Below are 144,179 nucleotides of genomic sequence, written 5' to 3'. Positions count from 1 at the left end.
GCAGAAAGTTCATAGCACCCATGCCAAATGGAGCTCATAATATGAATACTGTCATGATTGAGGTGGCTCAGGTATTTGTTGTCCAGTCTTAAGAGTTTGGGTCTTTTCATAATCAATTCCTGTCAGTAATGGAACAACCTTTTCCACGGGAGAGCAATGCTATTCCTGAATCAGGATGGAGTTGACTCAACCATGTTGTGCCGGTTTGTGTTTGCAGTCGGAGACATGTAGCATCCTCATACCTGAGCTGGAGTTTGAGTTGGGGATGGCAGCTGTCGGTGGCAAATTCACCACCTTGGAGGGACTCCTCAAAGACATCAAAGATCTGGTGAGCAGACTGTTGAGAAGTAGGGGAGATCCAGCAGGAAGGATGTACAGAGGGATTGAACTCCAGTGGAGAGTTGTATATGTTTTAATGCTGGTTGTGTTACTTCTAGTCAATGGACTCGGCACCTGGGAATCACTGTTGGCTTAGATACCTTTGCCATGGCTGTACTGTAATTCAAAGGCAGCGGTGCACAACTCCAGTCCTAATTTAGACATGTGAAGCCAGGTGTGGCCAATCATGGACATTAATTGATTAGTTAAATACTAGGGAGAAACTAAAACCAGCAGGACTGCCATCCTCAAGGATTTAAGTTGTGCACCCCTGTTCTATGGTCTCTTTCACTGTGGACTCGAGCTATATTATATTCATGTTTTCATCCACCGCCACTGTTTTCCTCCAGATTGTTTCCAAAAATCCATTCACTTGTGGAGACAGCTCCACTTCAGATCGAACAGAGAAACTGAAACTTTTTGGCGAGAAGATTGACAAGGTTAGAGGCATGTAATCATTGAATATCACTGTTTTGTTTGGAGCTAGTTTTGGTCTCACTTTACATATAATACCTTAGTGTAATTATACGTCCCAAAGTATTTACCCATGGAACATTTTTACGTATTTATTTGCATTCAATTTGTGAACTAACTCTGGCTAATAGTCTCACTCTAGAATATTTTTTAAAGATCCAATGTCTCCATTGTGAGTTTATTGCAATTCTTTTAAATTGTGAATGTTACCATCTGGTATAAGTCATAAATACTAACAATATGTATCTGCACTGTAAATACACTATAACTACCATGTAAATATGTTTTGTACATGTAATGTATATTGGGACCGTAGTTGTATATTTTAACTAGGTGCATTTATTCACTTATTGTGAATCCTCAAACTTAGTATGACATGAGATTTAGACTAAACAAAAGCTCATACAACAATTTCACATATGCTGTATCTGAGAAGAATACTTTCACATGTTTGGCTGAGCAACAAAGTAGAGTTTTTGAATGCAGAACAGTCTAGCACCCATGCTGAAACTGTTGCATCTCAAAGTGTAATGGAGGCTGAGAGGCACTTAAAACACCTCTTCCAAAAAAATACTGTAGATCATGGCGGGAGAAATGGACGTGCACGTTGTTCTCGACGACCCTGCAGGGAACAGCTATCTCCAGGTAAAAGACACTCTTCTTTCACAGATGTCTGAGGTTCAAATGCATCGTCTCCTCTGTTGTTTAATTTGTAATGAATTGATTTGTCGTGTTTGTCTGCAGAACGTCTATGCCCCTGACCCAGACCCAGAGATGACAACTGAGAAGTACACCAGGACATTTGAGCAGAATGAAGACCTTGGTCTCAATGACATGAAGACAGAGGGCTATCAGGAGTAAGGACATCTGCAGCAGCAGGAAGGTTTATCTTACAAAAACAACGCATCCCATAAATGTAATTTCAGATATTTGCCCTCACTGTAGTTGCTGACTCACAAGGACATATGCTCCTGATGTCTTACAGTTATGATATTTGATATATGGTTGAAACGTTTGAAATATACCTTATTTAAAAGGAAACAATCAATATGGTGTTAATCATTTGATTAGAAAAGTATGTGCATTTATAAATAAGAAATGAACGAACATCCAGTTTATGAATTATCCAAATTTAAATCACTTGTATGTGTATTCACATATGTGGGTCTGATTCAGTGGAATTTCTTATGTTCTTTTCCATGGGAATAAATTAACTAAGAATACAGACCCATGGCTGATGTAGATATTTTTGGGGGAGGCTTCTTTCCTATGTTCAATGTATAGTATGCATTATATAAACCTGTAGAATTCAGTAGCACAATCTTCAATTATAATAACACTGCATAAATGCCCACAGATCTTAAAATAACAAATTCGAGATTCGTTTCAATGCGGTGTCCTTTGTTCATGTGCGCCCTGAATTAAAATTCACAGATTGTGAAAACAGACTAGACTGACGTTTGTGCACGTGCCCAATACCACTACAGAACATTTACTGAAATAATCAAATATACATTTGACTGACCTCAAGATGTTACATTGTTTAGCACAAAATGTGTTGAAGTACTACTAAAAAACAAACTCAATATTGGTCCATATATGCCTACAATAAAATATCTGTGGCATTATTCACCCCACCATCAAATGCGCCTGCATAGTCCAGATCCAAGAGGCCACAGTGGCGAATGTTATTATATACGAAAACTGTAGTTTCAATTGCGACGACACATATTTTTATGAATGGGCCAAATAAACGACGTCGGGTAGGCTATGCATTGCAGACGGACAAAGCTTATTTTTTCTCAATCATTCCTGTTTCAGGTTGTGCTGGCATTTAAAAATGAGTTTCTATACAGAGAATGTGGCTCTTAAAGGAGCTCCGCTTTTGTGATCTTTACTGTCAAAGTTGGTTATTTGCTCTTTGCTGGTTTTTCAGTCTTCTTGGGTAGGACAGCAATATTTGGCAATACTCCTCCTTGAGCGATGGTGACGCCACCTAAAAGCTTTTTGATTTCCTCGTCGTTGCGGCTAGCCAGCTGAAGGTGGCGGGGGATGATTCTGGTCTTCTTATCATCCCTTGCAGCGTTGCCAGCCAACTCGAGCATCTGTTCTGCTCTAGTTTCTCAACGGCCACTTATACACCAAGCATATACAAGAAAATGCCTGAATCGGCCTCTGCCCCGAAGAAGGGCAAAAAAAAAATAAAGAGGACCAAAACACAGAAGAAATGAATCAAGAAGCGACGCAAGACCAGGAAAGACAACTATGCTATTTATTTGTATAAATTGCTGAAACTGATCCATCCTGACACTGGCATCTCCTCTAAAGAAACGGGCATCACAAATTAGTTTATGAATTACATTTTCGAGCCCACCGCAGGCGACACTTCCCGTGAGCTGGAGTAAGAGACTACCGTTAACCAGAGGCTGTGTGGCGACTGAGGAGTTGTTACATGATCACAGCACTACACCACAGAGGAAACCCTTTATTGGGGCGGCAGGGTAGCCTAGTGGTTAGAGCATTGGACTAGTAACCCGGAAGGTTGCAAGTTCAAACCCCCGAGCTGACAAGGTACAAATCTGTCGTTCTGCCCCTGAACAGGCAGTTAACCCACTGTTAACTGCCCGTCATTGAAAATAAGAATTTGTTCTTAACTGACTTGCCTGGTTAAATAAAGGTTGCGCACGGCTCGCAAAATGCTATATGATCAACCTCTACGAATTATTTTTTGTAGCCTATGCTACAGCAGGCAAGCGCCTGTTAACTTCAACTTTGTCCTAATATATATTTCATTGATTTAAAATCCACATTTTAACATATGTGATACCATTTTAATGTTCTTTAAATGTGCAGATGGCTCTTCACCTTTCAGTGATCGTTAATTTAAGCTCCAGATTTGGAATAAGAACTGTAAAGGGGCCTTATAGAGTTATAAGACAATCCAAAGGTAAAATCTGCTGTTTCTGATCTGTTGGCTGTGGAATAAATGTGTTTTAACAGAGCCATGGAAAAAAACTACACCAGCCACAATTGGTGAGGATTGGCTCATGGTAATTGCTGGAGTGGAATCGATAGCTACAGTAACTCTAGTTCTATGAGTGGGAGTGGAGTGGAGCGGAGCCCAATAGGGGAGCTCTGCTCCTAGTGGTTGTCATGATGTGGTCCTCTTTGGGAATAGCGAGTGCCTTCTCCCTCTTACACCCAGGATATTTTATCTCGGGTTGTAAATTCTTAGAGGAGACTCTCTCCTCAAGGCCAGGCAGTAGAGTCAGAGAGAGTTTCACAGTAGAACAAAGGAACTTCTTCTTCTACATTACAGAACTTGAGAACTGAACAATACCCATTTTCTGGAGAATGTGGACAGGGCCGGTGGAGAATCCAGCTACGACCAGTCCATTTTGTGACCTCAGGAAAGACAATACAGCCACATTACCATAACTCTGTTTTATACAGGAGCCTCAGTTCTGAGGCTCGCATCTAATTATTATATCAAATGAATGAGTAAAGATGAAACTATTTGTAATGTGATTTTAAACCGTTAATGTGAAAATTGTATTTGTTTAAAGTTTCACTAAGTCATTGGCCCGCCCCCATAAGCACAGACATCGATCGGGCGTCATGGGATAGCTTTTCAGAATAAACCCCCCCCACCTGGAGAAGCCCACTGTAGACCATGCGTACCTCAATTACCAAGAGGGCTAAGGTTTGAGTAGAGACCATGCGTACCTTCAGTATAAGCTAAGGTTGTAATGGTGGTTAAACTCAGACTTATCGATACCAACAGAATAAGAGCAAATCTTCAATACTAATTATTAGTCTGAAGTATCCATTCTGACAACGAAGGACTTCATGGGAGAGAGAGCAGTTAAGATGAACTTTCCAACAGAGATCATGACGACACACTGAGCGTAAATATATTGATTGCAATTAGTCCCGAATGAGTGAGCGTTCATGTGCAGAGGATTAGCATTTCAATTATTATAATGATCAACTATGTAGTGTCTTTTGTCTTTCGCGCCCTTCTCAGTCCCTTTGTCTACCAAGCCGCCATACCGGTTTAGCCCACTAGGTCACATCCCCTATCATTTCCTTGTAACCATACCTACTGTTTGTTTATGCATTTCTGTGATTTATTTAGTTAGTAAATAAATGATTAAGACAATTGATGTATGGATGATTCAAGGCAAAGACTGGGTTCCTGCAGATAACTAACAATTTAGGTTGGAATGAGACTAACGTGAGGTAAAGAATAATTCATTAATTAGACTAATTGATCAGATATTAAAATATCTGAAGAGTTATAATAGGAAAATTACAACTTGGTAATCTGAAGATTTTTCTTGGTGCCCCGACTTCCTAGTTAATTATTTACATGGTTAGTTTAATCACGTAATAATAATTAGAGAATTGATTTGATAAAATAAGTCTTCGATTTAATGATGCCAAAGACACGACATGGTTTACCCCGCTGCCTAGGCAGCAGATAGCCTGAGAGAATTATGCACACACCTGCAGCCAATAGGAGTGCAGGTATCCCTATATAAGGAGATGCTTCCCCTCAATCAGCCTCCCTAGAAATGATCTTCAGCGAGACTGGGGGTTGGCATGTCCTTAAGTCCTAATGGGGCTCCGCTCCACTCATAGAACTGGAGTTACAACTCCGGTAACTATCATTCTATATCGTGGAGCTCTGCTCCTAGTGGTTTAAGGCGGAGCACAACGCTCCAAAGTGTGCTCCCTGCCGAGCCTAACACTTCCCACTTAATGAACAGGTCGGGCCCAGCAATGGCTACGACCAAAACCCTCAGTACTGTAACACACTGTGAAAACAGACTGTGTCACAATGTACTGCGTCCTTGGTCTAATCCACCCTACTCAGTCTAAAGGCATAGTCAATGACTAGTGGGCAGATAAACATAATGAGTCATACTAATCTGTACCAGTGGATAGATGAGCTCATAACTGTCAATACTAAAGATTAGTCTTATAGTACATTAACACTAGTTATAGAAACTATATCCTTCCACCCAAACACAGTCATAGATCTGTGAGCAGGATACAACACATGACTACTGTGCCACACCCCCAGCCAGCAGTCATGTCATGTAGTTATTCTAATAGGAGAAAGTGACCCTAATGGAAACCCTGTCCATTTGGTCCAGTGTTTTCCGCCTTAATTCTAGCCTTCACATCAGCAAAGCTGAGTACAGGCTGAACCAACTTAGAACACTCGGTTCTCAGTGCAACCCCCCACATTTAATCGATAGGCAAAGCCAATGATTTGTGGGAAGATAACAGAATATGGGCTAGATATTCCCTACTGTACTGACAAAGTCAGAGGTGATATTGTACGTGTCGCTCTCTTTGCCAAAATGAGCGGACCTGATGGGAACCCAGCCCAATAGTCCCACATCTTATCTTAAGTTCTCCCTTCAGCCACGCTGCGTACAGAACAAGCTAGAGAGTTTGACGACGTCCAACAGGTAGAATTGGAATAAAGGAGACGGTGACGACCACGATGCTGCTGCACGAATATCCTCTACCCCAGTTCCTCTGAAAAGGGCCGTAGACGCCGCTACTCCACGAGTGGAGAGGGCTTTTACGCCTTGAGGTATTGGTTGCCCTGCTACCTCATAAGCTGTCTCAATGCCTTCGCAAAGCCAATGAGACAGCCACTGTTTCAAAGGTGATCTACCCAGTGTACTAGCACCGTGACACAAACAGCTGAGGTGATGACCTAATCATCGCTGCACGTAACACGCCAAGGCACACCACGGGCACAAGCGATGAAGTCTCTCCTCTCTCTGCTCCGCATGGGGAGGGGGGAAGAAAGCCCATAACGCAGCGGTCTGAGACCTGTATGAGTTCTTAATAACCGTTGGTATAAATGCCGAGTTAGGAAGTACTACCGCTCTGCTCACTGATGGCAAGGCAGTCGGGTCTCGCCGAAAGGGCACACAAATCACTGACGCGCTTGGCTGTAGTCAAGGCAAGCAACAGTGCCGTCTTCAGAGACAACACCTTGAGGGGGATTTGATTCAATGGCTCGAACGGCGTCTTCCAGAGCGCCTCGAGTACCAAAGTTAAAACCCACTGACTCCCCCGTGGCAATTTATGTAGGCTACTGAAGTTCGATTGTCCAACCAGACCAGCACGTTGTGGCCCCGTAGGGTAGACGTGAAGTGGGTCAGAAACAGTAGAACTGTCTCCAGTTCCAGAAGGTTGATGTGGTGTCCCGAGGGAGGCCACACACTGACTGCCCGAGCCTGACATGTCCTTCCCCTTCCAGTCAGACAAGCGTCTGTATACACTGGAATGTAGGATAACACTCTGCCTAATGGGACCTCTTGCATCAAAACGCACGGGTCTCTCCAATAGTTCAGGTCCGCTCTGTGCGAGAGGGGAACTACCGACAACCGACGAAGGTGCCTCACTGGGTACAGTCTTAGTTGGGCAAACCATCGCTGTGTTCTGCGCATGTGCAGACAGTCATGACGGAATGCGCTGTTACCATGTGATTTGGATAAAACCTTTTTGTAGGGCTAGCAACAGGTCAGCCCGTCGAGGATCTGTAATTCAAGCCTTCATAGTTAGTGTCTAGCTGTAACCCCAGGTAGACAATCCGATGACTGGGCCAGGGATCACTGTTTTCCCAATTCACAGTGAACCCCAGACGTGTGAGATTAATCATTGTGGCCAGAACCAATAGGTCGTCTAGGTCGGCTTGTAGCCTTATACCTTGACGCAACGGTTCCAATGCCGCCTCGACGCATTTGGAAAAGGTGTGAGATGTCAGGGCGTACCTGAATGGCATACTCGTAAACCACCGCTTGAAAGGCGAAATGCAGAAACTTCCTGTGACGCGGATGTATCGGAACATGAAATTATGTGTCCTTTAGGTCTATGCTTATACAAAAGTCCTTGCTGTGGATACATTCCCGCAGACATTTTGTTGTGAGCGTTTGGAAGGGCCGTTAGGCTACTCTTTCGATGAGAGTGCATAAATCCAATATTGGCCTCGTTCCCCCCGTCTTTTTTGGCACTAGGAAGTAGGGTGAATATAGCACGCTGTTCCTTACTTCTGGGGAATTACTATGACCGCCCCCTCCGCTAAAAGTTCCGTAATCTCTTTCACGAGTGGCGACTTTCTCTGGCATCTTCATCACCGTCTCCACATCCCTCCCCCGTTTTCGGGTTCGGTGGAATTGGATGGCATAACCCTTCTCTTGTGCCCGACTTAGCCAGGAGGAGAGGGTGCAGCTTTGCTGCCTCTCTAAATAATGCTCTGAGAGCGGGAGAACACAAAGCTGTGGTACAGACAGTAGGAAGGACCTCTATTCCTCTATGGTGGTGGGACAGCCCAGGGTGGGCCCAATTCGAAAGGGGGAGGGAATATTGATGCTTTCTGTGAGAAGCAGGGGCGCTGACACTTCAGTTATATGTGTAACCTTGTGGTTCCAGCTCTCTGTGAACGCACCACGGGTCTGAGCTACACAGAGGCGTCTGCCAAAGACAGTGTGCCATCTCCCAACAGCGATTGCATCATCGGCCCAACATGGTGCTGTGTATGCAGGCTGCTCTTTAAACCCTGAGATACTTCACTCCTAAGAGTGTGTAGTGTAGGGTTTTTATGAGGTATAGAATGACTGCTCATTAAGAGCATCCATCTTGCTTTCCTCATGTCATTCCCACTCACAACGTCCTTCTGTGTGTGCTCAGCTACGCACTCATAGTGGGCTGTGCTACATGCAGAGTGGTGAGAGGAAGAGAGAGGTAGAAAAGGAACCTGATCGGACTCAGTTTTGTTATGTAAAATAGGTTCTCTTGTGACAGTCAGATGGAACACACTCTTTATTAACAAAGGACACATTTGCTCCTCCATCCCTTTGCAAGGGCGGGGGATGAACATTGGGTGCTGTCACAAGAAGTGCTGCGCTCTCTTCCGTTCTCTCCCGCTGGTCCCGTCATGGTCGTCATCTCTTCTGACTGACTGCCTCTCGGCATCCAGGGCAATGAAATGAAAACCTCTCTCGTCAGTTGAGCCACTTCTCTGGTGTTGCAGGAGGGGCGGGGCCCGCTCTTGGTACACCAGGTGCTGCTGCTCGACGGGCTCTCCGTCTGGCTGTAGACCTGGGTCTACTGGAGACGGTGAAGCGAGGGGGTTCCTTTTGAAGCTGCTCTAGACTCTCTTGCCAATGGCAGGTGTTTAGACAGCTGCTTCTTCTCCTCAAGCTTCCCGAAACTCACCGTTGCGTTCAATAGGGTGGCTTTGTCGGTTTCCTTCATAGCTGTCAGACAGCCAGAGGTGTTGCTCCACGACCACCGAAGTGGCTGTGGACCTCCCCGCACATATAGCCGACGCCTGTATGAGATGGAGGATGGCGCCGGAAATCTTTAAACCCTTCCTCTATCTCCTCTCCCGACAGCTCAGTTCTACCCTTGGTGAGACGGGATAGAGAGGCTGCCAGTAGGGCAATATTGTTAGCTGCCGTTACAGCTTGTACACCTAGTGGGAAGGACTTCTCCAACAGCTGTGCTGTGAGCCAGTCCTTGGTCATAGGTAGTGTGGGTTTCTTGGACAATGGCCAGGAGCTCAAACCTGGGGTGAGGTACTCAGCTAGTGTGTCCTCTAGCCTAGAGATATCCTGAGGCTGTTTCCGTCCACTCTGGTGAATGGGGTGTACGCCTTCGCCTGCGTTCTGATGCACCCTCCACATATTTAGCGAGCGAGGGCATAGTCGGTGCCAAAGGCAAAGCCACCCATCTTGCTCTGGATTAGGGGCCGCCCACCATCATTTCCACTTCTGGTTCAGAGGGAATGGGAGACAGTGTAATCTCCAGGGACCTGTAAAGTCAGAGTGCAGAGAGGCCGTTGCATAGGAGGGGGCTGCTGAGAATTCAGAGCCTGTCTCTTCCTTGCACAAGGATGTGAAATTCCCCTCACTCTCACTAGGGAGGGGGGTCATTTCAGCCTTGGTTTTTCCAGAGAAAAACCCTGACACTTCCCAAAATCCTCGTCATTTCCAGAGGTGCAGTCGTCGTCTGACGCCTCAGAACCTGAGGCTAACATAGACAATGACATCCTCTGGATGGGTGTCCTCCCTGAAAATGCCCACCGATGCTTCCTCTCCTTTAAAGAAAGGTGGGTGCAGCTAGGGCATTCCTGATGACCCAAGCTCACGGAACATAAGTTGTGTGGGTCTGAAGCCGCTATAGAGGAGCAGCGACACTGAGCTTTAAAAAGAGCCTTTGGGGGTGGGAAAGGCGTGCTCGTGAAGGACGACGTCGAGAACAGGATATCGATGGCGGGTTCGTCCTGAGATTTCTTCTCGGCTTCTTCATTCCAGTCCTGTCGCTGAAGGTAATGGGAGGCTGATTGAGGGAAAACGTCCCTTTGTATATGGACACCTGTACTCCTATTGGCTGTAGGTGTGTGCATAATTTTCTCTCAGGCTATTCACTGCCTAGGCAGCAGGGTAAACCACTAGGAGCAGTTCTCCCCTATGGGGTGGAGTTCCACGATATAGAACAGTGGAATGGTATCAAATAAATCCTACACATGGTTTGATGCCATTCCATTTGCTCCATTCCAGCCATTATTAATATCTGTCCTCCCCTGAACAGCCTCCACTGATACCAACATATGGCAATAGATGCCAAGACTCAAATGTCTATTTTATGTACAGGTGATCTGTTCAAAGTAAAGATGACACTATTTGAATCTTGTTGCAACACTGTCTCCTATATGTGGTGTCTCTTCGTCGAATGCTTTTTTGACTGTGGTCCATGACTGGGCCCCAATTCTCCACCCATCTCCCAAAGTGTGCACTTGCACACTCCCATTAACAATGGTGCAAACTCCTTCCAGACAATGATTTCACCTATCCAATGCTTTTAAATCCATAAGAGGGAGTGTGCACAATGCACATGCACACTTTGGGAGAAGTGTGGAGAATTGGGATGCAGGCTAATAGTCCCAAAAATCTTCCTCTCATCTCTTTTCCTTCAGTTCATGAACACTAATCTGGAGGAAGTAGAACACTGAAAGCAGTTTGGTGAAAATCTATTCTGCACTTTCATTTATCAGTGGTAATGAGGAAAAAGAGTAGAGGAAAGGAATATTAGGATACAACCATATTATACGCCACCCAAAGAAGGCAGTTACTCATGTCCATACGAATACAAGCAGATCATCTGAATGTACGACATTTTATGAGCTCAAATACCCATGAAATCTAAAACGATACAGGATACTACAGTAAACAATGCAAGACCAGATTTAATCATGTATTATGTGCTTATTGAGGGTGTTGCCCGCCGCTGGTTAAAATGAAACCAAAGGTAAATTCATAGAGGTTGTGGACATGGAATATTATACAATGTTATTTTGTGGACTGTTTTTACAGTATATTTGACCCCAAAGTGTATTCTGTTTTTGCTAAATAAGTTAACAAAACTCTTGGTTCCAACTGTAGAATACAAAAAACATCTTACCCCAGGACACTATCCTAGGATAAGAAAAAGGAGCACTGATGTCCGTCCGACATACGGAGGTTCATTAAGGACAAACACAGGTTTATATTTCGGAGTGTCATACACCTTTTTTTAAGTAGAATATCATATCTTGGCAAGTAGGCTACATATATATTTCGAGTCTAATAACCTGGAAGGTGATACTGTATGGTTACTCTGATGAACCTTGAGCGTTGAGCCAGTAACCGAAAGGTTGCTAGATTGAATCCCAGAGTTGACAAGGTAAAAGTTGGTCGTTCTGCCCCTGAACGAGGCATTTAACTCACTGTTCCTAGGCCGTCATTGTAAATAAGAATTTGTTCTTAACTGACTTGCCTAGTTAAAAAAGCTAAATGTAAATAAAATATAAAGCTCTATAATATCAATTATATAAAGTTTGAGGTGAGGGAGAAAGTGTGGTGGAACAAGTGTTGTTAGCATTGTTAAGTATCTTGCTAGCTGGACCGGATTTTCCATTATCTAGCCAGAGAAATGCTGAGCAACATTAGCCAACTTAACTGATCAAATAATTGAGTTTATGGTGTGAAAATTAGCTGGCTAATAAATGCAGACTGCTAATGTTAACTCCTCTGATGTTGTGATGTTAGCTAGCTAACGTTAGTAACCTAACCAATTCGCTATAGTATTAACTGGTAACGTTATACAACTCCTTGCCATTCCTCAAGATATAACGCGTTACTGTTAGTTGCTTACTGGACTCTGGCAATCTGTGTGAAATGTTAACTAGCTAACCAACTAACTACTATCTGTGAACTGTTTTCCCTCTATAGTATGTGGTTTATATTCAGAATGAGAGAATTAGGTGAAAATAAGGCGTTGCTTGTTAAACAAGTGGATTCAGGGATCAAGTGTAGCTGGAGCTGGGCCTGGCTTACACTGGATGCCATTATAGAGGTGAAATGAACAACACGCACTTTCCCTCTAATACAAAGTGGTATGCCAAGTGTACTCTCTGCCTGAAAGAGAGAAATTATGCCAACAAAGGGTATCTTGCTCTGCTGGCATATTGTAGAAGAGATGTCCACAGGCAGAAAGTGTACAATGTAGTAATGTGCAGTGTAGCCCAAATATATTGGTTTTGTTGTGTTGAATTTGACAGTAACACGTGTGTGAGTGAGGGGGAATTATTCAAGTTTTTACTCTGTGAACGTTATTTTTGCACACGTAGCCTTGTGCACTTGATCGGTGGCCACTATAATAGAGCAAAAATAGAATGCCTGTTTGTTTCATTCTATTTCTACTTAAGATGCTTTTTCCCCCATGTGCAATATTTAGATGTGTGTGTGTGTGTGTGTGTGGGGTCACAAGTGTTCTATTATAAAGGCTGTCATGGCTAACTGCAATATTAGTGTGGTGTTTTTCTCAAGATGAGTGTCATTTGCAGTAAAGTTAGACAACAAATAAAATTGTATTGCTTTCTTATTTTTTTTTTAGCTATGAGTTTAGCAGGGATTTTTTTGCATGTTTCAGTGTTACCTTTTTGGGCCCTTACCAGTTTCCATCCCTGAAACAATCAGATAACGGCACAGTATAACAGTGGTGTGCAGAACGGCATCTCGGAATGCACAGCTCGTCTGTCCTTGTCACGGAAGGGCTATTGAAGCAGACGAGTATATCAGGTTCCACTCTTATCTAAAAAAAGAAGAAGCGGCTCCACTGGGCAAGCGATCACCAACACTGGACAAGTGAGGAGTGGAAAACATTGCCTGGTCTAACGAATCCCGGTTCCTGTTGCGTCATGCTGATGACAGAGTCAGGGTTTGGCGTAAGCCCCATCCTGGCCCCATCCTGCCAGGTGTCAACGGTACAGGCTGGTTGTAATGGTGTGAAGAATGTTTTCCTGGCAAACGCTAGGTCTCCTAACAATTTGAGCAACGTTTCCATGCCCCGAATAATTCAAGGTGTTCTGGAGGCAAAGGTGAGTCTGGTCGAGTACTAGATGGGTGTACCTAATAAACTGGCCACATAGTATATCAATGAATTGCACACATAGATGTAGCCTAAAGACAAGATTCAATTGACAGTAGTCTGATTGGTGACCACATTGTCAATAGTAAATTAAGAAATATGATGAACAGCGCAGCGTGTGTAATAGACATACTTTTTCAAATCATCCTATAGAGGTTCATGCAGGTCATACGTCTAGATTTACATTTAAGAAAAATATCAACTCAACATGTGAAGTGTTGGTCCCATGTTTCATTTGCTAAAATAGAAGATCCCAGAAATGTTCCGGACACACCAAAAGCTTATTTCTCTCAAATTTTGTGCACAAATTTGTTTACATCCCTGCCAAGATAATCCATCCACCTGACAGGTGTGGCATATCAATATGCGGATTAAGCAGCATGAACATTACACAGGTGCACCTTGTGATGGGAACAATAAAAGGCCACTCTAAAATGTGCAGTTTTGTCACACAACACAATGCCATAGATGTCTCAAGTTTTGAGAGTGTGTGCAATTGGCATGCGGACTGCAGGAATGTCTACCATGGCAGCTTAGACTGTTAGAATGTTGAAGTCAAAATGACAAACGGGATGGCGAGAGACCAGGCTTTTCTAGTGGGATAGTCCACCACAATTTAAAAAATGACTGAAATGTTTCCTTACTTTGAGAGTAGTAATCCATAGTTTGTTAATTTAGCTACTGCCACCAATTTATAACATCATCCTTATTGACTAAAAGGGAGGAAAGAGGCATTCGTTGTTACATTGTATGGCCAAGTTCTGTTAAGAATGACCGTAACGTTTGATTTTTACAGCCCGTTGTTTACCAGGTAGTTCCTTAGAAATTACCTATAAATGGCACCATAAAAAGGTAATTACCTAATAACTGCATAGTAGTTACACTTTTCTGAGTATCCATTGAATATAGTTTCTTAGTTGTAAATAGCAGCAAAGTAGCTAAAAATGGACTACATAGAAATCATTTTATATGAATGGAGAACCTTGTCTATGTGGACTTTTTCACGTTAATTGACACCGGCACTTAATAGAGGGATCCAATAATAATGCGATAGCCTCAATTCCAGGCTTATACAGCTCTTATGTAGCTCTCAGAGACACATGTTTAGAAAAACTCTCTGTAAGATCATCTGCAGGACATTGTTAGCTCCATTCAGACTCCTGTATTTAACAAGGAACCGGTCCAGCTCAATTGTTCAGGCGACGCTGACATTACCACTTTTGTTTTGTCTCGTTGGGTGTGTCCCTCATTCTAAAAGGCAGTGATTGTGTCAGAGACCTCATTTCAAGCAAACAGTTACAGCCTAAAGCTAAAAGAGAAGAAGAAAGAGAGGTGATTTGGTCTATATATCAAACAACAGACACATAGGTTTTCACATACATTGCCTTCAGAAAGTATACACACCCTCTAACTTTTTCCACATTTTATTGTGTTACAAGGTGGGATGGGATAGGATTAAAACCTTTTTTGTTATTTTTATCAACGATCTACACAAAATACATTTGTAAAAAATTACAATTATTCGACCCCCTGAATCAATACATATTAGAATCACCTTTGGCAGCGATTATATCTTTTGGGGTAAGTCTCTAAGAGCTTTGCACACCTGGAATGTACAATATTTGTACATTCTTCTTTTTAAAATTCTTCACGGTCTGTCAAGGGGATTGTTGATCATTACTAGACAGCTATTTTCAAGCCCATTTAAGTCAAAACTGTAACTAGGCCACTCAGGAACATTTAAGTCATTTAGCAGACGCTCTTATCCAGGAACATTCAATGTCGTCTTGGTAAGCAACTCTAGTGTAGATTTGGCCTTGTGTTTTAGGTTGTTGTCTGCTGAAAAGTGAATTTGGCTCCCATTGTCTGTTGAAAAGCATACTGAACCAGGTTTTCCTCCTATATTTTGCCTGTGCTTAGCTCTCTTCCAGTTTCTTTATCAACAAAAAAACCTCCTTAGTTCTTGCCGATGAAAGGCATACCCATAACTTGATGCAGTCACCACCATGCTTGAAAATATGAAGAGTGGTACTCAGGGATGTTTTGGATTTGCCCCAAACATAATGCTTTGTATTCAGGACATAAAGTAAATTTCCAGGAACTCCTTTTTGGTTCCAGGTAGAACTATTTTGGAATACATGTAGAACCCTCTGTGGAAAGAGTTCTACATTGAACCAAAAGGAGTTCTTCAAAGGGTTCTCCTATGTGGACAGCCGAAGAACCCTTTTTGGTTCTAGATTGCACGTTTTTTTTTAGAGTGTACCAATAGGTGCTTTTCTTTGCGAAGCATTTGAAAATCAACCTGGTCTTTGTGGTTGAATCTGTGTTTGAAATTCACTGCTCAACTGAGGGACCTTAAAGGTAATTGTATGTGTGGGGTACAGAGATGAGGTGGTCATTCTAAAATCATGTCAAACATTATTATTGCACTCAGTGAGTCCATGCAACTTATTATGTCCCTTCTTAAGCATATTTTTACTCCTGAACTTATTTAGGCTTGTCATAACAAATTTTTATCAATTTTAAATTCAGACTGTAACACAACAAAACTGAGAAAAAGTCAGTGTGAATAGTTTCTGAAGGCACTGCAGGCTCCCATAAAAAGTGCCATCCATACTGTGAACCAAATCAAATTGTATTGGTTGCAAACACATATTTAGCAGATGGTATTGAGTAGTGAAATGCTTGTCTTCCTAGCTCCAACAGTGGAGTAATATTTAACAATACACACATCTAAAAGTAAAAATGTCATTTAGAAATATTAGTATGAGCAATGTTTGAGTCCAGAGCATAAATATATCTATATATGTGATGGGATGCATAGACAGTATGTATATAGAATATATATTTTATCTGAAGAATACGTAGGATTCCTTTTTCCACATTTTGTTACATAACAGCCTTATTCTAAAATGGATCAAATGATTTTATTTCCTCATCAATCTACACATACTACCCCATAATGACAAAATGAAAACAGGTTTTTAGACATTTTTGCAAATGTAAACTCAGCAACAACAAAAAACATCCCTTTTTCAGCACCCTGTCTTTCAAAGATAATTAGTAAAAATCAAAATAACTTCACAGATCTTCATTGTAAATGGTTTTAACACTGTTTCCCATGCTTGTTCAATGAACCATAAACAATTAATGAACATGCACCTGTGGAACGGTAGTTAAGACACTAACACCTTACAGACGGAAGGCAATTAAGTTCACAGTTATGAAAACTCAGGACACTAAAGAGGCCTTTCTACTGACTCTGAAAAATACCAAAAGAAAGGTGCACAGGGTCCCTGCTCCTCTGCGTGAACATGCCCTAGGGCATGCTGCAAGGAGGCATGAGCACTGCAGATGTGGCCAGGGCAATAAATTGCAATGTCCGTACTGTGGGATGCCTAAGACAGAGCTACAGAGAAACAGGATGGACAGCTGATCGTCCTCGCAGTGGCAGACCACGTAACAGCATTTGCACAGGATTGGTACATCCGAATATCACACCTGCGGGACAGGTACAGGATGGCAACAACAACTGCAGGAACGCACAATCCCTCCATCAGTGCTCAGATTGTCCGCAATAGGCAGAGAGAGGCTGGACTGAAGGCTTGTAGGCCTGTTGTGAGGCAGGTCCTCACCAGACATCACCGGCAGCACAAACCCACCGTCGCTGGAACAGACAGGACTGGCAAAAAGTGCTCTTCACCGACGAGTCGCGGTTTTGTCTCACCAGTGGTGATGGTCGGATTCTCTGGTCTGATGAAACCAAAATTGTACTTGTTGGCCTGAATGCCAAGCGTCATGTCTGGAGGAAACCTGGCACCATCCCTAAGGTGAAGCATGGTGGTGTCTGCATCATGCTGTGGGGATATTTTTCAGCGACAGGAAGACAAGCCAGGATTGGGGGAAAGATGAACGGATCAAAGTACAGCGAGATCCTTGACGAAAACCTGCTCCAGAGCGCTCAAGACCTCAGACTGGGGTGAAGGTTCACCTTCCAACAGTACTACGACCTTAAGCACACAGTCAAGACAACGCAGGAGTGGCTTCGGGAAAAGTCTCAATGTCTTTGAGTGGCCCAGCCAGAGTCCGGACTTACCCGATCTAACATCTCTAGAGAGACCTGAAAATGGCTGTGCAGCCACGCTCCCCATCCAATCTGACAGAGTTTGAGAGGATCTGCAGAGAATAATGGGAGAAACTCCCCAAATACGTATGTGCCAAGCTTGTTGCTGTAATCGCTGCCAAAGGTGCTTCAACAAATTACTAAGTAAAGGATCTGAATAGTTATGTAAATGTGTTATTTCATTTAAAACATTTTTTTTATACATTTGCAATAATTTCTTTAAACTTGTTTATGCTTTGTCATTATGGGGTATTATTTAATACATTTTAGAATAAGGCTGTAAAGTAACAATGTGGGAAAATTAAGGGGTCTGAATACTTTCCGAAGACACTATATATGTACAGCATAGGATGAGCCTAGACTAGAATACAGTATATACATATAAAATGGGTAAAACAGCATGTAAACATTATTAAAGTGACCAGAATTTTTTTTTAGTGACGAGTGTTCCATGTCTGTGTACATAGGGCAGCAGCCTCTAAGGTGCAAGGTTGAGTAACCGGGTGGTAGCCGGCTAGTGACTGACTAAGTTCAGAGCAGGGTGCTGGATCGAGGCTGGCTGGTGATGGCCATTTTAATAGTCTCGGTCCCAGCTTTGATGCACCTGTACTGAACTCGCCTTCTGGATGATAGCAGTGTGAACAACTAGAGGTCGGGTGGCTGAGGTCCTTGATGATCTTCTTGGCCTTCCTGTGACATCGGGTGCTGTAGATGTCCTGGAGGGCAGGCAGTTGGTCCCTGGTGATGCATTGGGCAGACCGCACCACCCTCTGGAGAGCCCTGCGGTTGCGGGCGATGCAGTTGCTGTACAAGGCAGTGATACAGCCCGACCAGATGCTCTCAATGGTGCACCTGTAAAAGTTTGTGAGGGTCTTAAAGGTCAAGCAGAATGTCTTCAGCCTCCTAAGGTTGAACCATTTCAGATTGTCAGTGATGTGTATACCAAGGAACTTTAAGCTTTTCAAATTCTCCACTGCGGCCCTGTCGATGTGAATGGGGGTGTGTTCCCTCTGTCGCCTGAAGTACATGATCAGGTCCATCGTTTTGTTGACGTTAAGGAAGAGGTTATTTTCCTGGCACCACTCCACCCCCATTCACCGCCTCCAACCAGGTGGCAGGTTTTCATCAACATATAGTGGAACTGTCAATAAGGTTAGGCAACTCATGTAGAGTAGGACTCCTGGACATTTCTACCACTGTGGATCTCCAGAGGGAGGAATTTGTTGTCTTATGGCCGCTGTCTTAATGATTTCATCACAAGTTGGCTCACAATAGGGACATTTAGCAAAACACAGGCCTCTTTAGATGAAGTGTTGCCACTTTCACTGCAGAATTGTTAACTTTTCTGTGGCGCTGGTCATATGCTTCGGGAGGGTGGTCACGTGTGCTAGCAGAGCAGAAGTGCTGGGTCCGAGCCTTGGCCAAATCAGTAACAAGCAGCGTGACGTCCGTTACACACAGACCAGAAGCATGCAACTCAAAGACTGAACAACTTGTGAATTCATGACAATTTTCACAAGGCAAAGATGATACTATGAATTCTTTATGATGCATTTTTATTTTTTATTTTACCAGGCAAGTCAGTTAAGAACAAATTCTTATTTTCAATGACGGCCTAGGAACAGTGGGTTAACTGGCTGTTCAGGGGCAGAACGACAGATTTGTACCTTGTCATGTCAGCTCGGGGGTTTGAACTTGCAACCTTCCGGTTACTAGTCCAACGCTCTAACCACTACCCTGCCGCCCCAATAATGCCTTATGGGCTTTACATAATCTACTATAATGCATTACATAGGTGTAACTATATACATAAAACAAGCCACAGCCTTGTTCATAATGCACTATAAATGTTTAGATGTTTATGAGAAGTTTATTTTTTATTTATTTTTTATTTCACCTTTATTTTTATTATTATTATTTTTTTTAAATTTCACCTTTATTTAACCAGGTAAGCTAGTTTTTTTTTTGTGTGTGTGAATTTTTACCCCTTTTTCTCCCCAATTTCGTGGTATCCAATTGCTGTAGTAGGTAATATCTTGTCTCATCGCTACAACTCCCGTACGGGCTCGGGAGAGACGAAGGTTGAAAGTCATGCGTCCTCCGATACACAACCCAACCAGCCGCACTGCTTCTTAACACAGCGCACATCCAACCCGGAAGCCAGCCGCACCAATGTGCCGGAGGAAACACTGTGTACCTGGCAACCTTGGTTAGCGTGCACTGCGCCCGTCCCGCCACAGGAGTTGTTGGTGTGCGATGAGACAAGGACATCCCTACTGACCAAGCCCTCCCTAACCCGGACGACGCTAGGCCAATTGTGCGTCGCCCCACGGACCTCCCGGTCGCGGCCGGTTACGACAGAGCCTGGGCGCGAACCCAGAGTCGCTGATGGCACAGCTGGCCAGGTAAGCTAGTTGAGAACAACTTCTCATTTACAACTGCGACTTGGCCAAGCTAAAGCAAAGCAGTGCGACACAAACAACAGCACAGAGTTACACATGGAATAAACAAGCGTACAGTCAATAACACAATAGAAAAAAAGAAAGTCTATATACAGTGTGTGCAAATGGCGTGAGGAGGTAAGGCAATAAATAGGCCATAGTAGCAAAGTAATTACAATTTAGCAGATTAACACTGGAGTGATGGATGAGCAGATGATGATGTGCAAGTAGTGAAACTGGTATGCAAAAGAGCAGAAAAGTAAATAAAAACAATATGGGGATGAGGTAGGTAGATTGGATGGGCTATTTACAGTTGGACTATGTACAGCTGCAGCGATTGGTTAGCTGCTCAGATAGCTGATGTTTAAAGTTAGTGAGGGAAATGTAAGTCTCGAGCTTCAGTGATTTTTGCAATTCGTTCCAGTCACTGGCAGCAGAGAACTGGAAGGAAAGGCGGCCAAATGAGGTGTTGGCTTTGGAGATGACCTGTGAGATATACCTGCTGGAGAGCGTGCTACGGGTGGGTGTTGTTATTGTGACCAGTGAGCTGAGATAAGGCGGAGCTTTACCTAGCATACACTTATAGATGACCTGGAGCCAGTGGGTCTGGCGACGAATATGTAGCGAGGACCAGCCGACTAGAGCATACAGGTCACAGTGGTGGGTGGTATAAGGGGCTTTGGTGACAAAACGGATGGCACTGTGATAGACTGCATCCAGTTTGCTGAGTAGAGTATTGGAAGCTATTTTGTAGATGACATCGACGAAGTCGAGAATCGGTAGGATACTCAGTTTTACTAGGGTACGTGTGGCGGCGTGAGTGAACGAGGCTTTGTTGCGAAATAGAAAGTCGATTCTAGATTTGATTTTGGATTGGAGATGTTTATGAGTCTGCAAGGAGAGTTTACAGTCTAGCCAGACACCTAGGTATTTGTAGTTGTCCTCGTATTCTAGGTCAGAACCGTCCAGAGTAGTGATGTTAGTCAGGCGGGCGGGTGCGGACAGCGAACGGTTGAAAAGCATGCATTTGGTTATACTAGCGTTTAAGAGCAGTTGGAGGCCACGGAAGGAGTGTTGTATGGTGTTGAAGCTCGTTTGGAGGTTAGTTAACAGTGTCCAAAGAAGGGCCAGATGTATACAGAATAGTGTCGTCTGCGTAGAGGTGGATGAGGGAATCACCCGCAGCAAGAGCAACATTGTTGATATATACAGAGAAAAGAGTCAGCCCGAGAATTGAACCCTGTGGTACCCCCATAGAGACTGCCAGAGGACCGGACAACAGGCCCTCCGATTTGACACACTGAACTCTGTCAGCGAAGTAGTTGGTGAACCAGGCGAGGCAGTCATTTGAGAAACCAAGGCTGTTGAGTCTGCCGATAAGAATGTGGTGATTGACAGAGTCGAAAGCCTTGGCCAGGTCGATGAATACGGCTGCACAGTATTGTCTCTTATCGATGGCGGTTATGATATTGTTTAGGACCTTGAGCGTGGCTAAGGTGCACCCATGACCAGCTCAGAAACCAGATTGAATAGTGGAGAAGGTACGGTTGGATTCGAAATTGTCGGTGAGCTGTTTGTTAACTTGGCTTTCGAAGATCTTAGAAAGGCAAGGCATATTGCGTTATAGCTCTGATGTTGTGAATAATGCATTATGCATAGCTCATATTGCGTTATAAATTCTTCTATAGGCTAAGTGTTTAGACTCATGCATAATACTGTACAGTATTTCACATTTGAATTTGGGGGATGACAAACCTTTTTAACCAGCCCATTTTTTCATCATCACAATAAATCACGTCTCAATGTACACTACCGGTCAAAAGTTTAAGAACACCTACTTATTCAATGGGTTTTTCTTTATTTTTTACTATTTTCTACATTGTAGAATAAAAGTAAAGACATCAAAACTATGAAATAACACATATGGAATCATGTAGTAATCAAAGAAAGTGTTAAACAAATCAAAATATATTGTCCTGTTAAAAAACAAATGATAGTCCCACTAATCCCAAACCAGATGGGATTGCGTATCACTGCAGAATGCTGTGGTAGCCATGCTGGTTAAGTGTGCCTTGATTTCTAAATAAATCACAGACAGTGTCACCAGCAAAGCCCCCCCCCACACCATCACACTTCCTCCTCCATGCTTTACGGTGGGAAATACACATGCAGAGATCATCCGTTCACCCACACAGTGTCTCACAAAGACATGGCAGTTGGAACCAAAAATCTCCAACTTGGACTCCAGACCAAAGGACAGATTTCCACCGGTCCTTTGCTCATGTTTCTTAGCCCAAGCAAGTCTCTTCTTCTTATTGGTGTCCTTTAGTAGTGGTTTCTTTGCAGTAATTCAACCATGAATGCCCGATTCACACAGTCTTCACTGAACAGTTGTGTCACGATCGTCGTAGTGAGAAGACCAAAGCGCAGCGTGATCAGAATACATACTTTTTAATGAATGACGAAGAACACTTAACAAACTATATAAAACAACAAACCGAACGTGAAGCTATATAATACTACTGCAGACACATGCAACAAGACATAGACAATAACCCACGAAATACCCAAAGATGGCTGCCTGAATATGGTTCCCAATCAGAGACAACGATATACACCTGCCTCTAATTGAGAACCAATCTAGGCAACCATAGACATATATAAACACCTAGATGATAAACAACCCCATAAACCTACAAAACCCATAAACAGTACAAAAACACATACATCACCCATGTCACACCCTGACCTAACCAAAACAATAAAGAAAACAAAGAATACTCAGGTCAGGGCATGACAAGTTGATGTTGAGATGTGTCTGTTACTTGAACTCTGTGATGTATTTATTTGGGCTGCAATTTTTGAGGCTGGTAACTCTAATGAACTTATTCTCTCCAGCAGAGGTAACTCTGGGTCTTCCATTCCTGTGGCGGTCCTCAGGAGAGCCAGTTTCATCATAGCGCTTGATGGTTTTTGCGACTGCACTTGAAGAAACTTTAAAAGTTCTTGAAATTTTCCATATTAACTGACCATGTCTTAACTTCTTAATGATGGACTGTTGGTTCTCATTGCTAATTTGAGCTGTTTTTGCCATAATATGGACTTAGCCCTATCTTCTGTATACCACCCCTACCTTGTCACAACACAACTGATTGGCTCGAATGCATTAAGAAGGAAATCAGTTCTTCAAATTAAGTTTTAAGAAGGCACACCTGTTAATTGAAATGCATTCCAGGTGACTACCTCATGAAGCTGGTTGAGAGAATGCCAAGTGTGTGCAAAGCTGTCATCAAGACAAACTGTGGCTATTTGAAGAATCTCAATGTAGAAAATAATACAAATAAAGAAAAACCCTTAGACCGGTGGTGTAGAGCTGGAGAACATAACTTCTACTAAATATAAAAGGTTATTGTGTTCCAGAGATGTGTCAGATGATCCTGAAGACAAAGCAGTCACCAGTGGTGTTTAAGCTTCTCGCATTGCTCTCTTGGCATTCCCTTTTCTTCTCCCAGCCACCTGTTTTTTGTCGGTTGCCCTCTTTCACACCCATTCACTGCAAAGGAGGCCAGTATAAATAGCTGTGATTCATGAAGGGAGAAAGAGAATAAGAAAGAGAGACTGAAAGAGAGGAGAAGGAAGATATATCACACAAGGTAATTTCACATCTTCTCAATTATGATTGTTAACAATGCAACAGGGAGGAATGGGAAGGAAAATTAGGACGCCATTGAAAAATACATTAATAGATTAATTGGACTCACCTGGTTAATTTAAGGATGAATAATAACAGAAAACAAGGTGCTTACATGTACGTAGTTATCACACGACTCCATTCACTATAAATGTACCTCTGCTCTTCTTCATTTTGTGAAGAAATCTTTTACATTTATATTTCCCACCAGGATTAATTACATTTGTCAAATTCTTTTCACAATGAAAAAAACATGTACAATTTGAATGCAAAGCTATATATATATGAACATTAAAGTATTTTGCATTTCACCTGTCAGATTGGCCTTGCAAAAGCAGTTCTGAGAGAGATCCTGATATCTGGGTTTCCCCCTCCTTTGGTTTGAAGACAATGTGGCGGGCCCTCATGTATCAGCTTGCTCTGATTCCTCTCGTCCAGGCTCAAAATGACTACTGCAGAACACACCGTACCTTCAGGGAGCCAGGTCAGTGGAGCTGCAGCCCAAATTCCACTTCCTCCCTACCTGTCTCACACCTTTCCTTTCCTGTCCCCCTTCCACTTTCTCACCTTACCTTCTTTACCACGTTTGTCAGGTGGGGCCACCCAACAGTTTGTGGAGTCTTTGTTTTTTTGAGTGAGGTCCATATGTGGGCAATGGGAAATAGATAAAGGCCAGATGTGATGTCATGCATCTTTGCAGTGTATGAACGGGTTAGATGTGTGTCATGGTCGCAGGTGTCAGGTAAACATGTTTGCGTGGTTTAAAGGCAATAAAAATGTGGTCATGCACACTCATGAGGTACTGGGCAGACAAATGTACTGTATAAATGTTAAATATTGCACTCAAATGCCCCTTTGGAAATGCTTGCCTTTCTTGTAGTAAACAGAGTGCCTATAGCTACTGTAGGAGTTAAGTGGACAGAACAGTAGTGGACAGTCTACTGTGGTAATGTGTGACCTGGTGTCCCCTCAGTCAACACTGACATTAATGTCTGCTGTGGTAATATGTGGCCTGGTGTCCCCACAGCCAACACTGACATTAACGTCTACTGTGGTAATGTGTGATCTGTTGTCCCCTCAGCCAACACTGACATTAACGTCTACTGTGGTAATGTGTGATCTGTTGTCCCCTCAGCCAACACTGACATTAACGTCTACTGTGGTAATGTGTGATCTGTTGTCCCCTCAGCCAACACTGACATTAACGTCTACTGTGGTAATGTGTGATCTGTTGTCCCCTCAGCCAACACTGACATTAACGTCTACTGTGGTAATGTGTGATCTGTTGTCCCCTCAGCCAACACTGACATTAACGTCTACTGTGGTAATGTGTGATCTGTTGTCCCCTCAGCCAACACTGACATTAACGTCTACTGTGGCACAAATAGCATGGAGCTCCATATCTTGCTATGTCCCGTTTACTTTGGTGGATACAATGAAACACTGATGTCCCTCAACGCTCAGTACTTCAAGGGAGAGTGCCGGGGGACACCCGATTGGACGGTCGACCCGCCTATTCTGAAATACAACTTCTCCATCACAGAGGAGGCGGTGTCCGCCTGCAACAACAAAATAAAGGTAATTCTAGTTTGTTTGAGTAGTTATATTTCTATGGTATCACACTGACCGTGGAGGAGACATTTGGTGGTTGACACTAGAAGATGTTGCTTCAACTCTGGGTAGATGGATTTGACCCTGAACCTAGTAACATGTGACTCTCTCTCTGACACAGATCACTCAGGAGGTGGGTTCTGGGCTCTTTGCAGATTTCTCCAGCGTTCAGTTTGTCAACATCTCGGGCATGATCAACTCTCTGGACCCCAGTGCGGGAACGATCACCTACCGCCAGGAAATGATTTACAAATTCTCCTGCCGCTATCCACTCCAGTACTTGGTCAACAACACTGAGATGACCGTGTGAGTAACCCAGGCCACCTTTTCTCTTAGGTTCACTTCATCTGAAGTCAATTCAGGGAAGGACTTCCTCAATCGTAAAACCCTCAATGGGAAGTTATCAAATGGAGGCAGATTCATGCCAAAACAAATAAAAATAACAAGATTGCAATAACATTGATATTGGAGTATTGTTTTATGTGAACTGGGACTGAACCGAGTTTAAGTAAAAACAACCTCAAACCTGACCATATCAGTGACGTGGTGTTTGCAAGTAGCTGGTTATGGCGGGTGGACTAATGCTTTTGAGTTTTGTATAATAGGTTAAATCATACGGTGTATCATATGGTGACCTGGATGGTGATACGCTGCAGTTTTTCTCACAGCAATTGATAGTAGCTAACAGGCTACTTTTTTATAAACAGGTCTGGGGTGAGCCTAGCAGTCAAAGACAGCAATGGGAGTTTCATCAGTACCCTGAGTATGATGCTCTACTCGGTAAGAATGTGTTTCTATGATCCATTTTCTATGACAGAGGAGAAGAATGTGAGGTGTAATCACTAATTGTAGATAATATTTCGTGTACACATGGAAAAAACTGTGTTAGCAGTTTCCAAATTGATCTGGGTGCAATAACACACAAAATGTTTGTATTATTTTTTACATTCTGATTTCCTCCAGTATTTCTGGTATAAATGTTCATAATTTAATTAAACTATATTGAGAGGACCAATGTGCTTGTGAATGCTTGAATGATCCCAAATGACAGTCTTCACCGACTTGTTCCGATTGGCTCCAAGGACAGGTTCTACACAACCCAGCTCAAGGTCCCTGAGGTAGGCTTGACGTTGAAGACACGCATCTTTGTGGAGGTCAAGGCCACCAATCTCACTGGAAGGTACGGGTATAGTAAATCTGGATTGAAGAAAACATGGAGTTTTAAGCAATAAGGCATAAGAGGCCATGCTATGTGGTGAATACAGTTAAAGGGTGTTGTTCGGGCGAATGCGGAGCGGCTAAGGCATCTCGTTCAATCAGTGGCCGGAACTATCTGTTTCATGAAAGTGAAAAAAAAATACTGGTAGTTATTTACTGACCGTAGTAGACTATATTGTGATGGAGTATGTCATTTCCCATCAAACCTCATTATCAACGTTTTAAAGAAACAACAAACGTCAATGGTCCCATTTAGAATATTGCCAAATATTTCACATGAAAGAAAATACATTTTCGCCAACAATTATTTTCTTCTCCATCATTTCTAGGTTCAACGTGTTGTTGGACCGATGCTATGCCACAACCAGTCCTTACCCCGTCAACAGCACTTATTATGACCTCTTTGTTGGGTAAGTGATACAACCCAGACGAAACTGTGCGAGCTTACTCCTTTGGGACACGTTGTCAGTCACACAAAGCTTTACTTTTAGGGAATAATTAGATTACTAAGATATTCAGACATCCTATAGGACAAAACATGTACATACAGTAGATGGGGAAAAGACTAGAAACTCAGTTGCAGCTACATTCTAGCTATTGATTAATTATCATGTTATCAAGATCACCTAGTTTTTTCCTTGACATAACTTAGTGCCTTGCCTCGCTCAGGTGTAACCGGGATGGCCAGACGGTGATGGGGGTGAATGGGCAACAGCAGGAAGCTCGTTTCTCGTTTGAGGCCTTCCGCTTCGTCCAGCACAAGAACAGGACGTTGTCCACTTTCTACCTGCACTGCTCTACCAGACTCTGTGAGAGGTCCGTCTGCACCTCCCTGCAACAGGTCAGTCACTTCTCCTGTGCGGATGTTGTAGCCACATTCCAGCCTATCTGCAAAGTAGTTGTGATGCACCAATTAACCAACAATTGAATGCCACGTCATTGCAGTCGGGCATTAGATTGCATGATCAAATGTGGTTACTGCCACTTTAAACACCTATCCTGGCATTGTGAGATTTGTGGCACTATGTACAGGGCCGTGCAGACCTTTTGGGGGGCAGGTGCTTAAACAAAACAAGAGCACACCAAACATTACATTTTTTTTCGCAACCACGGTCACAGACTCATTGAGCAATTATGACTTTGATTATTTAGTTACATAAAAATAAATGGCCACATCTTCATGGCTAATTAAATGACACATACAGTGGGATAAAAAAGTAAACATACAGTAAATGATGCTAGCAATGACCCATGACCTTGTGTAAGAAAGCTATTCCAACCACCCCTTTTCTCCTCAGAACTGCACGGACATCAGCTCAAGGAGGAAGCGGGAGATCCAGGACACGTCTGTGACCGACACAGCCACAGTCAGCTCCGGCCCCATCCGCACCCAAGTGGACAACGGTGAGCAACAACCACTGACCGTTCATGACCATCATTCACATCAGCATTCATCTGTGCTTCAGCATTCAATGATCCATCAGCAAGAATGACTCAAATATATTGAAGGCACAGTAACACTTTACTGATCACATGTACTTACTGCACGTTCATATACCAGTAATGCCATTTTGGTTGAGGGGGTTTTCATGTTATGAACGCATAATTTCCTTTTATTTCTTATGCAGGTGATACTGTCGGAATTGTATCTGAAGGTATGCATCTACTTTTCATCACAACTATTGATAAAGCTACAGTACCAGTCAAAAGTTTGGACGCACCTACCTATTCCAGGGTTTTTCTTTATTTGGACTATTTCCTACATTTTAGAATAATCGTGAAGACATCAAAATTATGCAATAACACATATGGAATCATGTAGCAACCAAAAAACACCCACGCATTCAAGGGTTTTTCTTTATTTGTACTATTTTCTACATTGAGATTCTTCAAAGTAGCCACCCTTTGCCTTGATGACAACTTTGCACTCTTGGCATTCTCTCAAACAGCTTCATGAAATAGTCACCTGGAATGCATTTCAATTAAGAGGTGTGCCTTGTTAATTTGTGGAATTTCTTTCCTTCTTAATGCGTTTGAGCCAATCAGTTGTGTTGTGACAAGGTAGGGGTGGTATACAGAAGATAGGGCTTTTCTCTGAACCCATGTCCTCTTTGCAGTTTCCGAGCAGTTGAGTGGAAAACACAGATCCTTGCAAGGCGTTGCCATAGCAGCAGGGATTGTTGGTGCGCTCTGTATCGCCATGGTAGCCTTCATTGCGTACTGGATCATTGTGCCAAGGACCATTGGGGCCACAGAGAAGAGAATGCTCTTCACTACAAAAGAGTGACAGTTTAGGGGAAGGCTTTGCCCTGTTACTCTTAAGGTGGTTTCCTCTGTCCTAGTTCTTATGATCACTGACTTAAGTAGGTGGGTCAGTGACAGTGCAATAACTTAATGAATATATCTGTAACCTGCACATATAGCACTGCATGTTTAAATTGTTTATTTCCATTTTAAAGACATGTAAAGTCTGGTATTAAGGGCTCTCTTCTTTGTCTGGGGGTAAGGTCAAGTATAAATGGATGCTATTCCATATCTATTATCATAATCCAAATTGTCAAATCAAACATGACTACCTATTTTGGTGTATTAGTTTCAAGGGCTTCTTCGATGCTGTCCATCAAATCATGTTTAAATGCAAATTTTCTATAACCTGTCTTTCAATTTCCCAGTCTTTACAAATACTGGTGTATAAAACCACTCGATAAAGTTTTTAAAAGTAAAATATAATAAAGGGCCTGTTTTTCCATGATGTTTCATAATCTGTCCTACTGCTCTTGAAGTTCTCTAGCCTCAGACTACCAGACAATTACACATTCAAACAGGCCGTTGTGGAATTTAAACTCAATGAATTGGAGCGAAACCATTACCTGATTACAGAATGGACCCTAGCCCAAAGTTACAATGGTACCGTTGAATGTGTATTTGTAGACACTTTATTTTTTTAAAGACATGGATGAGGGAATAAATACACATGCCACTGTTCATCCAGCCATCATTTCAGTAGAAGAAGAAGAAAAAAAAAAGTCTTAAAAAAACATTAATTAAAAGTTTAGAAACAAAAACGTTGGCATCTCCCTTCCCATTTATTCCCCCCCGCAAACCATCCGAAGTGACGCAAAGAGCAGAAATCATCCCACTGGGTACAAACGTCAATTCAACGTCTATTCCACATTGGTTCAACATCACTTAATTTATTTGAAATTAAGTGGAAACGTTGATTTACCCAGTGAAACTCCTCTGCTAGAGGTTCAAGCAGCTTGAAACATGGACAATATCTGCTTATTTTTCAGGCAGTGCAACAAGTCGAGCAATCCTCAAATTCATACTGGCATCCATACAAACACAAGGGTAGTGTTCAGTAGGGCACATCGTAACAAAACGTTATGCAACAGAATACGATCATGTGCCATTTCACTCCATTGCAACAATGTTTTCCCACTATTGCCCATGACAGCCCCTTGGTGATTGAAGTTTACTGAACTATCTGTATTGAGTACAATTTATAGACTGCACATAAGTATTGCATATCAAAAGATAACTGTCATTCAATGTAACATGTTTTTTCCCCCTCATCCTAAGTCAGTTATGAATTTTCAGAAAGAACAACGCTAATTAGAACATGGAGAGAGGGTTCTGAAAAACAAAATATGGATTTTACACATGAACACAGTGGATGGTTGTCAATGTCAATCATATTTTGATGATAATTTCCCTCATGGTGTATGGAATACACACCACGATTGTTTTGCATTTTCTCAGCGACAATACAAGGCATTAAGCGAGGAATTCAATATTCAAAAGACAACTGAAACACCATTCCATTTGCCAAGAGGTGTGTGTATACATTAGCTAGTTCAATCCCAATGAGATCTTTCTCAAACAGACAGAAAACACATTAAAAGTGAATGAAAGCAAGATTTTCCCGAAGAAAACACAGATCTGAGGATAACCGTGCTTGAGAGGAGAAGTCACAACCTTTTTTGATTACAGAATATGACAAAAGCTGCATTTTGCAGGGGAGGAAACATTGAGTCCTGTTATTAATGGTCCTTCCAAAACAAAACATTTTGTATCAGGTATTTGTTCTGTTCTATGCAGGGAAATTATAGTGGTCAAAATAAGGTTGTTTGCATGCAGGAAAGTATGCCTAAACCTTAAGGGTAGAATAGAAACTTGAGGTCTTGGGTTCAGTTCATTCACTGGTTATTCCAGACTTCGTAAGTGCTCCTTGCTCACCATGTCAGTGAGAGGAGAGATGTATAAAGATCAACAAGGGGCATAAAGATCAACAGAAATTGAGAAAGGAGGGGGATTAAGGTGTCTGAGCTGATCCAATGTCTTTCTGGTTTTCAACATATGGGTGGAAAAACAACCCCCCCCCCTAAAAAAAAGAAAAAAAAAATGGAGGAAACTGGAACAATTAAACATTGTCAATAAATACAATTAAATCTTCTCAGTTCCAGCTGTTATAACTCATCCCCTACATGCTTTTCTGACTTGTCTTTCTCTGTTGATTCTGAAAATGAAGAGGATTCAATATTATACTCTAGTATATAACAGTACAACATATTACTTTGAAAAGGTTTTATACTATCATAGTTGCGCCACCTTGAATGGAATGCCAAATTCTATTCCTTTCCATTAGATTCCCACTTGTGTAGCGACAAATTGTAAGACACCTGGGTGCCAATTTGCACATGCAAAAGGATAGTTGCTTCGGCAGACGTACCTGTACTTGCAGTTTCATCTTTAGGCTGCGATTGGCTGGACGAATCTGTGTTCTGTCCAGTGGGCTCTTTGGTGGGCGGTTCCTCTTCTGGCTGCACCACCGTAGTGGCTTCTGTCAAATGAAAACAAATCCCACCAATGAAAAGATGGGTCTGATCGGTGATTACATTTTTGTCGAAAAGGGATCTTTGACAAGTTATTGCACACGTGATTACATGATTTCCTGTTTCAAAGCATTTTGCTAAGGTGTGGCCTGTTGAACATGACCCTCCCTATATATAAAGCCATAACAGAAATGGGTTGGGTTTTCCCCACTCTCTCTGACCTTTGTCTTTAGTCTCCTCCTTGGGAGGTATGACTTTCTCCTCTGTTTTGCTGCTGTTGGCCTTGCTGCTGCTCTCTGAGGCGGTGCTGTTGGCCTTGGCCTTGGCCCTGGGCTTGGCAAACTTGGCCTTGTTCAGCAGGTAGTGGACCTCGCGGTCCAGCAGAGACAGCTTGGACTCTATGTCTTTGGACAGCAGCACGGGCCGCTCTGTGGGAGAACGCTTCTCCTGCTCGGCCACTGTGTCGTTCTTCCACGTCTGTAGAAGAGGGGGAGGTGTTGGGGGGTAAACATGAACAAATAACAATAATAAAAAGGTTTCTTTGTTCCACATTGATGACAAACGAGGGACAATAACCATGTGAACCACATCTCATATTTGAGTAATTTTGAATTCTTGAGGTAATGGTCCATCAAAACAAAATCTTGGCAAAGGTATCAATGAGTAAAACAAATAGAAGTTTATGAATCACACATACAATGGTCTCGTTGATGACTCTGTCTAACGTCTTCAGCTCCACTTCGGTGAAGATTTGGTCGTCCTCTGGTGTTAGTTTGACGCTCCTTGAGGAAAAAAACATGTCAAATGGATGCATTGTAAATGTCACCTCTGAAGCTAAGCAGAGTTGGTTCTGGTCGCTCCCTGGATGGGAAACTCGATGCTGCTGGAAGTGGCGTAAGATGGCCAGTGGGGGGGTTCTAAGGAGATCCCAATGCCCCAGGGCCGTGAAAGGGACGGGTGCCATCTTTAGGATGGGATGTTAAAACGGTGTCCCGATTCTTTGGGGTCACTAAAGATCCAATGGCACCTTATCGTAAGAGTAGGGGTGTTAACCCTAGTGTACTGGGTAAATTCCCAATCTGGCCCTCATACCATCATGGCCACATAATCTACAACTTCCAATTGGCTCATTCATCCCCTCCCCTTGTAACTCTTCCCGCCCAGGTCATTTCTGTAAAAGAGAATGTGTTCCCAGTCAACTTAACTGGTAAAATCCGTTTAGCATTTTCCCTACTAATGGTTAAGGTTAGGATTGGGGAAGCTGATCCTAGAGCTGTCGGGACCCACCTGAGGAAGAAGCTGGAGTGGTTGAGCATGCTCTCCAGGGCGGCCAGGTGGTCGGGCCACTTCCTGCGCTCCTCCACACGGAAGAACATGGCCTTGCACAGTTTCCTGAGCTCCTGCAGCTTTTCCCACAGCTCCTTGGTGACTGCAGAGTAGCCATCCTCATCCATCCAGGCCGACGCCTCACTCAGCTTGGTCATGATGGTCTCCTTCTCCTCCTCTGACACCACCGCCTGGTACTCTTCCTGGTACATCTTGTCCTTAGGAGGAAGGAGAGGAAAAGGGGGGAATTAGACAGCTGCAAGAAGTGGGTTATATACACACACCTATGGGGGGGGGCATACTGGTGTTGTGCTGTTCTAACCTGGGTCTCAAAAATGAATGCCTCAAGGCTGTTCAGGGTCTTCTCCCTCTCCTGCTTCTCCAGGTCTCTATCAGTCAGGTCTTGGAGCCTGTCAGGTCAAGAGGAAATCAAAAACATTATTGCAGTCAATTTGGAGGTTGGAGGTTGCTGGGGCTCGAACCTGGATCTATCAGTCTGTCAAACAACTTAACCATTACACCAAGAGATCCAAAACCTCTGGCGAAGTTGCTAGGTTTTGAACCAAGTCAGGATGCTACATGAATATCATTATAGATTTAAAAAATCTACGTTTAACTTCCCCACCCTGCACATTTGAAGCCTCCAAAAATGTCAGAAGGAAAGATAGCACAACATACTTCTTGTTTGAGGAGGCGATAGCTTCCAAGCTAGGGTTAAGAATGTCGTTCACTTGGAGCTCCACTGAGACATCTTCAGAGAACTTAGTTCTCTTCTGAGGCTTGGCTTTCTTCGCCGCCGCTGCGTCCTTCCCCGCCGCCTTCTCCTCCTCCTTCTCCTCTGCCTCCTTCGCCGCCTCCTTCTCCTCCTCTTTCTCCTCCGCCGCCTCCTTCTCCTCCGCCGCCTCCTTCGCCGCCGCCTCCTCCTCCTCCACTCCATTTTTTCCTCCCTCCTTTTCAGAGAAAGATGATTAATTTACATAATGGTAATGACACTTAGTTATTTAATGTCCAATTCAAACAGAACGAGGTAAAACTCATTCATGTGAGGTGTATGCTTTACTGACAACATCCTGTAACCAAATGCTTCATACAAAACGTTAAGTTTCAAAATGTTCATTAAACACGAAAGCACTGAATACACCCCAGGGCTGAGCGTCCCGGTGTTCATGTGGTCTCCAACTGAGCCGAGTGCTTACCTGAGGGTCAGCCTTGCTGTCCAATGCCTCTCCCTTAGTCTTCTCTTGGGTTGGGACCACCTCCTCCTGTTTCTCCCCAGGCTCCTGCTTCTCTTCCTGGGGAGCAGCCTCCTTCTTGCTCTGCTCCTTCCCAGACTCTGAAGGAACCTCCTCGTCATCCTGGGCACAGAAACAATAGGGGAGAGGCAGGGAGTGTTAGACAGCAATGAACTAGTGTGAAGGAGAGGGACTCTGGAGCATGTTACATTAGGATGGGGACTGAGGAAAGGATTACCTGAACTGGTTCCGTCACATTTGCATTGGGCTCTGAGGATCCCCCTCCAAACAGGCTGGAAATGGTATTTCCTAGTTCTGACAAATCAAAAGAGCCAGAATTCAGACATGGAAGAGACTATGACTGACTAATGGGGGGAAATCAGATGTCAATTGATTACATAAAACCCACTTGTCAGAGTTGATTCCTCATCCTTCTCCTCTACAATGGTCTCAAAGACAGACTCCACCTAAAAAATTAAAAAATAACTATTAAAGCAATAGATCACCAAAATAAAATTATTTACATGTATTTTGCAACCATCTTTAAAAAAGTTAAGTCTGATAAATTCTGTATCTGAGATTTTATTGTACTTCCAGAGAGGAGCTCCATAAGCATCAGAGGGGTGCACTGACCATATAGATCACATCATTCACATTCTATAAGTAATTCTATAGTACTGACCCGGTCCAGGAGGAGCATGCCACTCTCATCCATGTTGAAGTGGGCCTTAATGCCCTTGGACTCAGCATCCATGTGCTTCTGAAAGCTGCTGCTCACCCCAGACAGCTGCACTGTGGTCAGGTTGAGAGAGCCAAACACACTGGCGGAGGAAAGGAAGAGAAAAATAAGTAGTGAGGTGGACATTTAAAATCAGATGCAACATAAGGTTGTGTTATGGCTGTTTATTTGATTTGTTACAATTCAAAACTGTATTTGTCCTCTTAGCCCTAATAGAATTGGCTAATAGCCAACGGCAAACTAATGCTGTTACAGTATAGTATATCCTTAATTTCCCAGAATTTTCCTTGGGAGAGGTGCTGCAGTGTTGTGACTGACATCACCCTGATCCAATCATGCGCAACCAGAGAAAATCAACGACACCTGCGCTCTGTGCTTTCTGTCTGACCCTCCATCACAGAAGGCACTGAGGGAGGCTTAAACAATAGATTTTTGGACCGATTCATGCTACATTTGGATTGGTTTGTGCTCTGTGGACCAATGCACTCGTATCTTAACATTTAAACCCGATTCTGATAAGCGTCAGTGAATCGTTACATCTCTACTGTTTTGCCGTGTTGTTTCACACAGAGTGGGCTAAGTCTATGTGCCAGTTTCCTGGACACAGATTAAACCAACTCCTGGGGGGAAAAAAACATGCTCAATGGAGAACCTATTTAATTAATCTGTGTCCAGGAAAACAGCCCCAAGTTCCTACCAATTAAACCCATCTTTATTGGAGAGGTGCTCACCTGAGGTCATTTTGGCCCAAGAAGCTGAGGTCTCCATAGTTGATGTCAAAGGCAAAGTCATCAGTGTAGCGGTTGAAGGTGATGACCTTGCGCTGGGGGTAGGGGGCCATCCTCTGGAACAGGATACGTTTGTTGTGTTTCAGGCTCCTGGAGCCATCCTCATCCTCCGTCTCCCTGGTGAACTCCACCTGGAGAATGAGAGCGATGAATGAAAAGATGAGCACCGTATGATAGAGTTGTGGTGCTAAGCTTTTCCATTCATTTTGGGTGGAGGTGTATAGCTGAACTTACATAACTGATGGCGTGGGATGTGGACCCATCTTAACCATTTTTTAAATATATTTTTTTAACCCCTAATACACCCCCATTTCGCAATATCCAAGTGGTAGTTACTGTCTTGTCCCATCGTTGCAACTCCAGTATGCACTCGGATAGGCGAAGGTCGAGAACCGTGCGTCTTCCGAAACACGACCCCGCCAAGCCGCACTGCTTCTTGACACAATGCATGCTTAACCTGAAAGCCAGCAACACCAATGGGTTGGAGGAAACGGCGTACAGCTGGCGACCAAAGTCTGAATGCGCCCGGCCGCCACAAGGAGTCGCCGCTAGAGCGCGATGGGACAAGGACATCCCAACTGGCCAAACCCTCCCCTATCCCAGACGGGGCCAAATTGTGTGTTGCTTCATGGTTCTCCCGGTCACATACAACACAGCCTGGTATCAAACCAGGATCTGTAGTGACACAGCTAGCACAGTGATGCAGTGCCTTAGACCGCTGTGCCACTCGGGAGGCTTGACAATAGACAACTTTTGGGGTTTCGTCTCCTCTAAAAGGAATGGATGGATGGTAATGGAATTATTTTTAAAAAGGGACGGGGTTCAATGTTAAAGAATGAGCTGTGTTACCTGGATGGGGAAAACAGCTGCCTCCTTGACCAGGAAGGGTTTAACTTTAAAGGCCTTGCTGAGGGCAGCGGCCTGGTACACAGCACCCATAGCTGCAGCCTCGTCTGCATTGATGTTCTTTCCCAGCTCCTCTCTACACACACACACACACACACACACACACACACAGGTCAATGTCATGCAGATATCTTGTTTATTCAAAGTGATAGTTCACTCCAAAAACAAGGTTGGCCAGAGACATTGTCATACCTCAAAAGCAGTCAAATTCTGTGGATGTAAGGCATATCAAGCGTACGTGAACTAATCTTCAGTCTAATAAATCCATGTAATATACCGTTATTTCCGAACTATAAGCCGCTACTTTATTCCCACACTTTGAACCTCGCGGTTTATACAATGACGCGGCTAATTTATGGATTTTTCCCACTTTCACAAGATTCATGCCGGCAAAAAAAAAACAAAACTGAGCACCGTCACATAATGTGACGTAAATCGAGCGCGCTCAAACTTCCCATCATTCTGATTACGGTAGTAATTGTGTCACCCTCATCATGGCAAAGACATGGAGAAATGCATATGATGCAGCTTTCAAGTTGAAGGCGATAAATCTGGCTGTTGGAAAAGGAAATAGAGCTGCTGCACGGGAGCTTGGCCTTAATGAGTCAATGAGAAGACGTTGGAAAATAGTGTATTTCAGAAGAAAATAGAATACTCTGAGTTGTCCTTGAGCAATGCCAAATGGCTGTGTGCTACATTAGTTCATTTAGCAGACACGATTTGCTTATAATGCCGTGGCATTATTTTATAGTATGAAGAATACAATTGAACAAAGCTGAATAAAATTTGATTTGAGGGAGTGCTCATGTGGCTATTCTGTGTTGAGCGGTTATCAAAGAAATAGGTACTCCTACATGCTTAATTTAGAGTAACTTTAGTTGTTTTACAAACATTGGGCTGTATGTTTAGATTTTTTAAGACATTGTGAGGCTGCATGATGAGGTTCTAATGATGATTACGGCCGATCGGAAGCCCTCTCACTCACATGGCTCTGTCACGTGATCAGGTTTTTCCCCTCACAGGCTACAAATTAAAAGACACCTCTCGGGCACGCAACTGCGCGTGTCCTTATCCAATTCCGAGGTGCATATTGAAGATATTGGAAGAAATTGTCCACATTTATTTTGTCAGCTAACAAGAATAGGCCTAACGAACAGCAAAAGCACTAGCCTATGTCTATCTACAGTCGTGGCCAAAAGTTGAGTGACAAATATTAACTTTGAAAGTTTGCCGTTTCAGTGTCTTTAGATATTTTTGTCAGATGTTGTTACTATGGAATACTGAAGTATAATTACAAGCATCTCATAAGGGTCAAGGGCTTTTGACAATTACATGAAGTTGATGCAAAGAAGTCAATATTTGCAGTGTGGACCCTTCTTTTTCAGGACCTCTGCAATCCGCCATGGCATGCTGTCAATTAACTTCTGGGCCACATCCTGACTGATGCCAGCCCATTCTTGCATAATCAATGCTTGGAGTTTGTCAGAATTTGTGGGTTTTTGTTTTTACACCCACCTCTTGAGGATTGACCACAAGTTCTCAATGGGGTTAAGGTCTGGGGAGTTTCCTGGCCATGGACCCAAAATATTGATGTTTTGTTCCCCGAGGCACTTAGTTATCACTTTTGCCTTATGGCAAGGTGCACCATCATGCTGAAAAGGCATTGTTCATCATCAAACTGTTCCTGTATGGTTGGGAGAAGTTGCTCTCCGAGGATGTGTTGGTACCATGCTTTATTCATGGCTCTGTTCTTAGGCAAAATTGTGAGTGAGCCCACTCCCTTGGCTGAGAAGCAACCCCACACATGAATGGTCTCAGGATGCTTTACTGTTGGCATGACACAGGACTGATGGTAGAGCTCACCTCGTCTTCTCTGGACAAGCTTTTTTCCGGACAGGGGATTCATCGGAGGAAATGACTTTACCCCAGTCCTCAGCAGTCCAATCCCTGTACCGTTTGCAGAATATCAGTCTGTCCCTGATGTTTTTCCTGGAGAGAAGTAGCTTCTTTGCTGCCATTCTTGACAATAGGCCATCCTCAAAGTCTTTGCCTCACTGTGCGTGCCAATGCACTCACACCTGCCTGCTGCCATTCCTGAGCAAGCTCTGTACTGGTGGTGCCCCGATCCCGCAGCTGAATCAACTTTAGGAGACGGTCCTGGCACTTGCTGGACTTTTTTGGGCACCCTGAAGCCTTCTTCACAACAATTGAAACGCTCTCCTTGAAGTGCTTGATGATCTGATAAAATGTTTGGTTTAGGTGCAATCTTACTGGCAGCAATATCCTTGCCTGTGAAGCCCTTTTTGTGCAAAGCAATGATGACGGCACGTGTTTCCTTGCAGGTAACCATGGTTGGCAGAGGAAGAACAATGATTCCAAGCTCCACCCTCCTTTTGAGTTCAAATAACAGACTGGAAGCGTCAATCAGCATAACAGAGTGATCTCCAGCCTTGTCCTCGTCAACTCATACCTGTGTTAACGAGAGAATCACTGACATGTCAGCTGGTCCTTTTGTGGCAGGGCTGAAATGCAGTAGAAATGTTTTTTGGGGATTCAGTTCATTTGCATGGCAGAGGGACTTTGCAATTAATTGCAATTCATCTGATCACTCTTCATAACATTCTGGAGTATATGCAAATTGCCATCATACAAACTGAGGCAGCAGACTGTGAAAATTGATATGTGTCATTCAAAACCCTCAATCTCACGCAAATCATCATGACCCTAACTCTGTAAACAAGGGCACCTCATAGACATCCTGACCAACTGGCCCTCCAAATATACCTCCGCTGTCTTCAACCAGGATCTCAGCGATCACTGCCTCATCGCCTGTATCCGCCACGGAGCCGCAGTCAAACGACCACCCCTCATCACTGTCAAACGCTCCCTAAAACACTTCTGTGAGCAGGCCTTTCTAATCGACCTGGCCCGTGTATCCTGGAAGGACATTGACCTCATCCCGTCAGTTGAGGATGCCTGGTCATTCTTTAAAAGTAACTTCCTCACCATTTTGGATAAGCATGCTCCGTTCAAAAATGCAGAACCAAGAACAGATACAGCCCTTGGTTCACTTCCAGACCTGACTGCCCTCGACCAGCACAAAAACATCCTGTTGCAATAGCATCGAATAGCCCCGTGATATGCAACTGTTCAGGGAAGTCAGGAACCAATACACGCAGTCAGTCAGGAAAGCTAAGGCCAGCTTCTTCAGGCAAAAGTTTGCATCCTGTAGCTCCAACTCCAAAAGTTCTGGGACACTGTGAAGTCCATGGAGAACAAGAGCACCTCCTCCCAGCTGCCCACTGCACTGAGGCAGGAAACACGGTCTAAATCCATGATTATCGAAAACTTCAATAAGCACTTCTCAACGGCTGGCCATGCCTTCCGCCTGGCTACTCCAACCTCGCCAACAGCTCCGCCCCGTAGTTCCTCACCCAAGCCTTCTCCTTTACCCAAATCCAGATAGCAGAAAAGAGCTGCAAAACCTGGACCCGTACCCGCTATTTCTGAAACTATCTGCCGCCATTGTCGCAACCCCTATTACCAGCCTGTTCAACCTCTTTTCATATCGGAGATCCCCATTGAAAGCTGCCGCAGTCATCCCCCTTGGACCCAAACTGCTATAGACCATATCCATCCTGCCCTGCCTATCTAAGGTCTTCAAAGCCAAGTCAACAAACAGGTCACTGACCATTCGAATCCCACCGTGCGCTGTGCATCTGGTTTCCGAGGCACGGGTGCACCTCAGCCACACTCAAGGTACTAAATGATATCATAACCGCCATCGATAAAAGACAGTACTGTGCAGCCGTCTTCATCGACCTCACCAAGGCTTTCGACTCTGTCAATCACCAAATTCTTATCGGCAGACTCAACAGCCTCGGTTTTTCGGAAACCACTTTTTCAGTGTGTCAAATCAGAATGCTTTTATTCTAAAATTGGTCTTTCTCTGTATATATCAATGATGTTGCTCTTGCTGCGGGCGATTCATTTTACGCAGGTGAAATTCTATATACTTTCGGCCCGTCATTGGATGTGCTATCCAAACGAGCTTCAATGCCATACAGCACTCCTTCCGTGGCCTCCAACTGCTCTTAAACGCGAGTAAAACCAAATGCATGCTTTTCAACCGATGGCTTACCCGCATGCCCGACTAGCATCACCACCCTGGATGGTTCCAACCTTGAATATGTGGACATCTATAAGTACCTAGGTGTCTGGCTCTGCAAACTCTCCTTCCAGACTCACATCAAACATCTCCAATCAAAAATCAAATCCAGAGTCGGCTTTCATTCCGCAACAAAGCATCCTTCACTCACGCTGCCAAGCTTACCCTAGTAAAACTGACATCCTAATCCTACTTCGGCGATGTCATCTATGGCTTCCAACACTCTACTCAGCAAACTGGATGCAGTCTATCACAGTGCCATCCGTTTTGTCACTCACCTTATACCACCCACCACTGCGACTTGTATGCTCTAGCGGCTGGCCCTTACAATTCGCCAGACCCACTGGCTCCAGGTCATTTACAAGTCCATGCTAGGTAAAGCTCCGCCTTATCTCAGTTCACTGGTCACGATGGCAACACCCATCCGTAGCACGCGCTCCAGCAGGTGTATCTCACTGATCATCCCTAAAGCCAACACCTCATTTGGCCGCCTGCGTTCCAGTATTGCTGCCTGTGACTGAACGAATTGAAAATCGCTGAAGTTGGAGACTTTTATCTCCCTCACCAACTTCAAACATCAGCTATCCGAGCAGCTAACCGAAGCTGTACATAGTCTATAGGTAAATAGCTCTTTTTCATACCTCATTCCCATACTGTTTTTTATACTGTTTTTATTTATTTACTTTTCTGCTCTTTTTGCACACCAATATCTCTACCTGTACATGCCCATCTGATCATTTATCACTCCAGTGTTAATCTGCAAAATTACATATGGATGCCTTTTGCACACATTGTTATAGACTGCCCATTTTTTTCTACTGTGTTATTGACTTGCTAAATTGTTTACTCCATGTGTAACTCTGTGTTGTCTGTTCACACTGCTTGCTTTATCTTGGCCAGGTCGCAGTTGCAAATGAGAACTTGTTCTCAACTAGCCTACCTGGTTAAATAAAGGTGAAATAAAATAAAATAAATAAATAAAATGGGCTAGGCTCCATGAGGTGTATTGCCTTTGTAATTGTCTCCTCTATCCCTAACTCCATGCAAATGCCCATTTGTCTCTCCTGATCTATATTGATGCTTCCTTGACCCAGAGTAAATTACATATGGATGGTCAGTTATGGTTTTTGACACGCTCACTATAGTTGTCCTCCTTTCAGGCTTACAAGCTGCGAGTGACCCACCTGTACCCGCTCAAGCAGCACAGAATTTTGGTCTCGGTTGGGCAGGACGAGCAAGGAGTTAATCCCCTTGTAAGAACATTTGTAGGATGTATTTAATACAGACTTTCTTGGTTATTTGTGAACTGTTATTAAAACCAGTATTAAAAAGTCAGGTCACATTAAGGGAGGAACAGTTTATTTCCCGCACCACTTCATTTCCTGCCTAGCAACAGAGATGTAGTGTTGAGAGGAGATTCCACCCCAAATTGGGGTACATACAGTTGAAGTTTACATACACCTTAGCCAAATACAACTAAACTCAGTTTTCCACAATTCCTGAAATTTAATCCTAGTAAAAAGTCAGTTAGGATCACCACTTTATTTTAAGAATGTGAAATGTCAGAATAATAGTAGAGAGAAGCTTTTATTTCTTCCATCACATTCCCAGTCGGTCAGAAGTTTACATACACTCGAGCAGTATTTGGTAGCATTGCCTTTAAATTGTTTAACTTGGGCCAAACATTTTGGGTAGCCTTCCACAAGCTTCCCACAAAAAGCTGGGTGAATGTTGGCCCATTCCTCCTGACAGAGCTGGTGTAACTGAGTCAGGATTGTAAGGCCTCCTTACTCATACATGCCTTTTCAGTTCTGCCCACAAATGTTCTATGGGATTGAGGTCAGGGCTTTGTGATGGCCACTCCAATACCTTGACTTTGTTATCCTTAAGACATTTTGCCACAACTTTGGAAGTATGCTTGGGGTTATTGTCCAATTGGAAGACCCATTTGCGACCAAGCATTAACTTCCTGAGTGATGTCTTCTGTTGCTTCAATACATCCACATAATTTCCCCTTTCACATGATGCCATCTATTTTGTGAAGTCCACCAGTCGCTCCTGCAGCAAAGCACCCCCACAACGATGCCATGATTCACCGTGCTTCACGGTTGGAATGGTGTTCTTCGGCTTGCAAGCCTCCCCCTTTTTCCTTCAAACATAACGATGGTCATTATGGCCAAACAGTTCTATTTTTGTTTCATCAGACCAGAGGACATTTCTCCAAAAAAGTACAATCTTTGTCCCCATGTGCAGTTGCAAAACGTATTCTGGCTTTATGGCGTTTTGGAGCAGTGGTTTCTCGTTTTAGTGTGGATATAGATACTTTTGTACCGGTTTCCTCCAGCATCTTCACAAGGTCCTTTTGCTGTTGTTCTGGGATTGATTTGCACTTTTTGCACCAAAGTACGTTCATCTCGAGGAGACAGAACGAGTCTCCTTCCTGAGCGGGATGACGGCTGAGTGGTCCCATGGTGTTTATACTTGTGTACTATTGTTTGTATTTATGAACATGGTACCTTCAGGCATTTGGAAGTAGCTCCCAAGGATGAACCAGAATTGTGGAGGTCTACAATTTATTTTCTGAGGTCTTGGCTGATTTTTAAAAATATTTTCCCATGATGTCCTAAACGACTTGCCAAAATTATAGTTTGTTTACAAGAAATTTGTGGAGTGGTTGAAAAACTAGTTTTAAATACTAACCTAAGTGTATGTAAACTTCCGACTTCAACTGTATACCATCACTATTGTAACCCATCAGACTTAATTTACTAAATAATATATCACATTTGTTTTGATTTAGAATGGACCATTATGCACCTGCATCGAAATAGGGGCAGCGGGGGGAAAAACACGTCATATATGCACATACAGTTGAAGTAGGAAGTTTACATACACTTAGGTTAGTCATTAAAACTAGTTTTTCAATCACTCCACAAATTTCTTGTTAACAAACTATAGTTTTGGAAAGTCGGTTAGGACATCTACTTGGTGCATGAGTACCAGGTAGTTAGCAAGTTCGGTAGGCTACTAATAACCAGCAGCAGCATCAGAGCTTGGAGAAGCCTAATTACCATGACTAAACAGTCATGTGGAATGTAACTGCCCGTGTGGTGGTAATACGGTCACCGCAACAGCACGAGACATACTTACTTCCCAACGGATTTGAGCAGCACCTCCTGCACCTTAGGCACTCGGGTGGAGCCGCCCACCAGGATCACCTGCTCAATCTCATCCTGTTAGAAGACAATGTTGGAAGATATACAAACAGTATTTGCAAATAACAAACATTAACATAACACGTGTTTGTTCAATCTATAAATCCCTGAAGGCTTGTCATGCTGAAACATGTCAGAGTTTAACATATTGTTCCATTGAACATTCCACCACATTAAATAGGAATTTCATATCAAACCGATATCAAAGTGCAACTTTTTAGTCACACAGACATCAACTAACCTACTTCATTTTTTGATTCTAACGGCTCCAGACTAACATTTCTCCCTGGCGGCACTTTTTTAGTTCGTGGCACCAGCCCATAATTGAGGAACAAAACAAACAAAAAAATTCAGCAGTTTCACACAATAAAATACACTTGAGTCATCTTATAAAGTCAATATACAATTCATTCACAATGCCTTAAGTGTACTAGACTACTGAGATATACAAATAAGTTGTTATAGCTAACATGTCCAAGCAGGAAAGCATGATTCTAAATACTTTGATATGCAACCTAATCCAGCCCCCCACACCTCTGAATCAGAGGGGTTGGGTTAAATGCAGAAGATACATTTCAGTTGTACAACTGACTAGGTATCCCCCTTTCCTGTGATTGTCATGAATTTTAGGTAGACTTGACTATTTTACTCTCAAAATAGGGTGCCAGAATTTCTCAGTTCAATAGAGATGAATTGTCCTTCCTTTTTATGTGCATCAATATTATAATTAGGCCTCATTCAACAAAACTAAAAACACAGCTAGATCTCTAACTAAATATAACACCTACTGCTAGTAGCCACGTATTCATATAACAGTAAATGTAATGTCCTAAAAAGGACTAGTGCACTCGCGGTAGCTGATGCGCAATTTCGCAGGCTCCATATTTCAAAGCCATATGAGATATCGTGATTGTAAAACCGTGTGCTTTGAGCTCAATAGTGATTGTTAAGGAATAAATTATTCTACAGAAAGCAGAGACCCTCCTCTCTTTAATATTGACAACAAGTTGCTTCCAAAGTTGTGTTTCACGGAGGGGCACACGAGGGGGAAGAGAAAGTTTGAGATGCTTGCACCTCACAGCAGCCGGCCTCAGTGAAACAGGCAGGCACAGCGGCAGCACAGCCACTTCTATTACAGAAATCATGAGGATAAAGCCCTTTACTGTTGAACAAATTCATGGTTTTATCTGCCCCCAAAAATAAGATGTTTTGATTGAGGTGACCATGTGCAGATCACACCAGTGTAACCAATAATTATTTAACTGGCACAGCCAAGTCAAAGGGTTACAGTCTGGAGCCCTGGACCCTGGTATGCAATTGTGATTAGATAATGCATTCTCTTAAAATCCTAAGGAGCGTAGCCATTCCACAGACCCAGGGGATTGGGAAACGACAATGATCTTTTTGATACTGCCAATTTTCCTGTGTTTTTTTGTGGGTCAAATTATGCTTTTGTCTACGTCATTGTTTATGCATAAAAGACAGTTTCCCCCAAGAGGTAGATACAGTGATTGATCAATAAGATCAAATGTTCATTAGGGCACACGATGGGAATTTTAAAAAAAAATAATAATTTTGCAACAGGAGTCCCTTCCTGTTTCAGTCCATTTTTTCCCATTTAGTTAATAATGAATAAACAAACTATGGTGACTCACCAGGGACATCTCTGCAGAGCTAAGGGCCTCTTGTACGGGTCCAGGCACTCTCTCAAACAGGTCAGCACACAGGGCCTCAAACTCCACACGGGTCACCTTGGCCTTGAAGTCCATTTCATCTAGAAGCCCCTCCACCTGAACATCATACAGCAAGAGTGAGAACATTTAGTTTAGATTACAGTATAGCGCTATGGTGACAATGAAACTGACAGAGCAGCATGTCCCTTCACCTGTGCCATGAATTCGGCATTGGCGCTCAGCACAGTCTTGAGTCTCTGGGCCTCCTTGAGGAGCTTAGCCATGGCGCGGTGGTTCTCCCTCACGTCCTTCTTGGTCTTCTTCTGCTCGTTGAACAGCTTGGCTAGGTGGTCCCGCAGCCGCAAATCCATCTCAAAGCCCCCCAGAGAGCGGTCAAACCTGGCCAGAGATGGAGAACATCTGCTCGGTTAGGAACATTTGGGAAATGTGCTTGTCATAGCTCCACCATAATTTAAAACAACAACTATTACTTCATATTGATCAGAGTAGAGGTTAAGGTGTGTGCTTTCCCCAACATCCTGTGTGTGTGTGTGTGTGTGTGTGTGTATATACAGGGCCTTTCGTCTCACCCTACTCCTCGGATCTGGAGCTGTGGCTGGGTGCCAGAATCTTTGGTCTTGACCGTCTGGTATGTGACGATGGTTGCCGTCGTGCTGCCTGAACCCATGTCATAGAACATCATGTTCTGTAGAGGGAGACAACAGGCATGACTATAAGACTAGGGTTACACAAAGCAACTTTAATGCAATTACAGGTTACAGGTTGAAAGAGACATCTTAAGCAACTTTGCTTACACATGAAGCAACTTATGAAGCTCAAAAAGTTACCAGTTGGTTCTGAATATAACAACCTAGTTCAATATAATTTTAAAAAATCAAAATGTAAAAGCAGCCTAGATGGTGCACCTGAGCTGTGCTGTTGATGTCTTTCCTCCTGAAGACACCATAGTTGAGCGCCACCGCCGTGTTGTCGTTGATGAGCTGAAGAACCTTAACACCTGCCATCTGTGCGGCCTGCAGGACCGCCCTACGCTCTGCCTGATTGAAAAAGGCTGGGACGGTGATCACTGCATCTTTGATGGGCTGCTCTGTAAGCGAGAGTAAAATACATTGTCAGGCGGGGTTTCAAAATAATTATACAACACATAAAATGTTGAATGAGAAAACCTTTTCCCCATACTACTAGTGAACATACAAACCTGCAAAGTCCTGAGCCAGTCCACGTGAATAGTTCAAAACCATGCCCAGGAGCTCCTCTGGAGAGTACTGCATTACTCTGTAGGAAAACAGAGAGCAGGCATTAGAACTAAGCAATCTATTCCACAACTACAGCATAAGACATACTGGATCAATAACATTGTCACAGGCTGTGTAATGTGTTATTTAGGCAGTATGCAAAGGAACGTCATACACTAATAACTGATAAGTGTTCGGGTAAGCATTTTGCCCCTCATCACCAATGGCTCATAGACTTGAGTATTATTTGTACTCTTCAAAAGTACTTGAACAATGAATCACTTGGCTCAATCTGCTGCTAAAACGAAAAAGAAAAAGAGAACCAATGATAGGAAATCAGATAAGACTTACTCCGAGTTTCTAAAGACAACTGTGCCCCGACTCGCATCTTCCACCAGTTGGTGCTCGGAGAAACGTTTCTGGTAGAACGCCACCTGTGGGTTGTTGTGCTTCTTGCCTAAGAGGCTCTGAAGATACCTATAGACAAATTTGGGGTTCTTCACAGACTGCGGATGAAAGAGAATTCCAAATCAAAGTCAGTGTAGATATGAATTAATTAACTATTGATCCCCAGAGGGAAATACAGAGTACTAACTGTATGATATACATTTTAAAATGTGTGACCTGGTAGGTTCCTATGACAAAGGGCCAGTGGTGAAATGTACTTAATAAAACATACTTTCAAGTATTACTTAAGTTGTTTTTTTGGGTTATATGTACTTTATTAGATTTTTACTACTATATTTTGCCAACTTTTACTTTACTAGATTCTTTAAAAAATAAATGTACTTTTTATTCCAAACCCTTAACCCATAAGTACTTGTTACATTTTGAATGCTTAGCAGGACAAGAAAATGGTCCGATTCACACACTTATCAAGAGAAGATCTCTCGTCATCCCTACTGCCTCTGATCAGGTGGCCGCACTACACACACACACGCTACCTTTGTAAATTATGTCTGAGTGTTGGAGTAGCCCTGGCTATCCGGAAATAAAAACAAACAAAAAATACCCCAAAAATGGTGCAGTCTGGTTTGTTTAATATAAGGAATTTGAAATGATTTCTACTTTTACTTTGTACTTAAGTATATTTTTGCAATTACATTAACTTTGATACTTAAGTATATTTAAAACCAAATACTTTTACTCAAGAAGTATTTTACTGGGTGACTTTCTTTTATTGGAGTCATTTTCTATTAAGGCATCTTTACTTTTACTCAAGTATGACAATTGGGTACTTTTTCCACCACGGCAAAGTGCCTTACCACTCCTAATGCACCGTCTCCAAAAAGTCGCTCATTTTCTTTCAAACACACGGCTATTGGAGTTTTCCTCCTGGACTCCCTGTGCCACACAAAGGAAAAGAGAGTCCATTGAAACATGAAGCTTTGAGAATGCATTTTATCATTAACTGACACTTCATTCCCTCTCCCAACTGTTCAGTTACCCAATTTCGTTTTCCACACTTTTCATAGGCATGCATGTGTTATGGCACAGACCCACTTAGTTATTTCCAAGTTAGCTATTGTTCCTTACAATGTATGTTATCTTATTAAACATCAGCAACAATGATGTTAATAGTTGTGAATACATAAAAAAAAAAACATGAAATGGAGTAGGGATTTCCATCTAAAAGCACAAAGTCAATAATCCATGGTGATATGGTTAGAAATAAAGGCAATACTCACTTGTTTAAAGCAATCTCCATTGGCACGCCAGGTTTTACTATCGCTACTTTCATCCACTCACTGCCTAGGTCAACTGACATGACTGCTACAGAGGCTGTATGGACAAAATAATGGGTATGGTTATTGTATTACCTGTACTTTTGTAATAACAAAGTGATTACACATTTTAGGTGTGACAATACTAAAGAGGATTAGCTTCAATAGTTTCTCACTGGCTACAGTGGTGTGGTGGCAATGTGCGCAAATAATGTCAAAACATTCAACAAGTCCTTCGCGTCAGTTGAAATTAAATCATTATTCACCCGTGCATCAGTAAATTAACTTGTGTAATTAGGTACAAATATGAACTGCGCATCATATTGTGAAGTGACACAGTAGAGTAGATTAACTAAAATCTCTGCATGTGTCCATTTTATTCTCACACTCAAAATGGAGGCATTCAGATGTGTTGAAATTTGCATTTTGGTGTTAGGCAAATATGCCAGTGCTTGATGCAGGCAGGTGTCTTGGATGGAATAAGCATGTGCAGCGTTAGTACCCATTTGTGAAGGCAGCAGAGCCAGGACAAGGCAGAAGAGAGCCCATAACATCTTCCTCCTCATGGTGACCTGTACACACAAAGCAGAACAAAGACATTGATTTTCAAACACTAATAGCAGCCTCCCTGGTGACATGGTAACTGTGCTGAATAAATAATTGGTTCACTATTGTGAGACCTCATAAGGAGCAAACTTCTTGGCGACTCAGGAATCTATCAAAGTTACATTCTCTTCTATATGTACAAAGCCCTTTGCTACAAATGTCCTTGGTTTTAAAAGTCAACTTTGGAAATCAAATATCGTTTTTTACTACAACCTTCCAGTCTGTGCAGTCACACATGCTCAAGAAGTTAGATTTTTTTATTGAATGCATATAAGCAAATAGGAAACAAGTGTGCTGTTTCAGGAAGGAAATAGTGAGGACAGCTGCATGATCTAGAAGCAGCAAAGCAAATGCAGTGCTTTGTGAAAGTATTCAGAGCCCTTTACTTTTTCCACATTGTTACATTACAGCCTTATTCTAAAATATATTAAATACATTTTCCCCCTTATTCTACACAACACCCTATAATTAAAAAACAATAATACCTTATTTACATAACTATTCAAACCCTTTGCTATGAGACTTGAAATTGAGCTCAGGTGCATCCTTTTTCCATTGATCATCCTTGAAATGTTTAACAACTTGATGATTGGAGTCCACCTGTGGTAAATTCAAATGATTGGACATTATTTGGAAAGGCACACACCTGTCTAAATAAGGTCTCACAGTTGACAGTGCATGTCACAGCAAAAACAAAGCCATGATGAGGTCGAAGGAATTGTCCGTAGAGCTCTGAGACAGGATTGTGTCGAGGCACAGATCTGGAAGGGTACCAAAAACTTTAACATCGAAAGTCCACAAACAGTGGTCTCCATCATTCTTAAATGGAATAAGTTTGGAATCACCAAGACTCTTCCGAGAGCTGGCTGCTCAGCCAAACTGAGCAATCGGGGGAGAAGGGCCTTGTTCAGGGATGTGACCAAGAACTCAATGGTCACTGACAGCCCTCTAGAGTTCCTCTGCGGTGATGGGAGAACCTTTCAGAAGGACAACAATCTCTGCAGCACAACACCAATCAGGGCTTTCTGGTAGAGTGGCCAGACAGAAGCCACTCAGTAAAAGGCACATTAGGCAAACTCCGAATGGGCTGTCAAAGGCACCTAAAGGACTCTCCGAACATGAGAAATAAGATTCTCTGGTTCGGATAAAACCAAGATTGAACTCTTTGGCCTGAATGCCAAGCGTCACGTCTGGAGGAAAACTGGCACCATCCCTACAGTGAAGCGTGGTGGTAGCAGCATCATGTTGTGTCGATGGACTGGGGGAATAATCAGGATCAAGGGAAAGATGAACAAAGCAAAGTACAGAGATCATTGATAACCTGCTCCAGAGAGCTCAGGACCTCAGAGAGGGGCAAAGATACAACTTCCAACGACCCTAAGCGCACAGCCAAGACAAGGCAGGAGTGACTTCGGGACAAGACTCAAAGTCCTTGAGTGGCCTAGCCAGAGCCCATACTTGAACCCGATAGAACATCTCTGGAGAGACCTGAAAATAGCTGTGCAGCGACGCTCCCCAACAAGACTCGAGGCTGTAATCGCTGCCAAAAGTGCTTTGACAAAGTACAGAGTAAAGGGTGTGAATACTTATGTAAAATGTGATATCAGTTTAATACATTTGCCAACATTTCTAAATCCGTTTTTGCCATGTCATTATGGGGTATTCTGTGTAGATTGAGAGGGGAAACAATATTCAATTTTAGAATAAGGCTGTAAAGTAAAATGTGGGGGAAAAAAAGGGATCTGAATGCACAATCGATTGCATCTCAAGATCCCTCCGGTCCGAGTGTCCATTCCTTCACCTGCACTGTTGAACAGGAGGAGGTAAAAGCAAATGCCTGGTGGGCATACACCATATTGCTTTCCCCTATAATAGCCTCTTTCAACACCAGTGCAGATGTAGGAATATTACAATTATCTGCCATTACTCTTCAGCACCTCATATGGTTCTTTAGACATCACAGTTCCAAACTCTAGGTGCCAGCTTGTCCAGGTGCAGTCAAGGTACAGTAGCATGCCCTTTGATCTTAACGCGCAATCTAATTGGCCTGATCCCACCGACGAACTTATTTGACACGTGGCATGAATTGTACAGTACCTTTAAAGTATTCTACTTAGCAAATCAGAGTAGATTAGTTCTGTGACTGTCAATTGAAGTGCTGATGGAGTCAGGAAGCATGGTGACATATTGAAGTAATACTTTTTCTAGCTGCGGACTAGGGCACTTCACGGAATGAAGGATATAGCCTAGCAAAGGTCTCAAGTGGCAAATAGCCATTAGCTTGTTGATTGCCTATATAGCATGCAGTTATTCAAATACATGAGCGTAGAAACTTCTAGTCCCATCAGAGTACTGACGTACTACTATGGACGCCCAGAACAGGTGATGCCTTGAGCATTAAAAAAACAAAGCAGTCTTTGGTTCTGGAAACGGGTTCAACGAGCTAACTTAGGTTAGGTAAAAAAAAAAGCCATATAGTTAACTAGAATACTATACACCTTAAATAAAAATCTCAACCAGCCTAGTAAGTTTATTTGAAATGAGGCTGTTAGGAAATAACCGCTAGTTACTGCTTCAATTAACATATGAACAACAGTATTTGCAGTTAGATAAAGAATGGAAAAACAATGACTTAGCTAGCAAGGCACATTTATGAGAGGAGTGACAGAGCAGACCCTTACCTTCTCGAGCCGGCAGCAGTTGAGTTTTTTTTAAAGCAGGCTGATTTACACAAAAATATCTAAATGAGAGCACGACTTGCAACAAGCTAAAACTTCCAATCTCGTATTATTTGCGTTGTATGTTTCTTACTGTTGGCTATATGTATTGACTGAAAATCTCTTCGTAGCCACACTAATAACGGTTTATTGATTTCCCTTGCTATATCACCGGCTTGTTCTCACCATAGGGCCCAGAACGCGGCGTGATCTCATTGGATCCACTCGAGTCGTTGTTCCGCTCGGAGAGCGCTGACACATAGAGCCTGCCTTCTACGTTCCAAGTACTGCAGAGTGATAGGTCCACGTGCAGTGATGGCTGGCGAGAATAAATCTTTGTCGATGTGTGATTGGTCCACGTTCAATTGATGGGGGGGGGAATTATATAACGACATTTTCTTAAAGTGACCTACTTTATCGGCGACTACTAGTAGTTGTAGTCAAAACACTGTTGTAGTCCATTTAATTGATTCCTGATTGATTGATTGATTTATTGATCTGACTATCCATGACCTATTGGTACATATGTTTAATTTTAATGAGTTCTTATCTTTATTTTATGCAAGTAAAAAAAACGATTTAATGGGTGGTATGTCAAAACTAACGTGACGAACACCGAACAACTTTATTTTCTGACCTTCACACTTACAGCCTGCCGCCTACATTGATATTCATATTATATCGTGTGTTGATTGAATTTTCATTTTATTTGTATAATTTACATTTATCGCTCTCATTCCTCTCTCTCACGTGACTTGTGGGTATCACATGATTTAGTCACTGTGAGGATACAGTGCGAAGAGAATGGCTGCATTCTTACAGTGGAGACGATTTGTCTTTTTTGATAAAGAGACAGTGAAGGACGTTGGAGATAATGGGAAAAACGTAGTTCTCCCCATCGACATATCGGCTTGTGACTCGGGCCGGAGCCACATCATTCTTGGAGATATTCTTTCAGTGTTTTCCCATGATGTGAACAGCCTAGCTAGCTATTGCTCGCTAACTTGATGCACAGACACCCCTCCCTGCAAGCAGTCTGTCTAAGCAAGTGAGCTAATAATGCTTCCAAGCTAGTTCCAAGTAAGGAAATTATGAATAATGATTTAGCGAGTTAATTAGCAACATTTGAGTTGGCTAGTATGCTAGCTGACGTTAGCAAACAGCCAGGACATGAGCCTTTTTAGTTAACTCGGTAAGAAGTTAGCCTAGGTGCCAGTCTGAGAAATTAGCTTGAAGGGAGTGAATAAAAAAATATGAGACTGGCTTTCAAAGGCACAATCATCTGAATCAATGGCCCTGTTCAAATAGCCCCTTGAAAAGTACTGATGCACCAAGTCTGGAACCAACAGGACCCTGAATCTTCTACTCCCAAGCCATAAGACTGCTAAATAGTTTATTAAATAGTTTACCATAGCTACCTGGACTGTCTGCTTTGACCCTTTTTGCACAAATGATTTTGACTCATCACATATACTAGGGCTGTTAAACTATATTCATAAGGGGCCAGATTTGAAAAAGGTTATTTGGGGGGCATTATTTAAATATTATATATACTGTATATATACATATATATATATATATAACTTTTCTTTGGTGTGTGCTTTGTTATAATAAAAAATATATATATTTTTTACCCCTTTATCCCCAATTTTGTGGGATCCAATTGGTAGTTACAGTCTTGTCCCATTGCTGCAACTCCCGTACAGACTCGGGAGAGGCGAAGGTCGAGAGCTGTGCGTCCTCCGAAACACAACCCAGCCAAGCCGCACTGCTTCTTGACCCAATGCCCACTTAACCCGGAAGCCAGCCACACCAATGTGTCGGAGGAAACACCGTACACCTGGCGACCATGTCAGCGTGCATTGCGCCCGGCCCACCACAGGAGTCGCTAGTGCACGATGGGACAAGGGCTGCTGTTCAAACTCATAAAAGACACCCTCACTTACCCTTATGCCCTTTTGGGAATCCCCATCGCCATCTTGGAGGGTGGTCCAAATGATTAGCCAAGCAAGGGAAGTTTGCAACATAAGCCCCTCAGCCCTCGTTTTTAGTTGAGTTTGTGAGTGTACAATTATGTTCACTCCGGCTCCTGAAACTCCCCAAAATTACATTTGCGATGATTGTACACCCGCTAAGAAAAGTCTGCAAAAACTTAAAAACAACATCAATGGAGAAGTCAACATACAAGTGCAAATAAATTAGAAATTGTGCTCCTAATGCACATGACTGCACGAACACGTCTCGTAAAAAGTAAATATGTTTTTGTTTGCTTATCTTTTGGAAATTGTAGATTTGAAAACATTTTCCTTCATCAGAAGTTCCAGCTAAGCAGGCTAACATAACATTAGTTAGTTAGCTAATTCATTTGCTAGTTAATCATACAGTAAGCTTATATTAATAATTATATATTTAATATAAGTAGACATGCACTCATAATTGACTAGCGCATATAATGCACCCATATGCTACTGGTGGCTGAAAACAAAATCATCACAGGATGAACGAGTGATGAATTTCCGGCCACGGGTGGTCCTCCCTTGCCCTGAAAGTGTATACTCGTCAGACTTCATGATACGTCATCAGAAGTGTCCACTTAATTTGAGGGCTGAGGGGATGTCTTTTAAGTATTTGGACTGCAAACCAAGAACATCCCTGCCGGCCAAACCCTCCCCTAACCCAGACGATGCTGGGCCAATTGTGAACCGCCCCATGGGTCTCCCGGTCACGGCTGGTCTCAAACCAGGATCTCTAGTGGCACAGACCACTGTGCCACTCGGCAGGCCGGCCAAACATTTTCTACATGGGATTACTCTTCCTAGGGCCGGTGTATAAAACAATGTAGAAACCATTATAATTTTATAAAACATTTATTAAAATTAAATGTTAAAATTCATTGTATGTGCTTAAGATTAGTCTAATTCAGTGCATCAAATTGTTTAAATAATGTAACACATTTGTACTTTTAACAGAGTTGACCTGCATCACATTAAGACATTTTCTACTTTCCTGTCTGTTTTACATACATAGCTTGACAATTTAGTTTTTATTCACACATAGGAGACCTTTTATGCATGGCATATCTCAGTTGACCAGCATCACATTCAGCTCCATTTTCTATTTCTTTATCATTTCATTATTTTCTCTGTCTTGTTCTTTTTTTTTACACATAGAAACCTTTTATGCAAGGCGTATCTCAGTTGACTATCTTTTGTGGAGAAGTCTCTCTCTTACGGGTGGGTCCCCATAACAAACTGCACCACCTCTGTGGGGACTCGTTGCGATGTTAACTTTCAGTTTATCTAAAATCTCAGGCATCATGGTAGAGATCTGTACTGATGATGACTGAATATAGTTGTGCAGCGTAGGGAAATTGACTGTTTTGTTTGGGCTCAAATCAGAGGAGAAAATAACACTCATTTTGAAAATATGTTTTTAAATCACGTCAATAATCGTTTTATCCCTCCCCTCAGTGTGCGAATTGCACTATGACATTCGGCGTGGTCTCTTGCGTTTTATGAGACTGATAATAAAGATGTCATTTAAACTGTAAAAATTAATTACCTTTTAATGTGGCATGAAGACAACCAGACATAATATTTGAATCTAGTTGTCAAACAAATTACTTCAAAAAGTAGGCTGTGCATGTTCTTCCACTCCAAAATAAGCCCCACATCTGAACTGCATGTATACTCCTGCCATTTGATGAATGGAAATGGATATCTGTTACAAAACACCAAACCATGTGCCTAATGACATTCAGCCTGAAAAGTCAGGACACTGAAATGGGGCTGAAAGTGTCCTGGGAAAATGGGATGGTCACCCTAACACTCACGGTCAATTTACTAGACTAGGCTACAGTGTGTATTACCATGAACTTCAAATAGGCCTAGCGGTAGCCAGTCATGTAGTGGTTAAAAATAGGTAGGTAACTCTGAAAAAAGACCTTCAATGCATTTTTATGAAAAAGATGGGTAAAAGGCATTACCTTCCACTAGGCCTACACCACTGCCGGTAGTCAACCCTCTCAGCCGAGTCAATTTTACCCACATGACCACACGCAGAACATGTGGCCTACATTCAATTGAATGAGTTGAATCAAAACATGTTTTACACCCTAGTTCATGAGTTCTCCATAATTCATGAGTTAATGCTTGGAGTCTTCACAGATCCTGTGAAATAAAACACTACCTTTCTTTCCTTACATTAATTACATTTATGACAGTGTTAGGCTATTTATCATTGTTAAGCATTTAACAATTGAATTAGAACATTGAACTTAAACCCCGTACGAATCCTGGATCGTGGAGATCTCTGAAGATGCACTGTAAGTGCAACTATGCCTATGTAACAGTTCATGATGTTTCACTGTGAAAACACTTCTCTTGGGCACACAAATCCAAAATAATGTAGGCCTATGCCATTACAAAATCGAAAGCTTCTAACCAAATGTTAAGCTCTTCTAACTGATATAGTCACCTTATAGGCCAGTTGTCATTTAATAATAAAGCAAAATAAATGGTTGACTACTTCTGGGCACAGAGAACACCAGTACCGGCGTGCAACTGAAAAGCAAAGCTATGAGCACCCTAAACAGCTGACTGACTAAAGCAAAATGTCTGTCCTTGTCTGTCCTATTAATATTCTGTATTATTTCATGTTTTGTGTGGACCCCATGAAGAGTAGCTGCTGCTTTTGCAACAGCTAATGGGATCCTTAATCAAATACCCAATGGATAAGTGTAATGCGTTAGAATAAAGGCATATGCTATTTTTATCAAGGATGCATGGCAAACAAATGGAGAAAATGAGGAAGTACAAAGTAACATCTATATGTAAAGGAGCTTAGCTGAGGCCTAAATTCAGCACTACTGAGTGGACAGTGCCGTCACAGAAATAAATGGTTTAACAAGGGATGTCAAACTCATCCCATGGAGGGCCTAGTGTCTGCAAGTTTTTTTATTTTTCCTTTCAATCAAGCCCTAGACAACCAGGTGTGTGGAGTTCCTTACTTATTAGTGACCTTAATTCATCAATCAAGTACAAAGGTGTAGCAAAAGCACGCAGCCACTCGGCCCTCTGTGGAATAAATTTGACACCTGTAGTTTAAACCATGACATAGATGTGGGTGTGTTTGTTTCATTGGGATGCTTTTATTTCCATATTTATCACGGTAAAACATATTTACCACTACATTTTAGACAAATAGGATAATTACTAAATTAGCATTATTTAAAGCTCCCCCTCAAGTTGGAATGTTTTGGATTCAGGGGATCTGAGTCCCCCCTGGCTCCCCCCATAATTCGCACCTTGCCTCCCATGTAGTCCCAAATGATTTAAAATCCATTCAATTGATTGAAGATGTTACTAAATAACAAACATCTGAACTCCACAGCAAGCTTCTTCGCTAGATATGTTTTGTCTTTCTTGTCGAGGCAATTGCTCCCTAACCTCACATGGCCTGCTCTCTTAAGAGGTTTATTACCTTTGCTTAGCCATTGAACGTCCTAATGTAAAAGTAGGTTAGATCATGATGCTCAGCAGACTACGAAACAAGCGATGTTGCAGGCTAGATGATGATTGGATAACGTTTATGAAATCCATAACTCCATGGTGTCAACTCACCGCTGAGTTAAGCGCAAAGCACACGGGTGTATCAGGCAGTGTAGTGATCTCATCTTCTTTAAAAGAGCTGGGTAGACATACCCTGTACCCCTTTAAACAACTCGGATTGGCTGTAACTGGGTGATATATAGAGGGGATTCGATTAATCTTGCCCGAGCACCCGTTTAGGCGTGTGTTCCACCGGCTTAAAGTTGATTACATTCGTCGGCTCAAATCAAAAGTGACATAGGTTAGCACGTGGACTATGAGTAGGATTCCGTGTTTTCACATGAGAAAAGTGATTGCTTTTGATAATATGCCTTCCCAATGGAAACTAGTTTGAAAATGTGAACATATATTTTATGAATGCTGGATCATGCTGGCTTGTTGACAACATAACCAAGCGGCGCAGATTGCTGTTCAATTTGAGCAGGGCGCTCCTCCCTCACCATCTTCGCCCAGTTACGTGACAGGACAGTTCAACCCGGGCCAGTTTAATAGAAATCTACCATTGATTGACAGCACTTAATGGGTGTGACTACAGGAAAACCGATTATCCCATTGGAGAATATTGAATGAGGGCTCCTTTTGGCACGAAACGTCAGATAAAAAAAACAAGTGGAAATGATATATAATGTTTTTTTACTGGCTGATACACAATACCCCATAATGTCAAAGTGGAATTATGTTTTTAGAAATTGTTACAAATTTATTAAAAATGAAAATCTGGAATGTCTTGAGTCATTAAGTACTCAACCCTTTGTTATGGCAAGCCAAAATAAGTTCAGGAGTAAACATTTGCTTTGCAAGTCACATAATAAGTTGCATGGACTCACTCTTTGTGCAATAATAGATACAATTATCTGTAAGGTCCCTCAGTTGAGCAGTGCATTTCAAACACAGATTCAACCACAGAGACCAGGGAGGTTTTCCAATGCCTCGCAAAGAAGGGCACCTATTGGTAGATGGGTAAAACAAAAAAAATATCTGTTTGAGCATGGCGAAGTTATTAACTACACTTTGGATGGTGTATCAACACAACCAGTCACTACAAAGATCCACGTTTCCTTCCTAACTCAGTTGCCGGAGAGGAAGAAAACCACTCCGGGATTTCACCATGAAGCCAATGGTGACTTTAAAACAGTTACAGTCTAATAGCTGTAATGAATTCACCTTTCAGCAAGACAATAACTTAGAACACAAGGGCAAATCTACACTGGAGTTGCTTTCCAAAAAGACAGTGAATGTTCCCAAGGGGCCGAGTTACAGTTTTGACTAAATCTGCTTGAAAATGTTTATTCATTTGATTTGATTTATTTCACCTTTATTTAACCAGGTAGGCAAGTTGAGAAGAAGTTCTCATTTACAATTGCAACCTGGCCAAGATAAAGCAAAGCAGTTCGACACATACAACGACACAGAGTTACACATGGAGTAAAACAAACATACAATCAATAATACAACAAAATCTATGGCAAGACTTTAAAATGGTTGTCTAGTAATGACTAACAACCAATTTGACAAAGCTTGAAAAGAATAATGGACAAATATTGTACAATCCAGATGTGCAAAGCTCTTAGAGACTTACCCAGAAAGACGCACAGCTGTAATTGCTGCCAAAGGTGATTCTAATATGTATTGACTCAGGAGTGTGAATACTTATGTAAATGGGATATTTCTGTATTTCATTATCAATACAAAACATATTGTCATTATGGGGTATTGTGTGTAGGTAGATCGTTGAGAAAAAAACATATATTTAGTAAATTTTGAATTCAGCCTGTAACAACAAAATGTGGAATAATACTTTCTGAAGGCACTGTATACAGTTGAAGTCAGAAGTTTACATACACCTCAGCCAAATACATTAAAACACAGTCTTCACAATTCCTAACAATAATCCTAGTAAAAATTCCCTGTCTTAGGTCAGTTAGGATCACCACTTTATTTTAAATATGTGAAATGTCAGAATAGTAGTAGGGAGAATGATTTATTTCAGCTTTTATTTCTTCCATCACATTCCCAGTGGGTCAGAAGTTTACATACACTCAATTAGTATTTGGTAGCATTGCCTTTAAATTGGTTCACTTGGGTCAAATGTTTCGGATAGCCTTCCACAAGCTTCCCACAATAAGTTGGGTGAATGTTGTCCCATTCCTCCTGACAGAGCTGGTGTAACGGAGTTAGGTTTGTATGCCTCCTTGCTAGCACACATTTTTTCAGTTCTGTCCACACATTTCTATAGGATTGAGGTCAGGGCTTTGTGATGGCCACTCCAATACTTGACTTTGTTGTCCTTAAGCCATTAAGCCATTTTGCCACAACTTTGGAAGTATGCTCGGGGTCATTGTCCATTTGGAGACCCATTTGCGACCAAGCTTTAACAAGACTGATGTCTTGAGTTGTTGCTTCAATATATCCACATCATTTTCCTACTTCATGATGCCATCTATTATGTGAATTGCACCAGTCCCTTCAGCAAAGCACCCCCACAACATGATGCTGCCACCCCCGTTCTTCACGGTTGGGATGCGGTTCTTCAGCTTGCAAGCCTCCCCCTTTTTCCTCCAAGCATAACTATGGTCATTATGGCCAAACAGTTCTATTTTTGTTTCATCAGAACAGAGGATACTTCTCCAAAAAGTACGATTTTTGTCCCCATGTTGGAGCAGTGGCTATTTGTCCCCATTTTGGAGCAGTGGCTTCTTCCTTGCTGAGCGGCCTTTCAAGTTATAGGACTCGTTTTACGGTGGATATAGATACTTTTGTACCTGTTTCCTCCAGCATCTTCAGAAGGTCCTTTGCTGTTGTTCTGGGATTGATTTTCACTTTTCGCACTAAAGTACGTTCATCTCTAGGAGACAGAACGCATCTCCTTTCTGAGTGGTATGACTTCTGTGTTGTCCCATGGTGTTTATACTTGTGTACTATTGTTTGTACAGATGAACGTGGTACCTTCACGCGTTTGGAAATTGCTCCCAAGGATGAACCAGACTTGTGGAGGTCTACAATGTTTTTCTGAGGTCTTGGCTGATTTCTTTAGATTTTGCCATGATGTCAATCAAAGAGGCACTGAGTTTGAAGTTAGGCCTTGAAATACATCCACACGTACACCTCCAATTGACTCAAATGATGTCAATTAACATATCAGAAGCTTCTACAGCCATGACATAATTTTCTGGAATTTTCCAAGCTGTTTATAGGCACAGTCAACGTAATGTATGTAAACTTCTGACCCACTGGAATTGTGATAGTGAATTATAAGTGAAATAATCTGTCTGTAAACAATTGTTGGAAAAATTACTTGTGTCATGCACAAAGTAGATGTCCTAACCTCTTGCCAAAACTATAGTTTGTTAACAAGAAATTTGTGGAGTGGTTGAAAAACAAATTTTAATGACTCCAACCTAAGTGTATGTAAACATCCGACTTCAACTGTATGTACATAGCTACCTCAATTAACTCGGGCCCCCGCTTATATAGCCAATTTATCGTTACTCATGGTGTATTTATTCCTTGTGTTATTATTTTTAAATTATTTATATTTTTTCCTCTGCATTGTTGGGAAGGGCCTGTTAGTAAGCATTTCACTATTGGTCTACACCTGTTGTTTACAAAGTATGTGACAAATAACATTTTATTTGATGTACAGTAATGCCGTGGAAGGCTTGCTTACACCAGTCCAGTCATGTCACAATATATTATGTGCTAGCCATGAGACTAAGAAGAGTACATATTTACATTGCTTGAACATTACTCTTCTTAGTCCTATGGCTAATGATATACATTTTGAGAGTATTCGAACCTTTGTAATTGTCTCCTCTATCCCTAATTCCATGCAAATGGCCATTTGTCTCTCCTGATCTATATTGATGCTTCCTTAACCCAGAGTAAATTACATATGGATGGTCAGATATGGTTTTTGACACGCTCACTATAGTTTTCCTCCTTTCAGGCTTACAAGCTGCGAGTGACCCACCTGTACCCGCTCAAGCAGCACAGCATTTTGGTCTCGGTTGGGCAGGACGAGCAAGGAGTTAACCCCCTTGTAAGGATGTATTTAATACAGACTATCAAAAATAGAGTGTGTTAGTTTTGTGTTAGTTTTCTTGGTTATTTGTGAACTGTTATTAAAACCTAGCTGTTTCCCAGGCGAAGGTATGGAATCTGGACAAGCGAGACAGCAGGAATCCTCTGTGTACCAGAATATTCCCAGCTATTCCTGGGAACAAGCCACCAGAGGTGTCCTGCCTCACTGTACACGAGAACCTCAACTTTATGGCCATTGGTAAGCAGCATTTCTGCGCTACCTGGGGCGGCAGGGTAGCCTAGAGGTTAGAGCATTGGACTAGTAACTGGAAGGTTAGCTCGGAACCCCCGAGCTGACAAGGTACAAATCTGTCGTTCTGCCCCTGAACAAATAAAATTCAAATCAAATTTTATTTGTCACATACACATGGTTAGCAGATGTTAGTGCGAGTGTAGCGAAATGCTTGGTCCTAGGGCTCAGGTCCTCCGAGAGAGAGAAAGAAAGAGAGAAAGAGAGAATTAGAGAGCATACTTAAATTCACACAGGACACCAGATAGGACAGGAGAAGTACTCCAGATATAACAAACTGACCCTAGCCCCCCGACACATAAACTACTGCAGCATAAATACTGGAGGCTGAGACAGGAGGAGTCAGGAGACACTGTGGCCCCATCCGATAACACCCCCGGACAGGGCCAAACAGGAAGGATATAACCCCACCCACTTTGCCAAAGCACAGCCCCCACACCACTAGAGGGATATCTTCAACTACCAACTTACCATCCTGAGACAAGGCCGAGTATAGCCCACAAAGATCTCCGCCACGACACAACCCAAGGGGGGGGGCGCCAACCCAGACAGGAAGATCACATCAGTGACTCAACCCACTCAGCGACGCACCCCTCCTAGGGACGGTATGAAAGAGCCCTAGTAAGCCAGTGACTCAGTTCAAGGCCAGGGTCAGTCTTTATTTATTGCAACAATGAAACACAATAATTAATTTTATTCTAAATCAATTTATATGGATGTGGACAAACGCAGAAGGTTGTATTTTCAACCAAACCATATATGCATATTTGCAGGTGATATAACTATATTAACTCCTATGACAATGTATTGAATGTAACTTCTGTACTCAGGTCTGAATTTGGAAGCAGAGATATGTCTCCGTCAGAGAAGCAAACCTTGACTATCTACGACCTGAACAACAAGTTCATCGCCTACAGCGCTTCCTTTGACGACATCATCGAAGTTCTGGCCGAATGGGGCTCCTTCTACATCCTGACTCGGGACAGAAAGATGTTTGTGCTGCAGGAGAAAGACACTCAGACCAAGCTAGAGGTGAGGCCAAAGTGCACTGACTGACGTCATGCCTTCTTTTCGCCTCAAACGTATTATGTTAAACTCTGTATCGGATTGAACTGGAAACTGGAGGGCAACAGGTTTTAGATCCCAGGTATCGTTTACTGCCGTTGTGCCATTGAGTAAGGCACTTAACTCTTCAATCTGTCTTTAGATGCTATTCAAGAAGAATCTGTTTGTGATGGCCATAAACTTAGCTAAGAGTCAGCACTTAGACACGGACGGGCTGTGTGAGATCTTCATGTAGTACGGTGACCACCTCTACATGAAGGGGGACCTTGATGGTGCCATCCAACAGTGCATCCGGTAATGCTCACCCAGGGGTCGATGTATCTAACTTCAACTTCATAATATATAGTTAATAATGATAAATAAGATTTATATGCAGGATTTAAGTCGCTTCAAGCTCATGTCATAGATGCTGATATAGTTAATATTAAACATGGGATTTTACAGAAAAGTAATCCCATAGAGTTGGGATTGTATAACATCAATAAGGAAATGTATATTGTACATAAACACAGCAAAAAAGAAACTGTCTTTCAAAGATAATTACTAAAAATTCAAATAATTTCACAGATCTTCATTGTAAAGGGTTTAAACACTGTGTGTGAAGGTTTACTTTCCGGGCTTTCAGATAATCATGGTCCACACTAAAGTCAGGGATTAGTTGAGTAGTTGAAGCAGGTGTGTTAGGGATGGCTTGGAACAAAAGCATACACACCCAGTTGCTTTTAAGGACTAGAATCATTACCCATAGAAGGATTTTGGGTTAGAAACTGATGATAGTAATAATAATATATGCCATGTACGACATTATGCATGTATGGTCTCCCAGCGCTCGGACATATATAATTTAATTTCCCCTTAGACCCACCCCTTCAGAGCAGCGAGAGCGAGGTGCAGTTCGACGTAGAAATTGCCAACAAGGTGCTGCGACAGGCAGGCTTCCATGGCAAGACCCTGATCCACCACGCTGCACCTCAAGTGCCTGTGTACCGACTACAGCTGGGACACCACGGACAGAGACAGCCTGGACAGAGGCTCGGTGGCAGCCAACAAGGTCAGCCGGTTAGCTGTTAACAGCTACATCCCCCGGGCAGCCGATTAGTCGAGCAGCATTAGCACTTTGGATTTGAGATCCTTTCCCTAATTAAAACGGCTTTACCAATTTAGTCTAAGACAAGTAATACAGCTTATATTGATAAGGATGGTACTATTTATAATGTTAATTACCTTTATTTAACCAGGCAAGTCAGTTAAGAACAAATTCTTATTTTCAATGACAGCCTAGGAACAGTGGGTTAACCGCCTGTTCAGGGGCAGAACGACAGATGTTGTACCTTGTCAGCTCGGGGATTTTGAACTTGCAACCTTTCGGTTACTAGTTCAATGCTCTAACCACTAGGCTACCCTGCCATTCCATCAAGCTATGGTAAAATGCATATTTCATGGTAGTAGTAATAACGCTACTCATTGTAGTGGTCAGAACCTGGTGATACCAGGATGCAGGATGGGACATAAACCTAACAACTTCAATGATTAATTTCTCTGAACAGGGGAAATATACCATCACCAAATTCACTGAGAATACATTACAGAGGATGAAGACACAATACTCCGAGCCGCAACTCTATACTGCTTGTCTGACACAAAGAACTGATATTGTATACTCGTTGCTGGTGTGGGGGGGGGGTCCGTGGGTGGCTTATGACAATTTATTTAGATTCCTTACTCATTGTTAGGAGAAAGTTTGGTCCAAATCCGATGTTAGATGCTATATTTATTGAATATGATATGAACCACACGCATTTCGTTACACTCGCAATAACATCTGCTAACCATGTGTATGTGACCAATAACATTGGATTTGAATCCTTTAAATTAAAATGGCCAATTTGGGTGCAATCAATTAGCTGAATTCTTTTGATCTAATTATATTTCAACAAAATAATGTTGCAGAAATGCTAATCTGATCAATTTCTAACTACAGAAATTATTTCAAAACAATCTGAGATGGTGGGTGTCATGGCTTGCTGAAATTACATGGAACTTGTACCTTTATCTCCCAGGCCAATTCAGAGGAGTTCATCCCTGTGTTTGCTAATAACCCGCAGGAGCTAAGGGCCTTCTTGGAGCACATCATCAAGGTGGAGCCCTTCTTCTCTCAGGGGGTGTACGACACTCTGCTAGTACTACGGCTGCAGGACTGGGCACATGAACAAGACACTGAGGTGATGGAAACACACACACACGTGTACTGTAAACCGCCATGTGTTCACGCAAACAACCTAAACTTGTACAGATATACAAAATGTGCAAAATGTTACAAATGAAATATTAGATGATGTATTTGCAGCCTAAATTACTTTGAATTAAGATTTCAGGATAAACACATTTCCTCAACTTGTAGTGTCACCAGTTCATGTTAAACTATTTATGTGTTTTGTCTTGAGTATCAAACGTTTTATTTTTGTCCGGTCTGTCTGACTGTCTTTCTATTTTCGCTGGCAGAGGAAGAAGGTCATGCAGGGGGCAGCACTGTCCTTGCTGAGGAGCGACAACACCGTATTTGACAAGGCCCTCGTCCTGTGCCAGATGCACAACTTCAAAGAAGGGGTCCTGTACCTCTATGAGAAGGGCAAGCTGTGAGTCTTCCTGTCTCTAAGCCTTTGCAGTCAGAAACACTTCAAATTCCAATATTTCTGCTTCTCTCTTCTCTCATGTGTGCATGCGTTGACTCCACCTCGTGGATTTAAAACCATGGAATTGGTGTAGCCGGATTGTCTACCATTTAACACCCAGATCCAATGCTTTAAAATCTGTGATGGAGAGTGAACAAGTGCAGACTATGGGGACTTCATTGGTATGTACTGATATAATTATCAATGATGTCATTTGAATGATGTCATTCTCTCTCTAGGTACCAGCAGATCATGCACTACCACATGCAGAATGAGGAGTATGGCAAAGTGGTGGAGGCCTGCTCCCAGCGCTACGGTGACCAGGAAGTGTGCCTGTGGGAGCAGGCGCTGGGCTACTTTGCCCGCAAAGAGGAGAACTGCAAGGCCTACATCAGCCAAGTCGTGCAGCACATCGACCAGAACAATCTGATGCCTCCCTTATTGGGTAAGCTGGTGGCCATTTTTCACAGTTTTTCTCCTTCACTGTAGATGAAGACTCTGGGGCTTTCTGAAGGGACTTCCCTAGTAGTCACTGTCTGAATTCTTTCAGACCTCACCAACTTAAAATAAACTCAAGTGTTCTTTGCAGTTTTCTGCCTCCACTTCCTTCCTGTTATTGAATGTCTCACTAGCTAGAGTGTTTCTGTTCTGTTTGACTGCGTGGCTAACCTCAAATCAATATATGAAAAACAAGTGCAGATTTATTTCTGTCATATGCGTGCGTACATTCATGATAAACGTGCCAGTTGCTGGGTTAAGTAATCTATAGGGCTTTATAAGTTAATAGGAGAAGCAATCGGAGCATTATAACAGAGTTTGAGAATTTTATTGGGCACTGTTGCTAAGTTTTGTGTGTATGTATGTGCTTGTGTGCTTGTCTATGCGCGTGTTGGTCCACAGTGGTGCAGACGCTGGCAAACAACTCCACGGCCGCTGTCCTCATTAACAAGCTGCAGAGGGAGACACAGCAGATCGAGGATGACGAGCGCAAAATCCGCCAGTACCGTGAGGAGACGGCCCACCTCCGCACTGAGATCCATCCAGGAACTCAGAAGCAGGTGAGAGAGAGGAAAATCATAGTCAAAGTCCAGTCCAAAAACAAACCCTATCCCCTAGAGCTGGGTCATGTTCACAACTGGAGTTTCCTCCATAGTCCATCCATCCAGTTCTTTGACATCTATGTGGAGTGAAGGCTAAGGGCAGTTTTAGTCCTCCGCACTAAGATACACAAGCACATTCTAAATTTGTTTGATGGCTGAACTTCGAAGCAAATTTATCTACATTCTGAATGTGTTTTTAGTACTGTATTTTTAATGCTTGAATTAACCTCCCAATGACCATTCATTGAAACTATACTGATTTCAAAGTATTTTTTTGTTTCTCTCACCACCTCTTTTCTCACAAGGGCAAAGATTTTCCAGAAGACCAAATGCAGCATGTGTAACAGCCCCCTCGAGCTGCCCTCTGTTCACTTCCTGTGCAGTCATTCTTTCAGTCATTCTTTCCACCACTGCTTTGAAAGCTATGCAGAGAGCGAGGTAGAGTGTTCCACTTGCATACCGGAAAACCTTAAGGTCATGGAAATGCTGCATGCCCAGGACCAGAAGCGAGACCTACACGACCACTTCACCAGACAGGTGGAACACACACACATTTAAATACTTAAACATTTAACTATTTAAATCACCAATCAAATTTACATTAAAAAATGATCCAAACATTTCAAAGGTCTCTGTATGCAGGGCACTCAAGGGTACAGAAAGCACCTCCTTCTCCAAACAGCTAGGCTGTCCACGACAGCTGAAACAGTACAGTACCTAGCCAACTGCTTTGCCGTAATCTGGAGGCCACGCACTGCAAGCCTGTGTACGTGGCCGAGACTGTCAAATATCAGCGGCACCAGCTTGCACCTACACCTGAGGTTGTCCATGCATGCCATGAGGGGCTGGTATTTAAGAAGCTTGTCGGCAAAGGCCTGCTCCATGTTTTTGTATTTGGCACATAGGAAAAAACAACATCTAACCAGCGTCCTCTTACACAAGAATGTTTATGGATTTGTGCTGTTGGTGAGACTACCTCGCTGGCTATTAGGTTGACAAGGCGGTCATGTCTAGCAATGTACAAATCATTGTATGGACAGCAATCATTCACAACATGGGCAGTGGACTCCATTACATTTGACTTCTGTAGAAAACATGGTTTGCAGGGTCCCAGAGTGCTAGATTATACACTATGGTGGAAAATTGCAAGGTTATGTTATAATACCTTTATTGCATCAAATGGTTGTTTTTATGCAACAGATAGAGTATTCTTATAACTATTGTGTGTGTGTGTGTTCTACTGAGGATGGGCCTCTGGGAGATAACACTGACAGGAGATTTACGATGTCTTTTGGGTGATAAAACCTAGAGACCACATTCCAGAGTATGAGTTAATGTTTCTGTTCTATATGGCACCAGGGAGAGATGACCCCAGGGCCAGACCCTGGTCTGTACACAAAGATGACTGTTTTTACAACAGATACTATCTGCTGTGAATTATATCAAATCAAAATGTATTTGTCACATGCGCCGAACAAAACAGGTGTAGTAGACCTTACAGTGAAATGCTTACGTACAGGGTCTAACCAATGGTGCGGGGAAGAAAGGTATATGTGTGTGTGTGTGTGTGTGTAGGCAAGTAAAGAAATCAAATATCCAGACACCTGTTAGTCAGGCTTATTGAGGTAGTATGTACATGTAGGTATCGTTAAAGTGACTATGCATATATGATGAACAGAGAGTAGCAGAAGTGTAAAAAGAGGGGTTGGCGGGTCGTGGGACACAATGCACCATAGCCAATGTGCGGGAGCACTGGTTGGTCGGGCCATTTAGGTAGTATGTACATGAATGTATAGTTAAAGTGACTATGCATATAAGATAAACAGAGAGTAGCAGCAGCGTAAGAGGGGCTGGGGGAGGGGCACACAATGCAAATAGTCTGGGTAAGCATTTGGTTACCTGTTCAGGAGTCTTATGGCTTGGGGGTAAAAACTGTTGAGAAGCCTTTTTGTCCTAGACTTGGCACCCCGGTACCACTTGCCATGCGGTAGTAGAGAGAACAGTCTATGACTGGGGTGGCTGGGGTCTTTGACAATTTTTAGGGCCTTCCTCTGACACCGCCTGGTGTATAGGTCCTGGATGGCAGGCAGCTTTTCCTCAGTGATGTACTGGGCCGTACGCACTACCCTCTGAAGTGCCTTGTGGTTGGAGGCCAAGCAATTGCCGTACCAGGCAGTGATGCAACCGGTCAGGATGCTCTTCATGTTGCAGCTGTAGAACCTTTTGAGGATCTCGGGACCCATGCCAAATCTTTTTATTTTCCTGAGGGGGAATAGGCTTTGTCGTGCCCTCTTCACGACTGTCTTGGTGTGTTTAGACCAATCTAATTTGTTGTTGATGTGGACACCAAGGAATTTAAAGCTCTCAACCTGCTCCACTACAGCCCCGTCAATGAGAATGGGGACGTGCTCGGTGCTCTTTTTCCTGTAGTCCACAATCATCTCCTTAGTCTTGGTTACGTTGAGGGATAGGTTGTTATTCTGGCACCACACGGCCAGGTCTCTGACCTCCTCCCTACAGGCTGTCTCGTCGTTGTCGGTGATCAGGCCTACTACTGTTGTGTCGTCAGCAAACTTAATGATGGTGTTGGAGTCGTGCCTGGCCATGCAGTCGTGGGTGAACAGGGAGTACAGGAGGGGACTGAGCATGCACCCCTGGGGGGCTCCAGTGTTGAGGATCAGCGTGGCAGATGTGTTGCTACCTACCCTCACTACCTGGGGGCGGCCTGTCAGGAAGTCCATGATCCAGTTTCAGAGGGAGGTGTTTAGTCCCAGAATCCTTAGCTTGGTGATGAGCTTTGAGGGTACTATGGTGTTGAACGCTGAGCTGTAGTCACTGAACAGCATTCTCACATAGGTGTTCCTTTTGTCCAGGTGGGAAAGGGCAGTGTGGAGTGCAATAGAGATTGCATCATCTGTGGATCCGTTTGGGCGGTATGCAAATTGGAGTGGGTCTAGGGTTTCTGGGATAATGGTGTTGATGTGAGCCATTACCAGCCTTTCAAAGCACGTCATGGCTACGGGCGTGAGTGCTACGTGTCTGTAGTCATTTAGGCAGGTTGCCTTTGTGTTCTTGGCCACAGGGACAATGCTGGTCTGCTTGAAGCATGTTGGTATTACAGACTCAATCAGGGACATGTTGAAAATGTAAGTGTAGACACCAGCCAGTTGGTCAGCACATGCCCGGAGCACACGTCTGGTAATCTGTCTGACCCCGCAGCCTTGTGTATGTTGACCTGTTTAAAGGTCTTACTCACGTCGGCTACGGAGAGCGTGATCACACAGTCATCCGGAACAGCTGATACTCTCATGCATGCCTTGGTGTTGCTTGCCTCGAAGTGAGCATAGAAGTGATTTAGCTTGCCTGGTAGGCTCGTGTCACTGGGCAGCTCACGGTTGTGCTTCCCTTTGTAGTCTGTAATAGTTTGCAAGCCCTGCCACATCCGACGAGCGTCGGAGCCGGTGTAGTATGATTCAATCTTAGTCCTGTATTGAGTCTTTGCCTGTTTGATGGTTCGTCACAGGGCATAGCGGGATTTCTTTTAAGCTTCCGGGTTAGAGTACCGCACCTTGAAAGCGGCAGCTCTAGCCTTTAGCTCAGTGAGAATGTTGCCTGTAATCCATGGCTTCTGGTTGCGGTATGTACGTACAGTCACTGTGGGGACAACGTCTTCAATGCACTTATTGATAAAGCCAGTGACTGATGTGGTGTATTCCTCAATGTCATCGGAAGAGTCCCGGAACATGTTCCAGTCTGTGATAGCAGTTTAGCATCTGCTTCATCTGACCATTTTTTTTAATAGACCGAGTCACTGGTGCTTCCTGCTTTAAGTTTAGCTTGTAAGCAGGAATCAGGAGGATAGAGTTGTGGTCGGATTTACCAAATGGAGGGCGAGCGAGAGCTTTGTACGCGTCTGTGTGTGGAGTACAGGTGATCTAGAATTTTTCCCTCTGGTTGCACATTTAACATGTTGATAGAGATTTGGTAGAACTGATTTAAGCTTCCCTGCATAAAAGTCTCCGGGCCCTAGGAGCGCCGCCTCTGGGTGAGTGGTTTCCCGTTTGCTTATTTCCTTATACAGCTGACTGAGTGCGTTCTTAGTGCCAGTATCTGTCTGTGGTGGTAAATAAACAGCCACGAAAAGTATAGCTGAGAACTCTCTTGGCAAGTAGTGTGGCCTGCAGTTTATCACAATATACTCTACTTCAGGCGAGCAAATCTAGAGACTTCCTTAGACTTCGTGCACCAGCTGTTGTTTACAAATATGCACAGACCGCCCCCCCTTCGTCTTATCTGCCGGTGCAGTGTGTATCCCGCTAGCTGAATATCCATGTCGTCATTCAGCCATGATTCCGTGAAGCATAGGATATTACAGTTTTTGATGTCCGATTGGTAGGATATTCGTGATCGTACCTCATCTAGTTTATTGTCCAATGATTGCATGTTGGCGAGTAATATTGACGGTAACGGCATCTTTCCTAGTTGTCTTCTGCGGGTCCGGACGAGGCATCCGGCTCTTCGTCCTCTGCATCGCTTCCTTTTGCAAATAATTGGGATGTCTTCCCTGTGGGGTGTTTGGAGAATATCGTGTGAGTCCTGCTTGTTGTTGTTGTTGTTGAAGAAATCTTTGTCTAATACGAGTGATCACTGTCCTGATATCCAGAAGCTCTTTTCTTCCGTAAGATACTGTTGCAGAAACATTATGTACAAAATAATTTACAAATATCGCGGAAAAAACCCACATAATAGCACAATTGTTTAGGAGACCGTAAAACGGCGGCCATCTCCTCCGGCGCCATCTTGGAGAGAGTGTAGGTGTCTTTCATACAAATCTTAACCTTGTGACCCATTCTATATATCTGTTGTTCGTCATGTAGGTTGAAAGGGGTGTAACTCGGCTATAAAATACCTTTGTATGTTTGTCTCGGGGCTCTCAACGAATCATCTGAGTGTGATTCGTCGACCAGCCATCGCTATTGCAAAGCTCTCACTAATAAAAAATTAGTTTAACTATAACTCTGACTTGTGTGATAAGTTTGTCTCTCCTCTGATAGTAAAGAAATTAACCACCACAACACACACACACTGTCACGCCCTGACCTTAGAGATCCTTATTATTCGTTTGGTCCGACTCTCCTTCACCATTAGAAAACCGTGACAGTTATACGGCAGTTGTTAAAACACGCTGTCTTCTGCTCAAGCTAAGAATTAACTATTATACCCAGATGCAGAGCAGCAGACCCTCTGTTCAATGGGGACCCTGACCCATAGTGCCTTGTTCTGAAGTTCAGGATGCCACACTATTTAGTCAAGATGAATCTGAGTCAGACTCCTGTTGCAACACCAGTAAGAGATGTGTTGGTAGTTTGTTGCTATGCCAGGTGTTTCTGAATGTGTAATGATGTTCTGATGCATGTTACTTAACACGTCTGTGCAATCTGGGGAATTGTGTTCATTAGGGCAAATAACGCAAAACATTTTTTAAATGCTTTGCACCAGAAAATGAATATGAGCGTCCATTTATTACCTGTTTTCTTCCATTTGGTACCTAATAAACACAACCCTGGTCCATGCACTGAGCACAGAGGTTCAGAAGAATGATGGGTTGTTGGAAGGATTATGTTTCATGCACTTGATTTAGGTTTTTATTGTATAATGTATATATAATGTCTTTGAGCACGCCATTGTAATTTACAATCTTTAATAAGTTAGAATTTTTTTGTCATGTTTTAAGGTGTTTTTTCCAAGTAGACTTCTAACTCTTTGAATAAAGAAATATATGTCCCTTGTTGTGCCTTCTCCAAATGCAACGTGTTATAATATAATAATAATATATGCCATTTAGCAGACGCTTTTATCCAAAGCGACTTACAGTCATGTGTGCATACATTCTGCATGTCTTTTTTTCTGTATGCCATGCCATCTCCTATTTGGGTTGTATAGAAATGGAATCCGTCTCACACTGAATTTGGCTACCCCCAACATCAATAATGCCTTTAATACACTTGTCTTCAAGGTGATGGCCTCAAATTTCCAATTTGTGGTTGGTGTGTAGTGGGGTGCGTAATTGGCGGCAGAGAAGTCAGGCGCAGGAGAGCAGTCGTCGTCGCCGGTCTCCTAGCTGCCACCGATCCTTTTCTTTTGGTTATGTCTGTTTTGTGTTTTCACCTGGTTTCATTTTGGTTAATTAGGGGGGGGATTGTTTTCGTGTACTGTTAGTTTGGGTTGCGTTTTTTGCTAGTTCTTGTTTTACAGGTGGTTTTTCCCTGGACTGTGTCTGAGTGGGTTTCATGACTACTGCTGTAGTCAGGTGTCCTGTGATTTCTGAACTGGTTTATTAAACGCCCTTTTCATTCTGAACTTGTTTCTCCTGCCCCTGACTCCACATCTCCTTGACAATCTACGGCTTCTTAGACTTGCTTTCAATGAGAATTAAATATCTATAACACCATTTCTATTTTAATTTGGTCAGGTCACCCAAAAAATTACATATTACAGTTACAGAGTATGACAACCAAGCAGAGCTAACCCAAGGCCACGCCTGCAACAAGCCACACCTCCAGATCCTCTAGTAGGCTGTCCCCGCTAAAATATGTTTATTTTATTTTTCAATAATTTGTTGTTAGAGTTTTGCTTCCACTTTGAAATGAGAGTATTTTGTCTAGATTGTTGACCAAAAATTACAATTAAATCCATTTTAATCATCAATTTTAATCACACTTGATTAAGTTGAGGGGTGTGAATACATTCTGTACACACTGTATCGCTGCTTTAAAAAGTGTGATGCGTCTTGCTGTCTTCAGAAGCCAACTCCAATCTCTCTGTGGTTTGTGGGTGGAAGAAGCACATCATGCATCTTTTTTGAGCTAGCTCTCATGTGTATGACAGTTTAACTTTTGATCGGTCTGGCAAGCTATGGCATGATGGTAAACTGGTTGATTTTTAAGAGAATATCCACAGAAAAACTGTTATTCTCAAGATGTCCCCTCCAACTGGTTATTCTCCTATTCACCTTGAGCACCACAACACATTCAGGTAAGTTACTTTGCTTGAAAAAATTGGGCTGCGTCTAATTTGAAAAATACAGAAGGAAGTGATTTTTGTTGATCAAATTGTTTTATGTAGATTATTATAATGGGTAAATCTCAATCATCAGCATTTGGTCCCCTTTTTCTGTCTTAAAACTTTTGGCATCTCATCCTATCAGTCTGTCCGTTTATTGGGTATTGGTGAACATGTAATTCATTACATTGTATTTGCTTTTCTGTAATCCTTAAGAGTATTGACGATATAAGTAACATAAAATAAAAAATCTGCATCGAAATCCGTGAATTTAAAGTAGAGGAAGGTGACCGAGCTACAGCTATGTTTGTCAGACCATGATAAATCCCGAAAATCTTCTCACGAAAAGGTCTATGGCATCCGAATGGTTTGGCCTACGAAGTAATCGGGGTTAACAATGTGTCCAAAAAAACACACATATTTCCTGAGCTTTCTTATATCTCCTAGATATAGGACAGACACTTCAGAACCTTATTATTCATGATTCATTGTTTTACTGTCTCCTTTGTCATTTATGTGTTATTAAATACGTTTCTATAGTAGTAAAGGCCAAATTAAATATTTTATCAAATCATTTGAAATATTATTTTTAAACCTAAAGGGGTTCAAAAATGTATAAATCAATACATCAAATTGCTATATGGTATGACCATCTTAAAACACTTGCATATATTAGCTTCGTAGAACTTGCCCCACCCCTCAACGGCTTAGACTTTTAGAGGTTCTGCATATAAACTCTGATTCACTAGGTCTAGGATATGAGTTGAGGTTTAAACTAAATGGCACTGCATCGCTTCATACAGCATGGCAAAGTATATTGGCCATTTTTTTCCATATATTTCAAGGGTTGTGTACTGTAGAGTTCAAAAGGAACTCATACTCCAAGCCATGAAAAATAAATAACCCAAGGAGGCCGAGATGCAAAAATAATTCATTTAATCCATGCTCGAAATAATACAACAAGTGAAAGTGCAAAGTGCATGGATTCAATTAATGATGTTATTTTTGCATCTTGCCCTCCTTGGGTTATTTATTTTCTATGGTTTTGAGTGTGAGTACCTTTTGAACTCTACAGATATTTTATTTTCCACGCACCAGTCGCATTTCATTCTAGCCTGAGCGCAAACCCTCATACTGGCTTTCTAAGGATGGTGTAGCTACTACCATATTTTCTGTCTAACAAATACCCCCATTCCATTCATTAATTGTAGGACACTGAGTTTTTACTGTAAAAGACACAAAAAATCTAATTTTATCAGTCACATGCGCCGAATACAACAGGTGTAGACCTTACAGTGAAATGCTTACTTACGAGCCTCTAGCCAACAATGCAGTTCAAAAAAATACAGATAAGAATAAGAGAAAAAAAGTAATTGGGGCGGCAGCGTAGCCTAGTGGTTAGAGCGTTGGCCTAGTAACCGGAAGGTTGCAAGTTCAAACCCCTGAGCTGACAAGGTACAAATCTGTCGTTCTGCCCCTGAACAGGCAGTTATCCCACTGTTCCTAGGCTGTCATTGAAAATAAGAATTTGTTCTTAACTGACTTGCCTGGTAAAATAAAATAAATACATTTGCAGTTGCAAACCGTAGTCTGGCTTTTTGATGGCGGTTTTGGAGCATTGGCTTCTTCCTTGCTGAGCGGCCTTTCAGGTTATGTCGATATAGGACTCATTTTACTGAGGATATACAGTGTGGCAAAAAAGTATTTAGTCAGCCACCAATTGTGCAAGTTCTCCCACTTAAAAAGATGAGAGAGGCCTGTAATTTTCATCATAGGTACACTTCAACTATGACAGACAAAATGAGAAAAATAAATCCAGAAAATCACATTGTAGGAGTTTTTATGAATTATGGTGGAAAATAAGTATTTGGTCAATAACAAAAGTTTATCTCAATACTTTGTTATATATCCTTTGTTGGCAATGACAGACGTCAAACGTTTTCTGTAAGTCTTCACAAGGACTTTCAACTCCCTCCAAAGATTTTCTATGGGGTTGAGATCTGGAGACCGGCGAGGCCACTCCAGGACCTTGAAATGTTTCTTACGAAGCCACTCCTTTGTTGCCTGGGCGGTGTGTTTGGGATCATGGTCATGCTGAAAGACCCAGCCACGTTTCAACTTCAATACCCTTGCTGATGGAAGGAGGTTTTCACTCAAAATCTCACGATACATGGCCCCATTCATTATTTCCTTTATACCGATCAGTTGTCCTGGTCCCTTTGCAGAAAAACAGCCCCAAATCATGATGTTTCCACCCTCATGCTTCACAGTAGGTATGGTGTTCTTTGGATGCAACTCAGCATTCTTTGTCCTCCAAACACGACGAGTTGAGTTTTTACCAAAAAGTTCTATTTTGACATTCTCCCAAATGCAATATTAAGCCTTTAAGGCTGGGAAAACTCCAGGACTTGATGGCATAGCAGTGGAAGTACACCAAACGTTTGATGTACTCAGAGGACCATTATTATCATGTTTTAGCCACTCCTATATAAATGGTAGATTATCGGACACGCAACAAGAAGGTCTGATTTCAGTATTACTGAAACCGGATCCAAGTGGTACATATAAAGAACAAGTCAATTTTAAAAAATTGGAGGCCTCTTACACCTCAGTGTTGTGATGCAAAAATTCTAGCTTAATGCTTGGATCTGTCACGACTTTTGCCGAAATCAGCCCCTCTCCTTGTTCGGGCGGCGTTCGGCGATCGACGTCACTGGCTTTCTAGCCATCGCTGCTCCATTTTTCGTATATACATTTGTCTTGTTGCCATACACACCTGGTTTTCATTTCCCCAATTAAGCTACTTGTATTTAACCCTCTGTTTCGAATCATGTTTTGTGTGCAATTGTTTTCATGTTAGGTGGTGTTAGTTTACGCGGTCTACTTTTATGTTCCGTTTTTTGAGCGCGTTTGTTTCATGTAGTGCTCTCGTTTCTTGGAACTATAATAAAAGTGCGCCTGTTCATTTTAATCTGCTCTCCTGCACTTGACTTCGTCGCCAATACACCATCCTGACAGAATTACACACCTTCTAACCGGAGCAGGTACCCGGTTAGAGGAGTCGAGGAGTGCGTCCAGGAACATTCGGCCATGTTACAACATCTTGGCAGGAGCATATAATTAAAAAGGAGTTGTTAGATATTATTCAGGCTTTTTACACAGTCGATACATTGGACAAGCACTGGAAACAATAGAATACTATGAAACATCAGGGACACCAGGCCATGTTTTCATAGCTGATTTTGAAAAGGCTTTTGATAAAGTATGACTGGAGTTTATTTATAAATGCCTAGAATATTTCAATTTTGGAGAATCTCTTATAAAATGGGTTCAAGTTATGCATAGGTCACCCTAGGTGTAAAATAGTAAGTAATGGCTACATCTCAGAAAGTTTTAAACTGTCAAGAGGAGTAAAACAAGGTTGTCCACTATTGGCATATCTATTTATTATTTCCATCGAAATGTTAGCTGTTCAAATTAGATCCAACAATAATATTAAGGGATTAGAAATCCGTGGCTTAAAAACAAAGCTGTCATTTTACACTGATTCATGTTTTCTTTTTAAACCACATACTTTTTCTAACCTCTCTGGATTAAAACAAAATTATGATAAGTGTAGTATATTATGTATTGGATCACAAAAAATGCCACTTTTACATTACCGTGTAGTTTGCCAATTAAATGTTCTGACGGGGATGTGGACATACTCTGTATACAAATCCCGAACGAAAGAAATGATCTTACTCCAATACATTTTTATAAAAAGTTAGCAAAAATAGATCTTGCTACCATGAAAAGGAAAATACCTGTTTATTTGTGGAAAAATCACCCTGATCTATTTGCTTATGGTTTTGCTTAAACCTAGTGACCTGCTTTTTAAATTATATGAACAAAAAATATTCAATTTTTATTTGGAATGCCAAGCCAGACAAAATTAAAAGGGCCGATATTATAGATTGTTCAAAAAATAAAGGGAACACTTAAACAACACAATGTAACTCCAAGTCAATCACACTTCTGTGAAATCAAACTGTCCACTTAGGAAGCAACACTGATTGACAATACATTTCACATGCTGTTGTGGAAATGGAATAGACAACAGGTGGAAATTATAGGCAATTAGCAAGACATCCCCCAATAAAGGAGTGGTTCTGCAGGTGGTGACCACAGACCACTTCTCAGTTCCTATGCTTCCTGGCTGATGTTTTGGTCACTTTTGAATGCTGGCGGTGGTTTCACTCTAGTGGTAGCATGAGACGGAGTCTACAACCCACACAAGTGGCTCAGGTAGTGCAGCTCATCCAGGATGGCACATCAATGCGAGCTGTGGCAAGAAGGTTTGCTGTGTATGTCAGCGTAGTGTCCAGAGCATGGAGGCGCTACCAGGAGACAGGCCAGTACATCAGGAGATGTGGAGGAGGCCGTAGGAGGGCAACAACCCAGCAGCAGGACCGCTACCTCCGCCTTTGTGCAAGGAGGAGCAGGAGGAGCACTGCCAGAGCCCTGCAAAATGACCTCCAGCAGGCCACAAATGTGCATGTGTCTGCTCAAACGGTCAGAAACAGACTCCATGAGGGTGGTATGAGGGCCCGACGTCCACAGGTGGGGGTTGTGCTTACAGCCCAACACCGTGCAGGATGTTTGGCATTTGCCAGAGAACACCAAGATTGTCAAATTCGCCACTGGCGCCCTGTGCTCTTCACAGATGAAAGCAGGTTCACACTGAGCACATGTGACAGACGTGACAGAGTCTGGAGATGCCGTGGAGAATGTTCTGCTGCCTGCAACATCCTCCAGCATGACCGGTTTGGCGGTGAGTCAGTCATGGTGTGGGGTGGCATTTCTTTGTGGGGCCGTACAGCCCTCCATGTGCTCGCCAGAGGTAGCCTGACTGCCATTAGCTACCGAGATGAGATCCTCAGACCCCTTGTGAGACCATATGCTGGTGCGGTTGGCCCTGGGTTCCTCCTAATGCAAGACAATGCTAGACCTCATGTGGCTGGAGTGTGTCAGCAGTTCCTGCAAGAGGAAGGCATTGATACTATGGACTGGCCTGCCCGTTCTCCAATCCAATTGAATCCAATTGAGCACATCTGGGACTTCATGTCTCGCTCCATCCACCAACAGACTGTCCAGGAGTTGGCGGATGCTTTAGTCCAGGTCTGGGAGGAGATCCCTCAGGAGACCACCTCATCAGGAGCATGCCCAGGCATTGTAGGGAGGTCATACAGGCACGTGGAGGCCACACACGCTACTGAGCCTCATTTTGACTTTTTTTAAGGACATTACATCAAAGTTGGATCAGCCTGTAGTGTGGTTTTCCACTTTTGAGTGTGACTCCAAATCCAGACCTCCATGGGTTGATAAATTTGATTCAAGAATGGCCCTTTTCCCATTATTCAGATTACAGCTGCTCACTTTCAGTTGTTTGAAAACAAATAATCTCCAAAATATCGTTACTTTTTAAACAAGCTTTAGAAAGTTGGTTGCAATTTCAGTTTAATCCACCTGAAGAGACAGAACAAATAATACAACAAATATTGTGGTTAAACTCAAATATACTAATTGATTTAAAAAACAACAGTTTTTGATAACATTATAAAAAAAGGACAATTTTGTGAATTAATTTAACACACCTGCTCCCCATTCACACCTGAGACCTTAACACTAACGAGTCACATGACACCGGGGAGGGAAAATGGCTAATTGGGCCCAATTTGTACATTTTCACTTAGTGGTGTACTCACTTTTGTGGCCAGTGGTTTAGACATTAATGGCTGTGTGTTGAGTTATTTTGAGGGGACAGCAAATTTACACTGTTATACAAGCTGTATACTCACTACTTTACATTGTAGCAAAGTGTAATTTCTTCAGTATTGTTACATGAAAAGATATGAATATTTACAAAAATGTGAGGGGTGTACTCACTTTTGTGATATACTGTATATTTACCCCCAAAATATATGGGGGATTGGAAATGATGCAGACAATTACATTGATGGAAGCAACAATCTTTCCACAATATTAAAGCTTATTAGGGGTGGATCCCCTAACTTTTTTTTTTTTTTAGAGACAAAGGTTAGGTGAATTGAGTTAAGTTTAGAACAAGGGTTAGAGTTTGCAAAAATGCTACAGTTGTCCCCGACATGACCAGAACATGCACATTTTGGATTGCTAGACTATAGCGGATTACGCACTCCCATCCTTTCCGACAAACCTCCCCAAGGTTGTTTCTGTCTCAAGTAACAAGACCATTAGTAGGTATCATACTTCTTGGAGGTGCTCAGAAATATGTAAAGTAGATTTTGTATTGCTCTATAGCTAGGCTGTGCTAACATGGCCATGATGTAAGTCTCTCACTCCTCCTCTCTCTTACAGGCAGGCCTGAAGTCCCAGGAGAAGGTATATGGGCTATATTAAACAAACCCATACAGTTTTCTGGATCCAGTATACCTTTGAAACTAATCAAAACAGTGGAATGGCGTCACAAAAGTGGAAACTCCCAGACATTCTGTCTTCTCCATAAAATGGATGGGAACATCACCAACATATTCCCTGCATGCAATGGCACTGCACACTTCCTTTCCCACAATAAAACCTTTGTTATATACTCAGTGAGGGCAGAGGATGAAGGTGTCTATGAAGAAAGAGTGATTTATAAGAATAACACTATGGTCTCATTAAATATATCACTGTCAATCATTTGTAAGTACAGCATATTACCCTAACTCATTTTTACCTGTCTGTCTTTCTACACAGTAATGCCAACTGTGCTTCAGATTCAGTGGAAATCCATACATAGATATATGGAAATCACTAATAGATAAATCCAAGACTGTATTCATGGGGAGCACATGTCCATATAATGGAAGTCACAAAAGTTTGCCAGAGTAAAACAAGTCAGACACATTACCTATTGGATTCAAATTCAGAGATTCACAACAGATGAATGTTTTGGTCTCTTTAGCTCCTCCCTCCACCCTGCACATCAGCGTAAACTTATCCCACGCGCTGCTAACAATGACCTGTGAGGTCAAGGGGCCAAACCTCTCCTATTGGTGGCTGAAGGATGACCATCCCTTCCTCACGGATTCCAGATTGTTATTGGGTGAGAGAAACCAAACCTTACAGGTGAACAACCTGACCAAGGCTGACTGTGGGAAATACACCTGCTTGGTGGCCAACAAGGCAGGCCAGTCACAGGGCCACTTCCAACTCACAGGTGAGAGCAACATAAAAAATATCCCCTAAACTTAACCTTTGCCTATGTCCATCATAGGAACATACTAGCAGTGTTCCAAGCTGAGCACGTTGCAGTCGCCTGCCAGATCTTACAATGCCTAGATAGGTGTTACACATGTCATCCAACCACATTGTATGATATAGCAATCTGATGCCTGACTGCGAAGTTGATGGCGGTGCACGCAGCGATTGGTTGATACATGCAACCCAACTGCAATATAGTCAGTCTGGAACATAACCTAAACATAACCCTAAACTGAAAACAAACCTCTGTCCAGCAAAGGAACAAAATTACACATAATAATAATTCATATTGTCATTACTAATTGTGGATGATCAGTATCCAAATGCCAGTTTGTTCTAACATGATCTGTTCTATTTGTGGGCAGATAACCAATCCTCTGTGTGTAAGAATGGAATTGTCCGAGCCACACTGCCGATAGGCCAGAGAGAAGTTCTAATCATGGTAATATTGGGCATCTGCATATTCGGCCTGCTCATCATCATTGCCTGCATCAGGAGATATCACCAGGGTAAATAGTGTCATTTACCACAGTAATTAAAAGTCTGTTTAGTAATGGCTGTTATGTTGTTTTCATGAAATTAAAAACAATATTTCTGTTTTTTGGCAAGGTAGAAATACGGAAGCATCTGGCAGGTATGGTTTTAGCCCCTTTCTCAAGATCGTTTGGTAACACTTTACTAAGGCCTGCACATATAATTATTTTATAATATGTAATATGAGCCATTATAATGTCATACAAATAGGTTTATAATGTGATGTCTATGTATTTATCTCAAATGGCTGTTTATTAATCAGGTTATGCATTTTATGACAATGTATTGTACAATGTATTATACCTGAAAAGTGTTATCTATTGTTTTTATACTTCTATACACACATCTATGGATAAAATACCATCCATTCTGTTATTTCATTTTCCTGTCATATTGTATTTGGACAGGACTTTGCAACAAGGAGCAGCATCCTGTCAGAAACAGGAGAGGTACAAAGAGCATAACTTAAAGAAAGCATCTGTTTTTAGGAATGATCAAATATCATCACTATATTATACTACTATTGTAATAATGCCAAAGATTAACTGGATTAAAACCGATAAATTGTTTTTAGGAAGGAGAGACAGAGACACCCCTGTGTCCGAAAATCATGTGTATGATGAGATTGGAGATGAAGAGGTAGAAAAGTACAATAACATTAACAAAGGGTTATTACTTGGTCACTCAATTAAGCAGTGTGGACCATTGATAAAATGCCTTATCTCGGTGCATTCTTGCGTATGTGTGTCATCTCTAGGAGCAGCTTGAACAAGAGGTGGTGATCCCATTGCCATGCGTCTACACAGACTTCCTTCCAAACAGAAAACAAGCAGAGCCCCTAAAGGACTTTGGGTACTCCACCATTGGGCCAGCTAGCCTAAGTGGAGTCACAGTGATCGAGGCAAGCGAACAAGGTCTTGAATGTAGGTTCCTAGTGGAGACAGCGTAGCATACTAAAAATATCTAATAAAATTGTATTTGTCACATGCGCCGAATACAATTAGGTGTAGACTTTACCATGGGATGCTTAGTTACGAGCCCTTTCCCAACAATGCAGAGTTAAAAACTTATGAAAAATCTGCTAAAAAAAGTAAATAGTAACAAAATAAAGACTATATTTTATTTATTTTTATTTCAACTTTATTTAACCAGGTAGGCTAGTTGAGAAGAAGCTCTCATTTACAACTGCGACCTGTGACGACCCTCCCACTCTGTCTGCCGTATTTGCTCTTTGTTCTTGTTTCCTTATAAGGATGCTGGTGGGCGGAGTTGGGAGGGTCGTCAGCTACATGGGAAACACCTGGGCCCGGTGTCTCCCAGGATAAATACACCACTTCCCCATTCATGGAAGACTCTCTCCATGCACACTTTGATAGTTTTTGTTGTGTTTCTAGCACCTTTCAACACCCTGCATTATCACATTCATGCATGCAAAACACTCACTGACACTACTGATTACTGATTACACACACCATTGTATATTTTCCTTAGTTGCTTTATTTAATAAATATATATTTTGTTACTCCTTAACTCCACGTTGTCTCCCTTTTGTTACGGGCTTTGAGCCGGTTCGTGACAGACCTGACCAAGATAAAGCATAGCAGTGTGAACAGACAACAACACAGAGTTATACATGGAGTAAACAATAAACAAGTCAATAACACAGTAGAAAAAAAGAGTCTATATACATTGTGTGCAAAAGGCATGAGGAGGTAGGCAAATAATTACAATTTAGCAGATTAACACTGGAGTGATAAATGATCAGATGGTAATGTGCAGGTAGAGATACTGGTGTGCAAAAGAGCAGAAAAGTAAATAAATAAAAACAGTATGGGGATGAGGTAGTTAAATTGGGTGGGCTATTTACCGATGGACTTATGTACAGCTGCAGCGATCGGTAAGCTGCTCAGATAGCAGATGTTTAAAGTTGGTGAGGGAGATAAAAGTCTCCAACTTCAGCGATTTTTGCAATTCGTTCCAGTCACAGGCAGCAGAGAACTGGAAGGAAAGGCGGCCAAATGAGGTGTTGGCTTTAGGGATGATCAGTGAGATACACCTGCTGGAGCGCGTGCTACGGGAGGTTGTTGCCATTGTGACCAGTGAACTGAGATAAGGCGGAGCTTTACCTAGCATGGACTTGTAGATGACCTGGAGCCAGTGGGTCTGGCGACGAATATGTAGCAAGGGCCAGCCGACTAGAGCATACAGGTCGCAGTGGTGGGTGGTATAAGGTGCTTTAGTAAAAAAACGGATGACACTGTAATAAATTGCATCCAGTTTGCTGAGTAGAGTATTGGAAGCTATTTTGTAGATGACATCGCCGAAGTCGAGGATCGGTAGGATAGTCAGTTTTACGAGGGTAAGTTTGGCGGCGTGAGTGAACGAGGCTTTGTTGCGAAATAGAAAGACGACTCTAGATTTGATTTTAGATTTGAGCTGTTGGACCGAGGTTGGAGTAGCCAGGAGAAAGGCATGGCCAGCCGTTGAGAAATGCTTGTTGAAGTTTTCGATTATCATGGATTTATCGGTGGTGACTGTGTTACCTAGCCTCAGTGCAGTGGGCAGTTGGGAGGAGGTGCTCTTGTTCTCCATGGACTTTACAGTGTCCCAGAACTTAGAGCTACAGGATGCAAATTTCTACTTGAAAAAGCTGGCCTTTGCTTTCCTGACTGACTGCGTGTATTGGTTCCTGACTTCGGGACTATTCGATGCTATTGCAGTCCGCCACAGGATGTTTTTGTGCTGGTCGAGGGCAGTCAGTTCTGGAGTGAACCAAGGGCTATATCTGTTCTTAGTTCTGCATTTTTTGAACGGAGCATGCTTATCTAAGATGGTGAGAAAGTTACTTTTAAAGAATGACCAGACATCCTCAACTGACGGGATGAGGTCAATATCCTTCCAGGATACCCGGGCCAGGTCGATTAGTAAGGCCTGCTCGCAGAAGTGTTTTAAGAAGCGTTTGACAGAGATGAGGGGTGGTCGTTTGACCACAGACCTGTAGCGGATACAGGCAATGAGGCAGTGATCGCTGAGATCCTGATTGAAGACAGCAGGGCAGTTGGTCAGGATAATGTCTGAGGGTGCCCTTGTTTACAGATTTAGGGTTGTACCTGGTGGGATCCTTGATGATTTGTGTGAGATTGAGGGCATCTAGCTTAGATTGTAGGACTGCCGGTGTGTTAAGCATATCCCAGTTTAGGTCACCTAACAGAACAAACTCTGAAGCTAGATGGGGGGCGATCAATTCACAAATGGTGTGAATGTTTGGGTATGGACCTGGAAAGTATGACATTACTTTGCAGGCTATCTCTGCAGTAGACTGCAACTCCTCCCCCTTTGGCAGTTCTATCTTGACGGAAAATGTTATAGTTGGGTATGGAAATCTCAGAATTTTTGGTGGCCTTCCTAAGCCAGGATTCAGACACGGCAAGGACATCAGGGTTGGCAGAGTGTGCTAAAGCAGTGAGTAAAACAAATTTAGGGAGGAGGCTTATGATGTTGACATGCATGAAACAAAGGCTTTTTTTGATCACAGAAGTCAACAAATGAGGGTGCCTGGGGACATGCAGGGCCTGGGTTTTGGAGGAGTAGGATGAGGGTGCGGCTAAAGGCTATCAAAACTGGTTGCCTAGAGCATTGGGGACAAAGGATAAAAGGAGCAGATTTCTGGGCATGGTAGAATATATTCAGGGCATAATGCGCAGACAGGGGTATGGTGGGATGCGGGTACAGCGGAGGTAAGCTCAGGCCCTGGGTGATGATAAGAGAGATTGTATCTCTGGACATGCTGGTTGTAATGGGTGAGGTCACCACATGTGTGGGAGGTGGGACAAAGGAGGTATCAGAATGAAGTATGAAGAGTGGAACTAGGGGCTCCATTGTAAACTAAAACAATAATAACTAACCTGAACAACAGTGTACAAGGCCTATTGACATTTGAGAGAGACATACAGCAAGGAATAAAGTAATCGCAGGTGTTGATTGGGAGAGCTTGCTAAAACAACAGGTGAGACAACAACAGCTAATCAGCTAACACAACAACAGCAGGTAAAATGGCGATGACTAGGCAGAGAGGGTCGGATTAACTACACACATAGCCTGAGTTCGCGGCTGGGGCCGACAGATAAAAAATAAATCAACAGAATGGAGTACTGTGATTAATGGACAGTCCAGCAGGCATCAGCTATGTAGCCAAGTGATCATAGTGTCCAGGGGACAGCAGTAGATGGAACAGGGAAGCCGCCACTACGCTAGCACGCGGGCGATACAGCATTTAAAGTTAGTAGCCCGGGGCTAGTAGGAGCGTCTGCTCCGACGGAGACCGGTTGAAGGCACAGCGGATGGAGTATTCGTCGGTGGTGGTGCGGCGGGGCGCCGTGTCGACAGAGAATCCAAGCCAGATGGCGAAAGAGGTATTGTAGAATTTAGTTTGCTAGCCCGGAGATGCGCCTGGCTCACGGCTAACTGGTGCTAGCTTCGTGGCTGTGGCGTTAGCCTCTATAGCCTCTGTAGCAGCGGTGATCCGGTGCCAATGTCCAGAGTTTACAGCAAGGATCCGGTGGAGTATTGGGCTCTAGCCGTGTATGAGTGGGGTTCGGGTGAACAGCTGAGTAGGCCGGGAGGTGTGCCTCCCAGAAATCCGGCGTTGTTGTGGAGAGACAGTCCGATACTGGTAGACTAGTGAGTATTATCCAGGCTAAAAACAGGGCTGGTATCTGTGCAGAAGGTAAAAGCCGCTAGCAGTGGCTAACAATGACTAAATAGCTTGTAGCTAATTAGCTGGTTAGCTTCTGGAGGTTCTTGAATGTGTTCTAAAATTGAAAATAATAGCGATTCCGTATCACATTGGGTGAGGCAGGTTACCGGAAGGTATAATCTAATTAAAATAAATGTAAATATATATACAAAAAATATGAAAAAATACAAAAGTACACGAGAGGACAAACAAACACGTCTTCACTGCTACGCCATCTTGGTTATGAGCCAAGGAGTACCGGTACCGAGTCAATGTGCAAGGGTATGAGGGAGAGGTATTTGAGTTAATATGTACATGTAGGTAGAGGTAAAAGTGACTAGGCAATCAGGATAGATAATACACAGAGTAGTAGCAGCGTATGTGAAGATTGTGAAAGAGTGTCTGTTCAGGAAGCCTTAAGCTGCCTATCGATCATCGTTTTTGAAACCAGTGGACAGCCGGTGGAAAATGTGCTCTTGCAACAGCTGCATAATGTGGATCACAGCCCATGGAATAAAAAGTGGGCCTTTTATTTCTAAATCTAATTCATGCTGATAAAATAAATAAAACATTTTTTTTTCTTTTTTAACTAGGCAAGTCAGTTAAGAACAAATTCTTATTTACAATGACGGCCTAGGACCAGTGGGTTAACATCCTTGCTCAGGGGCAAAACGGCATATTTTTACCTTGTCAGCGGTTACTGGCCCAATGCTCAAACCACTAGGCTACCTGCCACCCCTAATGGACACATGCTCAAACTCGCACACTTTTGATTGCTCCTTTAAGTCTATCTGTACATCTCTACATCCATTTTTGGATTATAAATCCATTGATTCTTGAAGAATATAAAACTTATACATGGAAAAGGCAGTGTGGAGTGTAATAGAGATGGCGTCATCTGTGGATCTGTTGGGGTGGTATACAAATTGGAGTGGCTCCAGGGTGTCTGGGATGATGGTGTTGATGTGAGCTATGACCAGCTTTTCAAAGTATTTAATGGCTACAGATGTGAGTGCTACAAGGCGATAGTCATTTAGACAGGTTACCTTGGCATTCTTGGGCACCAGGACTATGATGATCTGCTATCTAGATATTACAGACTGGGTCAGGGAGGTTGAAAATGTCTGTAAAGACACTTGCCAGCTGGTCATGCTTTGAGTATGCGTCCTGGTAATACATCTGGCCCTGCAGCCTGTTTTAAAGGTCTGACTCACATCGGCTAAGAAGAGCAGTCGTCCAGAACAGTTGGCTCTTTCATGCATGGTTCAGTGTTGCTAACTTCAAAGCGAGTATAGAAGGCATTTAGCTCGTCTGGTAGGCTTGTGTCACTGGGTAGCTCATGGCTGGGTTTACAAGCCCTGCCATATCCGACGACAGTCAGCCGGTGTAGTAGGATTCAATCTTTGTCCTGTATTGACGCTTTGCCTGCTGGATGGTCCGTCGGAGGGCGCAGTGGGATATTTTATAAGCGTCTGGATTAGTGTCCCGCTCCTTGAAAGTGGCAGCGCAGGCCTTTAACTCAGTGAGGATGTTGCCTGTAATCCATGTATTTGGGTTGGGATATGTACGTACGGTTACTGTGGGGACGACGTCATCGATGCTCTTATTAATGAAGCCAGTGGCTGATGTGGTAAACTCCTCAATGCCATTGGATGAATCCAGGAACATATTCCAGTCTGTGCTAGTGGATCAGTCCAGTAGTTTAGAATTCATTGGACCACTTCTGTATTGAACACTACTTTGTTAGTATTTTTGCTTTTAATCAGGAGTCAGATTTGCCAGACAGTGGTGTGAAGCATTTGACACTTTTCTGATTTTCTCTATTTTTGCATATTTTAGACACTGAATGTTATCAGCTCTTCAACCAAAACCTAGTATTAGATAAAGGGAACCAGAGTGAACAAGTAACACAACATATTCATACTTTTTTCAATGTATTTAATAAACAAAGTTAAGGAACACCAAATGCCCCTGTGCGAAAAAATACAATGAACAAAAATATAAACGCAACATGTAAAGTGTTGGTCCCATGTTTCATGAGCTGAAAGAAAATTAGCCAGAAATGTTCCAATACTCACAAAAAGCTTATTAATCTCATTTTGTGCCAAATTTGTTTACATCCCTTTTCATGAGCATTTCTCCTTTGCCAAGATAATACATCCAAGAAGCTGATTAAACAGCATGATCATTACACAGGTGGACCTTGTGTTGGGGACAACAAAAAGCCACTCTAAAATCTGCAGTTTTGTCATACAATGCCACAGATGTCTCAAGTTGAGGGAGCGTGCAATTGGCATGTCGATTGCAGGAATGTCCACCAGAGCTGTTGCCAGAGAATTTAATGTTAATTTCTCTACCATAAGCCACCTCCAATGCCATTTTAGAGAATTTGGCAGTATATCCCACCGGCCTCACAACAACAGACCATGTGTATGGCGTTGTGTGAGAGAGCAGTTTGCCGATGTCAACGTTGTGAACAGAGTGCTCCATGGTGGTGGTGGGGTTATTGTATGGGCAGGCATAAGCTACGGACAACGAACACAATTTAATTTTATTGATGGCAATTTGAATGCACAAAAATAGAGACGAGATCCTGATGCCCATTGTGAGGCCCTTCTTTTTAAGGTATCTGTGACCAACAGATGCATATCTATTTTCCCAGTCATGTGAAATCCAGAATAGGGACAAATAAATGTATTTCAATTGACTGATTTCCTCATATGAACTGTAATTCAGTAAAATCTTTCAAATTGTTGCATTTATATTTTTGTTCAGTATAATTGCCCTTTTATGCACAATAACTGGTTGTGCCACATTTAGCTGCAATGACTGCAACAAAACACTTCCTGTAGTTGTGGATGAGTCATATCCCTGTGGAGTAATTTTGGAACTGGCTTTAACTCAGCGGCATTTGTGGTCTTTCAGGTCCTGAGTTTAGGCCTGAACTGTGACTAGGCCATTCCAGAACTTTACATTTGTTGCCTTTCAGCCATTCGTGTGTGTTTTGGATCTTTGTCTTGCTGAATGACCTATCTGTGCTTCAGCTCACAGACAGATGACCTGACATTCTCCTTTAGAATGATCTAAAATCATATAAATAGAATAAATAGAATTATTCATGGTTCCTTCAATGAACCCTGCTAGGTAAAGTCCCCCCTTATCTCAGCTCGCTGGTCACCATAGCATCTTCCACCTGTAGCACACGCTCCAGCAGGTATATCTCTCTAGTCACCCCCAAAACAAATTCTTTCTTTGGCCGCCTCTCCTTCCAGTTCTCTGTTGCCAATGACTGGAACGAACTACAAAAATCTCTGAAACTGGAAACACTTATCTCCCTCACTAGCTTTAAGCACCAGCTGTCAGAGCAGCTCACAGATTACTGCACCTGTACATAGCCCACCTATAATTTAGCCCAAACAACTACCTCTTTCCCTAATGTATTTATATTATTTATTTATCTCCTTTGCACCCCATTATTTTTATTTCTACTTTGCACATTCTTCCACTGCAAATCTACCATTCCAGTGTTTTACTTGCTATATTGTATTTACTTTGCCACCATGGCCTTTTTTGCCTTTACCTCCCTTATCTCACCTCATTTGCTCACATCGTATATAGACTTGTTTCTACTGTTTTATTGATTGTATGTTTGTTTTACTCCATGTGTAACTCTGTGTTGTTGTATGTGTCGAACTGCTTTGCTTTATCTTGGCCAGGTCGCAACTGTAAATGAGAACTTGTGCTCAACTTGCCTACCTGGTTAAATAAAGGTGAAATAAAAACTAAAATGATGGCAAGTGGTCTTGAGGCAGCAAAGCATCCCCAAACCATCACACTACCACCAACATGCTTGACTGCTGGTTTGAGGTTCTTACTGTGGAATGCAGAGTTTGGTTTTCATCAGACCGAATAGGACCCATGTCTTCCAAAAAGTTCCCCTTTTGACTAATCTGTCCATAGAACATTCTTCCAAGAGTCTTGATGATCATCCAGGTGCTTTTTGGCAAACTTGAGTCAACTTTTTTTAGATGAATTGGGTCCCGATATGTCTGGCAAAAACCAAACACCTCACACCAACGGTCAAGCATGGTGATCGCTGAGTTAAAGCAGTTCTACATGAAAGTGGGCCAAAATTCCTCCACAGGGATGTGAGAGACTAACACACAGGAAGTGTTTGGTTGCAGTCATTGAGTGTAAGGGGGAAATAACTTTTTCACACATGAGCATTGGGTGTTGTATAACTTTGTTAATTAAATGAAGAATTATCCACATTGTTTATGTTCCCTTTATCTAATATTAGGTTTTGATCTGAGAACAGAAACGAGTCAGAAATGTCCAAAAATAGAGAATCAGAAAGGGGGCAAATACTTATGGCACTGAGGTTAGAGATTACGTTATAGCAGGGGTAGGCAACCCTGTTCCTGGAGTGTCACAGCTACTACCGGATTTTGTCCCAACTAGGCACCACACTGAGCTACTTAGCTAATTGATCAGTTCAGTGATTACTTAAATTCAACACATCTGGTCAAGTGCCTGCTGCACACCAGAACCAGGGTTGCCTGTGCTATAGGGTTCAAAGCTTTCTCAAATAGATGATTTGCGGTCCAAAGCTTTTTCAAATAGATGATGCCGTGCTGCAATAGAATGCTTATGGTTACTTTAGGAATTGTTCAACAGAATCCAGAAATCACATTTTGATGTTGAAGAAACTATGTTGATGTACAAAAGGTTTAATACAGGTTACTTTAATAGGTGTTCAAGGAATAATAGTTGCGTCAACAGACAGTGTTATGACATATGACTCAGTGGAAGGAGCTGAGGGCGATGGCTAAGGGATCCCTCACTAAGCAGGTGCTTCAGTAAGGCAAGGCTGCATTGAACAACTGGGCTGTAACAATCAAGTCCATACATGTCATGATACAGTACTATTAACATAAATAAGATCGAGCACACATTGTACAAACTATCAGAGGAAACATACTTTAGATCTGGCGTCACCTCTTCACAAGAACAAAAGGGAAGCTGTGATCTACATTCCTGTAAAGGGAGAACATTTATATAGTCTTTTTTATCTGGGTGCATATTCGGTTTTTCTATTTTTGTAACTAAAGGAACAACTATAAAAAGGAAATTGTAATAAATAAACTTGAATACAGAGGATTTGGCAATTGTTCTTTGTAATTGCATGAGTGTCCCTGGTTTCACCGTTTCCTGAAGTGAGAGCCTAATTGAACTGCAGAGAAGAAACATAAAACCATCTGGGGTGACACTGTCCCTCACAATTATAAAAACAAACTCTCTCATATTACTAAAAGACATTTGCAGGTAAGTCATAATTACTTATAACCAATGATGTATATATAATCTAGATGATTGACACGGGGAACTGTTTTGAAGCCACTGCGCCTCCATCATGGCACTCCCTCACAATTGTAAAAAATATTTTTGAAGCTAATGAAATACATTTAATGTCTACATTCGTTTGACACATTTATTCTATTCAGACACATGAATGCATACTTTTAAATGGTGAGAAACATCCTTAAAGTACAATTCTTTGAAAGTATTAATGTTACTGTTCCCACTACAACAAAAGGCCATGTAATTGTGTCCTTTAAATATTGTAGAATTCCATTAATTCCTATGGAGTACTGCTTTTCTGAGGAGTGCCAATATGGCTGATTGGTGGCTTCAAAACCTCTCATTGGCCAATCCATAACATCAACAATCCAGGGTTTATATACATGGTTGTCACAGCACAGCAGCTGACTCATCATGAGGCCCATAGGTTGAAACAAACTATTCACCTGTGAAAACAGTCCACCATCGCATACATACACAGTAGAGTCAAGACTTGAATTGGAATTATAAAAATACAGGTACAAAATCGATTACATTCAGGAGACAGTACCAGCACAAAGGGGTATCGTCTATATTTATTTTGATAACTAATCATATAGGAATTTTATAGAGGCATCTTCTAGATGTGGACCCCAGGAAGAGTAGGTGCTGCTTTAGCAGTAGCTAATGGGAATCCTAATAAAATACTAGTTAGAAAAGGCTGAGGGTGATACATAAATGGCTGATTTTGAAGGGGTTTGTTTTCAACTTAGTTAAAGAATACTTCACTGCATAATTTCATAAAATAGACATGAATACCTGTATAATTGTTTACATTTACCTCATGATATGGAGGAAGGCTAAACACTCTTAAAAGGAGAATTATGTGAAATGGGGGATAAATTAAAATCTTAAGATCATCATGATATCATTTTGGTTTGGGTCACAAGGTATAAATATTGTCTTTTAAAAAGAGGCATTGAAAGGTATCAGTACAGTGTACACCATTCCCACGTGGGGTTTAAGTCTTAGGAAACCCATGAGATATATAGGATTAGTTGTGCTGATATAATACATTTGTTACCTGAAAATCTATACACCATGAAAATGCAGTGCAACTGCAATGCTAACCTTAGTTTTCAATAGAATTGTCATTGAAAGACAACTTTCCCCTTTCTTTGGCAAATGTCTGAAAACCACTTGTTATAAGTCTTAATTTCTGTGAAATAACACCACTGATGTCCATCAGTGGAATAACTATGTGTAGTTTACTGCTTGGATGATTTTAGTCAGCCTTGAATTTATTCTCTCAAAACTGAAAAGTCTCTAATTTTTCCCCCCAAAGTTTGTTGAAGCTTCTATTGAGCTCAAAAGTCATGTTTTAGGTCTGCTCGTTCACAGTCCGTTTGTCAGCTTTTAGGGATGAATGAACAAATACAGCGAAGAGAGTCAGCATTGCGCATATTCCTCTACAAGTCAGCCCAATCCTGGAGAGATTTATTCAATATATTTTAAATTTATTCTACTTTGTGGCATTATATTCTCTTAGCCAAGACTAAATACCTCCATTGACAATAAGAGGGTAGAGCCTCTAAAGTTCATGCTGTGCCGACAGCACACATCATTCAGACATAGCCCAGAAATGGCAATGCAGTTGCTTTAAGAATACTAACTCAAAAAGTTGAAAACTACCTTTCTAGAAGTAGTGCACCTCATCTCAGTGCACATTTGTTTAACGGGTACATTAAGCATAGATGCATCACTTTGTGTATGAGATTTTTCACAACAGTCTTAATCCAGTTAACTAGGCCTCAGGAAAGACCACTGAGGTTGGGAACACAAGATAAAGAGGAAATACAAAATCTAGTTCAACAGCATCATAATGCACACAACTCTTAAGTGAAGGAGAAGGCTCCAATGTAATAAGAGAAACTCGAAGAGAAAAAGGCAAGGAGAGAAGTGTGATTTACTGCACAACCTAAAAAAAGGAGCATTGGTCAACTTGGAAACAAAAGAGTAATAATAATATGGTAAGTTCATGGAGGACATGTCGGTGGGGACTTGCAATGTGAGTTCGTCATACACTACTTTCTCCTTCTGATTAGCTTACACCCAGAGCATACGTCAAGAGTCCCCCACTACAGCTCACACACTGTAAACAGAAGAACGGACACGAGGATCTGCTATCTGGATATGGAATGGATGCTAGCCTGTTCTACCTCGGTTAGAACATGCAATAAAAAAAATATTTTTTAAACAATGCGTTAAAAGCAATGACCATTGTCTTGTTATTGAAATACGTTCAAAAGCAAAACCTTGATTATTCTGATTGCCTAAGAGTGGACCATTACTTGGCATAAGAAAATATCAAAAGGCCAATAGGAAAAACAAAACGAGGGAAAACACATCACCCTACTAAGAAAAAGTTACATCTTAAAAGCGTCTCCTACTCCTAAAATTTGTGCAGCGTCTGTTAAAAAACTCTTAGGAAACTAGTAGCACACATTTGGATTAGCCTTGAAGATGCTACGCAGACTGCAATAAGATCAAGTATTGACACAAAAAGAATTTTCATCATTCAAGTATATTCAAACGGATGTAAGAATTGAGTGAATGGTTGCGTAGTAGATGGGATGGTCGTCAGAAATAAAGAGCAGAGGTTGTGGTACGGTTAGGGTCGTGATGAGAGTGTTAAGGCCATGGAGAACCATTCATTCTGTTAGTAACTTTGCTTGTCATCACATTGAGCCCCACTGTAGAGGGTTGAACACCAGGTAAACAGGCAGATTAAGACTGAAAATATGCTAACCAAAGGCCTCCCATCTAAACTTAAACGCAAGCTTAAGTTTAAATGCAAGAGCCTCAATCTGTTGAGTTCAAACTGACCACCGTAGTAGCAGTTGCTAAGCTGGCGTGAAGGCTAGGGATAGATCAGTATTGAATACATGATGGCATCTTAATGGTTGACAGTGGTTACAACGTGCACGGGCGGCATGTAGCCTATCAGTTAAGAGCTTTGGGCCAGTAACCAAAAGGTTGCTGGTTCAAATCCCCAAGATGACTAGGTGAAAAATCTATGTGCCCTTGAGCAAGGCACTTAATCCCAATTGCTCTGGATAAGAGTGTCTGCTACATGGCTTAAAAGCTAATGGTCTAGAAGGTTAAGAGGTCTGCTGTGTCTATAGACCACACTAAATAGTACAATTAAAATTAAGGTACACAAGTAAGGTCTGTGTATCTTGGAACCCTTTCAGTCACGAGGACTATCTACTCAGGCTGTGTTAGTTCAAGCATGAAGGCGTGCGGGAAAACACAATATCTGACTCATCCTACGTCGAGGTATGCTAGGTGGAATCTTCACGAAACAGTGTGGTTGAAATGGAAGATGTTATCGTACGTGTGTACATTTCCTTTCTTTTTTTAAATGCAATTTTTGTTAGCAAAACTTGACCTTTAAAATGGCGTAATATCAGACAAAGGTTACACGTTAACACAACTACCTCTAACGGAGAAGGAAGCCATGCTCTCAGGGACTGGTCTTCCTCTTCCACAGGGTCCTCTAGACAGGTGTGTCTGGGAATGAGGGGCAATATGACCTCCTACTGCCAAGGGAAGTGTTCAGGAGAACACTGGGAAGGTCAGTTCACCCACTCTTTCCCCCTCAGACCAGCGCTCTAGAGCTAGTTTCACCACATAGGAGTCCATCAACGAGTCACATTCCGTCTCTTTCCTTCCTTCCAGGACAGGATGAGGAGTTGGAGGTTAAAAAGTTTAAACGAACAAGCGAGCATCTATTTTGTTTTGCCGGAGGCAAGAGGCTCCTCTACTTCATTGGTCAGCGCAGGAGATGAGCAAAGGGGTCTTGGCCATGTCCTTCTTCTGGCTGTCACCAATCACATGCTGGCCTCTGAGATAGGAGGAAGAGAATAAGGTAAAGGTTAAAACTTCTTATGGCTTAGATCCCACTACCGGGATCGATATGACAACAGCCAGTGAAAGTGCAGGGTGCCAAATTCAAACAAAAATCTCATAATTAAAATTCCTCAAACATACATGTATCAAGGATAAGTAATCCTTCTCACCCCCCCCCCTAAAAGATTTAGATGCACTATTGTAAAGTGGCTGTTCCACTGGATGTCATAAGGTGAATGCACCAATTTGTAAGTCGCTCTGGATAAGAGCGTCTGCTAAATGACTTAAATGTAAATGTAAATGTATCAAGCACACAAGTATTTTACACCATTTTAAAGATAAACTTGTTGTTAATCCCACCGCAGTGTCCGATTTCAAAAAGGCTTTACGACGAATGCACACCAAACGATTATGTTAGGTGAGTGCCTAGTCACAGGAAAACAAAGCCATTTTTCCAGCCAAAGAGAGAAAAGCAGAAATAGAGAAAATGAATCACTAACCTTTGATGATCTTCATCAGATGACACTCATAGGACTTCATGTTACACAATACATGTATGTTTTGTTCGATAAAGTTCATATTTACATCCGGTGATTTTGCAGAGCCACATCAATTTACAGAAATACTCATAATAAACATTAATAAAAGATAAGTGTTAATCATGGAATTATAGGTCCACTTCTCCTTAATGCAACCGCTGTGTCAGATTTAAAAAAAAATTTACGGAAAAAGCTAACCATGCAGTAATCTGAGTACAGCGCTCAGACACAAAAACAAGCCATACAAATATCCACCATGTTGTGGAGTCAACAGAAGTCAGAAATAGCATTATAAATATTCACTTACCTTTGATGATCTTCATCAGAATGCACTCCCAGGAATCCCAGTTCCAGAATAAATGTTTGTTTTGTTTGATAAAGTCCATAATTTATGTCCAAATACCTTCTTGTTGTTCACGTATTTAGTTCACAAATCCAAATTCATGAGGCACGATCACTAGGTCCAGACGAAAAGTCAAAAAAGTCTGTTAGAGTCCGTAGAAACATGTCAAATGATGTATAGAATCAATATTTAGGATGTTTTTAACATAAATCTTCAATAATGTTCCAACTGGAGAATTCCTTTATCTTCAGAAATGCAATGGAACGCAGGTCGCTTTCATGGGAGCGTGCGTGATCAGCTCATGCCAGACACCTGGTTGAAAGAGCTCTCATTCCCTCCTCTTTCATAGTAGAAGCCTGAAACAAGGTTCTAAATACTGTTGACATCTAGTGGAAGCCTTAGGAAGTGCAATATGACCCCATAGACACAGTGTATTCGATAGGGAATGAGTTGAAAAACTAGAAACCTCAGATTTCCCACTTCTTTGGTCAGATTTTTTCTCAGGTTTTTGCCTGCCATATGAGTTCTGTTATACTCACAGACTTCATTCAAACAGTTTAACCTGTTGATCCTACCCCCTACTTTTTCGAACATTCTGTTAAAAATCATGCAACATTTCAGCGCCCTGCTACTCATGCCAGGAATATAGTATATGCATATGATTAGTATGTGTGGATAGAAAACTCAGACGTTTCTAAAACTGGTTAAATCACGGCTGTGACTATAACAGAACGTGCGTTTCATCGAAAAGCGCAGGAAAATCTGATCACTGAAAACTGGAAAATATATCAATGCGCCACTTGAATGTATTGTTGAATAGAAACCACATTACCTGGAGCCGAGGTTGCAATACCTACAGCTTCCACACGATGTCAACAGTCTTGTCATTTGCCTAAGATTTGTTTCTTGGTCAAACGGACAAGAGACAGCCCATTTCTTCCGGTCTCCGACCGGATATTTTGGTTGAGATTTATCCGGACATTATTTCAAGACGTACAGCTATAGAATATACGCCTCGTGATCAATTTGATCGATTATTAACGTTTACTAATACCTAAAGTTGCATTCCAAAAGTATTTCGAAGTGTTTTGTGAAAGTTTATCATCGACTTTTTTAATTTAAAAAAATTACGTTGCGTTATAAAACGCAGTTTTTTTCCTTGCATACGTAGAATGTATGCACACATGACTGTAAGTCGCTTTGGATAAAAGCGTCTGCTAAATGGCATATATTATTATATTATATTATTGATCACACAGTCTTCATAGATCGATATCTAGGCTATATATGGACCGATTTAATCGAAAAAAAGACCCAATAGTGATGTTTATGGGACATCTAGGAGTGCCAACAAAGAAGATGGTCAAAGGTAATGAATGTTTTATATTTTATTTCTGCATTTTGTGTAGCGCCGACTATGCTAATTATTTAGTTTACGTCCCCTGCGGGTCTTTAGGGGTGTTGCATGCTATCAGATAATAGCTTCTCATGCTTTCGCCGAAAAGCATTTTAAAAATTGTTGGCTGGATTCACAATGATTGTAGCTTTAATTCAGTAGCCTGCATGTGTGTTTTAATGAACGTTTGAGTTTTAACGAGTGCTATTAGCATTTAGCGTAGTGCATTTGCATTTCCAGATGTCTAGATGGGACACCTGCGTGTCGGGTGGAGGTAAGAGGTTAAGAAACGTCAGAGTGTTTTCTATCCAAATCTACCATAATTTGCATATCTTAGCTTCTGGGCCTGAGTAGCAGGCAGTTTACTCTGGGTACCTTATTCATACAAGCTACTCAATACTGCCCCCCAGCCATAAGACGTTTTAACAATGTACTTTTTGTTCTTGGCAAAGACTTGTGGTGTGGCATTTGTGCTGGGCCAATGGTTTGTTGTCTGGTTAGTGAAGACATGTCAAACTCAATTCCTGTTGGCCCGTGTGTCTTCAGGCTTTGGCTCCTCCGTTGTACTTGATTGGTAAATTAAGGTAATTGATTAGTTAGGAACTCTGCACCTGATTATCTTGGTTACAATTGCACACACATTGAAAGGTAATAATTGTATTTATTTAACCTTTATTTAACTAGGCAAGTCAGTTAAGAACAAATTCTTATTTACAATGATGGCCTACCCCGGCCAAACCCTAACCCGGATGACGCTGGGCCAATTGTGCGCAGCCCTATGGGACTCCCAATCACGGCCGGTTGTGATACAGCCTGGAATCGAACCAGCGCCTGTAGTGATGCCTCTTGCACTGAGATGCTGCGCTACTTGGGAGCCCTAATAAAACATGGCACATTCAAAGTGTACAGAGAACATTTTAAACACAGGGGGTTTCAAAAAGTTTAAAAGCATAAGAACCTTGAAGCAAAGGTGCATCCCATGTCATATATTTATGTCTGCCTACCTGTGAATGTTCTCCATGGCTGCCACCTCTGCAAGGGCAGCCAGGCTAAAGAAGGCAGGCAGGTCTTCAGGTGCACTGCTCCTGTCCGCTTCCTCTTGCTTGGATGCATTGTAACACCCTGTTTCATTGCATAAAGTATCTTGGGATAATGGCTTGTCATCCTGCTCCGGGGTCAGGTCCCTGGCTTTGTCCTCTGTGTTAAAATGGACCAAAGAAGATAATTCAAAATGGTATGGATAGAACAACGCTCGTTGCTACCTCGTTTCTGTAATTTGTAATGGTTAAAAAAAACATTTGGCATTTTCTAGCTCACATGTTTACTTAAATCCAATGTATTTGATAATGTGCAGAATAAACTATTAGGAAAGACCATTCACCTTCGGCTGGGGATACCCTGCCGTCGGCCGAGCGCACCAGGTGGGTGATCTTGCTCTTCCTGGCCTTCCTTTTCTGGCTACCCACAGGCACGCTAGGGCTAGTTCCCATGGCTTCTGGGTTCAGCGTGGCGGTGGCACAGGGGGCTGGGCTCGGCTTTGCCTTGGTGGCCTTGGCAGCCGAGTCTAACATGGGGGAGTCACTACACATCGCTATGTCTGAGAAGAGAGGGGAAACATGGGGAACAATTCTTTTTTTAAAGAGCCATTCCTTTTCAATAAGGATTTTAGAATTCTTCCACTCAAATTCTAACTTCAGATCTGGGCACCAAACATCAAAGTAAATCATGAATTGACTGAAAAAATGTTTGTCCGAAACCCTGTTCTGCTAGATGGCATGCATAGGATGTGACTTTTTCATTTACGCTAACAACTAAAGAGAGAATGTTTTAAATGTGTCTAAAATCAAAGTGTCTAGATTTACTGTGTCAAGTGATCTTTTAAAAATAATGGCTTTGGTATGAGGTAAGCATATGGTAGCAGGGGTCATAATGCAATATAAGCGTATGGTACTTACATGGTCCATTTTTACATTGAGTAATGTATCCATTGTCTCCAACTATATGTAAATATCATGCCAAGAACATTCACAACTGGATTAAATAGTGCACACAAATATTACATTACATGATGCTCTAATTCACCTTTATCCAAAGTATTGGGCTTCTTCTTTTTCTCCTTGTAATTGCTAACAATCTTGTGGAATAAAGTATTTTTCTGAGATGGAGATGGACCTGATATAACAAAAAAGAAACAAAAAGAGACCAGAGAATGGCATGCAATGTTAAATGGTAACAAGGTCTCTTTTTCTCATGAGAGAGTGGTCAAGTTTCTGAAAGTGAGGAGCAAAATGAGCGGTATGGGGTATGGATGGGAATGGGGAGTTAAAACATATTGAAACATTTGGTGAACATTCCGGTGACATATTGTGCTCACCCGTGGCAGGTTTCAGAGGTTGTTCCGCCGGTGTGGTGCTAATGTCAGTTTTCTTCTTGGTGACGACGGTGCTCTTTTTGTCGAATGTCAGAGGGCTGTACTGCGGCAGGCTGTTGAACTTCTTCTCAAACTCCTCCTCTAGTTTCCCCAAACTGCAAAGGTGATACATGTTGTTGATTAGATACAGGAGGAACATGCCCACCGCCATTTTCCAGGCCTTCATCATGCGGAAACACAGTGCCATTTGTTTGTCCCAGTTGATTGTTATATTTCTATAGAAATGCCAACACAATAATAGCTTTTTTCCAAGTTCCCTCTTGAGTGTTTCAAGAGTGCTTTGATCAGATAAGTAAGCTCCACTGTTGCTATGTTTCTCAATTACTGAGTGGTGGGAACTTTTTTTTTTGTTTGTCTACTTTTCTTAAACCGAAGAGGAAACAAAAACCGAAGATTGGTTCATCAGCCTAAGAACTGGCTCATTATCCAAGAAGGGCTTGAATTAAACATTCACTTTTGGGAACCCCTGAAACTATTAATGGGCTGAACCAATCTTAATATTCTTAATGCTTATAGAGGTGCCAAAATGAAAAATATCAAAACACTTATGGGGTGCCCATAACTTAAACTGAGCGGCTATTTGCTCTCTCTTCAGGGGTTCCTCACAAGAAGATGTTAACTTGGACACAGAGGACTCCATCACACCACAAAGAAAGTGGAGCTAGTGATGAAATAGACACATTTTTATTTCAGTATTTGTCATCATCCAACAATTCACTAATAGAACAGACTTGCAGCGTAAATTCAATGAGCAACGAGTGCACATAGCCAATCTTCCATCACTCACTTCAATAACAACAAACGTGAATCCTTGCAGGACGAATGTGCCCCTTGAGAAATGGGATTATTGTCTGTTCACTATATTCTGCTCCCACTAGTGATCTTTCAGTGACAAGGGTAAATTAGGGTGAATTGGTCTTGGACAGAACTCACCCTGGCGCGGTCTCGTCTTTGGATTTGGACTTCTTAAGCTTCTTGAAATTACTGGGTCCCATCTGTGAGAAAGCCCAGGTCTCGTCAGTCCAGCCTCCATCAGATGCACTTCGAAAAGAACCTCTTTTGCCTAATTAACACGCACACACATACACACACACACACTTACTTTAGAGTAGCCACCAGTAAAATTAAGTTAAAACCCTGGGTCTTGCTCGGAATGGGCATAAATCAGCAGCATATTAAGACAGTAATTGTGGAGACAGGGTAGGGGGGGGTTACTAATGCGTACCTCTGTCCACGTTGGCCCTCAGTGAGGTCAGCATCCCTTCCGACACCAGGGTCTTGTACAGCGCCCCCTTGCAGCTTCTCTCAGACTTTCTGGAGCCACACCCCTCTGCGTTGGCCTCCAGTTCCCTCTCCCCGACTTTGTGCTTGATGTGCGGGGGGCTGGGAGGGGAGGTGTGCTCCTCCGTGCTGCTGCTAATATTGGCCTCCTTAGCCTCTATCTTGGGGCTTGCTGGATTCACCACCGTCCCCACTGTCAATGGAAGCTCTGTGCGTCCGTCGTCCTCTTTGTCCTTCACATTTCTCTCATCTTCCTTAGCCTTTAGGGGCCTCTTGGCTTTGGGCTTGGCCCTCTTTTTGGGTGAGCTGGACTCTACCAGAATGGTAACTGCGGCGGAGCGAGCCTTCTTCTTGGGCATATCCTCCCTGGCATCGCCCCAGGCCCCTTTAGCCACTGCTTCGATAGTGTAGAAGAGGCTCTCCAACTCTGACTCGGATGAAGGTCGCTTCTTGAGGGTCTTTTTGGGTGAGCCGGGACCAGGGCTCTTGTCTTTGTCCACCACTTTGGGCGGCTCTCTGGTGCTGGCGTCTTTCTTCCTTTTGATTATGGCTGCTTGGCCTCTGAGCAGCAGGAGACTAGCATCAGTCGGCATGGAGGAAGACGGGGGAAAGGAGAGAGGAAGATCATGGGTGTTGTCCCCAACCTCCTCTACCACAGTCTCAGTTTTGATGTGTGGGGTGCAGGTATCATCCTGTGTTTCCATCTTCCCTGCCTCGGAGGCCAAGCACATCTACACAAAACAAAACAGTTCACATGCAATCTTTGGACAATAAAATCGACGAGTTGCGTGGAAGATTAAACTACCAACTGGACATTAAAAACGAATATCTTATGCTTCACGGAGTCGTGGCTGAACGACGACAGCATACAGCTGGCTGGTTATACGATGTACCGGCAGGATAGAACAGCGGTGTCTGGTAAGACAAGGGGCGGCAGTCTATGTATTTTTGTACACAACAGCTTGTGCATAATATCTAAGGAAGTCTTGAGCTATTGCTCGCCTGAGGTAGAGTATCTCATGATAAGCTGTAGACGACACTACCTACCGAGAGAGTTTTCATCTGTATTCTTTGTAGCTCTTTTACATACCACCAGTCAGAGGCTGCCACTAAGACAGATTTGAATGAGCTGTATTCCGCCATAAGCAAATAAGAAAACGTTCGTCCAGGCGGCGCTCCTAGTAGCCAGGGACTTTAATACAGGGAAATACGTTTAACGTTAAATACGTTTTAACACATTTCTATCAGCGTGTTAAATGTGCAACCAGAGGGAAAATAACAAGAGGCTTCTAAACGTCTTCTACCCCCAAGCCATAAGACTCCTGAACATCTAGTCAAATGGCTACACAGACTATTTGCAGTGCACCCCCCCTTTACACCACTGCTACTCTGTTGTCATCTATGCATAGTCACTTTAATAACCCTACCTACATGTACATACTACCTCAAATAACCGGTGCCCTCGCCTATTGATTCTGTATCAGTACACCCCTGTATATAGTATTGCTAATGTTATTTTACTGCTGCTTTTTAATTACTTGTATTTATTATTCTTATCCGTATTTTTTTTTTTAAACTGCATTGTTGGTTAGGGGCTCGTAAGTAAGCATTTCACTGTAAGGTGAAATTCGGCGCATTGTATTCGGCACATGTGACTAATAAAATTTGATATGAAACTAACATTTCAGTAGTCACATCGATGTGAAAGTGCTGGAGCTAACTATGAATCATTTCGACTGTAGGGTATTTCAAGAGTTCAATAGTATCAAAATGGACTTAAATGGAACCTTAATGAGGGAGGGCCTGCAGTACCTCAGCAAGCTGGAAGAGAGCGGACTGGCCACACTGCTTTCCCTCTGGTGCAGTCGACTGGCTTGAATCAGAGGAGATCTGCTTTGATACACAACAGAGGAGAATTAGACAATACATCATAAAAGACAATACAACAGCATTATAGAGTATGTAGTAGTGTGGAGTGGCAGACTTGAGACAGTGTAATGACTATACCTCTGCCAGTTGAAAAAGAGGGGACTTGACATTGGCAGTGGGTACGTCAGGCTTTCCCTGCTGTGAGGTTCCAGACCACATCTGAGGAAAAAGTTGAATGAGAAAATGGATAAGATCCTGGGCTTATGCATGTTCATATTTGTGACTTGTGTATATTTGTACTAAACAGTATAGTATGGTTATTAGAGAGTAAATGCTTTCATTTGTGCCCTCCCTTACCAGGCATACCCGCACTGGGAATAGCCAATAGTGTCAGTATTTTAATTTTGTTGTTGTGGATTTCAGTAAGCAGGAAGATATCCCACTTAGTTTAAAAACAAACTACTTAAGAGTGCATTACAATATGCAAGTATGCTTAGCAGTTGGCAGATCGCCTATAAAAATTTTACAGGCCAATAACATTGAGCTAAATCATGTGTAGACAAGCCTTTCCCTGAGAATACCCACGTCAGCCTGGTCCCCCAAACTCAAGGGCTTCCCTTTGCCAGCTGTGTCCATTAAACTCGGCTGACGCGTGCTGGAAGAGATCTGAAAAGGGACACAATTGAGGGTTGCCTGACCCATTTAAACAGGAATGAGCCTCACTTCCTTGTGCCACCATTTTAGGGAATGGTAGAATTTTATGTGATGTGTTGGGTATTGTAAGAGCAAACCAAACCATTTATATGCAAATAGACAATACATCTAATGTAGGCTATTTTCGATACACATGTGCATTTAGGAAAATCTATAAACTGTTGTATCAGAGCGTATTTGCCGTAACAGCCCTATGTAATAGTTACAAGAGGTTAAAGAGAAAACATTCCCATTTCAGGTGGTTTTACCTCCGCAAGTTGGAATAGGGAGGATTTATCAGGGTACTTAGTGACATCTGTGGCTCCAGATTGTGATGAGCTGGAGGAAATCTGTGGCGGTTCAATTCACACATTCAGCATAAACACTTGAATAATGTGATCTTCAAATTTGTATCTCACAGTGCTTTTACAACACATATGAGAATTACTTAAGTGCCTCAGATATATTTCCACTAAAACTATGATTTCTAGATTAAAATTGTACTACAACAAGGATAAACTCACTAGACTGGGCCTTTTCATAAATTGTCTCAAAGACCCTTAGATAACCCTCTGAAGTCCTCCGGTGGTTAATTTTTGCACTACAGTCCAGGATTTAGTGGATATGACATGACATACCTCTCTGGCAGTAAGGGCATGCTCCCCAGCCAACAGTAGCATGCTTAGGCCACCCATCTTCGTGGGATCTGGGAAGGCACAAAATAAAAGCTAGTTAGGATATATTTTTACAAATTTGACATTCATTTAGTGGCAGCTATGCCGAGACATGACATATTTCATTAGCCTTTTTACCAGAAATGGAAACTTGACGCACCTGCCATGGCGAAATTAAGCTGTGGTGTGCTGTCAGTCTTGGGCAGTTTCTTGGCAGTGGCACAGCCCTTAGGGGAGTTGGAAGGGAAGGACCACACTTTATTGCAGGTGTTGCTGACAGTGTGGCAGGGGCTCTTGACTGGCTTGTTGGTGGCAGGGCACCACTTGTAGCCCGGGTTAGCCTTCATGAAGGCATCCTTGTACTGGAAAACGACAACGCCAGAAAGGTTATCAGCAAAAGCACACAGGAAATAATACATACTATAGCAAAATGCAGCAAATACTGAAAAACACAGTGGAGGCTCAGAGGAGGATGGGGAGGACCTTCCTACACAGTGAATTTGATAAAAATAGTGAAACATAGATTAAACTATAATAATAAACATGAAATAATATTATACATCACAAATGCATACATGTATACACGTCACCAAATAATAATGTGAAAATAATAATAATAATTCATGAAAAAAACACTGTTTTGCAATGAAGGTCTACAGTAGCCTTAACAGCACCTTCTAGGGTAGCCGGAGAGGATTTTCCAACCTCATCTGGGTACATTGAATCCAATACAAAACCAAGGAGGCTTATGGTTCTCACCCCCTTCCATAGACTTACATTCCTCATGAAGCTTCAATGCCATACAACTCTCCTTCCGTGGCCTCCAATTGCTCTTAAATACAAGTAAAACTAAATGCATGCTCTTCAACCGATCGCCACCTGCACCTACCCGCCTGTCCAACATCACTACTCTGGACGGCTCTGACTTAGAATACATGGATAACTACAAATACTTAGGTGTCTGGTTAGACTAAACTCTCCTTCCAGACTCACATCAAACATCTCCAATCCAAAGTGAAATCTATAATTGGCTTCCTATTTCGCAACAAAGCATCCTTCACTCATGCTTCCAAACATACCCTTGTAAAACTGACCCTCCTACCGATCCTCGACTTCGGCGATGTCATTTACATAATAGCCTCCAATACCCTACTCAATCATTTGGATGCAGTCTATCACAGTGCCATCCGTTTTGTCACCAAAGCTCCATATACTACCTACCACTGACCTGTACGCTCTCGTTGGCTGGCCCTCGCTTCATACTCGTCGCCAAACCCACTGGCTCCAGGTCATCTACAAGACCCTGCTAGGTAAAGTCCCCCCTTATCTAAGCTCGCTGGTCACCATAGCAGCACCCACCTGTAGCACGCGCTCCAGCAGGTATATCTCTCTAGTCACCCCCAAAACCAATTCCTCCTTTGGCGCCTCTCCTTCCAGTTCTCTGCTGCCAATGACTGGATCGAACTACAAAAATCTCTGAAACTGGAAACACTTATCTCCCTCACTAGCTTTAAGCACCAGCTGTCAGAGCAGCTCACAGATTACTGCACCTGTACATAGCCCATCTATAATTTAGCCCAAACAACTACCTCTTCCCCTACTGTATTTATTTATTTTTCTCCTTTGCACCCCATTATTTCTACTTTGCATTCTTCCACTGCAAATCGACCATTCCAGTGTGTTACTTGCTATATTGTATTTACTTCACCAACATGGCTTTTTTTTGTTGCCTTTAGCTCCCTTATCTTACCTCACTTGCTTACATTGTAAATATACTTATTTTTCTATTGTATTATTGACTGCATGTTTGTTTTACTCCATGTGTAACTGTGTTGTTGTATGTGTCGAACTGCTTTGCTTTATCTTGGCCAGGTCGCAATTGTAAATGAGAACTTGTTCTCAACTTGCCTACCTGGTTAAATAAAGGTGAAATATATATATATTTTTTTAAAAGCTGGTTGAGAGAATTCCAAGAGTGTGCAAAGCTGTCATGAAAAACCCTTGAATGAGTAGGTGTGTCCAAACTTTTGACTGGTACTATCTATCTATCTATCTATCTATCTATGTGCACGCACGCACGCACGCACGCACGCACGCACGCACGCACGCACGCACGCACGCACGCACACACAGTGGGGCAAAAATCACATTGTAGGATTTGTAATGAATTTATTTGCAAATTATGGTGGAAAATAAGTATTTGGTCAATAACAAAAGTTTCTCAATACTTTCTTATATACCCTTTGTTGGCAATGACAGAGGTCAAACGTTTTCTGTAAGTATTGACAAGGTTTCCACACACTGTTGCAGGTATTTTGGCCCATTCCTCCATGCAGATCTCCTCTAGAGCAGTGATGTTTTGGGGCTGTTGCTGGGACTTTGGTCCCAGCTCTCTGCAGGTCATTCACTAGGTCCCCCCGTGTGGTTCTGGGATTTTTGCTCACCGTTCTTGTGATCATTTTGACCCCACGGGGTGAGATCTTGCGTGGAGCCCCAGATCGAGGGAGATTATCAGTGGTCTTGTATGTCTTCCATTTCCTAATAATTGCTCCCACAGGTGATTTCTTCAAACCAAGCTGCTTGTCGATTGCAGATTCAGTCTTCCCAGCCTGGTGCAGGTCTACAATTTTGTTTCTGGTGTCCTTTGACAGCTCTTTGGTCTTGGCCATAGTGGAGTTTGGCGTGTGACTGTTTGAGGTTGTGGACAGGTGTCTTTTATACTGATAACAAGTTCAAACAGGTGCCATTAATACAGGTAACGAGTGGAGGACAGAGGAGCCTCTTAAAGAAGTAGTTACAGGTCTGTGAGAGCCAGAAATCTTGCTTGTTTGTAGGTGACCAAATACTTATTTTCCACCATAATTTGCAAATAAATTCATTAAAAAATCCTAAAGTGATTTTTTTCTTCCCATTTTGTCTGTCATAGTTGAAGTGTACCTATGATGAAAATTACAGGGCTCTCTCATATTTTTAACTGGGAGAACTTGCACAATTGGTGGCTGACTGAATACTTTTTTTGCCCCACTGTATGTCTCTTGTCTGAGCTGTTGAATAGCAACTCAATTTTTGCATAGAGACAACCCCATATTGTCATTTTGCCTCTTTGATTGCATTACAGAGGTCATAGCTGGTCTGTACACATCCATGTTCCCAGTCATATTGCCGTGACTAAATGTGGTGGTTCGGTAGTGGACTCAAAGAGAGAGAAAGACAATAATTGAAAAGTTTTGAATATATCCCTTCCTTCAAAACATTTTGAAGCAGCTGAGAGAGAGCTAGCTATATTTCCTTGTATTTTTCTTCTTCATATTTTACCTTTCATTTACTGAGTTAAAGCAGCTAATTTAGCCTAATGTTACTCAACAACCTGACTCACAGAGAGATAAATTATATTTATGTTAGCTAGTTGGCTTATACTGTCCAACACAGCAACTCTTCCAAGTCAAGGTAAGCTTTGGTTTTATACATTTATTGCCACCGGGCCCGCCGGTGTAACCACTAAATGTACACTCACTGTACTGTGTGATTGTGCACATGGATTGGATGTTTACTAACACGATAGTTAAACTTTGTTGACTATAACGTTATGGTGACAAAAATGTAGGCTGTGTAGCGGTTATGGTATGAAGGTTTGGCTTGGGGAAGTTTGTGACTGGTCACAGACAGCTGTTGTGTTGTGCATTGAAGTCCACAAGCAATGGGAAAAGGTAAGAGAAGAGTGTATAATTTATTTTCGCATCTATGCAATGAGCTAAGTGATGATGCTGTATGTGGCTGCTATGAAAGTGAACTGTGTGTGGAGGTGATCAGGGGTGTATTCATTCTAACGATTCTGTTGAAAAATATGGAAGCAAATGGAATGAAACGTGGAGGGACCTACCTGAATTTGATTTAGTTCCAAAACGTAACTAGTTGGACTAGCGATTACACCCCAGATCAGCCAAGAGTATGAAAGGTGGTATTAAATGTGTCACTGTCTGTCACCTTAATTACTCCCAATTTTTCTCTCGACTTGTGTACCTGTTATAAATGTTCCTTTGTAGCAACCTCATGACGGGTATAGGGCAAATTTGAGTATCATGTAGTAGCCTAAACCTATCGATGCTACATTGAGCTGGGTGAATGGAATATAAATGCCAGCCATCCAATATGCTGTAATAGAAATAAGATCATGCTCATAAAATTAAAAAAAAAACAATCATCCTCCCTAATCTTAAGTCACCGACCGCCACTGCTGAAGAAGTGTTACATAACAGAACTTTCATATTTTGCTGGACTTCATTTGCATAGAGACAATCCAAAACAAGCTACGGTAGACTCATTCAGTAGTGTGCATACATTGTCGCTTTAGTTTCATGACCGATAAAAGGTACTAGAAAGATAGATAATGCATGTCTTACATGTCTTAGTATGGCTACAACACTCCAGTTTCAAATGAGTTTGATTGTGATCCTGTGTTGTAACTCTTGATCAGCTTCAGGGTTAATTCTATCTGAATTCTAAATCAAATGATATTGTTTGCTTAGAGAAACAGTAAGGGGTGAACCCTAACATGCTGACCACACCGCTCGTGTCATGTGCGCAGCAAAATAAATGTACACATATGCTTACACGTACAATCATTGCACCCACACTGCTTGCGCACATCACTGAGAGTCTGCGTAGACAGGCGCTAAAATAGAACTTGGTTCTATTTGTGACGCTTCACAAGCTGCAAGTCCCACCTCTCCCTTCTCCTCATTGGTTTTTAGGAGCATATACCCACGTGGGTGATTGAAAGATGAACTGAGGTCCACACTCTAGTTCAGTTGGTGGTAATGCACCTAAAAGTTGGTTGCAGGGCTTCCCGAGTGGCGCAGTGGTCTAGCTGTGATTCTGGGTTCGAGTCCAGGCTCTGTCGCAGTTGGCCGCGACCGGGAGGCCCATGGGGCGGCGCACAATTGGCCCAGCGTCGTCCGGGTTAGGGAGATACACTTGTCTCATCGCGCACTAGCGACTCCTGTGGCGGACCGTGCGTAGTGCACGCTGACACGGTCGCCAGGTGTGACACATTGCTACGGCTTGATTCTGGGTTGGATGGGAATTGTGTCAAGAAGCAGTGCGGCTTGGTTGGGTTGTGTTTCGGAGGACGCATGGCTCTCGGCCTTCGCCTCTCCAGAGTCCATACGGGAGTTGCAGCGAAGAAACAAGACTGTAACTACTACCAATTGGACACCACAAAATTGGGGAGTAAAAAAGGGGTGAAAAATACAACTTTTTTTTTATTTTTATTGGTTGCCAACCGCCATATAAAGTCCAAAGAAGAAGCCTGAAGGAGATATATCTAGAAACAAACTCTGTTTACCCTTGTATCTGTGGATTAATTGTCAGAGTGGAGGACCTTGTGCATTTCATGTAAAATAACAACCCAATGTTTACATCCCAGGAAAAACTAGCTAGCAACAGTAAGCTAGCTAGCTAAATCGCCATAAATGTTTAATGCTTTTAGACTTGTCTCCAACATTAATATAGTTGTGTGTCCTGATCGCATCTGGTGTGCGTGGCCAAAATCAACATATGCGCAATGGTGAGCGAGCGGTCTGGTCAGCATGCATCTTAAGAAAATGTTCACTTAGTCATCATGCATTGATATCACGGGGAGACTAAGTGAACATTTTACTGAATTGGATAGAATTCGCCCCTAAGAGAATAAGAGACGTTTGACAATTCCAGAACGGGATTTTGGTGATGCTCACCTCCTTGGCCATGTCAGTGTACTTCTGTTTCTCTTTGGGCTCCAGCACGGCCCACCAATCAGCCAGGATCTTGGTGGCACCGCGGTTGTCCAGTCGAGGGTGTTCCTGCCTCACCAGCGATCGGTGGCGCTTGCAGAAAAGCAGGAAGGCATTCATGGGCCGGCGAGCCCGCTGCTCTGAAGAGTCCTCTTCCCCCTCCGGGGGCCCCCCGCATGGCACCTTCGGCCCCCGGGTCTCCCTAACCAACAATGGCTTCTGTGGACAGACGCATCAGTGATAGATGTTTTAATATACATCATCACTACCCCCACCACCATTATTATCACAACAATGGTTATGCTCCATTTTATAGTGCTGATTCAGTTGATATCAATTTGGAAGTAATTCAGAAATGTGTTTTATACTGAACAAAAATATCAAAACAATTTTCATTTTACTGAGCTACAGTTCATATTAGTAAATCAGTCAATTAGATTAAGGCATATGGATTTCACATGACTGGGCAGGAGTGCAGCCATAGCTGGGCATAGGCCCACCCACTGGGGAGCCAGGCCCAGCCAATCGGAATTAGTTTTTTCCCCCACAAAAGGGCATCATTACAGACAGAAATACTCCTCAGCATCCCCCCACAGACGATCCCACAGGTGAACAAGTCGGATGTGGAGGTTCTGGGCTGGCATGGTTACATGTGGTCTGCGGTTGCTAGGCCGGTTAGGTGTACTGCCAAATACTCTAAAACCACATTGGAGGCAGCTTATGGTAGAGAAATTAACATTAAATTCTCTGGCAACAGCTCTGGTGGACATTTCTGCAGTCAGCATGCCAATTGCCCGCTACCTCAAAACTTGAGACATCTGTGGCATTGTGTTGTGTGGCATACTCCACATTTTAAAGTGCATTGTCCCCACCACAAGGTGCACCTGTGTAATAAGCATGCGGTTTAATCAGCTTCTTGATATGCCATACCTGTCAGGGATGTAAACACATTTGTGCACAACATTTGAGAAAAACAACTTTTTGTGTATATGGAGCATTTCTTGGAGGTTTTATTTCAGCTCATGAATCATGGGACCAACACTTTACATGTTGTGTTTATATTTTTGTTCAGTGTATTTTTTTTTTTTACATCATAGAAAATGAAAGTGAATACTTCTAGACTACATACTTAGTTATCAAAATGATGTGTGTTTTAGAAATTCAAATGTTCAAATCATATTTTCAACATGGTATTTCTGCCCCAACAGCCAGGCAGGGAGAGATACTTCATAGAGGGGGTAAAGTGCCCTTGGCTGGTGGTTCTATACTGGAGTGAGAGGTCACTGCATAATATACAGTGAAATAACAATAGACTGTCGTAAATGTTTCATGGGGCAATAGGCAAGTGGGAATGCAGCAAGAGATGTCCAGAGTTATGTTCAGTAGAAACCCGAAACTATCCATCTAAACTTGCCCAATAGGAAATGCTCTTTCATTTCAAAACGTACATACTGAACGCAACACCTGCAAAAGAAGACAGTCACCTTCTCTAGTTCTTCTTCGTCCTCCTCTTCCTCCTCCGAAAAGTCCAGGGCCTTCTTGGAGAGTAGCGGGTGCCATTGTAGACACTTGCGCTTGGGCCGCTTGCAGCTCACCTCCACCGGAGGCTCCTTACCCCTTCCTCCACCTTTCATGGCGCTGCCGAGCCTGGAGAGGGCAGAAAGGGAGTTCACTCAGATACATTTAGACGCTGATCTTGTTTGCTTTTCCCCCACTAATAGGATTGGGTAAGATGATCCTAGATCTTTACCTAGGGGAAACTTCTCAGGTCTTGTTGAGCACTATGATCAATGACTTTGTAAGTAAGCAGCACTATACAAATACATTGGATTGATTACTGACTGAATTCTTTAGTCTCTTGAGCAACTGTTGGTGGTAGGGATAGTGGTAGCGGAGAGTAAAGGTTAAAGGTCATGAAAAGTGATTAGAATACAAGATAGAAGCTAACCTCAAGTACTTCTACAGAAGCAGATGACTCACTGAAGTGTTGCATACCTAGTAGCACTGAAAACTCAGGAGCACTATTTTTAAATGACAAGGTAATTACTAAGAAAATATTGTTTCAGCAATAACCTAAGAATTACTAGTTCACACAAACACACTAGTAATGCATACCCATAACCCACAGTCCACGTGGTTATACAGTGGGGCAAAAAAGTATTTACTCAGCCACCCATTGTGCAAGTTCTCCCAGTTAAAAAGATGGGAGCGTCCTGTAATTGTCATCATAGGTACACTTCAACTATGACAGACAAAATGAGAAAAAAAATCCAGAAAATCACATTGTAGGATTTTTAATTAATTTATTTGCAAATTATGGTGGAAAATAAGTATTTGGTCACCTACAAACAAGCAAGATTTCTGGCTCTCACAGACCTGTAACTTCTTCTTTAAGAGGCTCCTCTGTCCTCCACTCATTACCTGTATTAATGGCACCTGTTTGAACTTGTTATCAGTATAAAAGACACCTGTCCACAGCCTCAAACAATCACACTCCAAACTCGACTATGGCCAAGACCAAAGAGCTGTCAAAGGACACCAGAAACAAAATTGTAGACCTGCACCAGGCTGGGAAGACTGAATCTGCAATAGGTAAGCAGCTTGGTTTGAAGAAATCAACTGTGGGAGCAATTATTAGGAAATGGAAGACATACAAGACCACTGATAATCTCCCTCGATCTGGGGATCCACGCAAGATCTCACCCCGTGGGGTCAAAATGATCACAAGAACGGTGAGCAGAAATCCCAGAACCACACGGGGGGACCTAGTGAATGACCTGCAGAGAGCTGGGACCAAAGTAACAAAGCCTACCATCAGTAACACACTACGCCACCAGGGAATCATATCCTGCAGTGCCAGACGTGTCCTCCTGCTTAAGCCAGTACATGTCCAGGCCCATCTGAAGTTTGCTAGAGAGCATTTGGATGATCCAGAAGAAGATTGGGAGAATGTCATATGGTCAGGTGAAAACAAAATATAACTTTTTGGTAAAAACTAAACTCGTCGTGTTTGGAGGACAAAGAATGCTGAGTTGCATCCAAAGAACACCATACCTACTGTGAAGCATGGGGGTGGAAACATGCTTTGGGGCTGTTTTTCTGCAAAGGGACCAGGACGACTGATCTGTGTAAAGGAAAGAATGAATGGGGCCATGTATCGTGAGATTTTGAGTGAAAACCTCCTTCCATCAGCAAGGGCATTGAAGATGAAATGTGGCTGGGTCTTTCAGCATGACAATGATCCCAAACACACCGCCTGGGCAACGAAAGAGTGGCTTCGTAAGAAGCATTTCAAGGTCCTGGAGTGGCCTAGCCACCCCATAGAAAATCTTTGGAGGGAATGGAAAGTCCGTGTTGCCCAGCAACAGCCCAAAAACATCACTGCTCTAGAGGAGATCTGCATGGAGGAATGGGCCAAAATACCAGCAACAGTGTGTGAAAACTTTGAAGACTTACAGAAAACGTTGGACCTCTGTTATATACCCTTTGTTGGCAATGACAAAGTAGAGATAAACTTTTGTTATTGACCAAATCCTTATTTCCCACCATAATTTGCAAATAAATTAATTAAAAATCCTACAATGTGATTTTCTGGATTTTTCCCCCTCATTTCATCTGTCATAGTTGAAGTGTACCTATGATGAAAATTACAGACCTCTCATCTTTTTAAGTGGCAGAACTTGCACAATTGGTGGCTGACTAAATACTTTTTTGCCTCACTGTATACACGGGTTGGGCAGGTTAAATAGAGGAAAACAATACATTTAAACAAATTCTTGTGCAATTTATATTGATAGGCTAACATTGAGGTTTTTCTGTCATTATTTTTAGGCTGTCTGGCATTAGTGCGAAAGCTTTCTGTAAAGCCTAAATGTTACGCGTGCCAAAACCGCAAAATGCTTTTGGGAACGGGCAGAAAAAAATAGATCCACTAAGGAAAAATTACAATGTCTGAGTTTAATTCAATAAGAAAATAGCTGCGAAATGGAGAGTTGAAAATAAAGAGCCAGAAAAGTAATGTTTGGGAAAGAGTTGGTGGTGGCAAAAGAGGATGATGGCAGTGCATATGTTATGTGTGATTAAGAATTAAGCATTTCTTGCAGTAAAATTCTACACCAAAATTTACATTTTGACTAGAGGAGTGGAGATTTGAGTTCTCCTTCAGGATCTTGAGATAATGTGAATGCGCAGTTAGATACTCTCTGTAGAGGTGCTATCTTTACCAGCATCATAAAAACTGATAGTAGCCTATTTCCACCACATCATCAATGCATGCAAGCTGAACTGACATCTTATCAGAATGTTGGGTCACAGCTTTCTATTTCTTTACAACCGGTCAAACTGATGTCATTTGGAAAAAGTATGAAAATGTATGCACTCTCTACTGCAAGTCACTCTGAATAAGAGTGTGCTAAATGACTAAAATGCTCTACCAATTTAGCCACACGGGACTTCTTCTAGAGCATCATATGACAGAAGAGAAGCTGCATGTATCTAATTATAGGAAATTGATAAACAAATATCCTACCAAAATGTCGGAAATAAGCAGAAACATACAGGACCGGTCGAGAGTTAGGACACCTACTCATTTTTCCATTGTAGAATAATAGTGAAGACATCGAAACTATGAAATGACACATGGAAACATGTAGTAACCAACAAAATTGAAATATATTTTATATTTGAGATTCTTCATAGTAGCCACCCTTTGCCTTGATGACAGCTTTGCATTCTCTAAACCAGCTTCATAAGGGAGTCACACCTGGAATGCATTTTAATTAACAGGTGTGCCTTGTTAAAAGTTCATTTGTAGAATTTCTTTCCTTAAATGTGTTCAAATAAGCAAAGAGAAACGACAGTCCATCATTACTTTAAGACATGAAGGTTAGTCAATCCGGAACATTTCCAAGAACTTTGAGTTTCTTCAAATGTAGTCGCAAAACCCATCAAGCATTATGACGAAACTGGCTCTCACAAGGACCACCACAGGAAAGGAAGACCCAGAGTTCTCGATGCTGCAGAAGATAAGTTCATTAGAATTACCAGCCTCAGAAATTGCAGCCCAAATAAATGCTTAACAAAGTTAAAGTAACAGACACATCAACTGTTCAGAGGAGACTGTGTGAATCAGGCCTTCATGGTCAAATTGCTGTAAAGAAACCACTAGGACAACAATAAGAATAAACTCACTTGGGCCAAGAAACATGAGCAATGGATATTAGAAGACTGTTGGAAATCTGTCTTTCGGTCTGATGAGTCCAAATTGGAGATGTTTGGTTCCAACCACCATGTATTTGTGACGCAGAGTAGGTGAAAGGATGATCTCCGCATGTGTTGTTCCCACCGTGAAGAATGAAGGAGGTGGTGTGATGGTGCTTTGCTGGTGACACTGTGTGATTTATTTAGAATTCAAGGCACACAATCAGCATGGCTACCACAGCATTCTGCAGCAATGCTCCATCCCATCTGGTTTGCGGTTAGTGGGACTATCAATTGTTTTTCAACAGGACAAAGACCCAAAACATACCTCCAGGCTGTGTAGGGGCTATTTGACCAAGAAGGAGAGCGATGGGGTGCTGAATTTCAAACACAGATTCAACCACAAAGAACAGGGAAGTTTACCAATGCTTCGTAAAGAAAGGCACATGGGTAAAAAAAGCCAGTAGACACTGAATATCCTTTTGAGCATGGTAAAGTTATTATTAATGACATTTTATATCAATACACACATTCACTATAAATATACAGGCGTCCTTCCTAACTCAATTGCCGGAGAGGAAGGAAACCGCTCAGGGATTTCACCATGAGGCCAATGGTGACATTAAAACAGTTACAGTTTAATGGCTGTGATGGGAGATAACGGAGGGTGGATCAACAACATTGTAGTTACTCCACAATACTAACCTTAATGACAGAGTGAAAAGAAGGAAGCCTATACAGAATAAAAAATATTCCAAAACATGCATCCTGTTTGCAATAAGGCACCAAGATAAAACTGCAAAAAGCGTACAAAGCATTGTGTGGCAAATAAAACATCACTAAGTATCACTTCATATTTTAAAGCATGGTGGTGGCTGGATCATGCAATGATGGATATGCTTGTCATCGGCAAGGACTGGGGAGTTTTTTAGGATAAAAATAAACTGAAAATCCTAGAGGAAAACCTGGTTCAGTCTGCTTTCCAACAGACAGTGGAAGACAAATTCACCTTTCAGCAGGACAATAACCTAGAACAAGGCCAAATATACACTGGAGTTGCTTACCAAGATGACATTGAATGTTCCTCAGTAGCCTAGTTACAGTTTTGATCGAATTACGCTTGAAAAATCGATGGCAAGATTTGAAAATGTCTGTCTAGCAATGATCAACAACCACCTTGACAGAGCTGGAAGATTTTTTAAAAGAATAAATGAGCAAATATTGTACAATCCAGGTGTGCAAATCTCTTAGAGATTTACCCAGAAACATAGAAATCAGAATGTTTCAGATTAAAATAACATACTGAACAATGTGTTATTAACTGTACTAACTATAAGCTTCTGCTGCACTATACTACAATTGTGCAGATTCTAGTTTCCACCTTCATCCTTTGCCTATACTAACAGTATTGCAAACTTGTTTGGTTCCTAATGTTAACAAAAAGCTGTCTGTGTCATGAGATTTTTATGATGCTTTATTATAAATAACTACACAATTGGTGACTTATTTTTTAATATATGGTATTGTTGTCAGTTTTAATTTAGAAATGACCAGTGATCCATATTTCAGATTAAATAGTTTATTACCAATTCTTAAACAAGGCTAACCCTCTTCTGCACTATGCATAATTCCTAAATATATGCCTAAATAACATAACCAAAATAAAAATAAATCCTGAACTATGTGGACTGCAGGAATAAATGTGGTACCTACAGAGAACAAGCATCTGTGAAACTGCAACTGTAGTGTCAAGACATTATGTGGGAATTCCTGAGTTCAACAGCAGATAAACCATAGCAGATAATACTCTGAAACAGTCTTTTGCCCATCCCCGGGCAGGCTTGGGTAGAACAGGCATTTGTCCTTGTATTTATTCCCTGTAAACAAAAAAACTCAGAGGTTGCACTGCACCAAGAGCCCAGCGTCAAGCCTTCTTGTGAGCAAACTAATTTATAATGTCTTTAAAGTTTAAATTTTCTAGCTAACTGGTTTTCAATTGGAAGGATGGCAAGGCTGTTCAACCTGTCTTGGCACATTGTACATCTTAGATAGTTCTTTATAAGTTTCAGCTTATTGAAGACACGTTCACCTCCATTAACTGTTACAGGCATTGTACAGAAGATTCGTAGTGTAATGCACACTTCTCCAAAAAAGGCTCTGTAGCTGCATCTTGTGGATGGCATTTAGGAGCTCTAAAGGAGAAAGACCATCTGAAAAAGTGGCACCATATAATGTCTTTAGATGTCACACTTCATTTTCAAATCCATCTGGGAGATATTTGGAGTACTTGTTTCTCAATTCGTGGCAAGATACACAAGATACACATTTTCCTAAATGTAAGTATTGTTGAAACTCCTCGCATGTAGCTGCAATCGTGTGGAGCCGCATGTCCAAATTTCTGATTATACTATCCAGAGCCACATAAAACAGCGTGTTACGAAATCCCGTGTCTGACATCTGTTCATTTGCTATGTCAACTTCAGTCTCATCAGGGAAACATAATTTTTTTCTGGTGGTTCCTCTGTTCACTGTGAAACTGAGTAGATCCACCCATTTAATTTGCCACCATGGAGGCTTCTGCCAGAACAGTGTCCCATTGATTATGCAGAGCCTGTATTTCTTCCTGTAGTGCCTTAATGTGAGCTGCTTCAGTGTCCAGAGAAATAATTCCTAACTGAAGAATTAGGCTTCTAATTCTCAATACACTGCAAAACTTTTACGCAGAAAGTGAGCAGGAAGATTGCCTTGAAAGACATGAAGTAGCTTTTCAGACCTTTTTCTTCGTTTGTCAGGCAGCAAGAAGCATGTCTAGGGCCTTGATGATCGACAGTAATGAGTTGCCACTAGTTGGACCACAGCAATACGCGCACTCCATTGCGTGTCTGAAAGGCGGTTAAGACAGCAGACAGTATTTTCCTTGAGAATGGCCCATCACTCTGGTCTGGCACTGCAAAAGTTGATACTTCTGGGCACGGGATGGTTGGGTAGAGATGCCTGATCAGATTATGGTTATATGTTTTAATTTTCATCACAGATTTTTTTGTCTATCAGGATAGGGCCCCATGAATCATTCATGTTTTCCCCCACAATGACACCCTTGGCTGTAATCATCACTGCCAGAGGTGATTTTAACATATCCAAATTCCAGCCATGAATGTGTATTCACAACATTTGTTTTCAACAGAGAACTCATAGATTTTGGTTTTAGTTGAATCCACAGTTTAGCTAGCAAGAACAATATGGAAAGCTAGCATCAATGTAGCTCTACAAGTGTTTTCATGTTTGGTTGTTGGGATTGTTGTTTTAGTCCGACAATCGGGATGCAATGGGTTTATGTCAATTTTTCAGGATGCAGTCGATGATATAGAGTACAGTATATACGTATGCATATGAGATGAATAATGTAGGGTAAGTAACATTATATAAGGTAGCATTGTTTAAAGTGGCTAGTGATATATTTACATAATTTCCCATCAATTCCCATTATTAAAGTGGCTGGAGTTGAGTCAGTGTCAGTGTGTTGGCAGCAGCCACTCACTGTTAGTGGTGGCTGTTTAACAGTCTGATGGCCTTGAGATAGAAGCTGTTTTTCAGTCTCTCGGTCCCAGCTTTGATGCACCTGTACTGACCTCGCCTTCTGGATGATAGCGGGGTGAACAGGCAGTGGCTCGGGTGGTTGTTGTCCTTGATGATCTTTATGGCCTTCCTGTAACCTTCCTGATGCGTTGTGCAGACCTCACTACCCTCTGGAGGGCCTTATGGTTGAGGGCGGAGCAGTTGCCGTACCAGGCGGTGATACAGCCCGCCAGGATGCTCTCGATTGTGCATCTGTAGAAGTTTGTGAGTGCTTTTGGTGACAAGCCGAATTTCTTCAGCCTCCTGAGGTTGAAGAGGCGCTGCTGCGCCTTCTTCACGATGCTGTCTGTGTGAGTGGACCAATTCAGTTTGTCTGTGATGTGTATGCCGAGGAACTTAAAACTTGCTACCCTCTCCACTACTGTTCCATCGATGTGGATAGGGAGGTGTTCCCTCTGCTGTTTCCTGAAGTCCACAATCATCTCCTTAGTTTTGTTGACGTTGAGTGTGAGGTTATTTTCCTGACACCACACTCCGAGGGCCCTCACCTCCTCCCTGTAGGCCGTCTCGTCGTTGTTGGTAATCAAGCCTACCACTGTTGTGTCGTCCGCAAACTTGATGATTGAGTTGGAGGCGTGCGTGGCCACGCAGTCGTGGGTGAACAGGGAGTACAGGAGAGGGCTCAGAACGCACCCTTGTGGGGCCCCAGTGTTGAGGATAAGCGGGGAGGAGATGTTGTTGCCTACCCTCACCACCTGGGGGCGGCCCGTCACGAAGTCCAGTACCCAGTTGCACAGGGCGGGGTCGAGACCCAGGGTCTCGAGCTTGATGACGAGCTCGGAGGGTACTATGGTGTTGAATGCCGAGCTGTAGTCGATGAACAGCATTCTCACATAGGTATTCCTCTTGTCCAGATGGGTTAGGGCAGTGTGCAGTGTGGTTGAGATTGCATCGTCTGTGGACCTATTTGGGCGGTAAGCAAATTGGAGTGGGTCTAGGGTGTCAGGTAGGGTGGAGGTGATATGGTCCTTGACTAGTCTCTCAAAGCACTTCATGATGACGGAAGTGAGTGCTATGGGGGCGGTAGTCGTTTAGCTCAGTTACCTTAGCTTTCTTGGGAACAGGAACAATGGTGGCCCTCTTGAAGCATGTGGGAACAGCAGACTGGTATAGGGATTGATTGAATATGTCCGTAAACACACCGGCCAGCTGGTCTGCGCATGCTCTGAGGGCGCGGCTGGGGATGCCGTCTGGGCCTGCAGCCTTGCGAGGGTTAACACGTTTAAATGTCTTACTCACCTCGGCTGCAGTGAAGGAGAGACCGCACGTTTCCGTTGCAGGCCGTGTCAGTGGCACTGTATTGTCCTCGAAGCGGGCAAAAAAGTTATTTAGTCTGCCTGGGAGCAAGACATCCTGGTCCGTGACGGGGCTGGATTTCTTCCTGTAGTCCGTGATTGACTGTAGACCCTGCCACATGCCTCTTGTGTCTGAGCCGTTGAATTGAGATTCTACTTTGTCTCTGTACTGACGCTTAGCTTGTTTGATAGCCTTACGGAGGGAATAGCTGCACTGTTTGTATTCGGTCATGTTACCAGACACCTTGCCCTGATTAAAAGCAGTGGTTTGCACTTTCAGTTTCACGCGAATGCTGCCATCAAGACACGGTTTCTGGTTAGGGAATGTTTTAATCGTTGCTATGGGAACGACATCTTCAACGCACGTTCTAATGAACTCGCACACCGAATCAGCGTATTCGTCAATATTGTTAACTGACGCAATACGAAACATATCCCAGTCCACGTGATGGAAGCAGTCTTGGAGTGTGGAGTCAGCTTGGTCGGACCAGCGTTGGACAGACCTCAGCGTGGGAGCCTCTTGTTTTAGTTTCTGTCTGTAGGCAGGGATCAACAAAATGGAGTCGTGGTCAGCTTTTCCAAAAGGGGGGCGGGGCAGGGCCTTATATGCGTCGCGGAAGTTAGAGTAACAATGATCCAAGGTTTTTCCACCCCTGGTTGTGCAATCGATATGCTGATAAAATTTAGGTAGTCTTGTTTTCAGATTAGCCTTGTTGAAATCCCCAGCAACAATGAATGCAGCCTCCGGATAAATGGTTTCCAGTTTGCAAAGAGTTAAATAAAGTTTGTTCAGAGCTATCGATGTGTCTGCTTGGGGGGGGGATATATACGGCTGTGATCGAAGAGAATTCTCTTGGTAGGTAATGCGGTCTACATTTGATTGTGAGGAATTCTAAATCAGGTGAACAGAAGGATTTGAGTTCCTGTATGTTTCTTACATCACACCATGTCTCGTTAGCCATAAGGCATACGCCCCCGCCCCTCTTCTTACCAGAAAGATGTCTGTTTCTGTCGGCGCGATGCGTGGAGAAACCCGTTGGCTGCACCGCATCGGATAGCGTCTCTCCAGTGAGCCATGTTTCCGTGAAGCAAAGAACGTTACAGTCTTTGATGTCCCTCTGGAATGCTACCCTTGCTCGGATTTCATCAACCTTGTTGTCAAGAGACTGGACATTGGCAAGAAGAATGCTAGGGAGTGGTGCACGGTGTGCTCGTCTCCGGAGTCTGACCAGGAGACCGCCTCGTTTCCCTCTTTTTCGGAGTCGTTTTTTGGGGTCGCAGCATGGGATCCATTCCGCTGTCCTGTTTGAAAGGCAGAACACAGGATCCGCGTCGCGAAAAACATATTCTTGGTCATACTGATGAGTTGACGCTGATCTTATATTCAGTAGTTCTTCAGTAATTCTTCTTGACTGTATGTAATGAAACCTAAGATGACCTGGGGTACTAATGTAAGAAATAACACGTAAAAAAAAAAAAAAAAACTGCATAGTTTCCTAGGAACGTGAAGCGAGGCGGCCATCTCTGTCGGCGCCGGAAGTAGTAGTAGTAGTTTCCTTCCTAAAGAGACAAAGGTCACTTCAGTGTTCAAGCTAAAGTTGAAACTAGGGATGCACGATATATCAGTGAACATATCAGAATCGGACCATATTAGCTAAAAATGCCAGCATTGGTATCGGCCGTCTAGTTTAACTTCTCTAGGATAGGGGGCAGCATTTGGAATTTTGGATGAAAAGCGTGCCAAAATTAAACTGCCTTCTAACTCAGACCCAGAAGTTAGGATATGCATATAATTGGTAGATTTGGATAGAAAACACTCTACAGTTTCCAAAACTATTAAAATAGTGTCTGTGAGTATAACAGAACTGATTTGGCAGGCGAAAACCTCAGAAAGACCCATTCAGGAAGTAGGATTTTTAAAAAAGAATGTTTTCTATTCAATGCCATTACAGTATCCATTGACTTAGGACTCGAATTGCAGTTCCTATGCCTTCCACTAGATGTCAACAGTCTTTAGAAATTGTTTCAGGCTTGTATTCTGAAAAATTAGGGAGTAAGAGCAGTTGGAATGAGTGGACACTGCCGTGTCACAGAGCTTTTTCATGCGTGCGACCGAGAGAGTGCCTTTCTTGTTTACCTTTTATATTGATGATGTACGTTATTGTCCGGTTGAAATATTATCGATTATTTAGGCTAAAAACAACCTGAGGATTGATTATGAACATCGTTTGAAATGTTTCTACGAACTTCACGGATACTATTTTGATTAATTGTCTGCCTGTTGTGACTGCGTTTGAGCCTGTGGATTACTGAAGAAAACGCGCAAACAAAAAGGACGTTTTTGGATATTGTGGTAGCAGAATCAGAAATAGTTAGGTAACATTGATAAATAAGATGTTTTAATCATATAATCATGCTTATGTGAGATAATGGTCATTAGAATGTCTTCTTAATGTTAATACTGTTGGCTGTTTTCAGTTATCCCTTCTCTCCTAGGGCTCAGTTACTTGGGGCCCAGAGAGGGGAGAGGTCAGGTTTGTCTTATCTGTGAATGTGTCTGTAACTATTCCTAAACCATGTGAAGGGATGGTGTGATTAATGGGGAACCAGTTAGTTGGCTCCACAATGTCTGTGAGCCAGTCACTCCTCTCCGTAAGCTTGTCCAGGAGGGGTTGTATTTTTGATGGGAGTATCTAGAATTGACTTTTGATATATGCTATTGGATGAGGTAATGTTTTGGTCCTAAGTGGTACCAAGAACGAGATAAGAACTTCGTTTAGGAGACCAAGCTGAACAATAATTTATAGCTGATGCTATCTAGCTATGGGATACTCCTCTTTCAAGTAAATCTTCCTTTGTGTAATGTTCCTAAGATCTGTTATTTGTCATGTGAGTTGAGATGCTATAAATGATACTAAGAACTGTTTTGTAAGCACTCTCAGAGAATTAATTTATAGACACCGAATTGATCTGAGAGTCACAGGGCTATGGTAAAGCTCATATAATTAAAGATGGACTTTATAATAACTCTGACTAGTGGTCAGAGGTTTGCTGTGGTTTGCTCTCTCATGATTTGGTAATACATGAAATTTCCACGACAATATAAAGAGACTATCGAACTAAAGGAACATTTATTGAATAAATTAATGACTTCTGTGTGCAACCATATGAAGATCATCAAAGGTCAGTGATTCATTTTCTCTCTATTTCTGACTTGTGTAACTCTTCTTCTTGGCTGGTTACTGTTTGTAATGACTTGTCTGATGGGCTATATTCTCAAATAATCGTACGGTATGCTTTTGCCGTAAAGCATTTTTTAAATCTGACACCGTGGTTGGATTCACAAGTTAATCTTTAAACCTATGTAAAATAGTTGATTCTTTTCTGAATTGTTATAATGAGCATTTATGTATTTGACTTTGGCGCTCTGCAATCTCACTGGATGTTGGCCAGGTGGGACGCGATTGTCCCACATACCCTAGAGAGGTTAACACTGATGTGAAAAAACAATATCAAAGCTGACTTGCATACCTATATAAACGTAGGTACATGACGTAATGACGCCACGTAAAATGTTGCACTACACGTGCAAAACAGCATTCCTAACCTAGAGCCCACAATGTCTGCTGTGTGGATTGAGCAGTCAACAAGTTGAGCAGTCATTTGAAAGAGTAAGAACATTTCAGCGTGACAACTCAAAGACGAAATCTATTAACGCCACGATAATGGAATTCATTGCCCTTGACAATCAACCGTTCTCTGTCGTGGGTGATGTTGGCTTTCGCGACTGTTCGAGCACTGGTACACACTAACTTTACCAAGTGCGCTATTGTTCAGATGTTGCACTACCGGAGTTACACAGTAATAGCATCACTGCTATTTGCTCCCAACATACTATGGAATGCTGTTTGGGTCTTTGCGTGTCAAAAAAGATACACGTCAAATAACACTTTCACAATAACACTATTTGACACGTTAAATAACACAGTTCTATTATAGAATGTTGTGTGTTCGGAATTTGCACGTGCAAGCCAAGCGCCAGTAGCACTGTCAAAGCTGTACAAAAAAGTCTGCAAACAAGCAAACACCGGCCACAAATGATGTGTTTACAATGCCGCAATGGTAATAAAGCGTTATTTGCTCGACCGCAACTTCTGGGGTAGCTAGCTAGCTTTATCTTGGTACCTAGCTAGCATCAATACAACCAGCCTGAAAACAATGACGAGTATAAACTTCCCGATTCTTAGCAATGATTTAGGAATCCTTGTGAGTAACTACACTGCTAAAAAAAATAAAGGGAACACTTAAACAACACAATGTAACTCCAAGTCAATCACACTTCTGTGAAATCAAACTGTCCATTTAGGAAGCAACACTGATTGACAATAAATTTCACATGCTGTTGTGCAAATGGAATAGACAACAGGTGGAAATTATAGGCAAGACACCCCCAATAAAGGAGTGGTTCTGCAGGTGGGGACCACAGACCACTTCTCAGTTCCTATGCTTCCTGGCTGATGTTTTGGTCACTTTTGAATGCTGGTGGTGCTTTCTCTCTAGTGGTAGCATGAGACAGAGTCTACAACCCACACAAGTGCCTCAGGTAGTGCAGCTCATCCAGGATGGAACATCAATGCGAGCTGTGGCATGAAGGTTTGCTGTGTATGTCAGCGTAGTGTCCAGAGCATGGAGGCGCTACCAGGAGACAGGCCAGTACATCAGGAGACGTGGAGGAGGCCGTAGGAGGGCAACAACCCAGCAGCAGGACCGCTACCTCCGCCTTTGTGCAAGGAGGAGCAGGAGGAGCACTGCCATAGCCCTGCAAAATGACCTCCAGCAGGCCACAAATGTGCATGTGTGCTCAAATGGTCAGAAACAGACTCCATGAGGGTGGTATGAGGGCCTGACGTCCACAGGTGGGGGTTGTGCATACAGCCCAACACTGTGAAGGACGTTTTTCATTTGCCAGAGAACACCAAGATTGGCAAATTCGCCATTGGCCCCCTGTGCTCTTCACAGATGAAAGCAGGTTCACACTGAGCACGTGACAGACGTGACAGTCTGGAGACGCCGTGGAGAACGTTCTGCTGCCTGCAACATCCTCCAGCATGACCGGTTGGTGGTGGGTCAGTCATGGTGTGGGGTGGCATTTCTTTGTGGGGCCGCACAGCCCTCCATGTGCTCGCCAGAGGTAGCCTGACTGCCATTAGGTACCCATTGTGAGACCATATGCTGGTGTGGTTGGCCCTGGGTTCCTCCTAATGCAAGACAATGCTCGACCTCATGTGGCTGGAGTGTGTCAGCAGTTCCTGCAAGAGGAAGGCATTGATGCTATGGACTGGCCCACCCGTTCCCCAGACATGAATCAAATTGAGCACATCATGTCTCGCTCCATCCACCAACTCCACGTTGCACCACAGACTGCACCACAGACTGACCACAGCCTTCTGTGGCTGTGGTCCTTCTGTGGCTCAGTTGGTAGAGCATGGCGCTTGTAACGCCAGGGTAGTGGGTTCGATTCCCGGGACCACCCATACGTAGAATGTATGCACACATGACTGTAAGTCGCTTTGGATAAAAGCGTCAGCTAAATGGCATATATTATTATTATTATATATATTATGTCCAGGAGTTGGCAGATACTTTAGTCCAGGTCCGGGAGGAGATCCCTCAGGAGACCATCCGCCACCTCATCAGGAGCATGCCCAGGCGTTGTAGGGAAGTCATACAGGCACGTGAAGGCCACATACACTAATGAGCCTCATTTTGACTTGTTTTAAGGACATTACATCAAAGTTGGATCAGCCTGTAGTGTGGTTTTCAACTTTAATTTTGAGTGTATCTCCAAATCCAGACCTCCATGGGTTGATAAATTTGATTTCCATTGATAATTTTTGTGAGATTTTGTTGTCAGCACATTCAACTATGTAAAGAAAAAAGTATTTAATAAGAATATTTCATTCATTCAGATCTAGGATGTGTTATTTTAGTGTTCACTTTATTTTTTTGAGCAGTGTATTAGCTAGGTAACTACTACTTGTTGTTCGCCTATTGAAATTGAACTTCAGTTCATGAAAATAGCTAGCCAGCTACTTAACCCTGTTGCCCAAAGCTAACGTTATATGAAGCTAGCCACAATAGTGGAATTTGTGGTTAGCCTTCAAAATAAAAGTACCTCTTTGAAAGTGATGCAGAAGGTTACAATTGGTGAATTCATGCCATATTTAGACTAGATCATGTTAAACAAGGTTGGAATGTGAAGTGAAATGGGGTATCAGTCTACTCGGTGACACACACAGACAGAACAACTGTTTAGAGTTTATGCAAATATTAGCATTGTAGCTCTTATCGCGGGACTGTGACGGTGGGAAATCACCTCCCCAGTCAGCCTATTGTATGTATTGACATTCATATTGCTTTCTACAGCTTTACCTAAAGATTGGGAATCAATGAAATGTGGTATCAGTTTACTCAATAGCCAAGATATTTTTTCCCAATGTCCTCAGAGTTATCAGACTCGAAAACATCCATGTAGTATTGTTTTTCCCTTGGGAATAGTGTTCAATAAACATAGATTGACAATAAATGTAGCTTAATTCAGTTTTTAGAGAGTTTTGCAACAAGAGCTACTATGCTATGATGCTAATGTTCTCTGGGTGTCACTGAGTAGACTGATACCCCATGTCATTGATCCAAAATCCATAGGTAAGGCTGTACAGTGAAATAATTGTGCCCACAATGCAATTCTAAAGTATAATACATCCGGTGTGATTTCAACAGATTTTTGGAAAATTAATGATCTATTCTATTATGGCATAATTCTACTATTTGTACTCATTTGCATCACTGTCAATGACAAACTTTTATTTTGAAGGCTAACCGCAAAGTCCACTATTGTGACTAATCCTTATTGTGGCTAGTTTCACATAGATGGGTCCGACCACCATTAATCAAATAAGAACGGTCTTATAAATTAGGGTCATTTTAGATGATGACACCTAGCTATATAGTTAGCTAGCTAACTATAGCTTCTGAAACAGATTGTCATTCTGCTATGTTTTTGGGGAAGAACAACCATGAGCTAGCTTGCTTTTTTTAATGACCAGCACTGTAGGTATGGTGAGACTTTACCAGAATCATAGCATACGTATCAATTAATCGTTGTGACATATGAAATACGAGTGATAGTGTAATCAATGTCTAATAACTACGTAAAATAATATGAACATGTTAAATTATGTGACGTGCAGTCATATTCAGGTCCTGATTGGTCAACAAGCTTATTTGACACGTCAAATCGTGTTATTTGACACGCAAAAACCCAAACAGTGTTCCATAGTATGAGAAATCCTGGTTGAGAATGAAACGACTGAACGACGAAACAGCACAGTAAGTAAGTAAGTGAAAGAAATAGGTTTTGATTATGTTTTACTAGTAATGGGGACATGCGTGAATGCCAACAAAATACATTTTTGGTCAGTGTGGTGTGTGTGTAACCTTTATTTAACTAGGCAAGACAGTTAAGAACTTAAGAACAAATTATTATTTACAATGACGGCCTGGTCAATGATGGGCCAATTGTGCGCCGCTCTAAGGGACACCCAATTACGGCCGGATGTGATACAGCCTGGATTCGAACCAGGGACTGTAGTGACTCATCTTCCACTGAGATGCAGTGCCTTAGACCGTTGCGTCCATGCGTGTGTGTTAACTATTTAACTGCACTAGAATGCTTAAAAGGCTGCTAAAATATTGGTTATTTTATTTTTTAACAAGGAAAATATTAGATATCGGTATCGGCCAAAAATGTTATGTCGGTGCATCACTAGTTGAAACATTACCAGATTTTTTTTCTAATTAGTGATTACAATTCTGTTACACATTCGAAACCCAACCCACGCTTAAACAACTAGAATAGGTCACTTTCAATATAAAAAAAGGTCTTAACGGCCTGGTTAAGAGGAAAAGAGTCTATACATACCATAAGAAATTAAAGGCTGACATTGTGTTCTTACAAGAAACACAACTTATAGCAAGTAAACATTAGAAATTAAAGAGGAAATGGGTGGGACAACGTTTTGCATCCTCTCACATTTGATGAATAGACATCCTTTTGTATCAGCAGGTTTGTTTTGGTGCAGGAGCATATATATTTGGAGTCTTGGACCCAATTGAATATTTATGTTCCTAACTTCGATGACCATATGTTTATTCAGAACGTATTCCTTCAGATTGCTCAAGCACCACCAGGCTGGCTACTGGCTGAAGGAGATGTAAATGTTTGTTTAGATAGAGTTCTTGTTATGTACTCTGATAACCCCTCTCCTACCAAAGCCGCCAAGTTCACCCTGTCATTCATAAAGGATCTCAATTCACTAGACGTCTGGAGACAGATGCACCCACAGGATAGGGACTACTCTTTTCATTAACACCCACACATGCATATAAACTTTTTTTGCAATCAAAAACTTTTTCATAAAGATACCGATTACCTCCCCAGATTGCTTGGTAACCATTCTCCTCTGGTATTATCAATCTCCATCCCTACCAAGGTAAATGGAGCATATAGATGGAAACTATATTATTCTCTCCTGAAACAACCTGAATTTTGTACATTCAAAGAGCAGATCAATATTCTTACTTTGACAAACAAACCCTCTGCTCCTGACAGGTTCGTTCTTTGAGATGCATTGAAAGCCTATCTGAGGGGATAAAGCATTGCCTATACTAAAGGGTTGAAGAGAAAAGGGGCCGAACTAAAATGTCCTTGAATCTTAAAATGCTATACATTTTTTTTCTTCCACACAGGCTCTTGGTAAATAAAAAACTGAAACATAATACCTGGAACACGTATAAAGATGAGAGGGTCATTACTAAATCAAAACAGTGTTGCTACAAACTTGGAGAAAGCACACAATACACAAGTATTGGCATAGCAACTGAAAGCGGAGGAAAGTAAGAGGACAATTAATGCTATGGAAACGCTTACTAAACTCTAATATCTTTCAACCCTACTGAAATTAATGATAGTATTTCTTAAAAGTATGAGGACCTCTATACAGCCCAATCAAGCAATGATCTATCAGAGATGCCTTCCCCCCCAGAGTTCCATAAATGTAAAGGACCTGTTGGTACCCTACCTTATGGAAGTAAGAGTAACTCTCAAAAGCTGTGATTACAGTAATTCACAAGAAAGGGGGAAAACCTGCTAAAGTGCACCTCCTATAGACCACTCTCCTTAATACAGACTGTAAACTGATCACCATGATGCTATCTAAACGACTGGACTGGAGTCATTGCTCCCTCTGCTGGCCAACCCAGATCAGACTGGCTTCATAATTCATCTCAGAAGGTTCTTTGATATAATTCACCTTGCTAACAAAAACAAAATACCTAGTGTCGCCCTCTCCCTCAATCCCAAAAAGGCCTTTGATAGGGTTGAATGGCCATATCACTTTCGCGTTTTGTAAGGTTAATGTCACTTTGGTATATTGTTGTCTAATGTATATTTTCTGGTTTAGGAAAAAAAAAGTGGAAAAGTATATAAAGAAACTGCATGATCAATTACACAGGCACACCTTCTGCTGGGGACAATACAAGTCCACTCAAATGTGCAGTTTTGTCACACAATACAATGCCAAAGATGTCTCAAGTTGAGGGAGCGTGCAATTGCCATGCTGACTGCAGGAATGTCCAGACCACGTGTAACCACGCCAGCCCAGGTCCTCCAAATCCAGCTTCTTCACCTGCGGGATTGTCTGAGACCAGCCACCTGGACAGCTGATGAAACTGTGGGTTTGAACAACTGAAGAATCTCTGCACAAAACTGTCAGACAGTCTCAGGGAAGCTCATCTGCGTGCTCGTCATCCTAACCAGGATCTTGACCTGACTGCAGTTTGGCGTCGTAACTGACTTCAGTGGACAAATGCTCACCTTCGATGGCCTCTGGCATGCTGGAGAAGTGTGCTCATCACAGATGAATCCCGGTTTCAACTGTACTGGGTAGATGGCAAACAGCATGTATGGCTTCTTGTGGGCAAGCGGCTTGCTGATGTCAACGTTGTGAACAGAGCGCACCATGGTGGCGGTGGGGTTATGGTATGGGCAGGCATAAGCTACGGACAACAAAGACAATTGCATTTTATCAATGGAAATTTAAATGCACAGATACTGTGACGAGTTGCTGAGGCCCATTGTCGTGCCATTCATCCGCCACCATCACCTTATGTTTCAGCAAAATAATGCACGCCCCCTTGTCACAAGGATCTGTACATAATTCCTGGAAGCTGAAAATGTCCCAAGTCTTCTGTGGCCTGCATACTCACTAGACAATGTGCATGTTTGGGATGCTCTGGATTGACGTATACAACAGCGTGTTCCAGTTCCCGCAACTTTGCACAGCCATTGAAAAAGAGTGGGTCAGCAAACCACAGGTCACAATCAACAGCCTGATCAACTCTGTGAAGGAGATGTGTTGCACTGCATGACGCAAATTGTGGTCACACCAAATACGGTCTGGTTTTCTGATCCACTCCCCTACATTTTTCCTAAGAAATAAAACACGTTCCTTCTTCAGAAGTTCCAGCTAGGCAGGCTAACATTAGTTAGCTAATTAATTTTCTAGCTATCATACAGTAGGTGTATATTAATAATTATATAGTTAATATAAGTAGACATGCAATCATAATTGACTGTAGAGCATATAAAGCACCCACAAGCTAACGGTGAGTAAAAACACAATCATCGAGGGATGACGAATCTCCAGCCATGGGCAGTCCGTTTAAAAATCGTTCCTTCCTCCCTCCCTCGCCCTGCAAGTGTATACTCGTCAGACGTCATCAGAAGTGTCTACTTAATTTGAGGGCTGCGGGGAGAGGGTGTGTCTGTTAAGTGTTTGGAATGCAGCCAAAGTCTTCACTATATTCCTTAAACAATGCTTTGGTTCTATATTGCTCACATAATTTCTATTTGGCACAGAATTGAAAAACAATTTAACTGGGAATCAAAATGGCATGCCTTACGAACTGGAGGGTGGCTTTTTGCATCCCCCAATTGTCGATATCATGGCCTGTAACGGTTTGAGAAAATTCCAAAATTTGAAAGATCAAGTGCTTTCGGAAAGTATTCAGTCCCCTTCACTTTTTCCACAGTGTTATATTACAGCCATATTCTAAAATGTATTTAATTGTTTTTTTTTACCCCCCTCAATCTACACACAATACCACCAGAATGATGAAGCAAGAACAGTTATTTTTTAAGTTTGCAAATGTATTGAATATAAAACAGATATCACATTGATATCACATTAATATAAGTATTCAGATCCTTTGTTCAGTACTTTGTTGAAGCACCTTTTGCAGCGATTACAGCCTTGAGTCTTCTTGGGTATGACGCTACAGGCTTCTCCCATTCTTCTCTGCAGATCCTCTCAAGCTCTATCAGGTTGGATGGCGAGGGTCGCTGCACAGCTATTTACAGGTCTCTCCAGAGATGTTCAAGTCCGGGCTCTGGCTGGGCCACTCAAGGACATTCAGAGACTTGTTCCGAAGCCACTACTGCATTATCTTGCCCCAGTCCGAGGTCCTGAGCGCTCTGGAGCAGGTTACCATCAAGGATCTCTCAGTACTTTTCTCTGTTCATCTTTCCCTCGAACCCGATTACTCTCCCAGTCCCTGCCACTGAAAAACATCCACACAGCATGATGCTGCCACCACCATGCTTTACGATAGGGATGGTGACAGGTTTCCTCCAGACATGACGCCTGGCATTCAGGCCTAAGTGTTCAATCTTGGTTTCATCAGACCAGAGAATCTTGTTTCTCGTGGTCTGAGAGTCCTTTAGGTGCCTTTTGCAAACTTCAAGCAGGCTATCATGTGCCTTTTACTGAGGAGTGGCTTTCATCTGGCCACGAAGTCCTGATTGATGGAGTGCTGTAGAGATGGTTGTCCTTCTGGAAAGTTCTGTCTTCACAGAGAAACTCAGGTGCTATGACAGAGTGACCATCGGGTTTTTGGTCACCTCCATGACCAAGACCCTTCTCCCCCGATTGCTCAGTTTGGCCAGGCTGCTAGCTCAAGGTTCCACACTTCTTCCATTTAAGAATGGAGGAGGCCACTGTGTTCTTGGGGACCTTCAATGCTGCAGACATTTTTTGGTACCCTTCCCCAGATCTGTGCCTCGACACAATCCTGTCTTGGCGCTCTATGAACAATTCCTTCGACCTCATGGCTTGGTTTTTGCTGATATGCACAGTCAACTATGGGACCTTATATAGACAGGTGTGTGACTTTCAATCAATTGAATTTACCACAGGTGGACTCCAATCAAGTTGTAGAAACATCAAGGATGATAAATGGAAACAGAATGCACCTGAGCTCAATTTCAAGTCTCATAGCAAAGGGACAGAATACTTTTTTCTCTCTCTTTAATACATTTGCAAACATTTCTAAAAACATTTTTTTTTTGCCTTGTAATTTAATACATTTTAGAATACATCTAACGTAACAAAATGTGGAGAAAGTGAAGTGGTCTGAATAGTTTCCGAATGCACTGTACATGCAACTCATTCTTTTATACTGTATTTTCTCACCGCCCTTACATATTTTATTAATCACATGTTCTTGTGTTAAACATTGTAATGTTCAAATACCTATCACATACATTTAGTAGTGACAGGATGCATTTGAAACTTCACGTGCAGTAAAACGTTCATGACTACAACTATTTTAACGATTTGAGTGGAAAAAATGTTACACAAAAAACAACGATACTAGTAATGAAAAAGAAAGCACTTCTAATAACCTAATTCACACCAGTCTGAAATTGCAGGATAACCTTTCTTTCGCATTGATTTCGACAAAAAATGTAATGGATTGGTGTTTCAGCATTGACTCAATGAAGATTTCGTTGTTCGCTGGGATATCCACCTGTGACTTGCACACAGTTCCAAGCCTGGCTTGAGTTAGCAGCAGGTACATGATCAATATTCACCTCCCTAAAATGGATGAAACCTGAGTTGGAATGTGAAGCTAACTAAAGCTGGCTAGCTTTAGAAAATCCTGCATAGATTTAGCTAGCGTCATTGTATACCCCTCAAGTCTTTGATAGCACCTTGATTAATTTCTCAGACATCATGGACCGTGATGTGAGTGGTGTAACAAGGTGATAAAATAAACAAATAAATGACATTTGCCATTAACAAAAATGATTTGAGCGCTAGTAAGCCAGACAGACAAAATTGTCTAAATGTGCAATATTATCCCCCATTATACTGTAATTGACATTTGTCTCTATTTGCAGGCGGAAAATGTGACATGTACCACCTTTAACTTTGTCAAGAAAAACTCAGAGCTCTATGAGGGGTGTGCTATGGGGAAAGCATGCATAGCGTGCATACACACCTGACACAGAGTCACAGTTTCCCAGTTGGTGAAACAGCTAGCTAGTGTGCACAGGTTATGCAACTAGGAATCACTCAAATAAAGTAATTAATTCATTTTGAAACGTATCCTAATCATTTTAATTAAAAGGGTACATCTCAGTCACTGATACAAATATCTACATAAAACCATAGAAATGGTTATTGTGCTTTTGCTAGATGTTATCAAATCAGGGATGGCAATCAATTATGTAATGTATGCATCATGAGAGCTATGCTTGTTAATGTAAGGATATAATAACATGGGGCTTCATGGCATATCAATGAGTGGATACCATGGGCCATTAATAACAAAAATTGGTCAACAAAAGACAATAATCCTTGACTTTGAAAATATGGGATGGATTGCAGGCATACTTACTTTGGCACAGACTATGGAAATGTTGTATCTGAAAGATGAAGATGAATCTGTCAGTCAGGCTGTTTCATGCGATGATGATGACCTATAAAATACAAGACACTTCTCTCAGTCAAGCGATTCGTTTGCAATGCTTGGTTAATGCACCAAACAACCACAGAGGCTAGCGTTCTAGTTTTATTCTAGTTTTATTCTTCAGCAGGCATAGTAAACATGCGTATTAATCATCACTGTATTAATCATCACAATAACTTAAAACGTGTATGTAGTCATGTCTTCGATATGTGATAAAACTATGGTGGGACATTATTTGTTGTTGATGAAGTAGTGTCGATCCTAAATTCGTGCAACTTATCGGACATAAATGCACTTCCAGCAACGTTGACAACTATGGAGTAATTAACGTTCAGTACACAATAAAATATGTAATATCTGGTAGATATAGATCAGTAGAGAATATATACTACAGTATTGCAGCGTTTGTTTTCAGGTAAAACCGGTGCTGCCTGCAAACCCGATTAAGCTGTCACGGAATCAATAAAAGTGTACCCACGGTAAACATTCTATGAACATCAGTTTATACTAATTATATTTTGTTGATCTAGCCCAAAGTTCTTTATGTTAAGCTCAAATGTGCATATTCGTGCAAAATGTCGATCTAAGGTCTGACATGACAGACAAGCGAATGAGAGTCCATCTTGCTTTGGTGAAAATATCACTCCTGTCAAACTCATATGCATTCATTGAAAAAGGTATTCCACATGTACAAATCGCCACCTTCCATTACTTAAACTAGGGATTTTCCGTCCAGAAAATTTCGGCAAACCGTTTGATGTGCATGGTCTCCCATTTCCTACCAGTTATTAGGAATAAAAGTAGCTTGTTAGCTTGCTAGCTCTCAAACGCGAATGGCTCCAGTCCGTCCGCTGAATGTGTCATCATGCAAAACCTGCAATGGGTCCAAAAGCCCACGAGCCACGAAGTGACAAGCATCCATGGAATTGTAAGCAAACTTCACTCATTTGATGGTTTTCACGCATTCGAACACTGCCATAATTCGCTTAGTAACAATGTAGCCGTGCATTTCATGGGGGAAGTGCTCCAGCTTAGCCATGTCGTACATGTTGTCTCAGGCTTTTGCATAGTCGATTAAAAAAAAAAAAACATTTTACAGAACAGTGACTTAAAATGTACACCAAACGCCTTCGATTAATGGAATTCACGATTAAAACAACAACTTTATAAATGAAATCCCCTATTTGACAAACAATAATTCACGAATAACAAAAAAAAGGACCACGCTGACCACTTCCAGAGCAGCGATAACCAGCACAGATCTCACACTGGATGACTGAGTCATTTTGGGGAAAACGACAGGGATATTTATAAGGGATAAAATACCAACACGTTCTCTGTCATGACGGTATATACATATTAAAACATACCTCTGATACCCAGCTCGAATACAAGGGCCCTCCCATCCCCATCAGCGTCCTTCTTAAAACTTATTGACACATAACAGTTCGGCACTGGCTGTACAATAACACAAATAGGAACACTTCACCGGATGAACGCTACAGTCAGCGCGAGGCTCAACACAACAAATAAGATAAATTATCATTTACATTAGGTCGCAGTACTTTCGTTTTCCTCGGACAAATGTATACTCGTGTCTAATCTACCCTCCCCCGTTCGCAAAGTATTCTTGCGAAGCCTTGTGCAGTAGGCTATGATGTTCATAGCCAGTACTGACTGGCCTAGCCATTTCATCATAAACTATTCAGATTCTGGCCTTACAGCACACATATTTTAAACAAACTTTGTTCTTGCAACATTTTTGAAACAGGTCACTGAAAAGATGTGACTGGAGAGAAACTGATGACTGTTTAAGCAAAAAGCCATGCCTGTGTCTCAGTCGTGTGTGACTACTTAATATTAGCTTCCTGGGTGTTGCGTTACTGTAGGGATCGGAGTGTTTGGAAAATAAAGTGTAAAAAAAAAATAAAGTAAAAGTATGCCAGCACTCACCCGCAACAGGCCACCCAGAATGTAAAGCAAGCTAAATAAGTAAATGGTGGTGCCCCAACTGAGCCGTTGTCCACCTCATTCACCCTCTCTTAGTGTGCTTCTTTGATCAGAACAGTTTTTGCAACACACAGTACTGTACATGCAGAGTGAAAATATCCTTACCATGTAAGGCTGGTCGTGATTGGACGATAGTTTGAAAGACAGCCCAAAACAACCACACAGAGAGAACATTACATTTGTGTATTGTTCTGAGACAGCAAGATTAATATAACGTCTTCATAATGTTCAGGACATGTACAGTTACACTGCATAACCAGGTACTGTAGAGCGATAAAAAAAAATGCACAGAAGGCCATACTTTTAAATGCAGATGTAATCATGATTTTTAATTAAATGTACATCGTATAAGCATGAATAACGGCACATACAAATTGACAGTACAGGCAGCTATTGTGTTTCATGGAATAAGCCTTTCATGTCACATGTTTATTTGCAATCATTAATTTAATGAAAAAAGTAAAAGTTTCCCTTTCAGACATGAATTCTCCATGCAGTGCTTTCAGAAATAATTCACACCCATTTACATTTTACACATTTTGTATTACAAGATGGTCTTAACATGGATTCAATTATCATTTTTTTGTCAACAATCTACACAAAATACTCTGTAATGTCTAAGTGGATGAAAAATTCTATCATTTGTAAAAAAAAAAAAAAAATAGTAATGAAAAATAAAACACTATATCTTGATTAGATAAGTATTCAACCCCCGAGCCAATACATGTTAGAATGACCTTTGGCAGCGATTACAGCTGTGAGTCTTTCTGGGCAAGTCTCTGAGCTTTACACACCTGGATTGTACGATATTTTCAAATTATTCTTTTGAAAAGTCTTCAAGCTCTGTCAAGTTGGTTGTTGATCATTGCTAGACAGCCATTTTCAAGTCTTGATTTTCAAGCCAATTTAAGTCAAAACTGTAACCAAGGCCACTCGGAACATTCCATTTTGTCTTGGTAGGCAACTCCAGTGTATATTTGGCCTTGTGTTTTAGATTATTGTCCTGCTAAAAGGTTAATTTTTCTCTCAGTGTCTTTTGGAAAGCATATTGAAACAGGTTTTCCTTGAGGATTTTGCCGTTGCTTTGCTCTATTCTGTTTCTTTTTATCCTAAAAAAATCCCTAGTCCATGCCGATGACAAACATACCCATAACATGATGCAGCCACCACCAATACAAATACAAAACCAGTTATTGAGTGTAAGGGGGCAATAACTTTTTCACACAGGGGCATTCGGTGTTGCATAACATTGTTAATTATATAAATTAAATAAGTATCAATATGTTGTGTTATTTGTTCACTCAGGTTCCCTTTATCTAAAATTAGGTTTGATTGAAGATCTGATAACATTCAGTGTCCAAAATATGCAAAAAATAGAGTTAATCATGAAGGGGCAAATACTCACAGCACTGTACTGTATATACCCACTCACTCACACACACTACATTGACACTCACAGAAAACCCACACACATTCACATACACTGCATACACACACACACGCATACCAACACAACACAGACATAGGCGCGCACACTTTCACACTCATCATATGTTGCTGCTACTGTTCTGTATTCTTACTCTTATTATCTTTCCTGATGCCTTGTCACTTTACCCTGCCTTTACGTACATATCTACTTCAAATAGCTCAAACACATTGATCTGGTACTGGTCCTCCCTGTATATAGTTAAATGATTGTTACTTATTTTGATTGTTACTTAAATGATTGTTACTTATTTTTTATTTTATTTTTTTATTTTATATACTGTATTGCTTGGAATGGCTCATAAGCAAGCATTTCATGGTAAAGTTTACACCCGTTGTATTCAGTGCATGTGACAAATAAAATTTGATTTGATTTTGGCAATAAAGTATGTAGGGCCAAACATATTTTATTTAAACCTCTTAAGGCTAGGGGACAGTGTTCGAAAGTTCAGATGACTGACGTGCCCAAAGTAAACTGCCTGTTACTCAGGCCCAGAAGCTAGGATATGCATATAATAGCATTGGATAGAAAACACTCTGACGTTTCTAAAACTGTTAAAATAATGTCTGTGAGTATAACAGAACAGATATCAAATCAATTCAATTTTATTTATATAGCCCTTCGTACATCAGCTGATATCTCAAAGTGTTGTACAGAAACCCAGCCTAAAACCCCAAACAGCAATGCAGGTGTAGAAGCACGGTGGCTAGGAAAAACTCCCTAGAAAGGCCAAAACCTAGGAAGAAACCTAGAGAGGAACCAAGCTATGTGGGGTGGCTAGTCCTCTTCTGGCTGTGCCAGGTGGAGATTATAACAGAACATGGCCAAGATGTTCAAATGTTCATAAATGACCAGCATGGTCAAATAATAATAATCACAGTCAGAACAGTTGAAACTGGAGGTGGACTGGGGACAGCAAGGAGTCATCATGTCAGGTAGTCCTGAGGCATGGTCCTAGGGCTCAGGTCCTCCAAGAGAGAGTAAGAAAGAGAGAATTAGAGAGAGCATACTTAAATTCACACAGGACACCGGATAGGACAGGAGAAGTACTCCAGATATAACAAACTGACCCTAGCCCCCGACACATAAACTACAGCAACATAAATACTGGAGGCTGAGACAGGAGGGGTCAGGAGACACTGTGGCCCCATCCGATATGCGGCCCCATCCGATACGGCAGGCAAAAACCAGAGGAAAATACATCCAGATTTTTTTGGGGAGGTCACAGGCCATGGAATATACAAATAAATCGGACCCAGATTTCATTTTTTGAAAGTGAGGCAAGCAAGCAACCTTAGTTCAACATCTAGCGACCAAATCAAGAGATGTTAGCCTCTCGGGAGGCTAAAAGAGGCATAGAGGAAGTTGTGTATCTCTTTACTGGAAACCTAAGGACATTATTTTTGCTATAATCGTGACATTTTTCCAGTAAAACTTTTTCAGATAAAAAAATGTGATTACATTTGTATGGCCTAACTAAACCTTGTCCAAGCCAGTATGGCCCAAAGGGCAGGATCTCCTGTTTCTGTAGTATGAGGCAGCTTGTTGTACAATTACACACCCTAGACAGAATGATAGCTTGTCGCAGGGCATTAGTCTGTGGCAATACAGAGACTCATGAAAACAGATACATATTCATCATTGTCTGTCAAAAGTTGAACTATAGTAAACTTTTTTGGATGAGTTGCATGCACACAAAGGCCAATGGACAATTATTTCCAAAACCATTGTCTCAATCTCAAATTGTTTTACAAAAAATCTCTGGCAGTAGCTAAGCAGAGAGGAAGTCATTGGTATTTCTCGACTGGGGATTGAGCCCCCAACCTTCCAATCTCCGGGCAGACACCAGCCACACGGTCACTGAGATTCATAGACCCTATCTACCCTTGACAGTTACGTGTGCTGAGACATCTGAGCACAGAGTTCGCTTTTAAATGACATAGTAGCTACCAAAATATTGGCTACTAAAAGCATACACAGTGGCTGACGTCATCACCATTCCACCTACCTGTGCTTTGCGAGCGAGAGGCGCCTTTCCATGAGTTAAAGACATACATCCTAACGTGAGGAAAGTGTTTGGATGGCCTCAAAAATGCTAGCCAGCTAATTTTTGAAGAACAACATTTTGGGGGGTTAAAAGGATGCAGATGGTTCTGCTAATCCATTGCAATTACCTTTTCTAGCAGCCTTGTTGGCTAGCTACACTAGTTAGCCAACTAGTTATAGTAGTTAGCTACTGCAATAAGTTCTTGAGTCATCGTAATATTAGCTTTGCCACGGTTTCCAGAATGCTCACTGGCACATAAAAAAAGTGTATACACGCTGGTGCATTTGGAATTCCATGATCGGAATACAAGGGCTGCATTAACTTTCACACACAGCCAGGGTTGGGCAGGTTTACTTTCCAAATGTAATCCACTACAATTACTAGTTACCTGTCCAAAATTGTAATCAGTAACATAACTTTTGGATTACCCAAACTCAGTAACGTAATCTGATTACATTCCGTTACTTTTAGATGACTTTCTCCTTAAAACCTCTTTGGTCTGAGATCCCACGAACGGGAGCAATATGACAACAGCCAGTGAAAGTGCAGAGCGCCAAATTCAAAACAACAGAAATCCCAAAATTAAAATTGCTCAAACATACAAGTATTTTACACTATTTTAAAGACACACTTCTTGTTAATCCCACCACAGTGTCTGACTTCAAAAAGGCTTTACGACAAAAGCAAATCAAAGATTATGTCAAATCAAATCAAATCAATTGTATTTATATAGCCCTTCGTACATCAGCTGATATCTCAAAGTGCATTTTTGTCTTATGTTAGGTGAGTGCCTCGTCACAGAAAAAAAAATTCCAGCCAAAGAGAGGAGTCACAAAAAGCAGAAATAGAGACAAATTAATCACTAACCTTTGATGATCTTCATCAGATGACAATCATAGGACTAAATGTTACACAATACATGTATGTTTTGTTCGATAAAGTTCGTATTTATAGAAAAAAATCTCAGTATACATTGGCGTGTTATGTTCAGTAGTTCCAAAACATCCGGTTATTTTGCAGAGAGCCACATCAATTTACAGAAATACTCATAATAAACATTGATAAAAGATACAACTATTATGCATGAAATTATAGATCCACTTCTCCTTAATGCAACAGCTGTGTGAGATTTCAAAAAAGTTTTACGCAAAAAGCACCCCATGCAATAATCTGAGTACAGCGCTCAGAGACCAAAACAACCCAAACAGATATCCGCCATGTTGTGTTTAGCCCAGTAATACAAATTCATGACACGCGATCACTAGGTGCAGATGAAAAGTCAAAAAGTTCCGTTACAGTCCGTAGAAACATTTCAAACGATGTATAGAATCAATCTTTAGGATGTTTTTAACATAAATCTTCAATAAATTTCCAACCGGAGAATTCGTATGTCTGTAGAATTGCAATGGAACGTAAGCTAACTATCACGTGAATGCGAGTGGTCAGCTCATGCCTCTCTGGCAGACCTCTGACTCATTCCCCTCTCATTCGCCCCCACCTCACAGTAGAAGCATCAAACAAGGTTCTAAAGTCCTTCTGTGGCTCAGTTGGTAGAGCATGGCGCTTGTAACGCCAGGGTAGTGGGTTCGATTCCCGGGACCACCCATACGTAGAATGTATGCACACATGACTGTAAGTCGCTTTGGATAAAAGCGTCAGCTAAATGGCATATATTATTATTATTATTATTAAAGACTGTTGACATCTAGTGGAAGCCTTAGGAAGTGCAATATGACCCCATAGACACTGTGTATTCGATAGGGAATGAGTTGAAAAATGACAAACCTCAGATTTTCCACTTCCTGGTTGGATTTCTTCTCAGGTTTTTGCCTGCCATATGAGTTATGTTATACTCACAGACATCATTTAAACAGTTTTAGAAACTTCGGTGTGTTTTCTATCCAAATCTACTAATAATATGCATATATTAGCAACTGGGTCTGAGTAGCAGACAGTTTACTCTGGGCACCTTATTCATCATAGCTACTCAATACTGCCCCCAGCCATAACAAGTTTAAGAGGCATTAGAAGAAGACAAAAATGTATGTTACCAATTGAACGACATCTATTGCAGGATAAATCAATGTTAAAGTTTACATAGCTAGCCATATATGGATGTAAAATTTTACTTTATTGGTTGGTTGTGTAGGCTTCTTCTAACCCATTGCTTTTTACTATATATAATATAGTAGGAAACAGCAGAACAGCATCCCCCTGTCTGCATCGATGGGACAGCAGTGGAGAAGGTGGAAAGTTTTAAGTTCCCCTGGGTACACATCACGGACAAACTGAAATGGTCTACCCAAACAGACAGTGTGGTGAAGAAGGCGCAACAGCACCTCTTCAACCTCAAGAGGCTGAAGAAACCTCACAAACTTTTACAGATGCACAATTGAGAGCATGCTGTCGGGCTGTATCACCGCCTGGTATGGCAACTGCACTGCCCACAATCACAAGGCTCTCCAGAGGGTGGTGCGGTCTGCACAATGCATCACCGGGGGCAAACTACCTGACCTGCAGGACATCTACAGCACCCGATGTCACAGGAAGGACAAAACGATAATCAAGGACAAAAACCAACCGAGCCATTGCCTACAATCCAGAAGGCAAGGTCAGTACAGGTGCATCAAAGCTGGGACCGAGAGACTGAAAAACAGCTTCTATCTCAAGGCCATTAAACTGTTAAACAGCCATCACTAACACAGAGAGGCTGCTGATTACATACAGACTCGAAATCATTGGCCACTTTAATAAATCGATCACTAGTCACTTTAATAGTGTTTACATATCTTACATACTCATCTCATATGTCTATACTTTATTTTATACTATCTATTGCATCTTGCCTATGCCGCTCGGTCATCGCTCAGCCATATATTTATATTCTTATTCCATCCCTTTAGATTTGTGTATATTAGGTAGTTGTTGCCGGAATTGTTAGAGTACTTGTTAGATATTACTGCACTGTCGAAACTAGAAGCACAAGCATTTCGCTACGCTCGCATTAACGTCTGCTAACCATGTGTATTTGACCAATACAATATGATTTGATTTTGAATAAAATGATTAAATTCTATCGTTACATTATAAACCGAAGTCTATCAGAATTCCAGACATTGCAATAAATGTTATAGCCCTTGGTCTTCAAGAATATGACTTGGAAATATGGAAGTAGAGATTAGCCAAATTGTTTTACCTGAGCATGACCTCAAAACTAATGACTTATTAGCCAGCCCTATACTGTTGTTTATGATTTTGTTGTCATGGAAAACTGACTGGGCTCATTTATTCGAGTTGAAAAATAAATGCTGCTCTCATGTAATGGCATGCTTTGAGCACTCCTGAAAAGTCCCATTTACATGTGAAAAATGAATGCCATATGCTGCATTTGCTATAGGCCTATTATTGACCTTTTTTGTTGGTGACACTTTGATAACTTCACAATATGCAGCTGTTTAAGGTCAAATCCACAGATGACACAATAACAAAGTGGACACCCTGCCTCTGTTTTGGTAAAAAGCTGTGGGATGGGCCAGAAGAAATGTAACCACTCTCAGATTAATAGACAGAGCAATGGATGCAAGGACTGACCATCCATGGTATAAAAATGATTGTTTTAACCATGTCATGAGTCTGTGTTTGTTTACATTTACAATGTTTATAAGTCCAAAAACTGATGTAGCAACTGGAGATTGCACCTTTTAAGTCTATCAAAAGTGTGCAAGTTTGTGTCCATTAGGCCTATGGATTTTATTGTATCAGCATGAATTAGATTGAGCAATTAAAGCCCCACTTTTATTCCATAGTCTTGGATCCGCACTATGCAGCTATTGCAAGAGCGCATTTTTCACTGTATGTTCACAGGTTTCAAAAACAATGATTTTTTGGGTTGTATTAGGTTGAAATACACATTTAGATTTGTGAGCAGCCAACCACAACAACCAACGATCCGTAAGGTGCAAATAACTAAATGAGAGAGCAGCAGTGTGATTCACATCAATGCGCTATGTAGATATCAATAATAAGTTATATTCGTATCGCCATAGACTACACCACTGCTGTCATCCTGACCTCAAGCGTTTATTCAAGTTGGATAATCTTTGCATACATCCTTTCTGAATTTAGATGGCACATCAGATGGCCCATTCATCACAAAACCAACTGATATTTCCAACTACTTTAATGATTTTTTAATTGGCAAGATTAGCAAATTTAGGCATGACATGCCAGCAACAAACGCTGACACTACACATCCAAGTATATTTGACCAAATTATGAAAGACAAGCATTGTAATTTTAAATTCTGTAAAGTGAGTGTGGAAGAAAAAATTATTGTTGTCTATCAACAATGACAAGCCAGCGGGGTCTGATAACTTGGATGGAAAATTAC

At 42.0% G+C, this 144,179-nt stretch overlaps 5 protein-coding genes and 1 pseudogene across 17 annotated transcripts in view; 4 read left to right on the top strand and 2 right to left on the bottom strand.

Annotated features, from left to right (window-relative positions):
• Window positions 1–2,079, top strand: part of LOC118389952 (zinc finger protein ZPR1-like) — a 6,963-nt gene extending 4,884 nt beyond the window's left edge. For both annotated transcript variants that reach the window (XM_035779985.2, XM_035779986.2), the window contains 4 exons: window positions 218–328; window positions 729–818; window positions 1,432–1,497; window positions 1,597–2,079. In XM_035779985.2, the coding sequence (XP_035635878.1) occupies window positions 218–328; window positions 729–818; window positions 1,432–1,497; window positions 1,597–1,713 (384 nt within the window). In that variant the 3' untranslated portion in view covers window positions 1,714–2,079. The remainder of the gene's footprint in view (window positions 1–217; window positions 329–728; window positions 819–1,431; window positions 1,498–1,596) is intronic.
• Window positions 2,080–23,458: 21,379 nt separating this feature from the next.
• On the top strand, window positions 23,459–28,724 carry si:ch73-261i21.5 (zona pellucida-like domain-containing protein 1). Its single transcript, XM_035779984.2, has 11 exons — window positions 23,459–23,570; window positions 23,928–24,092; window positions 24,960–25,186; window positions 25,341–25,525; window positions 25,927–25,999; window positions 26,302–26,399; window positions 26,767–26,847; window positions 27,107–27,278; window positions 27,736–27,841; window positions 28,066–28,092; window positions 28,555–28,724. Exons 2-11 carry the CDS (start codon window positions 23,999–24,001, stop codon window positions 28,722–28,724), a joined length of 1,233 nt encoding a protein of 410 aa, XP_035635877.1. The 5' UTR covers window positions 23,459–23,570; window positions 23,928–23,998.
• Window positions 28,725–29,350: 626 nt separating this feature from the next.
• LOC118389950 (hypoxia up-regulated protein 1-like) lies at window positions 29,351–51,968 on the bottom strand. Of its 2 annotated transcripts, none has more exons than XM_035779982.2 (24): window positions 51,809–51,968; window positions 48,802–48,871; window positions 48,264–48,357; window positions 47,841–47,919; window positions 46,927–47,081; window positions 46,539–46,615; window positions 46,246–46,427; window positions 45,910–46,025; window positions 45,532–45,718; window positions 45,302–45,436; window positions 43,582–43,664; window positions 36,207–36,339; window positions 35,301–35,488; window positions 34,513–34,651; window positions 34,240–34,297; window positions 34,069–34,145; window positions 33,795–33,953; window positions 33,277–33,548; window positions 32,921–33,008; window positions 32,560–32,816; window positions 31,970–32,054; window positions 31,494–31,749; window positions 31,170–31,280; window positions 29,351–30,956 (listed from the first exon to the last, which is right to left on the bottom strand). In XM_035779982.2, exons 1-24 carry the CDS (start codon window positions 51,881–51,883, stop codon window positions 30,907–30,909), a joined length of 3,126 nt encoding a protein of 1,041 aa, XP_035635875.1. In that variant the 5' UTR covers window positions 51,884–51,968; the 3' UTR covers window positions 29,351–30,906. The 2 variants fall into 2 exon arrangements, with proteins under 2 accessions (XP_035635875.1, XP_035635876.1); XM_035779983.2 differs by having other exon boundaries at window positions 51,587–51,962.
• Window positions 51,969–61,382: 9,414 nt separating this feature from the next.
• On the top strand, window positions 61,383–72,752 carry LOC118390662 (vacuolar protein sorting-associated protein 11 homolog; annotated as a pseudogene).
• Window positions 72,753–73,016: 264 nt separating this feature from the next.
• On the top strand, window positions 73,017–82,790 carry LOC118389949 (leucine-rich repeats and immunoglobulin-like domains protein 2). Of its 2 annotated transcripts, none has more exons than XM_035779981.2 (8): window positions 73,017–73,433; window positions 79,839–80,165; window positions 80,428–80,682; window positions 81,092–81,235; window positions 81,336–81,360; window positions 81,668–81,709; window positions 81,835–81,899; window positions 82,018–82,035. In XM_035779981.2, the coding sequence occupies exons 1-7, from the start codon at window positions 73,319–73,321 to the stop codon at window positions 81,878–81,880; spliced, it is 954 nt and encodes a 317-aa protein (XP_035635874.1). In that variant the 5' UTR covers window positions 73,017–73,318; the 3' UTR covers window positions 81,881–81,899; window positions 82,018–82,035. The 2 variants fall into 2 exon arrangements, with proteins under 2 accessions (XP_035635874.1, XP_035635873.1); XM_035779980.2 differs by having other exon boundaries at window positions 73,019–73,433; window positions 81,340–81,360; window positions 82,018–82,790.
• A 7,934-nt stretch (window positions 82,791–90,724) lies between these two features.
• Window positions 90,725–136,356, bottom strand: LOC118389947 (HMG box transcription factor BBX-like). Of its 10 annotated transcripts, none has more exons than XM_035779968.2 (17): window positions 136,200–136,356; window positions 134,175–134,256; window positions 111,729–111,891; window positions 110,209–110,463; window positions 104,634–104,835; window positions 104,438–104,505; window positions 104,069–104,149; window positions 103,692–103,772; window positions 103,245–103,325; window positions 103,050–103,130; window positions 101,182–101,968; window positions 100,890–101,019; window positions 99,900–100,051; window positions 99,608–99,697; window positions 98,907–99,122; window positions 98,530–98,722; window positions 90,725–95,242 (listed from the first exon to the last, which is right to left on the bottom strand). In XM_035779968.2, exons 3-17 carry the CDS (start codon window positions 111,876–111,878, stop codon window positions 95,164–95,166), a joined length of 2,646 nt encoding a protein of 881 aa, XP_035635861.1. In that variant the 5' UTR covers window positions 111,879–111,891; window positions 134,175–134,256; window positions 136,200–136,356; the 3' UTR covers window positions 90,725–95,163. The 10 variants fall into 10 exon arrangements, with proteins under 10 accessions (XP_035635861.1, XP_035635869.1, XP_035635868.1 ...); XM_035779976.2 differs by having other exon boundaries at window positions 103,050–103,127; XM_035779975.2 differs by having other exon boundaries at window positions 134,175–134,202; window positions 136,200–136,317.
• Between the last annotated feature and the right edge of the window lie 7,823 nt (window positions 136,357–144,179).

This window comes from Oncorhynchus keta, chromosome 11 (genome assembly GCF_023373465.1).
Source record: "Oncorhynchus keta strain PuntledgeMale-10-30-2019 chromosome 11, Oket_V2, whole genome shotgun sequence".
Classification (NCBI taxonomy): Eukaryota; Metazoa; Chordata; class Actinopteri; order Salmoniformes; family Salmonidae; genus Oncorhynchus; species Oncorhynchus keta.
The sequence above is the reverse complement of the archived record's forward strand: the minus strand, read 5'-3'. Positions and strand labels throughout refer to the sequence as shown.

Coding starts and splice junctions, on each gene's coding strand:
- LOC118389947 (XM_035779968.2), bottom strand. CDS start 111,878: ATGAAAGGTGGAGGAAGGGGTAAGGAGCCTCCGGTGGAGGTGAGCTGC. Junction 104,150..104,437: donor ATGCCCTTACTGCCAGAGAG/GTATGTCATGTC, acceptor GAACCGCCACAG/ATTTCCTCCAGCTCATCACA. Junction 101,969..103,049: donor CTCTCTTCCAGCTTGCTGAG/GTACTGCAGGCC, acceptor TGTTTTGTGTAG/ATGTGCTTGGCCTCCGAGGC.
- LOC118389949 (XM_035779980.2), top strand. CDS start 73,319: ATGATGGTAAACTGGTTGATTTTTAAGAGAATATCCACAGAAAAACTG. Junction 81,236..81,339: donor CATCAGGAGATATCACCAGG/GTAAATAGTGTC, acceptor TTGGCAAGGTAG/AAATACGGAAGCATCTGGCA. Junction 81,900..82,017: donor ATGAGATTGGAGATGAAGAG/GTAGAAAAGTAC, acceptor TGTCATCTCTAG/GAGCAGCTTGAACAAGAGGT.
- LOC118389950 (XM_035779982.2), bottom strand. CDS start 51,883: ATGTGTCAGCGCTCTCCGAGCGGAACAACGACTCGAGTGGATCCAATG. Junction 48,358..48,801: donor TCTGCTGCCTTCACAAATGG/GTACTAACGCTG, acceptor TTGTCCATACAG/CCTCTGTAGCAGTCATGTCA. Junction 45,719..45,909: donor CTCCAGATCCGAGGAGTAGG/GTGAGACGAAAG, acceptor ATCTCTGGCCAG/GTTTGACCGCTCTCTGGGGG.
- si:ch73-261i21.5 (XM_035779984.2), top strand. CDS start 23,999: ATGTGGCGGGCCCTCATGTATCAGCTTGCTCTGATTCCTCTCGTCCAG. Junction 27,279..27,735: donor TCTGCACCTCCCTGCAACAG/GTCAGTCACTTC, acceptor TTTTCTCCTCAG/AACTGCACGGACATCAGCTC. Junction 27,842..28,065: donor CCGCACCCAAGTGGACAACG/GTGAGCAACAAC, acceptor TTTCTTATGCAG/GTGATACTGTCGGAATTGTA.